The following is a 144179-nucleotide window of genomic DNA, read 5'->3' as shown; positions in this document are numbered from 1 at the left end:
AACCTTGGTGCATTCCGGAACTCTGAACATTCCGGAACCTTGGTGGATTCCGGAACTCTGAACATTCCGGAACTCTGAACATTCCGGAACCTTGGTGCATTCCGGAACTCTGAACATTCCGGAATTCCGAACATTCCAGAACCTTGGTGCATTCCGGAACTCTGAACATTCCGGAACCTTGGTTGATTCCGGAACTCTGAACATTCCGGAACTCTGAACATTCCGGAATTCCGAACATTCCGGAACCTTGGTGCATTCCGGAACTCTGAACATTCCAGAACCTTGGTGGATTCCGGAGCTCTGAACATTCCGGAGCCTTGGTGGATTCCGGAACTCTGAACATTCCGGAACTCTGAACATTCCGGAATTCCGAACATTCCGGAACCTTGGTGCATTCCGGAACTCCGAACATTCTGGAACCTTGGTGCATTCCGGAACTCCGAACATTCCGGAACCTTGGTGGATTCCGGAACTCTGAACATTCCGGAACTCTGAACATTCCGGAATTCCGAACATTCCGGAACCTTGGAGCATTCCGGAACTCCGAACATTCCGGAACCTTGGTGCATTCCGGAACTCTTAACATTCCGGAACCTTGGTGGATTCCGGAATTCCGAACATTCCAGAACCTTGGTTGATTCCGGAACTCTGAACATTCCGGAACTCTGAACATTCCGGAATTCCGAACATTCCGGAACCTTGGTGCATTCCGGAACTCTGAACATTCCGGAATTCCGAACATTCCGGAACCTTGGTGGATTCCGGAACTCTGAACATTCCGGAACTCTGAACATTCCGGAACCTTGGAGGATTCCGGAATTCCGAACATTCCGGAACCTTGGAGCATTCCGGAATTCCGAACATTCCGGAACGTTGGTGCATTCCTGAACTCTTAACATTCCGGAACTCCGAGCATTCCGGAATTCCGAACCTTGGTGCTTTCCGGAACTCTGAACATTCCGGAACCTTGGTACATCCCGGAACACTGAACATTCCGGAATTCCGAACATTCCGGAACCTTGGTGCATTCCGGAACTCTGAACATTCCTGAACCTTGGTGGATTCCGGAATTCCGAACATTCTGGAACCTTGGTGCATTCCGGAACTCTGAACATTCCGGAATTCCGAACATTCCGGAACCTTGGTGGATTCCGGAACTCTGAACATTCCGGAACCTTGGTGGATTCCGGAACTCTGAACATTCCGGAACTCTGAACATTCCGGAACCTTGGTGCATTCCGGAACTCTGAACATTCCAGAACCTTGGTGCATTCCTGAACTCTTAACATTCCGGAACTCCGAACATTCCGGAATTCCGAACCTTGGTGCATTCCGGAACTCTGAACATTCCGGAACCTTGGTACATCCCGGAACCTTAGTGCATTCCGGAACTCTGAACATTCCGGAACCTTGGTGCATTCCGGAATTCTGAACATTCCGGAACCTTGGTGCATTCCGGAACTCTGAACATTCCGGAACCTTGGTGCATTCCGGAACTCTGAACATTCCGGAATTCCGAACATTCCAGAACCTTGGTGCATTCCGGAACCTTGGTGCATTCCGGAACTCTGAACATTCCGGAATTCCGAACATTCCGGAACCTTGGTGCATTCCGGAACTCTGAACATTCCGGAACCATGGTGCATTCCGGAATTCCGAACATTCCGGAACCTTGGTGGATTCCGGAATTCCGAACATTCCAGAACCTTGGTTGATTCCGGAACTCTGAACATTCCGGAACTCTGAACATTCCGGAACCATGGTGCATTCCGGAATTCCGAACATTCCGGAACCTTGGTGGATTCCGGAATTCCGAACATTCCAGAACCTTGGTGCATTCCGGAACTCTGAACATTCCGGAACCTTGGTGGATTCTGGAATTCCGAACATTCCGGAACCTTGGTGCATTCTGGAATTCCGAACATTCCGGAACCTTGGTGCATTCCGGAATTCCGAACATTCCGGAACCTTGGTGGATTCCGGAACTCTGAACATTCCGGAACCTTGGTGGATTCCGGAACTCTGAACATTCCGGAACTCTGAACATTCCGGCATTCCGAACATTCCGGAAGCTTGGTGCATTCCGGAACTCTGAACATTCCGGAATTCCGAACATTCCGGAATTCCGAACCTTGGTGCATTCCGGAACTCTGAACATTCCGGAACCTTGGTACATCCCGGAACACTGAACATTCCGGAATTCCGAACATTCCAGAACCTTGGTGCATTCCGGAACTCTGAACATTCCGGAACCTTGGTGGATTCCGGAATTCCGAACATTCCGGAACCTTGGTGCATTCCGGAATTCCGAACATTCCGGAACCTTGGTGCATTCCGGAACTCTGAACATTCCGGAACTCTGAACATTCCGGAATTCCGAACATTCCGGAACCTTGGTGCATTCCGGAATTCCGAACATTCCGGAACCTTGGTGCATTCCGGAACTCTGAACATTCCGGAACCTTGGTGCATTCCGGAACTCTGAACATTCCGGAACCTTGGTGGATTCCGGAACTCTGAACATTCCGGAACTCTGAACATTCCGGAACCTTGGTGCATTCCGGAACTCTGAACATTCCGGAATTCCGAACATTCCAGAACCTTGGTGCATTCCGGAACTCTGAACATTCCGGAACCTTGGTGGATTCTGGAATTCCGAACATTCCGGAACCTTGGTGCATTCCGGAATTCCGAACATTCCGGAACCTTGGTGGATTCCGGAACTCCGAACATTCCGGAACCTTGGTGGATTCCGGAACTCTGAACATTCCGGAACTCTGAACATTCCGGCATTCCGAACATTCCGGAACCTTGGTGCATTCCGGAACTCTGAACATTCCGGAATTCCGAACATTCCGGAACCTTTGTGCATTCCGGAATTCCGAACATTCCGGAACCTTGGTGGATTCCGGAACTCTGAACATTCCGGAACCTTGGTGCATTCCGGAATTCCGAACATTCCGGAACCTTGGTGGATTCCGGAACTCTGAACATTCCGGAACCTTGGTGCATTCCGGAACTCTGAACATTCCGGAACCTTGGTGCATTCCGGAACTCTGAACATTCCGGAACTCTGAACATTCCGGAATTCCGAACATTCCGGAACCTTGGTACATTCCGGAACTCTGAACATTCCGGAACCCTGAACATTCCGGAATTCCGAACATTCCGGAACCTTGGTGCATTCCGGAACTCTGAACATTCCGGAATTCCGAACATTCCGGAACCTTGGTGCATTCCGGAACTCTGAACATTCCGCAACCTTGGTGCATTCCGGAACTCTGACCATTCCGGAATTCCGAACATTCCGGAACCTTGGTGCATTCCGGAATTCCGAACATTCCGGAACCTTGGTGCATTCCGGAATTCCGAACATTCCGGAACCTTGGTGCATTCCGGAACTCTGAACATTCCGGAACTCTGAACATTCCGGAATTCCGAACATTCCGGAACCTTGGTGCATTCCGGAATTCCGAACATTCCGGAACCTTGGTGCATTCCGGAACTCTGAACATTCCGGAATTCCGAACATTCCGGAACCTTGGTGCATTCCGGAACTCTGAACATTCCGGAATTCCGAACATTCCGGAACCTTGGTGCATTCCGGAACTCTGAACATTCCGTAACCTTGGTGCATTCCGGAACTCTGAACATTCCGGAACCTTGGTGCATTCCGGAATTCCGAACATTCCGGAACCTTGGTGCATTCCGGAACTCTGAACATTCCGGAATTCCGAACATTCCGGAACCTTGGTGCATTCCGGAATTCCGAACATTCCGGAACCTTGGTGCATTCCGGAATTCCGAACATTCCGGAACCTTGGTGCATTCCGGAACTCTGAACATTCCGGAACCTTGGTGCATTCCGGAACTCTGAACATTCCGGAACCTTGGTGCATTCCGGAATTCCGAACATTCCGGAACCTTGGTGCATTCCGGAACTCTGAACATTCCGGAATTCCGAACATTCCGGAACCTTGGTGCATTCCGGAATTCCGAACATTCCGGAACCTTGGTGCATTCCGGAACTCTGAACATTCCGGAATTCCGAACATTCCGGAACCTTGGTGCATTCCGGAACTCTGAACATTCCGGAATTCCGAACATTCCGGAACCTTGGTGCATTCCGGAATTCCGAACATTCCGGAACCTTGGTGCATTCCGGAACTCTGAACATTCCGGAATTCCGAACATTCCGGAACCTTGGTGGATTCCGGAACTCTGAACATTCCGGAACCTTGGTGCATTCCGGAACTCTGAACATTCCGGAACCTTGGTGCATTCCGGAACTCTGAACATTCCGGAATTCCGAACATTCCGGAACCTTGGTGCATTCCGGAACTCTGAACATTCCGGAACTCTGAACATTCCGGAATTCCGAACATTCCGGAACCTTGGTGCATTCCGGAATTCCGAACATTCCGGAACCTTGGTGCATTCCGGAACTCTGAACATTCCGGAACTCTGAACATTCCGGAATTCCGAACATTCCGGAACCTTGGTGCATTCCGGAATTCCGAACATTCCGGAACTCCGAACATTCCGGAATTCCGAACCTTGGTGCATTCCGGAACTCTGAACATTCCGGAACCTTGGTACATCCCGGAACACTGAACATTCCGGAATTCCGAACATTCCAGAACCTTGGTGCATTCCGGAACTCTGAACATTCCGGAACCTTGGTGGATTCCGGAATTCCGAACATTCCGGAACCTTGGTGCATTCCGGAATTCCGAACATTCCGGAACCTTGGTGCATTCCGGAACTCTGAACATTCCGGAACTCTGAACATTCCGGAATTCCGAACATTCCGGAACCTTGGTGCATTCCGGAATTCCGAACATTCCGGAACCTTGGTGCATTCCGGAATTCCGAACATTCCGGAACCTTGGTGCATTCCGGAACTCTGAACATTCCGGAACCTTGGTGCATTCCGGAACTCTGAACATTCCGGAACCTTGGTGGATTCCGGAACTCTGAACATTCCGGAACTCTGAACATTCCGGAACCTTGGTGCATTCCGGAACTCTGAACATTCCGGAATTCCGAACATTCCAGAACCTTGGTGCATTCCGGAACTCTGAACATTCCGGAACCTTGGTGCATTCCGGAACTCTGAACATTCCGGAACCTTGGTGGATTCCGGAATTCCGAACATTCCAGAACCTTGGTTGATTCCGGAACTCTGAACATTCCGGAACTCTGAACATTCCGGAACCATGGTGCATTCCGGAATTCCGAACATTCCGGAACCTTGGTGGATTCCGGAATTCCGAACATTCCAGAACCTTGGTGCATTCCGGAACTCTGAACATTCCGGAACCTTGGTGGATTCTGGAATTCCGAACATTCCGGAACCTTGGTGCATTCTGGAATTCCGAACATTCCGGAACCTTGGTGCATTCCGGAATTCCGAACATTCCGGAACCTTGGTGGATTCCGGAACTCTGAACATTCCGGAACCTTGGTGGATTCCGGAACTCTGAACATTCCGGAACTCTGAACATTCCGGCATTCCGAACATTCCGGAAGCTTGGTGCATTCCGGAACTCTGAACATTCCGGAATTCCGAACATTCCGGAATTCCGAACCTTGGTGCATTCCGGAACTCTGAACATTCCGGAACCTTGGTACATCCCGGAACACTGAACATTCCGGAATTCCGAACATTCCAGAACCTTGGTGCATTCCGGAACTCTGAACATTCCGGAACCTTGGTGGATTCCGGAATTCCGAACATTCCGGAACCTTGGTGCATTCCGGAATTCCGAACATTCCGGAACCTTGGTGCATTCCGGAACTCTGAACATTCCGGAACTCTGAACATTCCGGAATTCCGAACATTCCGGAACCTTGGTGCATTCCGGAATTCCGAACATTCCGGAACCTTGGTGCATTCCGGAACTCTGAACATTCCGGAACCTTGGTGCATTCCGGAACTCTGAACATTCCGGAACCTTGGTGGATTCCGGAACTCTGAACATTCCGGAACTCTGAACATTCCGGAACCTTGGTGCATTCCGGAACTCTGAACATTCCGGAATTCCGAACATTCCAGAACCTTGGTGCATTCCGGAACTCTGAACATTCCGGAACCTTGGTGGATTCTGGAATTCCGAACATTCCGGAACCTTGGTGCATTCCGGAATTCCGAACATTCCGGAACCTTGGTGGATTCCGGAACTCCGAACATTCCGGAACCTTGGTGGATTCCGGAACTCTGAACATTCCGGAACTCTGAACATTCCGGCATTCCGAACATTCCGGAACCTTGGTGCATTCCGGAACTCTGAACATTCCGGAATTCCGAACATTCCGGAACCTTTGTGCATTCCGGAATTCCGAACATTCCGGAACCTTGGTGGATTCCGGAACTCTGAACATTCCGGAACCTTGGTGCATTCCGGAATTCCGAACATTCCGGAACCTTGGTGGATTCCGGAACTCTGAACATTCCGGAACCTTGGTGCATTCCGGAACTCTGAACATTCCGGAACCTTGGTGCATTCCGGAACTCTGAACATTCCGGAACTCTGAACATTCCGGAATTCCGAACATTCCGGAACCTTGGTACATTCCGGAACTCTGAACATTCCGGAACCCTGAACATTCCGGAATTCCGAACATTCCGGAACCTTGGTGCATTCCGGAACTCTGAACATTCCGGAATTCCGAACATTCCGGAACCTTGGTGCATTCCGGAACTCTGAACATTCCGCAACCTTGGTGCATTCCGGAACTCTGACCATTCCGGAATTCCGAACATTCCGGAACCTTGGTGCATTCCGGAATTCCGAACATTCCGGAACCTTGGTGCATTCCGGAATTCCGAACATTCCGGAACCTTGGTGCATTCCGGAACTCTGAACATTCCGGAACTCTGAACATTCCGGAATTCCGAACATTCCGGAACCTTGGTGCATTCCGGAATTCCGAACATTCCGGAACCTTGGTGCATTCCGGAACTCTGAACATTCCGGAATTCCGAACATTCCGGAACCTTGGTGCATTCCGGAACTCTGAACATTCCGGAATTCCGAACATTCCGGAACCTTGGTGCATTCCGGAACTCTGAACATTCCGTAACCTTGGTGCATTCCGGAACTCTGAACATTCCGGAACCTTGGTGCATTCCGGAATTCCGAACATTCCGGAACCTTGGTGCATTCCGGAACTCTGAACATTCCGGAATTCCGAACATTCCGGAACCTTGGTGCATTCCGGAATTCCGAACATTCCGGAACCTTGGTGCATTCCGGAATTCCGAACATTCCGGAACCTTGGTGCATTCCGGAACTCTGAACATTCCGGAACTCTGAACATTCCGGAATTCCGAACATTCCGGAACCTTGGTGCATTCCGGAATTCCGAACATTCCGGAACCTTGGTGCATTCCGGAACTCTGAACATTCCGGAATTCCGAACATTCCGGAACCTTGGTGCATTCCGGAACTCTGAACATTCCGGAATTCCGAACATTCCGGAACCTTGGTGCATTCCGGAATTCCGAACATTCCGGAACCTTGGTGCATTCCGGAACTCTGAACATTCCGGAATTCCGAACATTCCGGAACCTTGGTGGATTCCGGAACTCTGAACATTCCGGAACCTTGGTGCATTCCGGAACTCTGAACATTCCGGAACCTTGGTGCATTCCGGAACTCTGAACATTCCGGAATTCCGAACATTCCGGAACCTTGGTGCATTCCGGAACTCTGAACATTCCGGAACTCTGAACATTCCGGAATTCCGAACATTCCGGAACCTTGGTGCATTCCGGAATTCCGAACATTCCGGAACCTTGGTGCATTCCGGAACTCTGAACATTCCGGAACTCTGAACATTCCGGAATTCCGAACATTCCGGAACCTTGGTGCATTCCGGAATTCCGAACATTCCGGAACTCCGAACATTCCGGAATTCCGAACCTTGGTGCATTCCGGAACTCTGAACATTCCGGAACCTTGGTACATCCCGGAACACTGAACATTCCGGAATTCCGAACATTCCAGAACCTTGGTGCATTCCGGAACTCTGAACATTCCGGAACCTTGGTGGATTCCGGAATTCCGAACATTCCGGAACCTTGGTGCATTCCGGAATTCCGAACATTCCGGAACCTTGGTGCATTCCGGAACTCTGAACATTCCGGAACTCTGAACATTCCGGAATTCCGAACATTCCGGAACCTTGGTGCATTCCGGAATTCCGAACATTCCGGAACCTTGGTGCATTCCGGAATTCCGAACATTCCGGAACCTTGGTGCATTCCGGAACTCTGAACATTCCGGAACCTTGGTGCATTCCGGAACTCTGAACATTCCGGAACCTTGGTTGATTCCGGAACTCTGAACATTCCGGAACTCTGAACATTCCGGAATTCCGAACATTCCGGAACCTTGGTGCATTCCGGAACTCTGAACATTCCGGAACCTTGGTGGATTCCGGAGCTCTGAACATTCCGGAGCCTTGGTGGATTCCGGAACTCTGAACATTCCGGAACTCTGAACATTCCGGAATTCCGAACATTCCGGAACCTTGGTGCATTCCGGAACTCCGAACATTCTGGAACCTTGGTGCATTCCGGAACTCCGAACATTCCGGAACCTTGGTGGATTCCGGAACTCTGAACATTCCGGAACTCTGAACATTCCGGAATTCCGAACATTCCGGAACCTTGGAGCATTCCGGAACTCCGAACATTCCGGAACCTTGGTGCATTCCGGAACTCTTAACATTCCGGAACCTTGGTGGATTCCGGAATTCCGAACATTCCAGAACCTTGGTTGATTCCGGAACTCTGAACATTCCGGAACTCTGAACATTCCGGAATTCCGAACATTCCGGAACCTTGGTGCATTCCGGAACTCTGAACATTCCGGAATTCCGAACATTCCGGAACCTTGGTGGATTCCGGAACTCTGAACATTCCGGAACTCTGAACATTCCGGAACCTTGGAGGATTCCGGAATTCCGAACATTCCGGAACCTTGGAGCATTCCGGAATTCCGAACATTCCGGAACGTTGGTGCATTCCTGAACTCTTAACATTCCGGAACTCCGAGCATTCCGGAATTCCGAACCTTGGTGCTTTCCGGAACTCTGAACATTCCGGAACCTTGGTACATCCCGGAACACTGAACATTCCGGAATTCCGAACATTCCGGAACCTTGGTGCATTCCGGAACTCTGAACATTCCTGAACCTTGGTGGATTCCGGAATTCCGAACATTCTGGAACCTTGGTGCATTCCGGAACTCTGAACATTCCGGAATTCCGAACATTCCGGAACCTTGGTGGATTCCGGAACTCTGAACATTCCGGAACCTTGGTGGATTCCGGAACTCTGAACATTCCGGAACTCTGAACATTCCGGAACCTTGGTGCATTCCGGAACTCTGAACATTCCAGAACCTTGGTGCATTCCTGAACTCTTAACATTCCGGAACTCCGAACATTCCGGAATTCCGAACCTTGGTGCATTCCGGAACTCTGAACATTCCGGAACCTTGGTACATCCCGGAACCTTAGTGCATTCCGGAACTCTGAACATTCCGGAACCTTGGTGCATTCCGGAATTCTGAACATTCCGGAACCTTGGTGCATTCCGGAACTCTGAACATTCCGGAACCTTGGTGCATTCCGGAACTCTGAACATTCCGGAATTCCGAACATTCCAGAACCTTGGTGCATTCCGGAACCTTGGTGCATTCCGGAACTCTGAACATTCCGGAATTCCGAACATTCCGGAACCTTGGTGCATTCCGGAACTCTGAACATTCCGGAACCATGGTGCATTCCGGAATTCCGAACATTCCGGAACCTTGGTGGATTCCGGAATTCCGAACATTCCAGAACCTTGGTTGATTCCGGAACTCTGAACATTCCGGAACTCTGAACATTCCGGAACCATGGTGCATTCCGGAATTCCGAACATTCCGGAACCTTGGTGGATTCCGGAATTCCGAACATTCCAGAACCTTGGTGCATTCCGGAACTCTGAACATTCCGGAACCTTGGTGGATTCTGGAATTCCGAACATTCCGGAACCTTGGTGCATTCTGGAATTCCGAACATTCCGGAACCTTGGTGCATTCCGGAATTCTGAACATTCCGGAACCTTGGTGGATTCCGGAACTCTGAACATTCCGGAACTCTGAACATTCCGGCATTCCGAACATTCCGGAAGCTTGGTGCATTCCGGAACTCTGAACATTCCGGAATTCCGAACATTCCGGAATTCCGAACCTTGGTGCATTCCGGAACTCTGAACATTCCGGAACCTTGGTACATCCCGGAACACTGAACATTCCGGAATTCCGAACATTCCAGAACCTTGGTGCATTCCGGAACTCTGAACATTCCGGAACCTTGGTGGATTCCGGAATTCCGAACATTCCGGAACCTTGGTGCATTCCGGAATTCCGAACATTCCGGAACCTTGGTGCATTCCGGAACTCTGAACATTCCGGAACTCTGAACATTCCGGAATTCCGAACATTCCGGAACCTTGGTGCATTCCGGAATTCCGAACATTCCGGAACCTTGGTGCATTCCGGAATTCCGAACATTCCGGAACCTTGGTGCATTCCGGAACTCTGAACATTCCGGAACCTTGGTGCATTCCGGAACTCTGAACATTCCGGAACCTTGGTGGATTCCGGAACTCTGAACATTCCGGAACTCTGAACATTCCGGAACCTTGGTGCATTCCGGAACTCTGAACATTCCGGAATTCCGAACATTCCAGAACCTTGGTGCATTCCGGAACTCTGAACATTCCGGAACCTTGGTTGATTCCGGAACTCTGAACATTCCGGAACTCTGAACATTCCGGAATTCCGAACATTCCGGAACCTTGGTGCATTCCGGAACTCTGAACATTCCGGAACCTTGGTGGATTCCGGAGCTCTGAACATTCCGGAGCCTTGGTGGATTCCGGAACTCTGAACATTCCGGAACTCTGAACATTCCGGAATTCCGAACATTCCGGAACCTTGGTGCATTCCGGAACTCCGAACATTCTGGAACCTTGGTGCATTCCGGAACTCCGAACATTCCGGAACCTTGGTGGATTCCGGAACTCTGAACATTCCGGAACTCTGAACATTCCGGAATTCCGAACATTCCGGAACCTTGGAGCATTCCGGAACTCCGAACATTCCGGAACCTTGGTGCATTCCGGAACTCTTAACATTCCGGAACCTTGGTGGATTCCGGAATTCCGAACATTCCAGAACCTTGGTTGATTCCGGAACTCTGAACATTCCGGAACTCTGAACATTCCGGAATTCCGAACATTCCGGAACCTTGGTGCATTCCGGAACTCTGAACATTCCGGAATTCCGAACATTCCGGAACCTTGGTGGATTCCGGAACTCTGAACATTCCGGAACTCTGAACATTCCGGAACCTTGGAGGATTCCGGAATTCCGAACATTCCGGAACCTTGGAGCATTCCGGAATTCCGAACATTCCGGAACGTTGGTGCATTCCTGAACTCTTAACATTCCGGAACTCCGAGCATTCCGGAATTCCGAACCTTGGTGCTTTCCGGAACTCTGAACATTCCGGAACCTTGGTACATCCCGGAACACTGAACATTCCGGAATTCCGAACATTCCGGAACCTTGGTGCATTCCGGAACTCTGAACATTCCTGAACCTTGGTGGATTCCGGAATTCCGAACATTCTGGAACCTTGGTGCATTCCGGAACTCTGAACATTCCGGAATTCCGAACATTCCGGAACCTTGGTGGATTCCGGAACTCTGAACATTCCGGAACCTTGGTGGATTCCGGAACTCTGAACATTCCGGAACTCTGAACATTCCGGAACCTTGGTGCATTCCGGAACTCTGAACATTCCAGAACCTTGGTGCATTCCTGAACTCTTAACATTCCGGAACTCCGAACATTCCGGAATTCCGAACCTTGGTGCATTCCGGAACTCTGAACATTCCGGAACCTTGGTACATCCCGGAACCTTAGTGCATTCCGGAACTCTGAACATTCCGGAACCTTGGTGCATTCCGGAATTCTGAACATTCCGGAACCTTGGTGCATTCCGGAACTCTGAACATTCCGGAACCTTGGTGCATTCCGGAACTCTGAACATTCCGGAATTCCGAACATTCCAGAACCTTGGTGCATTCCGGAACCTTGGTGCATTCCGGAACTCTGAACATTCCGGAATTCCGAACATTCCGGAACCTTGGTGCATTCCGGAACTCTGAACATTCCGGAACCATGGTGCATTCCGGAATTCCGAACATTCCGGAACCTTGGTGGATTCCGGAATTCCGAACATTCCAGAACCTTGGTTGATTCCGGAACTCTGAACATTCCGGAACTCTGAACATTCCGGAACCATGGTGCATTCCGGAATTCCGAACATTCCGGAACCTTGGTGGATTCCGGAATTCCGAACATTCCAGAACCTTGGTGCATTCCGGAACTCTGAACATTCCGGAACCTTGGTGGATTCTGGAATTCCGAACATTCCGGAACCTTGGTGCATTCTGGAATTCCGAACATTCCGGAACCTTGGTGCATTCCGGAATTCCGAACATTCCGGAACCTTGGTGGATTCCGGAACTCTGAACATTCCGGAACCTTGGTGGATTCCGGAACTCTGAACATTCCGGAACTCTGAACATTCCGGCATTCCGAACATTCCGGAAGCTTGGTGCATTCCGGAACTCTGAACATTCCGGAATTCCGAACATTCCGGAATTCCGAACCTTGGTGCATTCCGGAACTCTGAACATTCCGGAACCTTGGTACATCCCGGAACACTGAACATTCCGGAATTCCGAACATTCCAGAACCTTGGTGCATTCCGGAACTCTGAACATTCCGGAACCTTGGTGGATTCCGGAATTCCGAACATTCCGGAACCTTGGTGCATTCCGGAATTCCGAACATTCCGGAACCTTGGTGCATTCCGGAACTCTGAACATTCCGGAACTCTGAACATTCCAGAATTCCGAACATTCCGGAACATTGGTGCATTCCGGAATTCCGAACATTCCGGAACCTTGGTGCATTCCGGAACTCTGAACATTCCGGAACCTTGGTGCATTCCGGAACTCTGAACATTCCGGAACCTTGGTGGATTCCGGAACTCTGAACATTCCGGAACTCTGAACATTCCGGAACCTTGGTGCATTCCGGAACTCTGAACATTCCGGAATTCCGAACATTCCAGAACCTTGGTGCATTCCGGAACTCTGAACATTCCAGAACCTTGGTGGATTCTGGAATTCCGAACATTCCGGAACCTTGGTGCATTCCGGAATTCCGAACATTCCGGAACCTTGGTGGATTCCGGAACTCCGAACATTCCGGAACCTTGGTGGATTCCGGAACTCTGAACATTCCGGAACTCTGAACATTCCGGCATTCCGAACATTCCGGAACCTTGGTGCATTCCGGAACTCTGAACATTCCGGAATTCCGAACATTCCGGAACCTTTGTGCATTCCGGAACTCTGAACATTCCGGAACCTTGGTGCATTCCGGAATTCCGAACATTCCGGAACCTTGGTTGATTCCGGAACTCTGAACATTCCGGAACTCTGAACATTCCGGAATTCCGAACATTCCGGAACCTTGGTGCATTCCGGAACTCTGAACATTCCGGAACCTTGGTGGATTCCGGAGCTCTGAACATTCCGGAGCCTTGGTGGATTCCGGAACTCTGAACATTCCGGAACTCTGAACATTCCGGAATTCCGAACATTCCGGAACCTTGGTGCATTCCGGAACTCCGAACATTCTGGGACCTTGGTGCATTCCGGGACTCTGAACATTCCGGAACCTTGGTGGATTCCGGAACTCTGAACATTCTTTAACTCTGAACATTCCGGAATTCCGAACATTCCGGAACCTTGGAGCATTCCGGAACTCCGAACATTCCGGAACCTTGGTGCATTCCGGAACTCTTAACATTCCGGAACCTTGGTGGATTCCGGAATTCCGAACATTCCAGAACCTTGGTTGATTCCGGAACTCTGAACATTCCGGAACTCTGAACATTCCGGAATTCCGAACATTCCGGAACCTTGGTGCATTCCGGAACTCTGAACATTCCGGAATTCCGAACATTCCGGAACCTTGGTGGATTCCGGAACTCTGAACATTCCGGAACTCTGAACATTCCGGAACCTTGGAGGATTCCGGAATTCCGAACATTCCGGAACCTTGGAGCATTCCGGAATTCCGAACATTCCGGAACGTTGGTGCATTCCGGAACTCTGAACATTCCAGAACCTTGGTGCATTCCTGAACTCTTAACATTCCGGAACTCCGAGCATTCCGGAATTCCGAACCTTGGTGCTTTCCGGAACTCTGAACATTCCGGAACCTTGGTACATCCCGGAACACTGAACATTCCGGAATTCCGAACATTCCGGAACCTTGGTGCATTCCGGAACTCTGAACATTCCGGAACCTTGGTGGATTCCGGAATTCCGAACATTCTGGAACCTTGGTGCATTCCGGAACTCTGAACATTCCGGAATTCCGAACATTCCGGAACCTTGGTGCATTCCGGAACTCTGAACATTCCGGAACCTTGGTACATCCCGGAACCTTAGTGCATTCCGGAACTCTGAACATTCCGGAACCTTGGTGCATTCCGGAATTCTGAACATTCCGGAACCTTGGTGCATTCCAGAACTCTGAACATTCCGGAACCTTGGTGCATTCCGGAACTCTGAACATTCCGGAATTCCGAACATTCCAGAACCTTGGTGCATTCCGGAACCTTGGTGCATTCCGGAACTCTGAACATTCCGGAATTCCGAACATTCCGGAACCTTGGTGCATTCCGGAACTCTGAACATTCCGGAACCATGGTGCATTCCGGAATTCCGAATATTCCGGAACCTTGGTGCATTCCGGAACCTTGGTGCATTCCGGAATTCTGAACATTCCGGAACCTTGGTACATTCCGGAATTCCGAACATTCCGGAACCTTGGTGCATTCCGGAACTCTGAACATTCCGGAATTCCGAACATTCTGGAATTCCGAACATTCCGGAACCTTGGTGCATTCCGGAACCTTGGTGCATTCCAGAATTCTGAACATTCCGGAACCTTGGTACATTCCGGAATTCCGAACATTCCGGAACCTTGGTGCATTCCGGAACTCTGAAGATTCCGGAATTCCGAACATTCTGGAATTCCGAACATTCCGGAACCTTGGTGCATTCCGGAACTCTGAACATTCCGGAACCTTGCTGCATTCCGGAACTCTGAACATTCCGGAATTCCGAACATTCCGGAACCTTGGTGCATTCCGGAATTCCGAACATTCCGGAACCTTGGTGCATTCCGGAACTCTGAACATTCCGGAATTCCGAACATTCTGGAATTCCGAACATTCCGGAACCTTGGTGCATTCCGGAACCTTGGTGCATTCCAGAATTCTGAACATTCCGGAACCTTGGTACATTCCGGAATTCCGAACATTCCGGAACCTTGGTGCATTCCGGAACTCTGAACATTCCGGAACCTTGCTGCATTCTGGAACTCTGAACATTCCGGAATTCCGAACATTCCGGAACCTTGGTGCATTCCGGAACTCTGAACATTCCGGAATTCCGAACATTCCGGAACCTTGGTGCATTCCGGAACTCTGAACATTCCGGAACCTTGCTGCATTCCGGAACTCTGAACATTCCGGAATTCCGAACATTCCGGAACCTTGGTGCATTCCGGAATTCCGAACATTCCGGAACCTTGGTGCATTCCGGAACTCTGAACATTCCGGAACTCTGAACATTCCGGAATTCCGAACATTCCGGAATTCCGAACATTCCGGAACCTTGGTGCATTCCGGAACTCCGAACATTCCGGAACCTTGGTGCATTCCGGAACTCCGAACATTCCGGAACCTTGGTGGATTCCGGAACTCTGAACATTCCGGAACCTTGGTGCATTCCGGAATTCCGAACATTCCGGAACCTTGGTTGATTCCGGAACTCTGAACATTCCGGAACTCTGAACATTCCGGAATTCCGAACATTCCGGAACCTTGGTGCATTCCGGAACTCCGAACATTCCGGAACCTTGGTGCATTCCGGAACTCCGAACATTCCGGAACCTTGGTGGATTCCGGAACTCTGAACATTCCGGAACTCTGAACATTCTGGAATTCCGAACATTCCGGAACCTTGGTGCATTCCGGAACTCCGAACATTCCGGAACCTTGGTGCATTCCGGAACTCTTAACATTCCGGAACCTTGGTGGATTCCGGAATTCCGAACATTCCAGAACCTTGGTTGATTCCGGAACACTGAACATTCCGGAATTCTGAACATTCCGGAACCTTGGTGGATTCCGGAACTCTGAACATTCCAGAACCTTGGTGCATTCCTGAACTCTTAACATTCCGGAACTCCGAGCATTCCGGAATTCCGAACCTTGGTGCTTTCCGGAACTCTGAACATTCCGGAACTCTGAACATTCCGGAACCTTGGAGGATTCCGGAATTCCGAACATTCCGGAACCTTGGAGCATTCCGGAATTCCGAACATTCCGGAACCTTGGTGCATTCCGGAACTCTGAACATTCCAGAACCTTGGTGCATTCCTGAACTCTTAACATTCCGGAACTCCGAGCATTCCGGAATTCCGAACCTTGGTGCTTTCCGGAACTCTGAACATTCCGGAACCTTGGTACATCCCGGAACACTGAACATTCCGGAATTCCGAACATTCCGGAACCTTGGTGCATTCCGGAACTCTGAACATTCCGGAACCTTGGTGGATTCCGGAATTCCGAACATTCTGGAACCTTGGTGCATTCCGGAATTCCGAACATTCCGGAACCTTGGTGCATTCCGGAACTCTGAACATTCCGGAACCTTGGTGGATTCCGGAACTCTGAACATTCCGGAACTCTGAACATTCCGGAACCTTGGTGCATTCCGGAACTCTGAACATTCCAGAACCTTGGTGCATTCCTGAACTCTTAACATTCCGGAACTCCGAACATTCCGGAATTCCGAACCTTGGTGCATTCCGGAACTCTGAACATTCCGGAACCTTGGTACATCCCGGAACCTTGGTGCATTCCGGAACTCTGAACATTCCGGAACCTTGGTGGATTCCGGAATTCTGAACATTCCGGAACCTTGGTGCATTCCGGAATTCCGAACATTCCGGAACCTTGGTGCATTCCGGAACTCTGAACATTCCGGAATTCCGAACATTCCGGAACCTTGGTGGATTCCGGAACTCTGAACATTCCGGAACCTTGGTGGATTCCGGAACTCTGAACATTCCGGAACTCTGAACATTCCGGCATTCCGAACATTCCGGAACCTTGGTACATTCCGGAATTCCGAACATTCCGGAACCTTGGTGCATTCCGGAACTCTGAACATTCCGGAATTCCGAACATTCCGGAACCTTTGTGCATTCCGGAACTCTGAACATTCCGGAATCTTGGTGCATTCCGGAACTCTGAACATTCCGGAACTCTGAACATTCCGGAATTCCGAACATTCCGGAACCTTGGTGCATTCCGGAATTCCGAACATTCCGGAACCTTGGTGCATTCCGGAATTCCGAACATTCCGGAACTCCGAACATTCCGGAATTCCGAACCTTGGTGCATTCCGGAACTCTGAACATTCCGGAACCTTGGTACATCCCGGAACACTGAACATTCCGGAATTCCGAACATTCCAGAACCTTGGTGCATTCCGGAACTCTGAACATTCCGGAACCTTGGTGGATTCCGGAATTCCGAACATTCCGGAACCTTGGTGCATTCCGGAATTTCGAACATTCCGGAACCTTGGTACATCCCGGAACACTGAACATTCCGGAATTCCGAACATTCCGGAACCTTGGTGCATTCCGGAACTCTGAACATTCCGGAACCTTGGTGGATTCCGGAATTCCGAACATTCTGGAACCTTGGTGCATTCCGGAATTCCGAACATTCCGGAACCTTGGTGCATTCCGGAACTCTGAACATTCCGGAATTCCGAACATTCCGGAACCTTGGTGGATTCCGGAACTCTGAACATTCCGGAACCTTGGTGGATTCCGGAACTCTGAACATTCCGGAACTCTGAACATTCCGGAACCTTGGTGCATTCCGGAACTCTGAACATTCCAGAACCTTGGTGCATTCCTGAACTCTTAACATTCCGGAACTCCGAACATTCCGGAATTCCGAACCTTGGTGCATTCCGGAACTCTGAACATTCCGGAACCTTGGTACATCCCGGAACCTTGGTGCATTCCGGAATTCCGAACATTCCGGAACCTTGGTGCATTCCGGAACTCTGAACATTCCGGAATTCCGAACATTCCGGAACCTTGGTGGATTCCGGAACTCTGAACATTCCGGAACCTTGGTGGATTCCGGAACTCTGAACATTCCGGAACTCTGAACATTCCGGAACCTTGGTGCATTCCGGAACTCTGAACATTCCAGAACCTTGGTGCATTCCGGAACTCTGAACATTCCGGAACCTTGGTGGATTCCGGAATTCCGAACATTCCGGAACCTTGGTGCATTCCGGAATTCCGAACATTCCGGAACCTTGGTGCATTCCGGAACTCTGAACATTCCGGAATTCCGAACATTCCGGAACCTTGGTGGATTCCGGAACTCTGAACATTCCGGAACCTTGGTGGATTCCGGAACTCTGAACATTCCGGAACTCTGAACATTCTGGCATTCCGAACATTCCGGAACCTTGGTGCATTCCGGAATTCCGAACATTCCGGAACTCTGAACATTCCGGAATTCCGAACATTCCGGAACCTTGGTGCATTCCGGAATTCCGAACATTCCGGAACCTTGGTGCATTCCGGAACTCTGAACATTCCGGAATTCCAAACATTCCGGAACCTTGGTGGATTCCGGAACTCTGAACATTCCGGAACCTTGGTGGATTCCGGAACTCTGAACATTCCGGAACTCTGAACATTCTGGCATTCCGAACATTCCGGAACCTTGGTACATTCCGGAATTCCGAACATTCCGGAACCTTGGTGCATTCCGGAACTCTGAACATTCCGGAATTCCGAACATTCCGGAACCTTTGTGCATTCCGGAACTCTGAACATTCCGGAACCTTGGTGCATTCCGGAACTCTGAACATTCCGGAACTCTGAACATTCCGGAATTCCGAACATTCCGGAACCTTGGTGCATTCCGGAATTCCGAACATTCCGGAACCTTGGTGCATTCCGGAATTCCGAACATTCCGGAACTCCGAACATTCCGGAATTCCGAACCTTGGTGCATTCCGGAACTCTGAACATTCCGGAACCTTGGTACATCCCGGAACACTGAACATTCCGCAACCTTGGTGCATTCCGGAACTCTTAACATTCCGGAACCTTGGTGGATTCCGGAATTCCGAACATTCCAGAACCTTGGTTGATTCCGGAACTCTGAACATTCCGGAACTCTGAACATTCCGGAATTCCGAACATTCCGGAACCTTGGTGCATTCCGGAACTCTGAACATTCCGCAACCTTGGTGCATTCCGGAACTCTGAACATTCCGGAACTCTGAACATTCCGGAATTCCGAACATTCCAGGACCTTAGTGCATTTGGTGCCCTTGTAAGGTAACGACTGTTTCCCGCACCTGCCCGTGTAAGAAAACGCCTGCTTCCCGCGCCTGCCCTTGTCAGATAACGCTCTTTTGCTGCGCCTGCCCGTGTACGATAACGCCTGTTTCCCGTCCCTGCCCGTGTAAGATAACGCCTGTTTGCCACGCCTGCCCGTGTAAGATAACGCTTGTTTCCGTGTAAGAAAACGCCTTTTTCCCTCGCCTGCCCATGTAAGATAACGCCTGTTTCTGTGTAAGATAACGCCTGTTTCTGTGTAAGATAATGCCTGTTTCCCGTGCCTGCCCTTATAAGATCACGCCTGTTTCCCGCGCCTGCACGTGTAAGATAACGCCTGTTTCCGTGTCAGATAACGCCTGTTTACCGCCCCTGCCTGTGTCAGATAACGCATGGTTGCCGCGCCGGCCTGTGCAAGATAACGCCTGTTTCCCGCGCCTGGCCATGTAAGATAATGCCTGTTTCCGTGTAAGATAGCGCCTGTTGTAGCCACAGGGCAGCTGTGGCTACAACCAGTGATCTCACATTACTTCATCCAGCTATACTAATCATCAACAACAGGTGTGTTCGGGGAACCGGAATAGCGAGCTCAGAGTTAGCGCGATGATTTGGTCTTGGATGTTTCATTTGATCTTGGATGTAGTAAGCGACGTACGAAGCACAGGGCCCTGTTTGCCGCGCCTGCCCGTGTAAGATAGCGCCTGTTTCCCACGCCTGCCCGTGTAAGATAACGCCTGTTTCCCGCGCCTGCCCGTGTAATATAACGCCTTTTTCCCGCACCTACCCGTGTAAGATAACGCCTGTTTCCTGCGCCTACACGTGTAAGATAACGCCTGTTTCTTGCGCCTGCCCGTGTAAGATTACCACTGTTTCCCGGACCTGCCTGTGTAAGATGACGCCTGTTTCCCGCCCCTGCCCGTGTCAGATAACGCATGTTTGCCGCACCTGCCCGTGCAAGATAACGGTAAGATCAGAGTTTGAATGAAAAACGGAAGTAGAATGTACAGAACAGAGTTTGAATAAAAACAATAGAATTTGAATCAAAACAACAGAATTGAAATGTACAGAACAGAGTTTGAATGAAAAGAAACGGAATTAGAATGTACAGAACAGAGTTTGAATGAAAAAAAAAACGAAATTAGAATGAACAGAACAGAGTTTGAATGAAGAAAAAACGGAATTAAAGTGAAAACAACGGAATTTGAATGAAAACAACAGAATTTGATTGAAAACAATGGAATATTAAAACAAACAACAGAATTAGAATGAAAACAACGGAATTAGAATGTACAGAACAGAGTTAGAATGAAAACAACGGAATTAGAATGTACAGAACAGAGTTTGAATGAAAACAACGGAATTAGAATGTAGAGAACAGAATTTGAATGAAAAAAACAGAATTAGAATGTAGAGAACAGAGTTTGAAGGAAAACAACGGAATTAGAATGTACAGGACAGAATTTGAATGAAAACAACAGAATTAGAATGTACAGAACAGAGTTTGAATGAAAACAACGGAATTAGAATGTACAGAACAGAGTTTGAATGAAAACAACGGATTTGAATGTAGAGAACAGAATTTGAATCAAAACAATGGAATTTGAATCTGTCACGGTTTGCGGGGCAAGCCGTGTGGAGTTGTAGAAAAGGACCCAAAAGGCGGCAGCTCTGGTGCAGGTGAATATTTATTTACAACGGTGGGCACAAAACAGCACTGGTGAAAAAACAAGAAACCGGAAACCTAAACTGGGTAAGCTAATAACACAGACCAGAAACGAGGATGCAGGGAGGTCCGGGGAAATACATACGGTGAGACGCAGGGAGACCGAGGGCAAACAACACAGACGAACCAGCAATTACTATGACAGAAGACACAACTTAAATACACTCAGAGAACACAGGGAGATTACATACAGGTGGGAACACAGCTGGGAGTGATCACGTGACGAGAGTAGGGAGACAAACTGAAACACTCACATAAGACGCAGACCTTCACAATAAAACAGGAAAAACATACACGCAATGACATAACACACCAACTTAACACAGACTGGGGGACACAGAACATAGGAACATAAACCATGAAACAGAAGAGTATGAACACCCAAGGTAACCAAAACCACAGAATACTAATAAACTAAACAAACACGGAGTCGCAGACTCCGGATCATGACAGAATCAAAACAACAGAATTGAAATGTACAGATCAGAGTTTGAATGAAAACAACGGAATTAGAATGTACAGAACTGAATTTGAATCAAAACAATGGAATTTGACTGAAAACAACACAATTAGAATGAAAAATATAGACTATTAAAACAAACAACAGAATTAGAATGAAAACAACGGAATTTGAATGAAAACAACAGAATTAGAGTGTAGAGAACAGAATTTGAATGAAAACAACGGAATTAGAATGTACAGAACAGAATTTGAATGAAAACAACAGAATTAGAATGTACAGAACAGAGTTTGAATGATATCAAAGAAATTAGAATGTACAGAACAGAGTTTGAATAAAAAAAAGCAACGGAATTAGAATGAAAAAAACGGAATTTGAATAAAAACAAGGGAATTAGAATTTACAGAACAGACTTTAAATGAAAACAAGGGAATTAGAATGTACAGAACAGAGTTTGAATGAAAACAATGGAATTAGAATGAACAGAACTGAATTTGAATCAAAACAATGGAATTTAAATGAAAACAACAGAATTAGAATTAAAATAATGGACTATTAAAACAAACAACGGAATTAGAATGAAAACAACGGAATTTGAATGAAAACAACAGAATTAGAATGTAGAGAACAGAATTTGAAAGAAAACAATGGAATTTGAATCAAAACAACAGAATTGAAATGTATAGAACAGAGTTTGAATGAAAAAAACGGAATTTGAATGAAAACAAGAGAATTAGAATGTACAGAACAGAGTTTGAATGAAAACAACGAAATTAGAAGGAACAGAACTGAATTTGAATCAAAACAATGGAATTTGAATGAAAACAACAGAATTAGAATGAAAACAATGGAATATTAAAACAAACAACAGAATTAGAATGAAAACAACGCAATTAGAATGTACAGAACAGAGTTTGAAAGTAAACAACAGAATTTGAATGTACAGAACAGAGTTTGAATGAAAACAACGGAATTAGAATAAAAAAAAACAGAATTGAAATGTACAGAACAGAGTTTGAATGAAAACAACGGAATTAGAATGTACAGAATAGATTTTGAATGAAAACAACGGAATTAGAATGTACAGAATAGAGTTTGAATGAAAACAACGGAATTAGAATGTACAGAACAGACTTTGAATGAAAACAACAGAATTAGAATGTACAGAACAGAGTTTGAATGAAAAACGGAAGTAGAATGTACAAAACAGAGTTTGAATAAAAACAATGGAATTTGAATAAAAACAAAAGAATTGAAATGTACAGAACAGAGTTTGAATGAAAAAAACGGAATTAGAATGTACAGAACAGAGTTTGAAAGTAAACAACAGAATTTGAATGGACAGAACAGAGTTTGAATGAAAACAACGGAATTAGAATAAAAAAAAAACAGAATTGAAATGTACAGAACAGAGTTTGAATGAAAACAACGGAATTAGAATGTACAGAATAGATTTTGAATGAAAACAACGGAATTAGAATGTACAGAACAGAGTTTGAATGAAAACAACGGAATTAGAATGTATTAATAGTCCATTGTTTTCATTCTAATTCTGTTGTTTTCATTCAAATTCCATTGTTTTGATTCAAATTCAGTTCAATGGAAAAACAATGGAATTTGAATCAAAACAACAGAATTAGAATGTACAGAACAGAGTTTGAATGAAAACAACAGAATTAGAATGAACAGAACTGAATTTGAATGAAAACAACGGAATTAAAATGTACAGAACAGAGTTTGAATGATATCAAAGGAATTAGAATGTACAGAACAGAGTTTGAATGAAAACAACGGAAATAGAATGTACAGAACAGAGTTTGAATGAACACAACGGAAATAGAAAGTACAGAACAGAGTTTGAATGAAAACAACGGAATTAGAATGTACAGAACAGAGTTTGAATGAAAACAACGGAATTAGAATGTAGAGAACAGAGTTTGAATAAAAACAATAGAATTTGAATCAAAACAACAGAATTGAAATGTACAGAACAGAGTTTGAATGAAAAAAAATGGAATTAGAATGTACAGAACAGAGTTTGAATGAAAAAAAAAACGAAATTAGAATGAACAGAACAGAGTTTGAATGAAGAAAAAACGGAATTAAAGTGAAAACAACGGAATTTGAATGAAAACAACAGAATTTGATTGAAAACAATGGAATATTAAAACAAACAACAGAATTAGAATGAAAACAACGGAATTAGAATGTACAGAACAGAGTTAGAATGAAAACAACGGAATTAGAATGTACAGAACAGAGTTTGAATGAAAACAACGGAATTAGAATGTAGAGAACAGAATTTGAATGAAAAAAACAGAATTAGAATGTACAGAACAGAGTTTGAATGAAAAACGGAAGTAGAATGTACAAAACAGAGTTTGAATAAAAACAATGGAATTTGAATAAAAACAAAAGAATTGAAATGTACAGAACAGAGTTTGAATGAAAAAAACGGAATTAGAATGTACAGAACAGAGTTTGAAAGTAAACAACAGAATTTGAATGTACAGAACAGAGTTTGAAAGTAAACAACAGAATTTGAATGTACAGAACAGAGTTTGAATGAAAACAACGGAATTAGAATAAAAAAAAACAGAATTGAAATGTACAGAACAGAGTTTGAATGAAAACAACGGAATTAGAATGTACAGACTAGATTTTGAATGAAAACAACGGAATTAGAATGTACAGAATAGAGTTTGAATGAAAACAACGGAATTAGAATGTACAGAACAGACTTTGAATAAAAAAAACTGAATTGAAATGTACAGAACAGAGTTTGAATGAAAACAACGGAATTAGAATGTATTAATAGTCCATTGTTTTCATTCTAATTCTGTTGTTTTCATTCAAATTCCATTGTTTTGATTCAAATTCAGTTCAATGGAAAAACAATGGAATTTGAATCAAAACAACAGAATTTGAATGAAAACAACAGAATTAGAATGAAAACAACAGAATTAGAATGAACAGAACTGAATTTGAATGAAAACAACGGAATTAAAATGTACAGAACAGAGTTTGAATGATATCAAAGGAATTAGAATGTACAGAACAGAGTTTGAATGAAAACAACGGAAATAGAATGTACAGAACAGAGTTTGAATGAAAAACGGAAGTAGAATGTACAAAACAGAGTTTGAATAAAAACAATGGAATTTGAATAAAAACAAAAGAATTGAAATTTACAGAACAGAGTTTGAATGAAAACAACTGAATTAGAATGTACAGAACAGAGTTTGAATGAAAAAAACAGAATTAGAATGTACAGAACAGAGTTTGAATGAAAACAATGGAATTAGAATAAAAAAAACTGAATTGAAATGTACAGAACAGAGTTTGAATGAAAACAACGGAATTAGAATGTATTAATAGTCGATTGTTTTCATTCTAATTCTGTTGTTTTCATTCAAATTCCATTGTTTTCATTCAAATTCAGTTCAATGGAAAAACAATGGAATTTGAATCAAAACAACAGAATTAGAATGTACAGAACAGAGTTTGAATGAAAACAACAGAATTAGAATGAACAGAACTGAATTTGAATGAAAACAACGGAATTAAAATGTACAGAACAGAGTTTGAATGATATCAAAGGAATTAGAATGTACAGAACAGAGTTTGAATGAAAACAACGGAAATAGAATGTACAGAACAGAGTTTGAATGAAAAACGGAAGTAGAATGTACAAAACAGAGTTTGAATAAAAACAATGGAATTTGAATAAAAACAAAAGAATTGAAATGTACAGAACAGAGTTTGAATGAAAACAACTGAATTAGAATGTACAGAACAGAGTTTGAATGAAAAAAACAGAATTAGAATGTACAGAACAGAGTTTGAATGAAAACAATGGAATTAGAATAAAAAAAACTGAATTGAAATGTACAGAACAGAGTTTGAATGAAAACAACGGAATTAGAATGTATTAATAGTCCATTGTTTTCATCCTAATTCTGTTGTTTTCATTCAAATTCCATTGTTTTGATTCAAATTCAGTTCAATGGAAAAACAATGGAATTTGAATCAAAACAACAGAATTAGAATGTACAGAACAGAGTTTGAATGAAAACAAAAGAATTAGAATGAACAGAACTGAATTTGAATGAAAACAACGGAATTAAAATGTACAGAACAGAGTTTGAATGATATCAAAGGAATTAGAATGTACAGAACAGAGTTTGAATGAAAACAACGGAAATAGAATGTACAGAACAGAGTTTGAATGAACACAACGGAAATAGAAAGTACAGAACAGAGTTTGAATGAAAACAACGGAATTAGAATGTACAGAACAGAGTTTGAATGAAAACAACGGAATTAGAATGTAGAGAACAGAGTTTGAATAAAAACAATAGAATTTGAATCAAAACAACAGAATTGAAATGTACAGAACAGAGTTTGAATGAAAAAAAATGGAATTAGAATGTACAGAACAGAGTTTGAATGAAAAAAAAAACGAAATTAGAATGAACAGAACAGAGTTTGAATGAAGAAAAAACGGAATTAAAGTGAAAACAACGGAATTTGAATGAAAACAACAGAATTTGATTGAAAACAATGGAATATTAAAACAAACAACAGAATTAGAATGAAAACAACGGAATTAGAATGTACAGAACAGAGTTAGAATGAAAACAACGGAATTAGAATGTACAGAACAGAGTTTGAATGAAAACAACGGAATTAGAATGTAGAGAACAGAATTTGAATGAAAAAAACAGAATTAGAATGTACAGAACAGAGTTTGAATGAAAAACGGAAGTAGAATGTACAAAACAGAGTTTGAATAAAAACAATGGAATTTGAATAAAAACAAAAGAATTGAAATGTACAGAACAGAGTTTGAATGAAAAAAACGGAATTAGAATGTACAGAACAGAGTTTGAAAGTAAACAACAGAATTTGAATGTACAGAACAGAGTTTGAATGAAAACAACGGAATTAGAATAAAAAAAAACAGAATTGAAATGTACAGAACAGAGTTTGAATGAAAACAACGGAATTAGAATGTACAGAATAGATTTTGAATGAAAACAACGGAATTAGAATGTACAGAATAGAGTTTGAATGAAAACAACGGAATTAGAATGTACAGAACAGACTTTGAATGAAAACAACAGAATTAGAATGTACAGAACAGAGTTTGAATGAAAAACGGAAATAGAATGTACAAAACAGAGTTTGAATAAAAACAATGGAATTTGAATCAAAACAACAGAATTAGAATGTACAGAACAGAGTTTGAATGAAAACAACAGAATTAGAATGAACAGAACTGAATTTGAATGAAAACAACGGAATTAAAATGTACAGAACAGAGTTTGAATGATATCAAAGGAATTAGAATGTACAGAACAGAGTTTGAATGAAAACAACGGAAATAGAATGTACAGAACAGAGTTTGAATGAACACAACGGAAATAGAAAGTACAGAACAGAGTTTGAATGAAAACAACGGAATTAGAATGTACAGAACAGAGTTTGAATGAAAACAACGGAATTAGAATGTAGAGAACAGAATTTGAAAGAAAACAATGGAATTTGAATCAAAACAACAGAATTGAAATGTATAGAACAGTGTTTGAATGAAAAAAACGGAATTTGAATGAGAACAAGAGAATTAGAATGTACAGAACAGAGTTTGAATGAAAACAACGGAATTAGAATGAACAGAACTGAATTTGAATCAAAACAATGGAATTTGAATGAAAACAACAGAATTAGAATGAAAACAATGGAATATTAAAACAAACAACAGAATTAGAATGAAAACAACGGAATTAGAATAGAGAACAGAATTTGAAAGAAAACAATGGAATTTGAATCAAAACAACAGAATTGAAATGTACAGAACAGAGTTTGAATGAAAAAAAACGGAATTAGAATGTACACAACAGAGTTTGAATGAAAACAACGGAATTAGAATAAAAAAAAACAGAATTGAAATGTACGGAACAGAGTTTGAATGAAAACAACGGAATTAGAATGTACAGAATAGAGTTTGAATGAAAACAACGGAATTAGAATGTACAGAACAGAGTTTGAATGAAAACAACGGAATTAGAATGTACAGAACAGAGTTTGCATGAAAAAAAACGGAATTAGAATGTACAGAACAGAGTTTGAATGAAAACAATGGAATTAGAATAAAAAAAACTGAATTGAAATGTACAGAACAGAGTTTGAATGAAAACAACGGAATTAGAATGTATTAGTAGTCTATTGTTTTCATTCTAATTCTGTTGTTTTCATTCAAATTCCATTGTTCTGATTCAAATTCAGTTCAATGGAAAAACAATGGAATTTGAATCAAAACAACAGAATTGAAATGTACAGAACAGAGTTTGAATGAAAAAAACGGAATTAGAATGAACAGAACAGAGTTTGAATGAAAAACGGAAGTAGAATGTACAGAACAGAGTTTGAATGAAAACAATGGAATTAGAATGTACAGAACAGAGTTTGAATGAAAACAACGGAATTAGATTGTACAGAAAAGAGTTTGAATGAAAACAACGGAATTAGAATGTACAGAACAGAGTTTGAATGAAAACAACGGAATTAGAATGTCACGGTCTGCGGAGGCAGACCGTGCGGGAATGTGTATGGTGGACCCAGTTGCGAACACAAGCGAGGATGCAGGAGTGGATTTAAACAAAAGCGAGCCTTTTATTATGGCTGATGAAAGGAACAAAACAGAGTGAAGGCAGCATATGAGTAGTAGCTCAACAGAAACCTAAACTGGACAAACTAAGGAAAGGCTATGACTGGAAATACGGAACACAGGGGGTGGGAACACAGACGACGCGACACAGACTGTATGAAACACAGGGACTAAATACACATGAGGGATGATCAGGGGAAGTGGATGCACACGGGGAACACAGGTGAAACTGATAATCATAACAAGACACGGCAGGAGTGAACGTAACACTGATGGGAGATGGGCAAAGTAAAACAGGAAGTACACAGAGGTTCAAACAGGAGGAGAGAGAGCACGGGGAGAACGCAGACATAACGGGCTGGGGAAAACATGGAATAAAACACAAAGAGAGACGAGGGCTCATAAATACACAGAGGGGCACACAGGGGGTAAGAGTCACGAAGGGAAAACACATAAGGAACAACGTAACAGATCAACCCAGGAAGCATGGCCTAAATAAAGAACAAAATACAAAAATACATGAAAACTAAGAATACTGGGCCCACATGGCCCAGGACCATGACATAGAATGTACAGAACAGACTTTGAATGAAAACAACGGAATTAGAATAGAGAACAGAATTTGAAAGAAAACAATGGAATTTGAATCAAAACAACAGAATTGAAATGTACAGAACAGAGTTTGAATGAAAAAAAACGGAATTAGAATGTACACAACAGAGTTTGAATGAAAACAACGGAATTAGAATAAAAAAAAACAGAATTGAAATGTACGGAACAGAGTTTGAATGAAAACAACGGAATTAGAATGTACAGAATAGAGTTTGAATGAAAACAACGGAATTAGAATGTACAGAACAGACTTTGAATGAAAACAACAGAATTAGAATGTACAGAACAGAGTTTGAATGAAAAACGGAAATAGAATGTACAAAACAGAGTTTGAATAAAAACAATGGAATTTGAATCAAAACAACAGAATTAGAATGAACAGAACTGAATTTGAATGAAAACAACGGAATTAAAATGTACAGAACAGAGTTTGAATGATATCAAAGGAATTAGAATGTACAGAACAGAGTTTGAATGAAAACAACGGAAATAGAATGTACAGAACAGAGTTTGAATGAACACAACGGAAATAGAAAGTACAGAACAGACTTTGAATGAAAACAACGGAATTAGAATGTACAGAACAGAGTTTGAATGAAAACAACGGAATTAGAATGTAGAGAACAGAATTTGAAAGAAAACAATGGAATTTGAATCAAAACAACAGAATTGAAATGTATAGAACAGAGTTTGAATGAAAAAAACGGAATTTGAATGAGAACAAGAGAATTAGAATGTACAGAACAGAGTTTGAATGAAAACAACGAAATTAGAATGAACAGAACTGAATTTGAATCAAAACAATGGAGTTTGAATGAAAACAACGGAATTAGAATAAAAAAAAACAGAATTGAAATGTACGGAACAGAGTTTGAATGAAAACAACGGAATTAGAATGTACAGAATAGAGTTTGAATGAAAACAACGGAATTAGAATGTACAGAACAGAGTTTGAATGAAAACAACGGAATTAGAATGTACAGAACAGAGTTTGCATGAAAAAAAACGGAATTAGAATGTACAGAACAGAGTTTGAATGAAAACAATGGAATTAGAATAAAAAAAACTGAATTGAAATGTACAGAACAGAGTTTGAATGAAAACAACGGAATTAGAATGTATTAGTAGTCTATTGTTTTCATTCTAATTCTGTTGTTTTCATTCAAATTCCATTGTTTTGATTCAAATTCAGTTCAATGGAAAAACAATGGAATTTGAATCAAAACAACAGAATTGAAATGTACAGAACAGAGTTTGAATGAAAAAAACGGAATTAGAATGAACAGAACAGAGTTTGAATGAAAAACGGAAGTAGAATGTACAGAACAGAGTTTGAATGAAAACAATGGAATTAGAATGTACAGAACAGAGTTTGAATGAAAACAACGGAATTAGATTGTACAGAAAAGAGTTTGAATGAAAACAACGGAATTAGAATGTACAGAACAGAGTTTGAATGAAAACAACGGAATTAGAATGTCACGGTCTGCGGAGGCAGACCGTGCGGGAATGTGTATGGTGGACCCAGTTGCGAACACAAGCGAGGATGCAGGAGTGGATTTAAACAAAAGCGAGCCTTTTATTATGGCTGATGAAAGGAACAAAACAGAGTGAAGGCAGCATATGAGTAGTAGCTCAACAGAAACCTAAACTGGACAAACTAAGGAAAGGCTATGACTGGAAATACGGAACACAGGGGGTGGGAACACAGACGACGCGACACAGACTGTATGAAACACAGGGACTAAATACACATGAGGGATGATCAGGGGAAGTGGATGCACACGGGGAACACAGGTGAAACTGATAATCATAACAAGACACGGCAGGAGTGAACGTAACACTGATGGGAGATGGGCAAAGTAAAACAGGAAGTACACAGAGGTTCAAACAGGAGGAGAGAGAGCACGGGGAGAACGCAGACATAACGGGCTGGGGAAAACATGGAATAAAACACAAAGAGAGACGAGGGCTCATAAATACACAGAGGGGCACACAGGGGGTAAGAGTCACGAAGGGAAAACACATAAGGAACAACGTAACAGATCAACCCAGGAAGCATGGCCTAAATAAAGAACAAAATACAAAAATACATGAAAACTAAGAATACTGGGCCCACATGGCCCAGGACCATGACATAGAATGTACAGAACAGACTTTGAATGAAAACAACGGAATTAGAATGTACAGAAAAGAGTTTGAATGAAAAACGGAAGTAGAAGGTACAGAACAGAGTTTGAATAAAAACAATGGCATTTGAATCAAAACAACAGAATTGAAATGTACAGAACAGAGTTTGAATGAAAACAACGGAATTAGAATGTACAGAATAGAGTTCTAATGAAAACAACGGAATTAGAATGTAGAGAACAGAATTTGAAAGAAAACAATGGAATTTGAATCAAAACAACAGAATTGAAATGTACAGAACAGAGTTTGAATGAAAAAAACGGAATTAGAATGTACAGAACAGAGTTTGAATGAAAACAACGGAATTAGAATGTACAGAACAGAGTTTGAATGTAAACAACAGAATTTGAATGTACAGAATAGAGTTTGAATGAAAACAACGGAATTAGAATGTACAGAACAGACTTTGAATGAAAACAACAGAATTAGAATATACAGAACAGAGTTTGAATGAAAAACGGAAGTAGAATGTACAAAACAGAGTTTGAATAAAAACAATGGAATTTGAATCAAAACAACAGAATAGAAATGTACAGAACAGAGTTTGAATGAAAACAATGGAATTAGAATGTACAGAACAGAGTTTGAATGATATCAAAGGAATTAGAATGTACAGAAAAGAGTTTGAATGAAAACAACGGAATTAGAATGTATTAATAGTCCATTGTTTTCATTCTAATTCTGTTGTTTTGATTCAAATTCCATTGTTTTGATTCAAATTCAGTTCAATGGAAAAACAATGGAATTTGAATCAAAACAACAGAATTAGAATGTACAGAACAGAGTTTGAATGAAAACAACGGAATTAGAATGAACAGAACTGAATTTGAATCAAAACAATGGAATTTGAATGAAAACAACAGAATTAGAATGTAGAGAACAGAGTTTGAATGAAAACAACAGAATTAGAATGTAGAGAACAGAGTTTGAATGAAAACAACGGAATTAGAATGTACAGAACAGAATTTGAATGAAAACAACAGAATTAGAATGTACAGAACAGAGTTTGAATGAAAACAACGGAATTAGAATGTACAGAACAGAGTTTGAATGAAAACAACGGAATTAGAATGTACAGAACAGAGTTTGAATGAAAACAACGGAATTAGAATGTACAGAACAGAGTTTCAATGAAAACAACGGAATTTGAATGAAAACAAGAGAATTAGAATGTACAGAACAGAATTTGAATCAAAACAATGGAATTTGAATGAAAACAAAAGAATCAGAATGAAAACAATGGAATATTAAAACAAACAACAGAATTAGAATGAAAACAACGGAATTAGAATGTACAGAACAGAGTTTGAATGAAAAAAACGGAATTAGGATGTACAGAACAGAGTTTGAAAAAAAACAATGGAATTTGAATCAATAAAACAGAATTGAAATGTACAGAACAGAGTTTGAATGATAAAAACGGAATTAGAATGTGCAGAACAGAGTTTGAATGAAAAAAACAGAATTAGAATGTACAGAACAGAGTTTGAAATAAAACAACGGAATTAGAATGTACAGAACAGAGTTTGAATGAAAACAATGGAATTAGAATGTACAGAACAGACTCTGAATGAAAACAACGGAATTATGATGTACAGAACAGAGTTTGAATAAAAAAAACAACGGAATTAGAATGAAAACAACGGAATTTGAATGAAAAAAAGCAGAATTAGAATGAAAACAATGGAATATTAAAACAAACAACAGAATTAGAATGAAAACAACAGAATTAGAATGTAGAGAACTGAATTTGAAAGAAAACAATGGAATTTGAATCAAAACAACAGAATTGAAATGTACAGAAGAGTTTGAATGAAAACAACGGAATTAGAATGTACAGAACAGAGTTTGAATGAAAACAACGGAATTAGAATGTACAGAACAGACTTTGAATGAAAACAACAGAATTAGAATATACAGAACAGAGTTTGAATGAAAAACGGAAGTAGAATGTACAAAACAGAGTTTGAATAAAAACAATGGAATTTGAATCAAAACAACAGAATAGAAATGTACAGAACAGAGTTTGAATGAAAACAATGGAATTAGAATGTACAGAAAAGAGTTTGAATGATATCAAAGGAATTAGAATGTACAGAAAAGAGTTTGAATGAAAACACCGGAATTAGAATGTATTAATAGTCCATTGTTTTCATTCTAATTCTGTTGTTTTGATTCAAATTCCATTGTTTTGATTCAAATTCAGTTCAATGGAAAAACAATGGAATTTGAATCAAAACAACAGAATTAGAATGTACAGAACAGAGTTTGAATGAAAACAACGGAATTAGAATGAACAGAACTGAATTTGAATCAAAACAATGGAATTTGAATGAAAACAACAGAATTAGAATGTAGAGAACAGAGTTTGAATGAAAACAACAGAATTAGAATGTAGAGAACAGAGTTTGAATGAAAACAACAGAATTAGAATGTACAGAACAGAATTTGAATGAAAACAACAGAATTAGAATGTACAGAACAGAGTTTGAATGAAAACAACGGAATTAGAATGTACAGAACAGAGTTTGAATGAAAAACGGAAGTAGAATGTACAGAACAGAGTTTGAAAAAAAACAATGGAATTTGAATTAATACAACAGAATTGAAATGTACAGAACAGAGTTTGAATGATAAAAACGGAATTAGAATGTGCAGAACAGAGTTTGAATGAAAAAAACAGAATTAGAATGTACAGAACAGAGTTTGAATAAAAAAAACAACGGAATTAGAATGAAAACAACGGAATTTGAATGAAAAAAAGCAGAATTAGAATGAAAACAATGGAATATTAAAACAAACAACAGAATTAGAATGAAAACAACAGAATTAGAATGTACAGAACAGACTCTGAATGAAAACAACGGAATTATGATGTACAGAACAGAGTTTGAATAAAAAAAACAACGGAATTAGAATGAAAACAACGGAATTTGAATGAAAACAAAAGAATTAGAATGAAAACAATGGAATATTAAAACAAACAACAGAATTAGAATGAAAACAACGGAATTAGAATGTACAAAACAGAGTTTGAATGTAAAAAACGGAAATAGGATTTACAGAACAGAGTTTGAAAATAAAACAATGGAATTTGAATCAATACAACAGAATTGAAATGTACAGAACAGAGTTTGAATGATAAAAACGGAATTAGAATGTGCAGAACAGAGTTTGAATGAACAAAACAGAATTAGAATGTACAGAACAGAGTTTGAATAAAAAAAACAACGGAATTAGAATGAAAACAACGGAATTTGAATGAAAAAAAGCAGAATTAGAATGAAAACAATGGAATATTAAAACAAACAACAGAATTAGAATGAAAACAACAGAATTAGAATGTAGAGAACAGAATTTGAAAGAAAACAATGGAATTTGAATCAAAACAACAGAATTGAAATGTACAGAAGAGTTTGAATGAAAACAACGGAATTAGAATGTAGAGAACAGAACTTGAAAGAAAACAATGGAATTTGAATCAAAACAACAGAATTGAAATGTACAGAACAGAGCTTGAATGAAAAAAACGGAATTTGAATGAAAACAACGGAATTAGAATGTACAGAACAGAGTTTGAACTGTCCAACTCGGAATATTCGGTTTCAGAAAGGCTGATAACAATTAGTTCAGTCAACGCGGAGTTGCTTTCACCCCAAGTGAAGCGCGCGGACGAGGATACATAAAGCCCTGATAAGCGGAGCACAGATTAAGCGAGTCACCATGGAGACGGAGGGAAAGAAGGCGTGGTCAATGTATTTTACAGCGCTTGAGGCCGAAATTCTGATGGCAGCATATGCCGATAACACGCAAATTCCGCGGAAAAAAGTAACACAGCCACAGCTGCGAAAGACAGGGAGCATGCATGGCAAAACATAGCCGACAGAGTCAATGCGTGAGTGTTAATATAAACATTGATCTAGGGATTTCCACCCATTTAACACGTTATTTTATCATATGTTATTTTATTTGTTATTTTATACATTTTATTTTGTGATGTGATGTGAGCGCAGGTGCAACCCAACAGGCCCCAAACGTTCCTGGCAGCAAGTAAAAATGAAATATAAAAATATAGTCCAAACAGGTAAGGTGTAATTGTATTATGAGCCATAGTGCTTGGTCTGTTTGTCCCATGTAAATCAATTGCAGTTAGAGGCTACATTAATTTTCTTTCTGTAAGCACTTATTGAAATTATCTGAGCACATTACAAGTACATATTTGCTTACTCTGTATGCTCAAATGTGGCCCGTTATAGCCAACAGAAAAAAAGCGGAGGCCCGAAAAACAGGTGGGGGTCCTCCACCACCACCACTCACAGAGGCTGAGCAGTTGGCCCTCAGCCAAAACAGTGGGCGCCCTGTGGCCGAAGGCATCTCTGCGGGGACATCCTCTGAGTCAATAACCCCGCAAGACACAAGTGTCTACATAGGGGGTAAATCCAAAATAATACATGATGTGCATACATCCTTTCTAATAATGAAGAAACATTGACAGCTGTTACAGAGGAGGAAGCAACAGAGACACTTTATGAGGTGTACATCTTTTAATACTTTGTGTACAGGAAATACAGGCGACCAATAAAGCCAGTTGAACAAAAAATCTGTTTATTCTTCTTTCAACATGTTGAGGTGATGGGTCAAAAGAAATGATTGTGACATATGGTGTCTCTGACTGCACTTCCATCTTGTATGTCCGTGGGAGGGTCAGGATGTTCATGGTTTGGATCACTGCTGATGTTTGGTTCAGAAGGACAGTGTTCTCCTCTAATTGTGGCAATGTTGTGAAGAATCACACATGCCACAATAATGTCACATGCCCTTTCTGGGGTGACCCTGAGTCTTTGCAGGCACTGGAACCGGGCCTTAAGCATTCCGATAGTCATTTCAATTCTGGCTCTTGTCCTGCAATTAGCCAGATTATATCGCTGCTGTGGGCCCAGTTCAGGGTCAGGGTAAGGGGTAAGCAAATAGGGTAAACATGGATACCCCCTATCACCAAGCAAGTAGCCAGTGAACTCTCCTAAGACAGAAGGATACACTTCAGTTCAAATGTCCCTGAAGCAATTGGTCTTTATATATTTTAAAGTATTCTCAACTCACCATGTCCAAATTTTGTGCTCAGTGTACATTCACGGAATATTTGTGAGTCATGGACAGAGCCTGGCCACTTGGCTTCCACATTTGTGATAATGTTGGCAGCATCACATATGATCTTCACAGTGCAGAGAACACAAATTAGCATCCATTACTATAATGAAATAATTTGTTAGTTTGAAATGCTACAGGGAACTATGTACCTGTACATTAATGCTGTGGAAAGACTTCCTGTTCACATAGTCTCCTTCATTTACTAAAGGAGCAATGATTGGAATGTGAGTGCCATCTATACAGCCAATCACGCCTGGGAACCCTGAAAATAAATGTAAAATTTAAGTAGTAGTCCAAGTATCACCACACTATAAATTAAGTTTTGGTCATCCTGATACCTGCAATTTTGTGGAATCCCTCTTTGATGAATCTTGTGGGTCTATGACCGGGGAACACCACAAACGAGTGCAGGAGACGTTTCAGTGCAACTGTAACATTCCTGACTGCCCGACAGACGGTAGCCTTGGAAACGTGCTCAGCGTCACCAATATTATACAGAAAGCTCCCGTTTGCAAAAAACCGAAGTGCAATACAAATAATATGTACAGAACTGAGAGCATGTCCGCGATGTGTCACATGCGTAATATATGGCCTGAGGATGTTATTCAAATAACTTATAGATTGTGCTGAGAAACGGTAACGTTCGCACAGAAAATCATCAGGAAATGATAAAATGTCCAAACGCGCTCTAATCACTCTCTCCCGGCGGAGAGCTCTGCGGAGAATTTGGGCTTCAACATCTACTGGCTCTTCAAGGAAGGGACACGCCATGTCCGACACGTCCTACTGTCAGGTTTCCGACAAAGGGGCGGAGACAGTCAGGGTTAGTTGTAGTAAACCTGCTAGGGGGCAGGTTAGCTTCACGGCGTGTGTCGTCATAGTGACTCACTCAGGCTTCAGCTGAACTCGCTTTGTGAAACCGAAAACCCAGAGTTTTCGTTAACTCAGGGTATACTTACTCAGTTTTTCCACTAAACCGGCTTCCTGAAACAGGGCCCAGAACAGAGTTTGAATGAAAACAACCGAATTAGAATGTAGAGAACAGAGTTTGAATGAAAACAACGGAATTAGAATGTACAGAACAGAGTTTGAATGAAAACAACGGAATTAGAATGTAGAGAACAGAATTTGAAAGAAAACAATGGAATTTGAATCAAAACAACAGAATTGAAATGTACAGAAGAGTTTGAATGAAAAAAGCGGAATTAGAATGTACAGAACAGAGTTTGAATGAAAACAACGGAATTATGATGTACAGAACAGAGTTTGAATAAAAAAACCAACGGAATTAGAATGAAAACAACGGAATTTGAATGAAAACAAAAGAATTAGAATGAAAACAATGGAATATTAAAACAAACAACAGAATTAGAATGAAAACAACGGAATTAGAATGTACAGAACAGAGTTTGAATGAAAAAAACGGAAATAGGATGTACAGAACAGAGTTTGAAAAAAAAACAATGGAATTTGAATCAATACAACAGAATTGAAATGTACAGAACAGAGTTTGAATGATAAAAACGGAATTAGAATGTGCAGAACAGGGCCCTGTTTCAGGAAGCCGGTTTAGTGGAAAAACTGAGTAAGTTTACCCTGAGTTAACGAAAACTCTGGGTTTTCGGTTTCACAAAGCGAGTTCAGCTGCAGCCTGAGTGAGTCACTATGACGACACACTCCGTGAAGCTAACCTGCCCCCTAGCAGGTTTACTACAACTAACCCTGACTGTCTCCGCCCCTTTGTCGGAAACCTGACAGTAGGAAGTGTTGGACATGGCGTGCCACTTCCTTGAAGAGCCAGTAGATCGTGAAGCCCAAATTCTCCGCAGAGCTCTCCGCCGGGAGAGAGTGATCAGAGCGCGTTTGGACATTTTATCATTTCCTGATGATTTTCTGTGCGAACGTTACCGTTTCTCAGCACAATCTATAATTTATTTGGATAACATCCTCAGGCCATATATTACGCATGTGACACATCGCGGACATTCTCTCAGTTCATTGCATATTATTTGTATTGCACTTCGGTTTCTTGCAAACGGGAGCTTTCTGTATAATATTGGTGACGCTGAGCACGTTTCCAAGGCTACCGTCTGTCGGGCAGTCAGGAATGTTACAGTTACACTGAAACGTCTCCTGTACTCGTCTGTGGTGTTCCCCGGTCACAGACCCACAAGATTTATCAAAGAGGGATGCCACAAAATTGCAGGTATCAGGATGAACAAAACGTAATGTATGATGTGGTGATACTTGGACTACTACTTAAATTGCACATTTATTTTCAGGGTTCCCAGGCGTGATTGGCTGTACAGATGGCACTCACATTCCAATCATTGCTCCTTCAGTAAATGAAGGAGACTATGTGAACAGGAAGTCTTTCCACAGCATTAATGTACAGGTACATAGTTCCCTGTAGCATGTCAAACTAACAAATTATTTCATTATAGTAATGGATGCTAATTTGTGTTCTCTGCACTGTGAAGATCATATGTGATGCTGCCAACATTATCACAAATGTGGAAGCCAAGTGGCCAGGCTCTGTCCATGACTCACAAATATTCCGTGAATGTACACTGAGCACAAAATTTGGACATGGTGAGTTGAAAATACTTTAAAATATATAAAGACCAATTGCTTCAGGGACATTTGAACTGAAGTGTATCCTTCTGTCTTAGGAGAGTTCACTGGCTACTTGCTTGGTGATAGGGGGTATCCATGTTTACCCTATTTGCTTACCCCTTACCCTGACCCTGAACCGGGCCCACAGCAGCGATATAATCTGGCTAATTGCAGGACAAGAGCCAGAATTGAAATGACTATCGGAATGCTTAAGGCCCGGTTCCAGTGCCTGCAAAGACTCAGGGTCACCCCAGAAAGGGCATGTGACATTATTGTGGCATGTGTGATTCTTCACAACATTGCCACAATTAGAGGAGAACACTGTCCTTCTGAACCAAACATCAGCAGTGATCCAAACCATGAACATCCTGACCCTCCCACGGACATACAAGATGGAAGCGCAGTCAGAGACACCATATGTCACAATCATTTCTTTTGACCCATCACCTCAACATGTTGAAAGAAGAATAAACAGATTTTTTGTTCAACTGGCTTTATTGGTCGCCTGTATTTCCTGTACACAAAGTATTAAAAGATGTAAACCTCATAAAGTGTCTCTGTTGCTTCCTCCTCTGTAACAGCTGTCAATGTTTCTTCATTATTTTCCTGTAGTAAAGAAATAGACAACATTGCTGTTCTACTGTAAACTCATATAATCTGTGGAGTATTACTCACAACTGCATGTTGGTCTGGCTCAACAGGAGGCTGCACCAGATGCAGTACACCATCACCATCAACTGATAGAATATGAGGTTTATACAGGTCACTTATAACTTACAAGGGACCAAATGGCAATTAACAAACATACCAAGCACCTTACACTTCATTGTCATTATGCTCTCAAAGACAACCAAGGCTGAGGCAAGGCAAAATCAGTCGGAAAATAACTTCACTACAAAATAATTCATTATGGTAAAGAGTTTATCAAATGAATGAGCAGCACTGCAAAGATGACTGTGAAGAAAGGATGTATGCACATCATGTATTATTTTGAATTTACCCCTTATGTAGGCACTTGTGTCTTGCGGGGTTATTGCCTCAGAGGATGTCCCCGCAGAGATGCCTTCGGCCACAGGGCGCCCACTGTTTTGGCTGAGGGCCAACTGCTCAGCCTCTGTGAGTGGTGGTGGTGGAGGACCCCCACCTGTTTTTCGGGCCTCCGCTTTTTTTCCTGTTGGCTATAACGGGCCACATTTGAGCATACAGAGTAAGCAAATATGTACTTGTAATGTGCTCAGATAATTTCAATAAGTGCTTACAGAAAGGAAATTAATGTAGCCTCTAACTGCAGTTGATTTACATGGGACAAACAGACCAAGCACTATGGCTCATAATACAATTACACCTTACCTGTTTGGACTATATTTTTATATTTCATTTTTACTTGCTGCCAGGAACGTTTGGGGCCTGTTGGGTTGCACCTGCGCTCACATCACGTCACAAAATAAAATGTATGAAATAACAAATAAAATAACATATGATAAAATAACGTGTTAAATGGGTGGAAATCCCTAGATCAATGTTTAAATTAACACTCACGCATTGACTCTGTCGGCTATGTTTTGCCATGCATGCTTTTGCAGCTGTGGCTGTGTTACTTTTTTCCGCGGAATTTGCATGTTATCGGCATATGCTGCCATCAGAATTTCGGCCTCAAGCGCTGTAAGATACATTGACCGCGCCTTCTTTCCCTCCGTCTCCATGGTGACTCGCTTAATCTGTGCTCCACTAATCAGGGCTTTATGTATCCTCGTCCGCGCGCTTCACTTGGGGTTAAAGCAACTCCGCGTTGACTGAACTAATTGTTATCAGCCTTTCTGAAACCGAATATTCCGAGTTGGACAGTTCGGGGTTACTCAACCCTGAGTATCGTTTTTCACTCTGAGTTTTCTAAACCGGCTTCCTGAAACAGGGCCCAGAGTTTGAATGAAAAAAACAGAATTAGAATGTACAGAACAGAGTTTGAATGAAAAAACAGAATTAGAATGTACAGAACAGAGTTTGAATGAAAACAATGGAATTAGAATAAAAAAAACTGAATTGTACAGAACAGAGTTTGAAAGAAAACAAAGGAATTAGAATGTACAGAACAGAGTTTGAATTAAAACAACGGAATTAGAATGTACAGAACAGACTCTGAATGAAAACAACGGAATTATGATGTACAGAACAGAGTTTGAATAAAAAAAACAACGGAATTAGAATGAAAACAACGGAATTTGAATGAAAAAAAGCAGAATTAGAATGAAAACAATGGAATATTAAAACAAACAACAGAATTAGAATGAAAACAACAGAATTAGAATGTAGAGAACAGAATTTGAAAGAAAACAATGGAATTTGAATCAAAACAACAGAATTGAAATGTACAGAACAGAGTTTGAATGAAAAAAACGGAATTTGAATGAAAACAAGAGAATTAGAATGTACAGAACAGAGTTTGAATTAAAACAACGGAATTAGAATGTACAGAACAGAGTTTGAATGAAAAAAACGGAATTTGAATGAAAACAAGAGAATTAGAATGTACAGAACAGACTCTGAATGAAAACAACGGAATTATGATGTACAGAACAGAGTTTGAATAAAAAAAACAACGGAATTAGAATGAAAACAACGGAATTTGAATGAAAAAAAGCAGAATTAGAATGAAAACAATGGAATATTAAAACAAACAACAGAATTAGAATGAAAACAACAGAATTAGAATGTAGAGAACAGAGTTTGAATGAAAAAAACGGAATTAGGATGTACAGAACAGAGTTTGAAAAAAAAACAATGGAATTTGAATCAAAACAACAGAATTGAAATGTACAGAAGAGTTTGAATGAAAAAAGCGGAATTAGAATGTACAGAACAGAGTTTGAATGAAAACAACGGAATTAGAATGTACAGAACAGAGTTTGAATGAAAACAACCGAATTAGAATGTAGAGAACAGAGTTTGAATGAAAACAACGGAATTAGAATGTACAGAACAGAAATTGAATGAAAACAACAGAATTAGAATGTACAGAACAGACTTTGGAAGAAAACAACGGAATTAAAATGTACAGAACAGAGTTTGAATGAAAACAACGGAATTAGAATGTACAGAACAGAGTTTGAATGAAAACAACGGAATTAGAATGTAGAGAACAGAATTTGAAAGAAAACAATGGAATTTGAATCAAAACAACAGAATTGAAATGTACAGAAGAGTTTGAATGAAAAAAGCGGAATTAGAATGTACAGAACAGAGTTTGAATGAAAACAACGGAATTATGATGTACAGAACAGAGTTTGAATGAAAACAATGGAATTAGAATAAAAAAAACTGAATTGTACAGAACAGAGTTTGAAAGAAAACAAAGGAATTAGAATGTACAGAACAAAGTTTGAATTAAAACAACGGAATTAGAATGTACAGAACAGACTCTGAATGAAAACAACGGAATTATGATGTACAGAACAGAGTTTGAATAAAAAAAAACAACGGAATTAGAATGAAAACAACGGAATTTGAATGAAAAAAAGCAGAATTAGAATGAAAACAATGGAATATTAAAACAAACAACAGAATTAGAATGAAAACAACAGAATTAGAATGTAGAGAACAGAATTTGAAAGAAAACAATGGAATTTGAATCAAAACAACAGAATTGAAATGTACAGAAGAGTTTGAATGAAAAAAGCGGAATTAGAATGTACAGAACAGAGTTTGAATGAAAACAACGGAATTAGAATGTACAGAACAGAGTTTGAATGAAAACAACCGAATTAGAATGTAGAGAACAGAGTTTGAATGAAAACAACGGAATTAGAATGTACAGAACAGAAATTGAATGAAAACAACAGAATTAGAATGTACAGAACAGACTTTGGATGAAAACAACGGAATTAAAATGTACAGAACAGAAATTGAATGAAAACAACAGAATTAGAATGTACAGAACAGACTTTGGATGAAAACAAGAGAATTAGAATGTACAGAACAGACTCTGAATGAAAACAACGGAATTATGATGTACAGAACAGAGTTTGAATAAAAAAAACAACGGAATTAGAATGAAAACAACGGAATTTGAATGAAAAAAAGCAGAATTAGAATGAAAACAATGGAATATTAAAACAAACAACAGAATTAGAATGAAAACAACAGAATTAGAATGTAGAGAACAGAGTTTGAATGAAAAAAACGGAATTAGGATGTACAGAACAGAGTTTGAAAAAAAAAACAATGGAATTTGAATCAAAACAACAGAATTGAAATGTACAGAAGAGTTTGAATGAAAAAAGCGGAATTAGAATGTACAGAACAGAGTTTGAATGAAAACAACGGAATTAGAATGTACAGAACAGAGTTTGAATGAAAACAACCGAATTAGAATGTAGAGAACAGAGTTTGAATGAAAACAACGGAATTAGAATGTACAGAACAGAAATTGAATGAAAACAACAGAATTAGAATGTACAGAACAGACTTTGGAAGAAAACAACGGAATTAAAATGTACAGAACAGAGTTTGAATGAAAACAACGGAATTAGAATGTACAGAACAGAGTTTGAATGAAAACAACGGAATTAGAATGTAGAGAACAGAATTTGAAAGAAAACAATGGAATTTGAATCAAAACAACAGAATTGAAATGTACAGAAGAGTTTGAATGAAAAAAGCGGAATTAGAATGTACAGAACAGAGTTTGAATGAAAACAACGGAATTATGATGTACAGAACAGAGTTTGAATGAAAACAATGGAATTAGAATAAAAAAAACTGAATTGTACAGAACAGAGTTTGAAAGAAAACAAAGGAATTAGAATGTACAGAACAAAGTTTGAATTAAAACAACGGAATTAGAATGTACAGAACAGACTCTGAATGAAAACAACGGAATTATGATGTACAGAACAGAGTTTGAATAAAAAAAAACAACGGAATTAGAATGAAAACAACGGAATTTGAATGAAAAAAAGCAGAATTAGAATGAAAACAATGGAATATTAAAACAAACAACAGAATTAGAATGAAAACAACAGAATTAGAATGTAGAGAACAGAATTTGAAAGAAAACAATGGAATTTGAATCAAAACAACAGAATTGAAATGTACAGAAGAGTTTGAATGAAAAAAGCGGAATTAGAATGTACAGAACAGAGTTTGAATGAAAACAACGGAATTAGAATGTACAGAACAGAGTTTGAATGAAAACAACCGAATTAGAATGTAGAGAACAGAGTTTGAATGAAAACAACGGAATTAGAATGTACAGAACAGAAATTGAATGAAAACAACAGAATTAGAATGTACAGAACAGACTTTGGATGAAAACAACGGAATTAAAATGTACAGAACAGAGTTTGAATGAAAACAACGGAATTAGAATGTACAGAACAGAGTTTTAATGATATCAAAGGAATTAGAATGTACAGAACAGAGTGTGGAATACACCAGGCACAGACACACGCACACACAGGTAGGTACAGCCAACTTCCACATTTATTCAAGTGTTTGTTGTTTTGACAGCTGACTCAGTCACACAGTCTGACAGCTCACGAGCCCAGCTGATCTCTCTCCTGGCCGCTCCTCCTCGTCTCACTATAAACACAGCGGAGGGAGACCATCATCAGTCCATAAACAACATCAGCTGTTCTTACCGGCCTCGCAGCGCCGCCCTGATGAGCCTTCCGCTCCACTCCTCCCCTGCAGCTGCGCCCGGGGCCACGCCTCCGCCACACACCCCCACCGCCCGTTCGAGGCCGGGGAGCCGTCCGGCCGAGCCAACTCCCCCCCCCGCGAGCGAGAGAGGAAATCGGCCACTGCCATCTGCGCCCCCGGCCTATGGATCACCTTGAACTTAAAGGGCTGCAACGCCAGATACCACCGGGTGATCCGGGCGTTGGCATCCTTCATGCGGTGGAGCCACTGCAGCGGGGCGTGGTCCGAACAGAGGGTGAATGAGCGTCCCAGGAGGTAATAGCGCAGGGAGCCGACCGCCCACCGGATGGCCAGGCACTCCTTCTCCACGGTGCTGTACCGGCGCTCGCGCTCTGCTAGCTTCCGGCTGATGTATAGGACAGGGCGGTCGGCCCCCCTTACCTGCTGGGACAAAACGGCTCCCAGCCCTCTGTCCGAGGCGTCAGTCTGCAGAACAAAAGGGAGGGAAAAGTTAGGAGTGTGAAGCAGCGGCTCCCCACAGAGAGCCTTTTTCACCTGCACAAACGTCGCCTGGCACGGCCCCGTCCACTGGACCAGATCCGGGGCACCCTTTCGAGTGAGATCGGTCAGGGGGCTGGTTAGCTGCGCAAACCCCGGCACAAAGCGACGATAGTAACCCGCCAACCCCAAGAACCGTCTCACCTCCTTTTTCGTCCTGGGGCGCGGGCAGGATGCGATAGCCGCCGTCTTCTCCACCTGTGGACGCACCTGCCCGCCCCCCAGGTGGTACCCCAGATACTGCACCTCCCTCCATCCAACCGCGCACTTCTTCGGATTGGCCGTGAGCCCCGCCCCCCTCAGGGACTCCAGGACCGCGGCCACCCGCAGCACATGCTCCGCCCAGGTGTCGCTGTGGATGATCACGTCATGCGTGCGGACGCAGTACCCGGTCCATGAGACGCTGGAAAGTGGCCGGGGCCCCGAACAGGCCAAACGGAAGTGTCACGAACTGGTACAAACCGTACGGAGTGGAGAAGGCCGTTTTCTCCCTGGCCTCGGCAGACAAGGGAATCTGCCAATAGCCCTTGGTTAAGTCCAGTGTCGTGAAAAAGCGGGCCGTGCCTAACCGGTCCAGGAGCTCGTCGACCCGAGGCATGGGGTAGGCATCAAAGCGTGACACTTCGTTCACCCTGCGATAGTCGACACAGAACCGTATAGACCCATCCTTCTTCGCCACCAGAACGATGGGGCTACACCAGGCGCTGTGCGACTCTTCTACTACTCCCATCCTCAGCATTTCCGCCAATTCCCTCTGCACGATTTTTCGCTTGTGCTCCGGGAGCCTGTAGGGCCGTGAACGCACCGTCACGCCAGGCTGCGTCACGAAATGGTGCTCGATGAGGGACGTCCGGCCGGGCAGGGGGGAGAACACGTCCGCAAAACGCTGTTGCAACCCGACAACATCCGCTCTCTGGGCCTGTGTGAGATGGTCATCACAAGGGAGGGAGGCGGGAATGATAGAATTTGGCACCTCAGGCCCCAACTCATCTCTCTCCTTCACCAAGCTCACCAGAGAAGCGGTTTCAACCTCTCGCCACAGTTTGAGGAGATTGAGGTGATAAATCTGCGTGGCTCCTCCCCTGTCCGACCGAGCGACCTCATAGTCCACGTCCCCGACTCGCCGTGTGACCACAAAGGGTCCTTGCCACTTGGCGAGCAACTTCGAGCTGGAAGTAGGGAGTAACACAAGCACTTTATCTCCCGGTGAAAATTGCCTGAGCCTAGCCCCTCTGTCATACAGGCGTTGCTGACGCTGCTGAGCCTGGAGCAAATTCTCCCGTGACAACCTCCCCAAAGTGTGGAGTTTTGCTCTCAAGTCCAACACGTACTGAATCTCATTTTTGGCGGGGCTCGGACCGTCCTCCCAGCTTTCTTTAATCAGGTCGAGCACCCCACGTGGCCTCCTGCCGAACAGCAGTTCAAAGGGAGAAAATCCCGTGGAGGCCTGGGGCACCTCCCGCACTGCGAATAACAGAGGGTCTAGCCAGTGATCCCAATTGCGTTCATCCTCGTTAATGAACTTCCGAATCATGGACTTTAAAGTCTTATTCAGCCGCTCCACCAGCCCGTCAGTCTGAGGGTGGTAGACGCTGGTCCGAATAGATTTAATGCCCAGTAATTCGTACAGTTCCCGCAGTGTACGAGACATAAACGACGTGCCCTGGTCAGTCAGTATCTCTTTCGGGATTCCGACTCGGGAGATGACCTGAAACAGTGCCTGCGCCACACTCTTTGCAGAGATGGTGCGCAGCGGAACTGCTTCCGGGTACCGCGTTGCGTAATCCACCAAGACTAACACAAAGCGGTAGCCGCGTGCACTCCGGTGAAACGGCCCGATGAGGTCCATGCCGATGCGCTCAAACGGGACCTCAATGAGGGGGAGAGGGCGCAGCGGCGCCTTCGGTATGGCCGGCTGGTTAACAAGTTGGCAGTCCGGGCAGGACGCGCACCAGCGGCGCACATCCGCTCGGATGCCCGGCCAATAAAATCGGGCCGTTATTCGCTCCAGAGTTTTCTCATAGCCCATATGCCCTGCCATGGGGTTATAGTGGGCCGCCTGGAAAAGCGTTTCCCGGCGGCCCTGCGGCACCAACAACTGGGTGTGTGTTTCCTCTGTCTGAGTGTCACGACTCACTCGATATAATCGGTCGTTTAATAAGACGAAACGCGGGTAGGTCTGCGCGGCCTCAGGGTGCACCACGTGACCATCAATAGCCATCACTTGGTCAAAGGCTGAGCGTAGGGTGCCGTCACGAGACTGCTCCAGTGGGAAATCACCCATGGGGGACACTTCCGGGGCCGGCGGGACGTCCCGTGAGGGACCCGCCGGCTCCTCCCCCCCGGAGTCAGTGTCGGACGACCCCGCGTCACCGCTGAACGCCGCGCACACGCTACACCCCGCTTCCGGTCGTGATCGCACCCCCGCGTACTGTCCCAGTAGCTGATGAAACCCCGGCCAATTGGTACCCAGAATCAGGGGGTGCGACAGGCGCGGGCTAACCGCCGCCGTTACTCTATGCGTTTTGCCCTTATACTTTAATAACAGCGGCACTATGGGATACCTGTGAACGTCACCATGCACACACCTCACCTCCACCCATTCTGCCTCCAGCAATGCCCCGGGGCGAACCAAGCTTTGGTGTACGAGGGTCTGCGTGCAGCCCGTGTCCACCAACGCCTGGCGTATACCCCCTCGAGTCCTTACCGGAATACTGTATGTCCCTCCTGGACCGGGGGAGGGTGCTGGGGCGCCAGCAACACGAAACACCTGCCCCACTTCCATAAGCGGACAATCCCTCCTCAGGTGCCCCGGCTGCCCGCACTTCCAACACTCCGGCCCCGGCGTCTGTGCTGCTCTCCGTGGCTCGGGGGCGGCTCCACTTGGCTCGGCTGCCCTGGACGGCACCAACGCCGCGAAAGGGTTAGTGGGGCTCAGCGCCGGCAGCCGCTCTGCCTGCCCTGGTGCCGGCACATGGCGCCTCGGGGCCGGCACCGGGACCTGTTTGTTCGGCCTTAGAATGTACAGAACAGAGTTTGAATGAAAACAATGGAATTAGAATAAAAAAAACTGAATTGTACAGAACAGAGTTTGAAAGAAAACAACGGAATTAGAATGTACAGAACAGAGTTTGAATTAAAACAACAGAATTAGAATGTACAGAACAGACTCTGAATGAAAACAACGGAATTATGATGTACAGAACAGAGTTTGAATAAAAAAAACAACGGAATTAGAATGAAAACAACGGAATTTGAATGAAAAAAAGCAGAATTAGAATGAAAACAATGGAATATTAAAACAAACAACAGAATTAGAATGAAAACAACAGAATTAGAATGTAGAGAACAGAATTTGAAAGAAAACAATGGAATTTGAATCAAAACAACAGAATTGAAATGTACAGAAGAGTTTGAATGAAAAAAGCGGAATTAGAATGTACAGAACAGAGTTTGAATGAAAACAACGGAATTAGAATGTACAGAACAGAAATTGAATGAAAACAACAGAATTAGAATGTACAGAACAGACTTTGGAAGAAAACAACGGAATTAAAATGTACAGAACAGAGTTTGAATGAAAACAACGGAATTAGAATGTACAGAACAGAGTTTGAATGATATCAAAGGAATTAGAATGTACAGAACAGAGTTTGAATGAAAACAACGGAATTAGAATGTAGAGAACAGAATTTGAAAGAAAACAATGGAATTTGAATCAAAACAACAGAATTGAAATGTACAGAACAGAGCTTGAATGAAAAAAACGGAATTTGAATGAAAACAAGAGAATTAGAATGTACAGAACAGAGTTTGAATGAAAACAACGAAATTAGAATGAACAGAACTGAATTTGAATCAAAACAATGGAATTTGAATGAAAACAACAGAATTAGAATGAAAACAATGGAATATTAAAACAAACAACAGAATTAGAATGAAAACAACGGAATTAGAATGTACAGAACAGAGTTTGAATGAAAACAACGGAATTAGAATGTACAGAACAGAGTTTGAATGAAAAACGAAAGTAGAATGTACAGAACAGAGTTTGAAAAAAAACAATGGAATTTGAATTAATACAACAGAATTGAAATGTACAGAACAGAGTTTGAATGAAAACAATGGAATTACAATAAGAAAAACTGAATTGAAATGTACAGAACAGAGTTTGAATGAAAACAACGGAATTAGAATGTACAGAACAGAGTTTGAATGAAAACAACGGAATTAGAATGAAAACAACGGAATTTGAATGAAAACAACAGAATTAGAATGAAAACAATGGAATATTAAAACAAACAACAGAATTTGAATGAAAACAACGGAATTAGAATGTACAGAACAGAGTTTGAATGAAAACAACGGAATTTGAATGTACAGAACAGAGTTTGAATGAAAACAATGGAATTAGAATAAAAAAAACTGAATTGTACAGAACAGAGTTTGAATGAAAACAACGGAATTAGAATGTACAGAACAGAGTTTGAATGAAAAACGAAAGTAGAATGTACAGAACAGAGTTTGAAAAAAAACAATGGAATTTGAATTAATACAACAGAATTGAAATGTACAGAACAGAGTTTGAATGAAAACAATGGAATTACAATAAGAAAAACTGAATTGAAATGTACAGAACAGAGTTTGAATGAAAACAACGGAATTAGAATGTACAGAACAGACTCTGAATGAAAACAACGGAATTAGAATGAAAACAACGGAATTTGAATGAAAACAACAGAATTAGAATGAAAACAATGGAATATTAAAACAAACAACAGAATTTGAATGAAAACAACGGAATTAGAATGTAGAGAACAGAGTTTGAATGAAAACAACGGAATTAGAATGTACAGAACAGAGTTTGAATGAAAACAATGGAATTAGAATAAAAAAAACTGAATTGTACAGAACAGAGTTTGAAAGAAAACAACGGAATTAGAATGTACAGAACAGAGTTTGAATTAAAACAACAGAATTAGAATGTACAGAACAGACTCTGAATGAAAACAACAGAATTAGAATGTACAGAACAGAGTTTGAATGAAAACAACGGAATTAGAATGTACAGAACAGACTCTGAATGAAAACAACGGAATTAGAATGTACAAAACAGAGTTTGAATAAAAAAAACAACGGAATTAGAATGAAAACAACGGAATTTGAATGAAAACAACAGAATTAGAATGAAAACAATGGAATATTAAAACAAACAACAGAATTTGAATGAAAACAACGGAATTAGAATGTACAGAACAGAGTTTGAATGAAAACAACGGAATTTGAATGAAAACAACAGAATTAGAATGTAGAGAACAGAGTTTGAATGAAAACAACGGAATTAGAATGTACAGAACAGAGTTTGAATGAAAACAACGGAATTAGAATGAACAGAACAGACTTTGAATGAAAACAATGGAATTAGAATGTACAGAACAGAGTTTGAATGAAAAACGGAAGTAGAATGTACAGAACAGAGTTTGAATAAAAACAATGGAATTTGAATCAAAACAACAGAATTGAAATGTACAGAACAGAGTTTGAATGAAAACAACGGAATTAGAATGTACAGAACAGAGTTTGAATGAAAAAAACGGAATTAGGATGTACAGAACAGAGTTTGAAAAAAAACAGTGGAATTTGAATCAATACAACTGTCATGGTCCTGGGCCATGTTGGCCCAGTGTTCTTAGTTTCCTTGTATGTTTGTATTTTGTTCCTTGCTTAGGCCATGTTTTCTGAGTTGCCCTGTTGTGTTGTTCCCTAAGTGTTTTCCCTTCATGGCTTTTACCCCCTGTGTGCCCCTCTATGTATTTATGAGCCCTCGTCTCCCTTTGTGGTTGTTTCATGTTTCCCCAGCCCGTTATGTCTGTGTTTTCCCCGTGCTCTCTCTCCTCCTGTCTGAACCTCTGTGCACTTCCTGTTTACTTTGTGACTCTCACGCCCGTACATGTCATGTTCAGTTCACCCCGCCCTGTCTCGTTATGATTATCAGTATCACCTGTGTTCCCCGTGTGTTCCCACTTTCCTCGTTAACCCTCTGTGTATTTCTGTCTGCGTCTCCCTCTGTTCAGCGTGACGTCGTCCCTCATGCTGTGTGGATTTCCCTGTGTTCCTTGGTGAGCTTTATGTTAGTTTTTCCCAGTCTAGTTTTGTATCGCCTATCATCTTCTGTTACGCAATAAAGCTGCCTTTTGAGTTCATTCCCTCGTGCCTGTGAGTCCTGCATTTTGGGTCCTACTCCTGCCTTCCGCACAGCGATTCCTGACAGTACGACGTCACCAGACATGGACCCAGCAGGCTCCTCCCGGGAAAGCGATTTGGCCCGCATCTTCAGCCTGTGGGAGCGAGTTTCCCACGCCTCGGACATTAAAGCGATGTCCATTGGGATAAACGCCATCGAGGCAATTCTCAAGGGGAATCCCCATCTTCACAAGCTCTCAGGATTTTCGGGCCTACTGTCCAATCTGCAGAAAGCCAAGGAGACAGTACAAGTTCGCGAGCTCGTCATACCGCAACAGCGACCGCCACAATCGGGAAACGTTTCCACGCTGCTGCCACTGGACTCCTCTCCATCCACCCTCCACTCTGACTGTCACTCACCCGCTGCTTTTCTCGCAGCAATGTGGTCGGAGGATGAGGAGCCGGCCGTGATCTCTCCGTCGTTGCCGGTTTCCTCCATCACCGCACCTTCGGCTTCCCGAAGAAAACGGCATTCACGCCGCCGACGCGCCACCCCACAGCCGGACATTCGGCCTTCTAATTCACCTGCTGTGGTGAGTGAGGACTCTGTGTCTTTTCCAGACATTATGACTGTTCATTCAGGGGCTGTGTTTTGTGTGGCGGATGTCAATGCGAGCTGCTTATCGCCTGTGCAGCTACCAGAAGCTCAGTCGGCTCCCTCGCAGCTACTTCCAGCTCGGTCAGCTCCCTCGCAGCCCTTCCCAGCTCAGTCAGCTCCCTCGCAGCCCTTCCCAGCTCAGTCAGCTCCCTCGCAGCCCTTCCCAGCTCAGTCAGCTCCCTCGCAGCCCTTCCCAGCTCAGTCAGCTCCCTCGCAGCCCTTCCCAGCTCAGTCAGCTCCCTCGCAGCCCTTCCCAGCTCAGTCAGCTCCCTCGCAGCCCTTCACAGCTCAGTCAGCTCCCTCGCAGCCCTTCCCAGCTCAGTTTCCCGTGTCCCCCTCAGTTCAGTTTCCCGTGTCCCCCTCAGTTCAGTTTCCCGTGTCCCCCTCAGTTCAGTTTCCCGTGTCCCCCTCAGTTCAGTTTCCCGTGTCCCCCTCAGTTCAGTTTCCCGTGTCCCCCTCAGTTCAGTTTCCCGTGTCCCCCTCAGTTCAGTTTCCCGTGTCCCCCTCAGTTCAGTCTCCTGTGTCCCCCTCAGTTCAGTCTCCTGTGTCCCCCTCAGTTCAGTCTCCTGTGTCCCCGCTAGCTCAGCCATTAACTCCACCACACGCTCCATTTTCACCTCTACCATCGCTTCAGTCATCAGTTCGGTCTGCCACTCAGTCGCCCTTAGTTCCGTCATCCACACTACCACCTGTTTCCCTTCCACCCCAACCATCACTACACCCAGCCATTCAGGCTGCTACTCAGTCAGACATTCAACCCATAGCCCTGCCGTTACTATACTCTGTAGCTAAGCTACTAGCCGCCCGACCCACAGCCACTTCAGCCACTCCTCCACCCGTTACACCTCCACTACAACCATCACTGCAGTCTCTAGCGCAGTCTCCTGCAGCTCTGCTTTCCCCAGTGCAGTCTCCAGTGTCCCCAGTGCAGTCTCCAGTGTCCCCAGTGCAGCCTCCTGCAGCCCTGCTTTCCCCAGTGCAGTCTCCAGTGTCCCCAGTGCAGCCTCCTTTAGCACAGTCACCCACTCAACCACCAGCACCACAACCGTCACTACCTCTAGTTCATTCCCCTGTGAAGTCATTAACTCCACCACCTACTCCACTCTCACCACCACCGTTACTACAGACATCAGTTCAGTCCCCTGTGCAGTCATTTACTTCTCCACCGTTAGCAGCTCAGGTCCCCGTGTGTCCAGCAGCTCAGGTCCCCGTGTGTCCAGCAGCTCAGGTCCCCGTGTGTCCAGCAGCTCAGCTCGCACCTGAACCATTGGCCCAGTCCCCGATAGCAATACGGTCTTCTGTTCGGCTTAACATTCAGCCAGGGGTCCCAAACCTCTCTGGCTCTACATCAGCTCGGATGAGCTCATCCAGGACTCCACGGCTCCCACGCCGCCATCTACCTCGTCCGCTGGGGGTTCCAGTGAGCCCGGCCAGCACCTCCTCGTCTCCGCTGAAGGGCCCGAGGAGCCCGTTCAGCCTCCTGTCTCCGCTGGAGGGTCCGAGGGGCCCGTTCAGCCTCCTGTCTCCGCTGGAGGGTCCGAGGGGCCCGTTCAGCCTCCTGTCTCCGCTGGAGGGTCCTGTGCCCACCAGGCCATGGCCAGCACGCCTGGGACTGGAGGGCCGCCGCTGCCTTCCGCGCGGTCGGCCCCCTGAACTGCTCCGTCGTCTCCTTCGGCGCCGCCGCCGCCTTCCGCGCGGTCGGCCCCCTGAACTGCTCCGTCGTCTCCTTCGGCGCCGCCGCCGCCTTCCGCGCGGTCGGCCTCCTGAACTGCTCCGTTGTCTCCTTCGCCGCCGCCGTTGCCTTGCGCATGGTCGGCCCCCTGAACTGCTCTGTGTTTGGGTTGTTTTCTTGGGCTCCGGTGTTTGCTGTGCTCTTCTTTTGTTTTCTGTTCCGAGCCCTCCATCCTGGGCCCCCGCCGCCCGCCCTGGGTTGTTTTCTGTTTGGTTTTGTTTTTCTGTGTTTGGGCTGTCTGGAGCCAGCCCTTGAGGGGAGGGTACTGTCATGGTCCTGGGCCATGTTGGCCCAGTGTTCTTAGTTTCCTTGTATGTTTGTATTTTGTTCCTTGCTTAGGCCATGTTTTCTGAGTTGCCCTGTTGTGTTGTTCCCTAAGTGTTTTCCCTTCATGGCTTTTACCCCCTGTGTGCCCCTCTATGTATTTATGAGCCCTCGTCTCCCTTTGTGGTTGTTTCATGTTTCCCCAGCCCGTTATGTCTGTGTTTTCCCCGTGCTCTCTCTCCTCCTGTCTGAACCTCTGTGCACTTCCTGTTTACTTTGTGACTCTCACGCCCGTACATGTCATGTTCAGTTCACCCCGCCCTGTCTCGTTATGATTATCAGTATCACCTGTGTTCCCCGTGTGTTCCCACTTTCCTCGTTAACCCTCTGTGTATTTCTGTCTGCGTCTCCCTCTGTTCAGCGTGACGTCGTCCCTCATGCTGTGTGGATTTCCCTGTGTTCCTTGGTGAGCTTTATGTTAGTTTTTCCCAGTCTAGTTTTGTATCGCCTATCATCTTCTGTTACGCAATAAAGCTGCCTTTTGAGTTCATTCCCTCGTGCCTGTGAGTCCTGCATTTTGGGTCCTACTCCTGCCTGCCGCACAGCGATTCCTGACAACAACAGAATTGAAATGTACAGAACAGAGTTTGAAAGAAAACAACGGAATTAGAATGTACAGAACAGAGTTTGAATTAAAACAACGGAATTAGAATGTACAGAACAGACTCTGAATGAAAACAACGGAATTATGATGTACAGAACAGAGTTTGAATAAAAAAAAACAACGGAATTTGAATGAAAAAAAGCAGAATTAGAATGAACGGAACTGAATTTGAATCAAAACAACAGAATTAGAATGAAAACAACGGAATTAGAATGTACAGAACAGAGTTTGAATGAAAACAACAGAAATAGAATGTAGAGAACAGAGTTTGAATGAAAACAACGGAATTAGAATGTACAGAACAGAGTTTGAATGAAAACAAAAGAAATAGAATGTAGAGAACAGAGTTTGAATGAAAACAACGGAATTAGAATGTACAGAACAGAGTTTGAATGAAAACAACGGAATTAAAATGTGCAGAACAGAGTTTGAATGAAAACAATGGAATTAGAATAAAAAAAACAGAATTGAAATGTACAGGGCCCTGTTTCAGGAAGCCGGTTTGGAAAACTCAGAGTGAAAAACGACACTCACGGTTGAGTAACCCCGAACTGTCCAACTCGGAATATTCCGTTTCAGAAAGGCTGATAACAATTAGTTCAGTCAACGCGGAGTTGCTTTAACCCCAAGTGAAGCGCGCGGACGAGGATACATAAAGCCCTGATAAACGGAGCACAGATTAAGCGAGTCACCATGGAGACGGAGGGAAAGAAGGCGCGGTCAATGTATTTCACAGCGCTTGAGGCCGAAATTCTGATGGCAGCATATGCCGATAACATGCAAATTCCGCGGAAAAAAGTAACACAGCCACAGCTGCAAAAGCATGCATGGCAAAACATAGCCGACAGAGTCAATGCGTGAGTGTTAATTTAAACATTGATCGAGGGATTTCCACCCATTTAACACGTTATTTTATCATATGTTATTTTATTTGTTATTTTATACATTTTATTTTGTGATGTGATGTGAGCGCAGGTGCAACCCAACAGGCCCCAAACGTGCCTGGCAGCAAGTAAAAATGAAATATAAAAATATAGTCCAAACAGGTAAGGTGTAATTGTATTATGAGCCATAGTGCTTGGTCTGTTTGTCCCATGTAAATCAATTGCAGTTAGAGGCTACATTAATTTTCTTTCTGTAAGCACTTATTGAAATTATCTGAGCACATTACAAGTACATATTTGCTTACTCTGTATGCTCAAATGTGGCCCGTTATAGCCAACAGAAAAAAAGCGGAGGCCCGAAAAACAGGTGGGGGTCCTCCACCACCACCACTCACAGAGGCTGAGCAGTTGGCCCTCAGCCAAAACAGTGGGCGCCCTGTGGCTGAAGGCATCTCTGCGGGGACATCCTCTGAGTCAATAACCCCGCAAGACACAAGTGCCTACATAAGGGGTAAATTCAAAATAATACATGATGTGCATACATCCTTTCTTCACAGTCACCTTTGCAGTGCGACACATTCATTTGATAAACTCTTTACCATAATGGATTATTTTGTAGTGAAGTTATTTTCCTACTGATTTTGCCTTCCCTCAGCCTTGGTTGTCTTTGAGAGCATAATGACAATGAAGTGTAAGGTGCTTGGTATGTTTGTTAATTGCCATTTGGTCCCTTGTAAGTTATAAGTGACCTGTATAAACCTCATATTCTATCAGTTGATGGTGATGGTGTACTGCATCTGGTGCAGCCTCCTGTTGAGCCAGACCAACATGCAGTTGTGAGTAATACTCCACAGATTATATGAGTTTACAGTAGAACAGCAATGTTGTCTATTTCTTTACTACAGGAAAATAATGAAGAAACATTGACAGCTGTTACAGAGGAGGAAGCAACAGAGACACTTTATGAGGTTTACATCTTTTAATACTTTGTGTACAGGAAATACAGGCGACCAATAAAGCCAGTTGAACAAAAAATCTGTTTATTCTTCTTTCAACATGTTGAGGTGATGGGTCAAAAGAAATGATTGTGACATATGGTGTCTCTGACTGCTCTTCCATCTTGTATGTCCGTGGGAGGGTCAGGATGTTCATGGTTTGGATCACTGCTGATGTTTGGTTCAGAAGGACAGTGTTCTCCTCTAATTGTGGCAATGTTGTGAAGAATCACACATGCCACAATAATGTCACATGCCCTTTCTGGGGTGACCCTGAGTCTTTGCAGGCACTGGAACCGGGCCTTAAGCATTCCGATAGTCATTTCAATTCTGGCTCTTGTCCTGCAATTAGCCAGATTATATCGCTGCTGTGGGCCCGGTTCAGGGTCAGGGTAAGGGGTAAGCAAATAGGGTAAACATGGATACCCCCTATCACCAAGCAAGTAGCCAGTGAACTCTCCTAAGACAGAAGGGTACACTTCAGTTCAAATGTCCCTGAAGCAATTGGTCTTTATATATTTTAAAGTATTCTCAACTCACCATGTCCAAATTTTGTGCTCAGTGTACATTCACGGAATATTTGTGAGTCATGGACAGAGCCTGGCCACTTGGCTTCCACATTTGTGATAATGTTGGCAGCATCACATATGATCTTCACAGTGCAGAGAACACAAATTAGCATCCATTACTATAATGAAATAATTTGTTAGTTTGACATGCTACAGGGAACTATGTACCTGTACATTAATGCTGTGGAAAGACTTCCTGTTCACATAGTCTCCTTCATTTACTGAAGGAGCAATGATTGGAATGTGAGTGCCATCTGTACAGCCAATCACGCCTGGGAACCCTGAAAATAAATGTGCAATTTAAGTAGTAGTCCAAGTATCACCACATCATACATTAAGTTTTGGTCATCCTGATACCTGCAATTTTGTGGCATCCCTCTTTGATAAATCTTGTGGGTCTGTGACCGGGGAACACCACAAACGAGTACAGGAGACGTTTCAGTGCAACTGTAACATTCCTGACTGCCCGACAGACGGTAGCCTTGGAAACGTGCTCAGCGTCACCAATATTATACAGAAAGCTCCCGTTTGCAAGAAACCGAAGTGCAATACAAATAATATGCAATGAACTGAGAGCATGTCCGCGATGTGTCACATGCGTAATATATGGCCTGAGGATGTTATCCAAATAAATTATAGATTGTGCTGAGAAACGGTAACGTTCGCACAGAAAATCATCAGGAAATGATAAAATGTCCAAACGCGCTCTGATCACTCTCTCCCGGCGGAGAGCTCTGCGGAGAATTTGGGCTTCACGATCTACTGGCTCTTCAAGGAAGTGGCACGCCATGTCCGACACTTCCTACTGTCAGGTTTCCGACAAAGGGGCGGAGACAGTCAGGGTTAGTTGTAGTAAACCTGCTAGGGGGCAGGTTAGCTTCACGGAGTGTGTCGTCATAGTGACTCACTCAGGCTGCAGCTGAACTCGCTTTGTGAAACCGAAAACCCAGAGTTTTCGTTAACTCAGGGTATACTTACTCAGTTTTTCCACTAAACCGGCTTCCTGAAACAGGGCCCAGAACAGAGTTTGAATGAAAACAACGGAATTGGAATGTACAGAATAGAGTTTGAATGAAAACAACGGAATTAGAATGTACAGAACAGAGTTTGAATGAAAACAACGGAATTAGAATGTACAGAACAGACTTTGAATGAAAACAACGGAATTAGAATGTACAGAACAGAGTTTGAATGAAAAACGGAAGTAGAATGTACAGAACAGAGTTTGAATAAAAACAATGGAATTTGAATCAAAACAACAGAATTGAAATGTACAGAACAGAGTTTGAAAGAAAAAAAACGGAATTAAAATGTACAGAACAGAGTTTGAATGAAAACAATGGAATTAGAATAAAAAAAACTGAATTGAAATGTACAGAACAGAGTTTGAATGAAAACAGAATTAGAATGAAAACAATGGAATTAGAATGTACAGAACAGAGTTTGAATGAAAACAACGGAATTAGAATGTACAGAACAGAGTTTGAATGAAAACAACGGAATTAGAATAAAAAAAACTGAATTGAAATGTACAGAACAGACTTTGAATGAAAACAACGGAATTAGAATGTACAGAACAGACTTTGAATGAAAACAAAAGAATTAGAATGTACAGAACAGAGTTTGAATGAAAACAACGGAAGTAGAATGTACAGAACAGAGTTTGAATGATATCAAAGGAATTAGAATGTACAGAACAGAGTTTGAATTAAAACAACGGAATTAGAATGTACAGAACAGAGTTTGAATGAACACAACGGAATTAGAATGTAAAGAACAGAGTTTGAATGAAAACAACGGAATTAGAATGTACAGAACAGAGTTTGAATGAAAACAACGGAATTAGAATGTAGAGAACAGAATTTGAAAGAAAACAATGGAATTTGAATCAAAACAACAGAATTTAAATGTATAGAACAGAGTTTGAATGAAAAAAAAAGGAATTTGAATGAGAACAAGAGAATTAGAATGTACAGAAAAGAGTTTGAATGAAAAACGGAATTAGAATGTATTAATAGTCGATTGATTTCATTCTAATTCTGTTGTTTTCATTCAAATTCCATTGTTTTGATTCAAATTCAGTTCAATGGAAAAACAATGGAATTTGAATCAAAACAACAGAATTGAAATGTACAGAACCGAGTTTGAATGAAAAAAACGGAATTAGAATGAACAGAACAGAGTTTGAATGAAAACAACGGATTTAGAATGTACAGAACAGAGTTTGAATGAAAACAACGGAATTAGAATGTACAGAACAGAGTTTGAATGAAAACAACAGAATTAGAATGTACAGAACAGACTTTGAATGAAAACAACGGAATTAAAATGTACAGAACAGAGTTTGAATGAAAACAACGGAATTAGAATGTACAGAACAGAGTTTGAATGAAAACAACGGAATTAGAATGTACAAAACAGAGTTTGAATTAAAAAAACAACGGAATTAGAATGAAAACAACGGAATTAGAATGAAAACATCGGAATTTGAATGAAAACAACAGAATTAGAATGAAAACAATGGAATATTAAAACAAACAACAGAATTTGAATGAAAACAACGGAATTAGAATGTACAGAACAGAGTTTGAATGAAAACAACAGAATTAGAATGTAGAGAACAGAGTTTGAATGAAAACAACGGAATTAGAATGTACAGAACAGAGTTTGAATGAAAACAACGGAATTAAAATGTACAGAACAGAGTTTGAATGAAAAACGGAAGTAGAATGTACAGAACAGAGTTTGAATGAAAACAATGGAATTAGAATAAAAAAAACAGAATTGAAATGTACAGAACAGAGTTTGAATGAAAACAACGGAATTGGAATGTACAGAATAGAGTTTGAATGAAAACAACGGAATTAGAATGTACAGAACAGAGTTTGAATGAAAACAACGGAATTAGAATGTACAGAACAGACTTTGAATGAAAACAACGGAATTAGAATGTACAGAACAGAGTTTGAATGAAAAACGGAAGTAGAATGTACAGAACAGAGTTTGAATAAAAACAATGGAATTTGAATCAAAACAACAGAATTGAAATGTACAGAACAGAGTTTGAAAGAAAAAAAACGGAATTAAAATGTACAGAACAGAGTTTGAATGAAAACAATGGGATTAGAATAAAAAAAACTGAATTGAAATGTACAGAACAGAGTTTGAATGAAAACAGAATTAGAATGAAAACAATGGAATATTGAAACAAACAGAATTAGAATGAAAACAACGGAATTAGAATGTACAGAACAGAGTTTGAATGAAAACAACGGAATTAGAATGTACAGAACAGAGTTTGAATGAAAACAACGGAATTAGAATAAAAAAAACTGAATTGAAATGTACAGAACAGACTTTGAATGAAAACAACGGAATTAGAATGTACAGAACAGACTTTGAATGAAAACAAAAGAATTAGAATGTACAGAACAGAGTTTGAATGAAAACAACGGAAGTAGAATGTACAGAACAGAATTTGAATGAAAACAACAGAATTAGAAAGTACAGAACAGAGTTTGAATGAAAACAACAGAATTAGAATGTACAGAACAGAGTTTGAATGATATCAAAGGAATTAGAATGTACAGAACAGAGTTTGTATGAAAACAACGGAATTAGAATGTAGATGTCATGTTTCGGCTGTGTGGCAGGCAGGAGAGGACCCAAACGCAAACTCACAGAGACAAAAGGTAAACTCAAAAAACACAGCTTTATTGCTGGCGTGGAGTGGGACACGAAAAACAATACAAAATAAACTAAACTGGAAAAACTAAAGCACAAGGAGCCACAGGGAAAAATCACACAGCTATGATGGAGACTACGACACTGACAAAGAGAAACACAAGGCTTAAATACACAGAGGGATAACGAGGGAATGAGACACAGAAGGGGAGCACAGCTGGGAGTAATCAGGCTGGACGAGACAGAGACGCAAAACTAGAAACACTCACATGAGGCATGGACCTACAAAGTAAAACAGGAAACACACTGACTGAATTCTAAACATGCAAACTTAACAGCAACAGGGGAGACATAACATGGAACACAGGGAAGCCATATGACAAAGCCAAAGAGCAAAACCTAAGATAACCATAACTGAGATCTAGGGAAACACGAAACAGTACCACAAAGGACTCAAAACATAAACCATGATATAAAAGCACAGGATCTCTTCCAAAAATAGGAAACATAATGAGACGCAGACATGATAACCGGAACTTAACAACGTAAGACACAGACATGAACCACATGAAGAGCAGGGGAGACTTAACATGGGTTGGAAACACAAGGGGGAACTAATAAGCAAATGAACATAGGAGGCCTAATGAGCTTAACATACTATACACATTAAGATGAACTAAAACTCAAAACACTGGGTCCTAAGACCCAGGACCGTGACAGTAGAGAACAGAATTTGAAAGAAAACAATGGAATTTGAATCAAAACAACAGAATTGAAATGTACAGAACAGAGTTTGAATGAAAAAAAAGAATTAGAATGTACAGAACAGACTTTGAATGAAAACAACGGAATTAGAATGTACAGAACAGAGTTTGAATGAAAAACGGAAGTAGAATGTACAGAACAGAGTTTGAATAAAAACAATGGAATTTGAATCAAAACAACAGAATTGAAATGTACAGAACAGAGTTTGAATGAAAACAACGGAATTCGAATATACAGAACAGAGTTTGAATGAAAACAACGGAAGTAGAATGTACACAACAGACTTTGAATGAAAACAACGGAATTAGAATGTACAGAACAGAGTTTGAATGAAAAACGGAAGTAGAATGTACAGAACAGAGTTTGAATAAAAACAATGGAATTTGAATCAAAACAACAGAATTGAAATGTACAGAACAGAGTTTGAATGAAAACAACGGAATTAGAATATACAGAACAGAGTTTGAATGAAAACAACGGAAGTAGAATGTACACAACAGACTTTGAATGAAAACAACGGAATTAGAATGTACAGAACAGAGTTTGAATGAAAAACGGAAGTAGAATGTACAGAACAGAGTTTGAATAAAAACAATGGAATTTGAATCAAAACAACAGAATTGAAATGTACAGAACAGAGTTTGAATGAAAACAACGGAATTAGAATGTACAGAACAGAGTTTGAATGAAAACAAGGGATTTAGAATATACAGAACAGAGTTTGAATGAAAACAACGGAAGTAGAATGTACAGAACAGAGTTTGAATAAAAAAACAACGGAATTAGAATGAAAACAACTGAATTAGAATGTACAGAACAGAGTTTGAATGAAAACAACGGAATTAGAATGAAAACAACGGAATTAGAATGTACAGAACAGACTTTGAATGAAAACAACGGAATTAGAATGTACAGAACAGAGTTTGAATGAAAAGAACGGAATTAGAATGTACAGAACAGAGTTTGAATAAAAAAACAACGGAATTAGAATGTAGAGAACAGAATTTGAATCAAAACAATGGAATTTGAATCAAAACCACAGAATTAAAATGTACAGAACAGAGTTTGAATGAAAACAACGGAATTAGAATGTACAGAACAGAGTTTGAATGAAAACAAGGGAATTAGAATGTACAGAACATGTCATGATTCGTTGTGTGGCAGGCAGGAGAAGGACCCAAGATGCAGACTCACAGACACGGGGATAAACTTAACGATCACAGTTTTAATGCTGGCTTAAAGGTGAAACACAAAACAGTACTGAACTAAACTGGAAAAACTAAACATGAGATGTACCAGGAACCACGGGGAGAGTAACACACAACATGAGGGAGAACGCGACGCCGAACAGAGGAAGACGCAGACAGAAATACACAGAGGGTTAACGAGGAAAGTGGGAACACACGGGGAACACAGCTGACACAGATAACCATAACGAGACAGGGCGGGGTGAACATAACACTGACGGGAGACGGGCAGAGTCAAACAGGAAGTACACAGAGGTTCAGACAGGAGGAGAGAGCACGGGGAGAACACAGACATAACAGGCTGGGGAAAACATGGAATAAAACACGAAAGGGGACAAGGGCTCATGAATAGAGGGGCACACAGGGGGTGAGAGTCACAAAGGGAAAGCACACAGGGAACAACATAACAGGGCAACTCAGGAAACAGAACCTAAACAGGGAACTGAATACAAAAATACAAGAGAACTAAGAATACTGGGCCAACATGGCCCAGGACCATGACAGAACAGACTTTGAATGAAAACAAGGTGTTACGACTGTGACCGTAATTGTGTGTGAATTTGAGTGTCCAGGTGCTCCTCCGGGATTGGTGCATCTAGGGTGGATGGATCACACCGATTGGCTGACGACTGGGAGGCAGCGGATAAGAAGAGACCGCCAGGGACTGCCAATTCATTCATCCTCGGCCCAACCCAACCGGCAGACCGTTCACTGTGTCATACTATGTTAATGTAAGAGCATGTAGGGGTGGACCGCCTTTTTGGTTGATCAGTTTTCTCCTGTTTTTGTTAGGCAGGGAGGAAAGTGATTGTCGTTTGGTTTAGTTCTTTTTGAGTAGGTAAGTTGCGTTTATTCCTGAGATAGGTTACTTTTGTTTGTTGTTTTGGCCTTGGGTTCACCCTGAAGTTATGATGCTCCCTTCCTTTGTTTAACTGCACCTTGTTGTAAATAAATCACTGTCACAAAATATTAAGTGTGTGACGTGCTGCTTGGGGGTTGGACGGGGATGGATCACCCTTTATGTTGTGGTCTGGCCGCGCCTAGACGGGCCATAATTAGAATGTACAGAACAGAGTTTGAATGAAAACAACGGAATTAGAATGTACAGAACAGAGTTTGAATGAAAACAATGGAATTAGAATCAAAACAACAGAATTGAAATGTACAGAACAGAGTTTGAATGAAAACAACAGAATTAGAATGTACAGAACAGAGTTTGCACCATGGCAAAAGGTAGGCACGGATTTATTTCATCTGGATGGCAAGGACTATATTTTGGTGATTGACTACTATTCTAATTATCCAGAAGTGGCACAGCTTTCCAGTACATCAGCACAGTCAGTCATCACATACATGAAGGGCTTTTTTGCCAGACATGGAATTCCACAGTGTGTCATCAGTGACAATGGTCCACAATATGACTGTAGAGAATTTAGTGACTTTGCAAAACAATATGGATTTCAACATATCACCTCTAGTCCCTTGTATCCCCAAGCGAGAGGACAGGCAGAAAAAGGAGTCCAAATAGTAAAGAGATTGTTCAAAAAAGCAAGAGACAGTAAGACCGACCCTTACCTGGCTCTGCTAAGCTACAGAGCTTCATCCCTGGAGTGTGGGGCATCACCTGCTGAGCTACTCATGCATCGCAAGCTCCGCACCACACTTCCACACATTTCCAAGGAAAATGACAATGCACATGACGACAAGCTGACCGACAAAAGGATGAAACTCAAGCACAGACAGAAAATGAACTATGACCCACCCCATGCAGCAGACTGTGACAGCACTGAGCAGCTCCTTCAGTGGGAGACTGCAGCACCCACGGTGTGGGACGGAGAGATTTCGCAGGTCTTTCCTCCCCACTGCTGTCAGACTCCATAATAAAGACTTTAACTGATCAAGCACACACATCCATACATATGCAATAATACTAAGTGCAATAATCCTTTCTGTCATCGTTGTATTTTTACTCAGTTGTATATAGTATTTGTATTTGTATTCTATTTTTTATCTTATTGTATATTTATTTTATTTTATTCTACTGTATATAGTATTTTATTCTATTCTGTACAGTTGTGTACTGTATTTATTCTTATTGTATTCTAATTCTTGCCTCATAACTTTTGCACTGTCCACTTCCTGCTGTGACAAAACAAATTTCCCACGTGTGGGACTAATAAAGGTTATCTTATCTTATCTTATCTTATGACAAAACTGCAAGGCGTCTGGAACCGCTTCAGGAAAGAGATGTTGTGAGGATTGCAGGTCCAGATTTCTGGGACAAAAAAGCAACAGTTCTCAGTGAAGTAGGGCCCAGATCGTTTGCTGTTCAGACAGAGAATGGACAAGTGTTAAGAAGAAACCGGAGAAGTCTGTTAAAGACACAGGATGTTAAACATCAGGACACAGAGACTGGAACTGAACAACGAGGTGCTAACCCTGTTGAGCACCACAGTGAGCCTCCTTCACCTTCCCCAATGTCTGAGATACTGAGAAGGTCTACCAGACCTAAGAAACCTACAGAGAGGCTCATAGAACAAGTGTGAACTGTTGTGGTAAAGAATTGCTAAAAAAAACCAAACAAAATAATAATAATAATAAATCACAGGTAAATAACGGATAATAATTCATTTAGAATAGTAATTGTTCACCGACGTGTTTTTTTCCCGTTTTATATACTTCCAAAAAGAAAACCTAACTTCTGCCATTCAATGCTGAACAAATTTAAACTTTTTAAAATTATGCAAAATGCAAAACGCTTAGCCGTGTCTCTGATAAAACCTCTGTAATTTCAGAGGTATTGTTCATGTGTTGATTGTTGATTGTATTGTTCATTGTTGATTAATGGTTTTCTTTCGTTTTTGATGTACTGCAGAATATTTTTATAAAATCCCAGGCCAGGAAAATCACCTTTATGTTTTTCTGTGTTTTATCCTCAGCTACTGTGATATTATTCTGTTATTTTATGTTACCTTATATATGTAATCAAAGTAGTTGAATTAGAATACTGCTGTAGATCACATTATACCCTTTAATATAGAGTGTGTGAGCTGTATGTAGTTTAGTTCTCATTATACTTTTGAGTTAACAGAACATATTCACATATTAGTTCATTAGATAAATGTGCATCACTCTGTATCCTTGATCTGCTGGGAATGTGTTACACTGTTTTCTTGACATGCTTAATTGTTGAATCATGAAGAGAAGGTTGTAAGCAGGAGACTCTGTGTCTAAAGACAGGGGAGATAGACAGACCACATTCCACACCCCCACCTTACAGAAAGCAGAGAAACAACTGCCGAGGTCATAACTTAGGCGCTGTAACAGAGAAAAATGTGATGTTTTGGCTTTTACGACTAGCTGGGGGCCACTAGAGACTATAAAAAGCTGAGCAACCCGTCACCATTTTGAGACATGTGCCTGACCCTCTGGTAGCATCTCTCCCGTCCGGACGTTGTAATGCTCTGACTGTTGAATTGTATGGAAATAAATGATTGTTGATTGAGCATTGATACACCTAGTATTGTCCTTCCTTCAGCCCAAAGATTCAAAGAACTGCGTGTTTTCAACACTACTTTGACACAAAGGCATCTGCTGTGATGCTCACACCTTTGATAAAGTCTTGCGTGTGTCAGCTTCCTTTTTATAGATACAAAAATATGTAAATGTACTGATCTGAATTATAATATTTCTGGCTGTCAAAATTTCCCAGATTCAAATCGAATTGAATCGAATTAAATCGAATCGTGGATCAAATCGATTCGGGACCTTGTGAATCGGCATTGAATCGATTCTAGAAATCAGTGATGATACCCAGCCCTAGAGTACTATGCTGCTGGTAGCTTCGCTGTCAAATACAAAACGGGCTTTTGAAGTTTGGAGGCTGTGGTGGCATAATTAATTTGGAGGCAGTGGCTTAATTAGTGACAAAACTGATTACCCCAGATTAAGTATGACACGTGGATATACTCGATACATTATGCTTAACTGTATCGAGTTGGTTAATGCCTCGTCTCACAGCAGGCTTCTCCAGCCGAGCTACAGCAACGGGCTCAGCGGTGTCGTTCTAGAGCTGGCAACCGGAAGCTGTGATCAGCTGATCGAGGAGGAGCTGTAGAAGAGGTGAGCCATCTTCCCCCGGCAGACAGGTTGATACACTTTGATAACGCTTTGACGAGTGGGATAAGGGAAAAATCATCCTGATATCCCGGTGTCATTTGAAGGCATAGAGGATTTTAAGACGGACAACTGGTGACAGTTGCGAAGGGAGCTATCTAAAGGACTCGTTTGAATTTCTTCATCAGATCTGACTGAGGAATATGCCAGCTTTTACGTCAGATAGAGCCTCTAATATCAGCACAAAGAACGGAAAAAAATGCTAAGAGCGTGGATTTAGATCATAATATGAAACAAGCGTAACCTAGATATATGCCTAAGTCCGGAAGATATGCGATGTAAGAAAGTATGTAGTCCTTAATGTGCGGAAGGTGTACAACATCAGCAGTAAATGTAAACAAACAGCTATTCAAGCTAGTTGAACTTAGCCGACTGGAGGTTAGCTTTCTAATGCTAGTACATATAGCTAACATAAGGTAGCACAGCGAAGGTAAATCGAGCAAAATAAGCCTGTAGTCGGAAATATAAACGATATTTAATCGTAGTTTAACTGTCTACAGCGCATGACATGTTTATAGTATCCAAGTAGGCATTTGTTAGCCTATCTGCTAACGTTAGCTAATTCTTATTTCCATTGCAGATGAAAATGACATTAAAACTAGCTCATTAAAGGAGGAACAGAGAAGACACTTTGCAATATTAACACCACGGGTGTTTGACATCTTCTTTCTTGTGAGAAAGACTCTTTCAGGATCGTTATAATGCAGCAGTAGTTAATGTTGATACCCAGTGTGAGTTGAGCTAAATGCCTGAAAAGAGTAGGACGTCTGGATGAACGAAACCGCTTCGAGACTTCACGAGGCTTTACATTTACACCAACAAGCGTTTTTTTTTAACCTCTGTTTTCTATTCTTATTCGTGGCTCTATGATGAGAGAGTTTTTCATTTTCTACTTTTGACAGGAACGTTGCTTTGTGAGTTTGAGTCGTTGGGCATCTCAGCGGCAAAGTTGCCGTCAAAGACTTTTCACTATTCAGAGTTTTTGGCTTTGAATCCAAGTGTGGAAGGAAGCTTCACCTCTGCGCAGTGGCTTATGCCGACTGAAATCACAAATAGCTACGTAGACAAATATTAATTGTAGTTGTGCTGTATATATTTTTTGCAGACTATTCAAAGCATTGTTTTAAAAAATTGTATGTGTTTGAGGCGATAAGCCTCTCGGCAGTGATTTGGTTGTTAGTGGTCTCCCCTCCCCCAGTGTTCAGACTGACTCTTTTGGAGCTGTGGGCACTGTTTGTCGGGCTTCCCCTTGTTTTTTAGACGGCAGAAAGGCCGTAGACTCAAATCGCTGTCCCGGGACTCCTAACCTCTTTAAGAGTGGATGTAATGGAACTGATGTTTGCCGAGTGGGAGGATGGGGAGAGGTTCTCCTTTGAAGACTCGGACCGATTCGAAGAAGACTCTCTCTGCTCCTTCATCTCGGAGGCCGAGAGCCTCTGTCAGAACTGGAGGGGATGGAGGAAGCAGTCTGCTGGACCCAACTCCCCCACTGTCAAGATTAAAGGTCGGAGAGGGACACACACACACACACACACACACACACACACACACACACACACACACACACACACACAATGTGCTTCCATTCATTATACATACTTGAAAATGTACTATAGCAGTATTACCTGTTGCTGCTGGGAAACGCATTTGATGCTATGATATCTTATAATATAAACTATACTGTTAATTAATCATGCAAATTAATTTTTGAAGCAGAAACAAAACTGTGGAGTAATTTTTAAAACCTGTTAATTCAGTTGATATTTTATCATATAGAAGAAAAGCAGTCTGTCAGTTCCACTTTGCACTGTCAGATTAAAGTAAACATTTTGATTAGACTTTTAAAATACAATTACAAGAAAAGGTTTGTTATCACTAAGCACCAAGATGTTATTGCTGATCGGTCATGAAATTTGAATCTGACAATCTGATATTAGATTGTAATAATATAGTCTGATTAAACTAATAGCGCACAGAAAGTTCCAAATGTCTTTGAAAATGCTGAAAAAATTCTGTTAAATCAGTTCTGATTTTGCTAAATGTCCTGCTTTCAGGAAAGGATTCAATTACTTTTTTCTCGCATTACTATCTATATATTTACTATCTATATATTTTGTAATAAAATAGTCATACAGATGGCAGGGTTCTTCCTCCATGGAGAAGTTTTATTGACCTGCTTAGACTTTTTTTAGTAAGCACCAAACAAATGCATGAGCAAAATGCTAACATGTGAGAACAAATTCAAACACTCTGTCGTGTTTAATATCAAACAGCAGTTAACAAGCAGCATAGAAACTTAAATATAATGTCTTCAGTTTCCAGCTGTCAGCTCTCCTCTCACACCAACCCACTATATTTTACAGAGGCACTGCGTGAGCCACATCAGGAGCAATGTTTTTGTTTTGAATGGTTCTGACGTCTATGCTGTTCATGGTCTGAATGTGGAATTGTTCTCAGTTGTAGTCTTAGCTCTCCTTGTTTTAGCTGTAGTTTTTTAAAGGGTTGCCAGCACTCACATATGACACCTTTGCATTGTGTGCTGCAGTTAAGCACCAGCAGAAGTCTAAACTGTGCTTGTCTTGTATCTGAGGAAGTGATGACACTGTGGATAAACTTTTTTGTCCAAAAGTAATACTACACAAATGCTGGATATTAAGACAAATGAGGAAAAAAAGTCAAATTTATTTATATAGCACATTTAAAACAACAACAGTTGACCAAGGTGCTGTACATTTAAGATAATCAAGAGATAAAAATAGCAAAACAAGATTTAAGAAAAAGAAGTATAAAATGAGAAGATTTGAGTAAAATATAAGACAAATAAAAGTAGTACAAACTTGAAAGTGTCCCTTCACAGCAGAGGTCCTGATGTGAAAGGGCAGTTTGTTCCACAATTTAGGAGCAGTTACAGCAAAGGCCCAGTCTGCTCTGTGCTTTAATCTGGACCTAGGGACAGCCAGGAGCATATGAACGGCAGACCTCAGTGATCTTGCAGGAGTGTACCAATTTAAGCGATCAGAAAGCTATGAGGGGACTAACCCGTGCAACGCCTTAAAAACGAATAATAAAATCTTAAAATCAATTTGAAAACTAACTGGTAGCTAGTGTAAGGATGCTAGTATGGTCTCGCTTGCGTGTGCCAGTCAGTGCTGCAGCTTTTTGGACCAACTGCAGTCGGCTACCTGATGACAGACTGACACCTGAGTCTGACACTACTACAAAAGTCAGGCGAAATGAAGGATGGATAGCTCTCTCAAAGTCTGTAAAACAGAGGAATGGCTTCATTTTTGCAAGCAGACAGAGATGAAAGAAACTGCATTAATCTGTGTGTCAAACATACTGTACTTCATACTGTCAAAAATCACTGCTAGGTTCTTCACAAAGGGTTTTTTATACATTTATAAAGGGCCAAAGTCATAGTGGTCACAGGGACCAAACACAATGACCTCTGTGTTCTGTGCATTTAAGTTAAGAAAGTTGAAAGCCGTCCATGCCTTGACATCCTCCAAACAATCTAGCAAACCCTTCAGAGGACTCACAGATTTACGTTTCAGTGGTAGGTAAATCTGTGGGTCATCAACAATGGAATGAGATGCTAAATAAGATATGAGGCTTGTGACAGTTATTAGACACAATCTTAGAGAAACACTTTAAGCCATTTTCTAACCCACTTCTCTTAAATGCTGAAGTCTTGATTGAGTGTTTGAAGTGTATTTTAGTGTAACCACATTTATATGGTGTTTATCAAATAAGCATTCATTTAGAGACCACTTTGTTTTATATATATATATATATATATATATATATATATATATATATATATGTATATGTATATGTGTATATATATATATATATATATATATATATATATATATATATATATATATATATATATATATATATATGTGGATGATCTGATATCCTCGTGTTGGTGTTGTTCCCAGACCATCATGAAAATGTTGTTCCAGGTTCAACATTGCAAGTGACCAATCACATTGTTGTGACGTTATTCTTTTGCGCGCCAAGCCATTCGTGCATTTATGAAATTCCAATGTTGCAAGGACAATATCAATTCTGCTTACTGTTTATTAAAGGGTTAGGGTCAGGGTCCGTTGATCGGCGGACAGAGGCGGTTTCTCGCAGCTTAAGTACAGTTTTTTGTTTTACGCCGGTTTTTCCTGAAGTCGCAAAAGTATGACGTCACAACATTCTGATTGGTCACTTGCAATGTTGATCCTGGAACAACATTTAGTATGATGATCTGGGAACAACACCAACACGAGGATATCAGATCGTGCATATATATATATACACTTCAAGGACTTTAAATACCTCACCTCTACAGTCAATTTAGATCACCAATTACACTAAAATAAATGTCTTTGGACTGTGAGAGGAAACCAGAGTACCAGGAAAAGCCCTGAACCGTAAGAAAATGCAGTTCAGACATTAACACCCTGGGTTCAAATCGGGACCCTTCTCGCTGTGAGGTGACAGTGCTAGCCACTTCTACAGTGTGCTGCACGTAAATACAGTGAGGCTACAGTTTCTTGTTAGCAGATATGCTGACAGTTCAGTGGGTTATGAACATAATTAAAGTTAACTTGTATTTCTGCTGCTGACATGAGCTTAAATGGTGGACGAAGGAACATCCTGAAGTCTTTTTGGCATTTAAACCTTCTCTAGTATCCAACAGAGCTCAGCTTGTAAAGGGCTAGTTGGGGCGATCGTGGCTCAAGAGTTGGGAGTTCGCCTTGTAATCGGAAGGTTGCCGGTTCGAGCCCCGGCTTGGACAGTCTCGGTCGTTGTGTCCTTGGGCAAGACACTTCACCCGTTGCCTACTGGTGGTGGTCAGAGGGCCCGGTGGCGCCAGTGTCCGGCAGCCTCGCCTCTGTCAGTGCGCCCCAGGGTGGCTGTGGCTACATTGTAGCTTGCCATCACCAGTGTGTGAATGTGTGTGTGAATGGGTGGATGACAGGTTGTGTAAAGCGCTTTGGGGTCCTTAGGGACTAGAAAAGCGCTATACAAATACAGGCCATTTACCATTTAGTTCATCAAATGCCAGAAATTAAAAGGTCCTCCAAGTGTTTTTGTTGTCGTGGAGATTTCTAATTGTTAAATGTTCCTTAAATCCTTTCATTAAAAAAAGAATAAAAATCTTTTTTCCATTTCAAATATACACAAAAGAATACAGAAAAATTACATTACATCAATCCACAAAAAGTCTATATTGTGTCATCTCAATAGTTTGTTCCTGTTACAAAAATATTTCAGTCCTCACCCTGTCATCGATACATGATTTTGATTCATTCTTTCATTTCTCTCAACACCGTTTCTGCTGAAATCTTATCTTGTGAATTGCGTTGGTGGTTCCAGTTTGTACCACCTCTTTGTAATGGCTTTCTTACAAGCTACTAACAGGATTTTAAACAAATAACTGTTTTCTCCTGATACAGTATTTCCTTCCATATTACGTAAATACGACAGGGTACATGGCCTTTTTATATCATAACCCTGAAATTTGGCAACTACCAAATAAACAGTCTATGGAAAAAAAAATGCCTGAGCAAAGTCAAAAGACATGAGAATGGTTTACATTTCCTGTTCCATGTGGTCTCCAACATGCCTGTGTTGGAGACAAAGATTTCCTCATTTAGGGGGAACCAAAAAGTCTTATCAAATCCAGTCTTCTCCAGTAAGACTTTGAATTTCGCTTCCTTGTGCATACTTCTGAGTTTTGCCACTAAGCCTCATAATCTTTGTCAGACCAGCAGATTACAGGTCGAATTTGTGCTGCATGGAAATATTTCATCATGTTTGGCAGTGCCATGCCTCCATGTTTGCTCACCTTCATAGTTTGAAATGTTATTCTTGGCCTGTTGCTATTTCATGTAAGTTTTATCCATGTTTTTAAAAGGCTTAGGTACCTTCATGGGTCCCCTTAAAAAATGCCTCTATTTTTGAGCCAAAATGCAGTGAAAGGAAAATTCACCTTTCCGTATTATTCTTAATGTCTTCAGTCACTTTGATATGGTTTGCTTCGTGTAATTCATGGACGTCAAACTCATTTTACATTATGGGCCATTTACAGCTCATTTTGATCATTTTATATTAAGTAGGCTGGACCAGTGAAACTTGCTTTTCTGTTTTTGTAAAAAGAAATAGTAACAGAAAACAGTAATAGAAAATACCTTGCTTGTTATTTACATTTAATTGTGGCACCAGTGTTTAGAAAACAGTGCAGCTTTGGTGAATCACTTGTAAGACTAACCATACCTGCCATATTAGTCTTTGCTGGTCCAATTCTGGCCCATGTGCCTTATGTTTGATACCCACAATATAGTTTATCGTTCTTCTTGTTAAAGTAACTTGTAATTTCATTTTTTGCACTCAATTTTCATATATATATATTTTATAACTGTGTAATTTTGAATACAATATAGTTCAATGCTCAAATAAGTGTTTTAGCCAGACTCCGCAAATTTCTATATCCAGAAAAGAATACAGAGCTAAAGCCGATTAATTAATATTGGAAGACATCTGTCTAGATGATCTAAATAGCAACTTACATCATCAGCCACCCCCAACCTGTACCACTTTAAGATCGTTATTCTGCCGTATTGTGTCAATGTTTTTATAAAAATTGCAAAAAGTGTTGTTGTTAAGCAAAAGTCTGTGTTGTCTGGTGTACAGGTAGGTGCAGTTGTACACTCTGTCTCTCATTTATTTTTAACCCATTGATCCAGATCCAGATTTCTTAAGTACCTGGTATAGTTAACATTAACAAATGCGTTTTCAGCCTCGAGAGTTATTGAGGCCGCACTGATACAGTTATGTTTAATATATTCAGTGATACGCAGGATGGTTCTTATGTTATCTTGGGTTTAATTGTCCCTTAATAAAGCCTATTTGATCTTTAATTGATAATGTCTTTCATAAGGTGTTCATATCCTTGAGGTATACACTTTATATACATCTACTACAAGCCAGTTGGAACACCTGGTTCTGAACACCACAAAGACAAAAGGTGATCATGGTCTTTCAGAAAAACAGAGCTGACCCACCTTACCACTGGGTCTTTAGTGAAGAGACGGGTCACTAAATGATGACTGTGTGGAGAGAGTTCAGGGTTTCGCATCCCTGGGCACCATGATGTCTATCGACATCTCCTGGATTGTAAACACAGCTACCATCATCAGTGCAGACGCTGCTGTGCCTTCCTGTCTGAGAAACCTGCAGGACACCGGACCTCAAGGCCTGGAGTTCGACACCCCTGGTGCAGAAGGTCATTAGCTGCCCTCTATTAATACATTAATACATCCTGCTGCCTCAGTAGAGCTGAGGCAATCACAAGAGACTCCACCCTTCTTCCATCTCACCTGTGTGACCTGCTGCCCTCAGGGAGACGCTACAGGTCAATTCAAACCAGGATTAACAAACCCGGCAACAGTTTGCTTCTGCCAGCCATCAATGCTGACCACGTCCCTGCCTCACCCGAACTCACACATCAGCACCCCTACCACACATATAAATATCACATACACACTGCAACACACAATCACAAATAAACATCACCACCACCGCACAAGACGTTACCATTGCACATCTGTATAAACCTTGTACATTTGGAAAGTTGGTATTTTTAGATTTGTTTTTACTGTTAGTTGTTGTGCTTCTAATTTCATTTAACACTGGATGCTTAATGACAATAAAAAGCTTGCTGGTAGATGGTTAGTTGTGTGTGTGTGTGTGGATTGGATGGGTTGTTTTTGACATCTGGTAAAAATTCTATGTCAACAGCACTTACATGAATATATTTACTTAGAAAACTGGTGAGGAGTTGAATATGCATTTTACCCCCTTTTTTATTGCTAAGCAAGTAAAATTGACAGATATTTTGCAGATAGAAACTTACACAGCTTATTTTCGCTAAAACATCAGTTGCTCCCTCATTGGGTGTGAGTTTCAACTGATGAAACTACAGTGGGGCAAAAAAGTATTTAGTCAACCACCGATTGTGCAAGTTCCCCCACCTAAAATGATGACAGAGGTCAGTAATTTGCACCAGAGGTACACTTCAACTGTGAGAGACAGAATGTGAAAAAAAATCCATGAATCCACATGGTAGGATTTGTAAAGAATTTATTGGTAAATCAGGGTGGAAAATAAGTATTTGGTCAATAACAAAAATACAACTCAATACTTTGTAACATAACCTTTGTTGGCAATAACAGAGGTCAAACGTTTACTATAGGTCTTTACCAGGTTTGCACACACAGTAGCTGGTATTTTAGCCCATTCCTCCATGCAGATCTTCTCGAGAGCAGTGATGTTTTGGGGCTGTCGCCGAGCAACACGGACTTTCAACTCCCGCCACAGATTTTCTATGGGGTTGAGGTCTGGAGACTGGCTAGGCCACTCCAGGACTTTCAAATGCTTCTTACGGAGCCACTCCTTTGTTGCCCGGGCGGTGTGTTTTGGATCATTGTCATGTTGGAAGACCCAGCCTCGTTTCATCTTCAAAGTTCCCACTGATGGAAGGAGGTTTTGGCTCAAAATCTCACGATACATGGCCCCATTCATTCTGTCCTTAACACGGATCAGTCGTCCTGTCCCCTTGGCAGAAAAACAGCCCCATAGCATGATGTTTCCACCCCCATGCTTCACAGTAGGTATGGTGTTCTTGGGATGCAACTCAGTATTCTTCTTCCTCCAAACACGACGAGTTGAGTTTATACCAAAAAGTTCTACTTTGGTTTCATCTGACCACATGACATTCTCCCAATCCTCTGCTGTATCATCCATGTGCTCTCTGGCAAACTTCAGACGGGCCTGGACATGCACTGGCTTCAGCAGCGGAACACGTCTGGCACTGCGGGATTTGATTCCCTGCCGTTGTAGTGTGTTACTGATGGTGACCTTTGTTACTTTGGTCCCAGCTCTCTGCAGGTCATTCACCAGGTCCCCCCGTGTGGTTCTGGGATCTTTGCTCACCGTTCTCATGATCATTTTGACCCCACGGGATGAGATCTTGCGTGGAGCCCCAGATCGAGGGAGATTATCAGTGGTCTTGTATGTCTTCCATTTTCTGATGATTGCTCCCACAGTTGATTTTTTTCACACCAAGCTGCTTGCCTATTGTAGATTCACTCTTCGCAGTCTGGTGCAGGTCTACAATACTTTTCCTGGTGTCCTTCGAAAGCTCTCTGGTCTTGGCCATGGCGGAGTTTGGAGTCTGACTGTTTGAGGCTGTGGACAGGTGTCTTTTATACAGATGATGAGTTCAAACAGGTGCCATTCATACAGGTAACGAGTGGGGGACAGAAAAGCTTCTTACAGAAGACGTTACAGGTCTGTGAGAGCCAGAGATTTTCCTTGTTTGAGGTGACCAAATACTTATTTTCCACCCTAATTTACGAATAAATTCTTTACAAATCCTACCATGTGGATTCATGGATTTTTTTTCACATTCTGTCTCTCACAGTTGAAGTGTACCTCTGGTGCAAATTACTGACCTCTGTCATCATTTTAGGTGGGGGAACTTGCACAATCGGTGGCTGACTAAATACTTTTTTGCCCCACTGTAACTGAAAATTGTTTATTTTCTTACTACTTGAGGGGGGAAATGGCAGTATGTGGCTCTGATTAATGTTGGCAGCGTTCAGCCTCTGGTTAAATTGAACAGCTTTGCAAAGCAGTGAAACATAGATATAAATTCTGAGACCTTTGACAGGCTTTATGTTTATTTGAAATTGATTTAAATAGTCATTACCTTTATGACTCCCTGTAAACAGGCCCTTCTAATTGAAGCCAGTTATTTCCATAAATGTAAGGGAAAAATGAGTGGTGCTTGATGTTTGCATTTGTTTTTATCTCAGCAAGGCAAACAAACATCGAAACGTGTATTTTATCACACTATACCTTAGCTTACCGATATACTTAAAACAGATCAGGACTGCTGGTCAGCTTTTCTTGGTGGCTTTCCTATGGCCTTTTACCACAAACCCTGGGGCCTTTACACCAGCATGGCATTATATGAACAGTGCTTTCCTCCATATATGGTAAACACCAGCAAAAGTAGTAGCTTGTAAATGAGGTCTGTAATCTGAAGCCTTTTTTATTTCACTGGCAGACCCCTATGCTCTCAATAAGCATCCTGTCATTATGGTTATGCTACCCACATTTAGTGTTGTCCATCTCTTCTTTTGTGCCGTTATTTTCACTTTACTTTTTCAGAATTACAATATTAAGAAATGTTTTGTTATTGGTTTCTCTCAGGTTGCATGATTCATTACAAACAGCTTGAAATGAAGTGAAAGTGTGTCAAGAACAAAATATTTTAGAAACATATGTCACTCTGTCACTGGCAATACTACAGTCCCAATCAAGACCACTTGAAAAATGGCAAAAAAAATCATATTTTGCATGTTTGGATTTTACCAAGGTTCCAAGTAGAACTTCAGCATGCAACGAGAAGAAATGGGAGTGAGACAAAACATTTTTTGAGCATGCAATTTACTGAAAACTGAAACGGGACCACATTCCTTGTTGCCATTTTTCAAGTGGTCTTAAACTTTTGATCGGCACTGTATTTTCACACACTTTGATACCAAGTTACAGGGAACGAGAAAAGAAAGGAGAACATAGAGTCAAAGACCCAACTAAAGCTACTGGAGAAATTTAGTGACATACACCAGTGCTGTATAAACACATGGAAAGTAAAGAGTGGAGTGGAGAAGTGCTCATTGCATCATGGGAAGTCCCGCCGAAGCTTGAGCCTATCGCAGCATAACAGACGACTGGACCAGGGTGAACTGGGATCAGTAAAGTTTGAAGTCTAATTTTGAAAGTAGTTAGTGTCTATCTCCTGAAATCAAACTGGTATAATGGTTCCAGAGGAGGGGGATTGGCTCCCAGTTTACTTGTAGGAACTGTAAGAACCACAGTTCACTGCCTGCAGTCTGAGAGTGAAGTACTTTGTTTAGATGCTTTGGTCCTACGAGATCTTTAAGCTATATAACAAAGCCTGATTATTCAAGTATTCAGATTACAGAGCATATAGTGTGCTCAACTCCAAAACCCCAAAGAGTATAAAGGCCAGTCTTAAGGAATATAAAAAAGGCTGAAGGCTTTTCAGGGAGTTTTTAGAGCACCAAGAGTACAATACTAATGCATTACAATAGTCCAGTCTTGCAGGGATGAGGGAACATATGGGACGTTTCTAATTATTATCATTTTGATTAGGTGAAAGAAAGCGGTGCTACATATTTGTTGAAAAAAATACTCTGCAGGACACACCCTGGTCAAAAATTACTGAACGATTCCTCCCACTGTTACTGGAGGCCCAGACCATGTTGTTGATGATTAGTAAAGATTTTCAAGCAAACGCTTCCCTTTTACATTACGGAGTATTCATGTGTAAACTATTAGGGTGAAAAATGAATGTTGCATTTTGTAATATGGCTGTAACGTGACAAAATATGGAACAACTGAAGTGCTTTAAGTTTACTGTCAGAGGCCATAAGATCATATGTAACATTCACTGGTGTTGTGCTGTGATCCACTCTAAATAGTGACTGAAACTTTGTTAAATCATTCCGGCGCAAATTACTGTCTAGTTGTGTTACAACAACTATTAGGAAAACCTTTGAAATAAAAGGGTTAGAAATCAGCTTATAATTGGTTAACACGTCTAGATCAAATAAGCAATGGTTTAATTACAGCCACCATAAAAGCCTGTGGCATGTAGCCAGTTAACAGGGATAACCGACCATATTTAAATTTGAAACATTAGTTAATGGTAAGACATTTTTAATGACTTGGAGAAAATAATGAGGTTAGTTCAGAGAGAGTGTAGCTACAGTATACTTAATGATATTTCTGTGGGAAGACCGTGATTAGTAAAAAATTATTACTTTTTTTGGCAAGAATTTAAGTTAGACATTAGGGCTGCTTGATTATGGCAAAAATGATAATCACGATTATTTTCACTGAAAGTGAGATCTCGATTATTTGACGATATTTATTTAACAATAACAAGGTATTGAATAATGACTTTAAAGATTGTCAAAAAAATAATATAAAATAGTGTGCAAATACTGATAACAGTGCAAATGTTTGCAATATAAACATAAATGAAAAATGTAACACTGTAGCAAAGTTTACACACTGTCTACTTGATCCACGTCTGACTCCGTGAACCCATAATGTTTCCACACCACTGAAGTTTTTTTTTACCTCTTTTCAACCAACGGCAGTCACTCTTCTCTCCAAATAACTTCTGCTTAGCTTTCCAAGCTTCCCTCGGGTCCTCTTAATCAGCGGTCCCCCATCCCCGGGCCTCAGACCCGTACCGGTCCGTGAGTCGTTTGGTACCGGGCCGCGAGAGTTGAGGCTCAGGTGTGAAATGTATAGTTTTCAGGGTTTTTATCGGTTTTCAGCGTTATTTTGTTATCGTTTTTGTTGTTAACTCAGTTTTCCTGGGTCTTTTCACGTGTGTTATGAGTAAATCTTCTTTTTTTCGGTACCGGTACTAGTTTTATTTTGTTGTATTTATCCGCGACACCTTAAAGGCCGGTCCATGAAAATGTTGTCGGGCATAAACCGGTCCTTGGCGCAAAAAAGGTTGGAGACTGCTGCTCTTAATTGTTGTGACACGTATTCGAAATGCAGAGAGGTGCGCTCGATTTGCCACACGGAGCAGCACGAGAGTAAAGCACGAGGGAGGGGCTAATAATCGGCTCAGTCATTTTTAATGATCGTTGAAAGCCCAGATCGTAATCGTCATTAAAATTCGATTACTTGAGCAGCCCTATAAGACATTAAAGATTTTTTTTGTCACCTGACTGTGCTGATCATCTTCTCTTTGATGGTTTTCCTCAGATGGTCAGGTGATTCCACTGGTGGAGTTGTCAGCAAAACAGGTCGCCTTTCACATCCCATTTGAAGTGGTAGAGAAGGTCTATCCTCCTGTCCCAGAACAGCTCCAGCTTCGCATTGCCTACTGGAGCTTCCCTGAGAATGAAGAGGACATCAGGTGAGGATTTGTTTTTTAAACCCTTTATTCGCCTTAGATAAAAACCATAAATGCATTAATTCCTCTTAATTGGGAAATTTCAAATATTACTTTGTTACGGAGACTGTTGGACCAAGGCTGTGGGGAAAAAGCATGCTGCATCAAAAAGAAAAGAAATGAAATGAGAAATGAACATTCATCAATGTATTCACATGTAATATAGTATAGTAATAGTTTCTATTTCTATATTGTATCACTAACCATTAAGTTAGGAGTATATTCTGTTAAACCCAGATGAAATCAAAGATTGTGTCACATGTAACAGTTGGGGTTTCTGTTTGTTTATTCATAAAAACACAAACATGAAATATAAAAAAAAAAAGATGCAACGTGCCCAAACCTTTGCACATAAGTGTAGATATATTCAGCCTTCTCTCTCTCTCCATTACTGGTTGTTGGTTACTGGTGGACAGTAACAAATTTTCTTAGTGTGCCCACCACTACAACGGATTTGAAATCCAAAAAGGGGTCAACCTTGGGTTTAAAAATATTGCATTTAACATTTAGGTAAAGTAAAATAGATAACTGCAAAATTAATCCAGAAAATTCAATCTCCTGTTTTTTGTTTCCTGTTTGTTTCCAAACAGGAAACAAAACTATTTTTGCACAGAAAAAAGTATTGAAATAAACAAAATCGAGACTGGATGAAAGGAAAGGCGTCCATGGCTGTCTGGTTGACTGATGTTTATTGGCAATGTGACTGCTAATAAAAGTAACAGGATGATTTTTTTTTTAAACTATCTAGGCTATGCTGACTTTGACTCTTTGACTTTGGTTTCATACTGCTGCAGATTATATTCCTGCCTTGCTAATGGGAGTCCAGATGAATTCCAGCGTGGAGAACAACTCTATAGGATCAGAGCTGTCAAAGACCCTTTGCAAATTGGTAAGTAGAGTAATCCTTTACATAAGAATGAGTACTCTTATGGAAAACATTTCTCTGGTGTTCTAACTTTGGTATATCACACTATATTCTTCTACAATCACCAAGCTTAGAATAACACCATGTGCAGGTTACAGTAAATCATGTGATTCAAAGGTACTCCATTTACCTCCATTATTTCTACAAGTCTGCTATTAGTATAATCCTGTTTTCAGAATGCTGGGTATGTGTAATATCTAAACCCAATTTCCAACTTTTAACTGCAAATCTTCCAAATACCACATTAAATGGTGACATTTTGGTTTGTTTGTTTTGTTGTTTTTCACCTATATAGGGCCTTTTAAGTTGTTTCTCTACAAAGCCATTTGCTGTGCACACGCATCCAACTTTTAATGACAAATACTTTTGATATGTATTATGCAGAGTGGGTTAAGGTGCTGGTCGGCTAACGGTGGTTAGCACTGTTGCCTCAAAACAAGAAGGTCCTGAGTTCAATTGCAGCATCAGGCCGGGGTCTTTCTGTGTGGAGTTTGCATGCTCTCCCATGCTTGCGTGGGTTCTCTCTGGGTACTCCGGCTTGCTCCCACAGTCCAAAGACATGCAGTTAGTGGGGATACGTTAATTGGAAACACTAAATTGCCCATAGGTGTGAATGCTATATGACTGAGGCACCTTCTCCTTTATTACTAGTAGGACTTTGTACAAATGTGTTGTGTGATGACATGGATTAGAAAATGGAAAAACCTCAACCAATGCCTGCGTTTTGTTTTTTTTGTGGGAGAGAATATTTTGGTCTGGAATTTAATCATTGTAAGATTGCAAACCTTTTGCACAAAAGAGCTATATTAAATAAAAGACTAAGCAATATCAAAACCAAAACCATTCTGTCGGACACTAAAATATAATTTCCAATCAAAGAAATGCACTTGCTTCCATTTCAAACTCATTGTTGTCTTTGCTGATTTTGTTTTTTTCTGTTTTCATTTACAAGGCTTTCATCTCAGTGCTACAGTAGTCTCCACTCAGTCCAGTCAGTCTAAAGGAGCCTACAACGTGGCGGTCATGTTTGATCGCTGTCGCATCACCTCCTGCAGCTGTACCTGTGGTGCAGGAGCCAAGTGGTGTGCCCATGTGGTGGCACTCTGTCTCTTCAGGATCCACAATGTAAGTTTTTGTTAATATTCAGGTATTTAAAGGGTAAACCACTAACTTTGTGGTTGGAACACATACTGAATTCATGTGCATGCGTAAAGCAGCAGATCTGTAGTTTGAATCCTGACACTACACTGTCTCTGTCTCTCTGTATTTCCTGTCTTTCTCTTTGTTTTTCCTTAAAAAAAAAGAAGAAAATATAAAGGAATTCTTGTGAAATGATGGTAGGAAAAAATTAAACAAGATGAATACACTTAGCTTTTTGATGATGGACATATCCTGGAAAACCTCTCGTCTTAAAAGACCAGTCATCTCAAAAAATATTCCTCCGCATGTCATCTGTTTACTTGAAAACAGTGATCCATTCTGCCGTTCCAGGGACTTTGTTGTTTTTTGATTATGATCATTTTTTTGTGGGTTTGTGTTTCTAATTGTCATTTTACCTGCCCAGGAACTTCTGATGGAAATATATAAGTGTTTGTGATAACGGACCATTAGTCTTTCACATTACTGATTTGAAAGAATTTGCCCACTTTTCTTTGCAGTTGTTTTAATTCAGCCGCAAAGGAAGATTTTCATCTTACTGTGTAAACCAAATGAGTTTGAATTTCAGGGCGTGACCTGATGGCTGAATATTCTCCTTCAGGAAGGATGCAAATACACCACCATTTAGCTTCTTGGGACGGCTACTGACTAAAGGACCTATTAATGCAATGCCATTCCTCTGTATTTTCCTACATTTGATCTGTTTACTTCTTTCTGTTTACAATCCCCCTTAAAAATACCTAAACAAATATGGTGTGTGTGTGTCTGTGTGTGCGTAGGCATCAGCAGTGTGTCTTAGGGCTCCAGTTTCTGAGTCTTTGTCCAGACTGCAGAGAGACCAGCTTCAAAAGTTTGCCCAGTACCTCATCAGTGAGCTGCCTCAGCAGGTATCTTAAGCTATTTATGATCTCTATAAACCAAATGATTAAAGAAAATGCATTCATTCAGTTATTTCTCTCCAGATCCTGCCTACAGCCCAGCGACTCCTGGATGAGTTGCTGTCCTCACAGTCCACTGCCATCAACACTGTGTGTGGAGCTCCAGGTTCAGTATCAGATTGCTAAACAAACAGCATTTGAAAAATCTGAGGCTGCATCACATAAACTTTGTGATGTCTTTAAGTTTCTTGAAGACATTTCGCCTCTCATCCGAGAAGCTTCTTCAGTTCTAAGAGCAATTGGTTGGGAGAAGCCAGAAGGGAAAAAAGAAGGAACATACACATGTAAAGAAAGCTCTTAAAAAGCTGTCTTAGAAAGCTCTGGGGTTATCCTAATTGAGCTTTCATCAAATCAGTAAAGATGCACAGAAAAGAAGATCAGACACCAACTAGGGAGGATCAGAAGGACAAACGGAACAACATTGTCATCCCTTATGGAGCAGGTTTATCAGAGAAACTCAGAAAAGACTTTTCCAAACACGACATCCCAAAATAGAATAGAATAGAATTCAACACAACATTCAAAATACTTCAGACCCAGCCACACAGGAGCCACCTTGACAGGACAAGACTCGGCTGTCCATCTGCATCTAAAGGACATCGCTCTTTAGAGGATGCCAATGTCAATTTTTGGACAGAGAAGACAGATGGTTTGAAAGAGTAGCCATCACATCTCGGGTCATTTGGTCTCAGTAAGTCACAGGATAGGGTAGGACAAGGTCTCACACCCAAAACCTTGGCTGATTGTGAACCACACCTGTTTTTCATACCTTGGCTCATGTGATTAGGCAGAGGAAAAATAGGGGGTCCACAACATTCTTAGGGACACTCCCAATACGGTTTAAAAATCTGTGACTCTCCACCAATTGGTCTTAGAAGTGAAAAAAGCTTCTCAGATGAGAGGTGAAACATTTTCAAGAAACTTAAAGAAGTCCAGACGCTTTTCTTTCCAAGCTCCTTAGACTATTCTTGGAGAAATGAAAGCATTTCTATAAAATCACTACTGTTCCACATTTTCTTTTCATGGGGGACTCTGATGCCTTTTAATTGTTAATGGAAAAGCAAAGCCTTCTGTAGTTTATTGTGTAGAGTAGATGTTTTTTCTTAAGATTCAATTATTTCTGCACAATTTATTTTTGTAGATCCAACAGCAGGCCCTTCAGCATCGGACCAGAGCACCTGGTATTTGGATGAGTCAACCCTCAGTGACAACATCAAAAAGACTCTACACAAGTTCTGTGGGCCTTCACCTGTTGTTTTCAGGTAGGCGTGATTTGTCACACATGATTACCCTTCATCTTATGCATATGACGTAGTGTTGACGAGAAAGTGCTACAGTAAATCTTTCACTGGATATAGTTTGTTTTTTAGTAAATGTACCTCAGCGTTACTTTGCCTAAACCAGTACTATTTGTGTTATCCTCAGTGATGTGAACTCCATGTACCTGTCATCCACCGAGCCACCAGCAGCTGCTGAATGGGCATGTCTGTTGCGACCTCTGAGGGGTAGAGAGCCAGAAGGCATCTGGAACCTTCTGTCCATTGTCAGGGAGATGTTTAAGAGGCGAGACAGCAATGCTGCCCCGCTGCTGGAGATTCTCACTGAACAGTGCCTCACCTACGAACAGGTATGTTGGCCATTACTCTGAGATGACTTCCAAAAGATGAGAGTAACCCAGTACAAAGAAGAAAAGATTTAGACATGGGACCCTTACTTTTAATGTACTGTTAAAGGGGAAAGAAATGTCTGTGAAGCCTTTGCAGTTTTCCTATTTTAAAAAAAAAGCCCTCAAAGTAGGACAAGACTACAAAAAACCCAACTGAATTGTAAATATCATGTTTTCATTAGGTTATAGCTTGATGGCAACATACTGCTCCAGAGAAGGCAGTTCAAAGATGCCTTTCCTTGCTTTAGAAATTAGGAAAAACCACATTCTCTTCAAGTATGACTATGTAGTAAGAGTTGGAGCACTAGGCTGTCCTGTGTCCAGCCAAACATTTGGCACATTATGAAACAAAAAAATAACACAAAAGAGGCCCAATGCCTCTAAAATCTGTATTTGGCAATGATGGAAAAAATCACTCAAAACCATAGCAGCTGATCTCCTCTGTGCCTAAATGCGTACACGGGTTGTTAAAGGAGGAGCTGATGCAGCATGGGTAGCCTGTATCCTGGTTTATCTACAATGCATATGACTTAAATTCATAATTGGCACTTTAACAAAAAAAGGTGCTGTTCCTGAGTTCATCATCTGATACGCTGCATATATCCTATGCATAAAGGACAGGATATGAATTTTCACAGCACCCAACATTCTTTGGAAACAGGGATGTATATTTCATACATTTGGTATGAAATCATTATGTACATATTACACTGATTCTCACACACACACTTGTCTGTGTCTATTCAGATCATTAGCTGGTGGTATAGCGTTCGCACATCAGCGTCACACAGCAGTGCTAGTGGTCATACTGGCCGGAGCAACGGACAGTCAGAAGTAGCCGCTCATGCCTGTGCAAGCATGTGTGATGAGATGGTGGTTCTTTGGAGGCTGGCAGTGCTCGACCCCACTATGAGCCCCTGCAGGTCAGACCACAGACACCGTGCTACATACTGGTCATGGATTGGTTCACCTGTCACAGAATTTTAGTCATGAAGTATAAATTCTATTATTAAAAAATAGCCTCTGCTAGCACATTTATCACTAATTGTGTGTAACTACATATTTAGGGTGCCAGTGAATATGAAGTAGCAATTCATGTTAAATATAAAGACTATGGACATTCTCTTCTAGGCGTTTGGAACTGGCCGGTCAGCTGAGGCAGTGGCACCTGAAAGTTATAGAGATAGTGAAGCGGGGACAGCATCGCAAGTCCCTGGATAAACTGTTTCAAGGCTTTAAACCTGCTGTGGAGTCCTGCTATTTCAACTGGGAGGTGGCCTACCCATTGGATGGCATTACCTACTGCAGTGCAGATAAGAAGAGTGCCACGTTCTGCTGGTCCAGGGCAATGCTGCACCAGAGAGGAATCAAGTCGCCTGCAGGAGGTGGTGTTGACTCTTCTGAATCAGGGGCCAGAGCTGAAGGCGGACCGGCAGGAGAGTATAAAGGCAGGGCAAGTAGTAACTCCACACAACAGGAGGTAGCAGTGCGACCTAAGGAGACCATTCTGACCAAGAGGAAGGGACTGTCAGTGAGTGGAGGTGGAGGGATGCTTGTTCGACTGGGAGGGAGTGTCTCACTATCCCTGGAAGATGGAGGAGGAAAGTGCATGTACAAAGGCCCGGGTTCCTCCTCTGGAGGAAAGTTGAAACTGACTCAGGGAGGTGGGAAGGGGGCAACAGGAGGAGGACCTGGCGGTGGTGGAGGATTAGGAAGTAGTAAGCATACAAGTGCCAAACGCAGAACTAGTAGTGAAGATAGCTCCTTGGAGCCAGACTTGGCTGAGCTCAGTCTGGATGACGGCTGCAATCTGGCTTTGGGGGCTGAGGCTAGTAACACTTTCGAGTTTCTCCCACCACCACCAGAGATGTTGCCCTCTCCAAGTCCACTGCTCCGAGATTCACGGAAGTGCAACAGTGGAGGGAGCAAGATTTTTGAAACAAAGCATAGCAGCCGTGACTCTGCAGCAATTGCTGCTGCAGAGCCTGCTCCACCTTGTTTCCCTTTGAAAGAGAATGGAGTGATAGTTGTGGGCATGCCCAGCACAGCAGAAAAGGAAGCCGAGGTGGAGCCAGCACTTAACATAGATGAAGATGTAGATTCAGCTGGTAGTAACCAGCCTTTAGTTTCAGCAGTTACAGTGAGATCAGGCACCCCTCAAACATCTGCTAAGCCAGTGCTAGGCTGCAAAGAGTTGGTGTCTGCTGCAGCAGTAGCAGGAAGTGGAGCAGTAGTGGTAGGTGGAGCAGCTCGTGAAGGAGCTGAAGCTGTACGTGCAGCTGCTGAAGGAGAAGCTGTGGGTGAAGATGACTACCAGGCATACTATCTGAGTGCTGCTTCAGAAGAGGGTGTAGACAGACAGCTAGCTGACAACCATCAGGAGGAGGAGCCAGACATCTTTGCAGGGATCAAACCACTGGAGCAGGAGGGACGCATGGAGGTAAGTGCAAAGACCCAGTTTTAACCATAGAAACCCAACAACAAAAGAAAAGCAGTTCACTTGGAAAGTAAGAGCATGAAATAAACATTAGATACAAGGATGCGCAAAATTACATCATTGTCTACCAGTACAGTAAAAGTTACGCTTTGTAGACTTTCTTAAATTAACGAAATATCTAAACTTCAGAGGTTAGAAATTCATGACTATAAGTAAGCTAGCCTGTCCAAACACTGTCCAATAAAGTCAAAAATAGTTTTTAAGATAAACTGACATACTGTAAAAAGTTAGCTTTTTTTAATGAAAGCATCTTACAATTAGAGAAAAGAATATGATTTTTTTTCTGCACTCATGTAGGTTTGTTGAACATCAGAGGTTAATAAACGTTTCATCTGCTGATCCTTTGCCATTTTAAAAAGTAGGGCCCAGTGTGTTGTGGTTACATTGTTCAGTCACAAAGGATTTAAAGATTAAACACTTGGACTTCATCGATAAGTTTGCGTTTGGAAGAAATTGATAATGTCTGCTAAGATATTATGTATATTGGCATACGCAAACAGTTGTAAAAAAGTTTGTGTATCCCCCGAAGTTACCAAGATAAACATACACCACTTAACTAACACAAAAACAGTTGTACTTTTTACGCCTTTGTTAGACATTAGGCACTTATGCACCCCCATACCATCAGAGTTCTAGCTGAACTGAAAGCAACCACTAATAACAAGATCGGTGCTCGCCCTCCTTTTAAGCCTGGAACATCCATGTTTTCCAGAATGAATTTAAAACAATTTTTCAAATCACCCTTGTCCCTTACACCATGATTTTGCTAGATTGATCAATTCTTTTGATGATATTATATATTGTGGATGCTGAGGTAATAGTACATCAGGCAACACTGATATCATAATATCAAGTAAGAATTTTATGTTGATATCATAGGTGTATCTACTAAAAATCTAGCACGCAATTGAATCTCATTGATGTCAAGGTCAAAGGTCATGTTTCCTGAAAATCTTGTGAATGCAATAACTTAGGGTGTTATCTAGGATTTTGAAATTGATACCATAGGTATGTCTGCTAGGAGGCTGAGGGTTACCACTGGATGCACCAGTATCTTTGCAGATTAGTGACCCTCTGCCTGTCTTTGCTTTGGAGACATTCTAATAATAATAATAATAATAATAATGGATTGCCCAAGGACACAACGACCGAGACTGTCCGAGCCGGGGCTCGAACCAGCAACGTTCCGATTACAAGACGAACTGCCAACTCTTGAGCCACGGTTGCCCCACGATAGTAGTTGCAAAATGTTCCTCTAGCCTTCTAGCCATGTTGGCTGCCCCAAGTTTTTGTGATATGTTGTTGCCATCAAAATTTTTTAACATAAATACATAACTTCTTTGGCTCTCGGAGGAGGCAGACGCACTTTTTCTCCTCTCCCTTATCTTCCCTGCTTATGTCCTTGTCTAGTCTCGTGGTTTTTTTGTATTTTCCCTGGAACCCTCTCTCACAATCTGTTCTCTAAAACCTAAAAGAGGAATTATGGATTGGATCAACTGGTCCCTAAATGCAATTGACACCCCTTTCTCAACGAGAAGTCTGAGCTCGGGTGAGCCTGAGTGCTGAAGATATCTACCTATTCGGAACCATGATAACAGGGTTCTGGCTGATCGGAGCTGGCCTGGCCCTGACTTATCGAAGAATTAAGAAAGCGGAACCGGCTGTTCAAACCCCCACAAGGCTGCCCGCTGGGATTGGAACGATGGGAGAGGCGTGAGTTTCTCAAAATGGGCTCGTTGAGTGCAGCACAGATAAGATCTTGGAGAGGCTACGGCTGCTGTGAATACTCAGAATAAGATCTCTGACTGCAGACTGGATACATCTTGGAAGGGCTCGCTCGGAATAACATCTCTGGGCGCAAATTGGATGACATCTCGGGGAGGCACACTGCCGTGAATTCTCAGAAATTGGCTCCTTGAGCACAAGAAATGGCAATATCACAGAACGCAAGTATGGCGAAGCTCGTGGCTCTCCAACAGGAGATTGAGAGACCAGTGTTGGACTGTAGAACTGCTTTGAAATTCATATGAGCTGTTCGCACTAAAGTAAAAATACCATCACTTCATGCGGATACCCTCTTGGCGCCAGCTGCAAGGTCAGAGCTGAACAAAACACCCTGATAACGACTGTGTTTAGTCTGTTCCTTCCCATTCCATGCAAGGCCACCTGAGTTGGCTGGAAGACTGTTTACTTAGCCTAGCAGGGCGAAAGACACTGTCTCAGCTGAACTATGGACATGCACACACATACATATACTGATACTGATGAGCACTCACCGACGCATCACCCTCCCTACCCCGGATCCAACGCCACCTCCAACGCTTACCTCCCCACTGATGTGAGTAGAGCAGTGGCGAGAGGACACATCCCTGAAGTGCTCCTGTGTTGAGCACCTCAGGGATGTGTCCTCTCGCCACTGCTCTACTCCCTCTACACTTCAGACTGTGTGGCCACCCATGGCTCCAACACCATTGTGAAGTTTGCTGACGACACAGTGGTGCTGGGTGCCGTCTCCAACAACGATGAGGCGGCCTACATGGACGAAGTGAAGAATCTGGCATCATGGTGCCAGGACAACCACCTCCAGCTGAACGTCGGCGAGACCAAGGAGCTGGTGGTGGACTTCAGAAGGGGTCAGCACAGAGACTACAAGCCCATTATCATCAATGGAGCTCCAGTGGAGAGGGTGCAGTCCTTCAAGTACCTTGGTGTCCAGATCTCCTCAGACCTGACATGGGCTGCCCGCATTCAGGTCCAGACCAAAAAGGCTAGGCAGCACCTGTATCACCTACGACAACTGAGGAAGTTCAGGGTCTCTCCAGAGATCCTCAGGATTTTCTATACAGGCGCTGTGGAGAGCATCCTCACACAGAACATGACATCGTGGTTTGGGAACAGCTGTGTGAAGGACCAAAAAGCTCTCCAGAGAGTGATCTGTACAGCAGAATGCTGCTGCAGGATTGCTCTCCCCCCGCTTCAGGACACCTACACCAGGAGATGCCGGACTAGAGCAGCGCAGATACTGAAGGACCCGTCCCATCCTGGCAACAAACTGTTCCAACTTCTGCAATCTGGTAGAAGGTTCCGCATCATCCGGGCAAGGACGGAGAGACTCAAGAGGAGCTTCTATCCCCAAGCCATCCGGGCCCTAAACACACACACCCGCCCTCCCACATCATCTATACTTGACTGAGACAGGACTCTCTTCCAGACACTAAACCAAGGAACAATGTACATTTCAAATTCCTTTAATTTTAAATATGTTTATATTGTCTATTCTGTAAAATAGTCAGATGTCTATTCTTATTAATGTACAGAATTCACCTGCTTACTGCTACTAATGCACATTCACCCAGTGTGTGTGTGTATGTGTGTGTGTGTGTGTGTGTATATATATGTATATATGCATGTATATACGTATGTATATATGTGTGTGTATATATATTTGTGTGTATATATATATACATATGTGTGTGTGTATGTATGTATGTATATATATATATATATATATATATATATATATATATATATATATCTCTTGCGCCCTGGCTAGAGGGCAAGATCAAAGTAGCACGGAGGGAGGTTAGCCAACTAACGGAGTTGCAGAAAGGTGCGACAAATAAGGTGCCTAAGAAATACAGCAAGCTGTCCATACCTGAGGCCTTGGAAACTGCCAAGCGAAGACTCACAGCCTTGGCCAGCCGCTTGAGGAGGTACACCAGAGAGATAGAAGGCAGGAGAATAAACCAGCTGTTCTCCACAGAACCAGCAAAGGTGTACTCTCAGTGTCAAGGGAACAATAAGAGAACAGCACCACCAAGGCTGGAGACGGCGCAATACTGGAAGAGCATATGGGAGAAGGATGCAACCCATAACGGCAATGCTCAGTGGCTAGAGGATCTGAGGGCAGACCACAGCGACCTCCCTGAACAGGGTCCAGTAACCATCACAGTGGCAGATATCCAAGAAAGGGTCTCCAGTATGAAGAGTTGGACAGCACCAGGGCCCGACATGGTTCACGCCTACTGGCTGAAGAAGCTGACTGCACTCCACGAGCGTCTGGCAGCACAAATGAACCAGCTGCTAGTTAACGAGAGACACCCGGAATGGCTAACCAAAGGTCGGACGGTCCTGATCCCCAAGGACCCCAAGAAGGGACCGGTCCCCTCCAACTACCGACCAATAACCTGCCTCAGTACTACATGGAAGCTCCTGTCAGGCATCGTATCGGCTAAGATGAACAGGCACATGGGTCAATACATGAGCGGGACACAGAAAGGAATTGGCAAGAATACCAGAGGTGCAAAACACCAGCTACTGGTAGACAGAACAATCAGCCGAGACTGCAAGACCAGACTGACCAACCTGTGCACTGCCTGGATTGATTACAAGAAGGCCTATGACTCAATGCCCCACAGCTGGATACTGGAATGCCTAGAATTGTACAAGATCAATGGGACCCTAAGAGCCTTCATCAGGAACTCAATGGGGATGTGGCGTACAACACTAGAGGCCAACTCCAAGCCCATAGCACAAGTCACCATCAAGTGCGGGATCTACCAAGGAGATGCTCTGTCCCCACTGCTGTTCTGCATAGGCCTGAACCCCCTCAGTGAGATCATTAACAAGACTGGCTACGGATACCGACTACGGAACGGAGCAGTTGTCAGCCACCTCCTGTACATGGATGACATCAAGCTGTATGCCAAGAGTGAACGAGACATCGATTCACTGATCCACACTACCAGGCTATACAGCAATGACATTGGAATGTCGTTCGGACTGGAGAAGTGTAGTCGGATGGTAACAAAGAGAGGGAAGGTAGTCAGAACTGAGGGGATTGAACTACCAGAAGGCAACATTGCAGACATAGAGGACAGTTACAAGTACCTGGGGATCCCGCAGGCAAATGGGAACCATGAAGAGGCCGCTAGAAAGGCTGCAACCACCAAGTACCTGCAGAGGGTCAGGCAAGTCCTGAGGAGTCAGCTGAATGGTAAGAACAAGATCCGGGCCATCAACACATACGCCCTGCCCGTGATCAGGTACCCTGCTGGGGTAATAGGCTGGCCAAAGGAGGAGATAGAAGCCACTGACATAAAGACAAGAAAGCTCCTGACCATGCATGGAGGGTTTCACCCCAAGTCCAGCACCCTGAGGCTGTACGCTAAGCGGAAGGAAGGGGGCCGGGGACTGGTGAGTGTCAGCACCACAGTCCAGGATGAGACAAGGAACATCCAAGAATACATTGGGAAGATGGCCCCAACTGACCGAGTGCTCAGTGAATACCTCAGGCAGCAGAAACCCAAGAAAGAGGAGGGAGACGAGGAACCATCATGGAAGGACAGGCCCCTGCACGGTATGTACCACCGGCAGATAGAGGAGGTGGCTGATATCCAGAAATCCTACCAGTGGCTGGACAAAGCTGGACTGAAAGACAGCACAGAGGCACTAATCATGGCAGCACAAGAACAAGCTCTGAGTACAAGATCCATAGAGGCTGGGGTCTATCACACCAGGCAAGACCCCAGGTGCAGGCTGTGTAAAGATGCCCCAGAGACTATCCAGCACATAACAGCAGGGTGCAAGATGCTAGCAGGCAAGGCATACATGGAACGCCATAACCAAGTGGCCGGCATAGTGTACAGGAACATCTGTGCCGAGTATAACCTAGAAGTCCCGAGGTCAAAATGGGAGATGCCCCCAAGGGTGGTGGAGAATGACCGAGCTAAGATCCTGTGGGACTTCCAGATACAGACGGACAAAATGGTGGTGGCTAACCAACCGGACATAGTGGTGGTAGACAAACAGAAGAAGACGGCCGTAGTGATCGATGTAGCGGTTCCGAATGACAGCAATATCAGGAAGAAGGAACACGAGAAGCTGGAGAAATACCAAGGGCTCAGAGAAGAGCTCGAGAGGATGTGGAGGGTGAAGGTAACGGTGGTCCCCGTGGTAATCGGAGCACTAGGTGCGGTGACTCCCAAGCTAGGCGAGTGGCTCCAGCAGATCCCGGGAACAACATCGGAGATCTCTGTCCAGAAGAGCGCAGTCCTGGGAACAGCTAAGATACTGCGCAGGACCCTCAAGCTCCCAGGCCTCTGGTAGAGGACCCGAGCTTGAAGGATAAACCGCCCGCAGGGGCGTGCTGGGTGTTTGTGGGTGTTTGTATGTGTGTATATATATATGTATGTGTGTATATATATATGTATGTGTGTATATATATATGTATGTGTGTATATATATATGTATGTGTGTATATATATATATATATATGTATATATATACATATGTATATGTGTGTATATATGTATATGTGTATGTATATATACATATATACATACGTATATGTGTATGTATATATGTATGTTCTTCCTCTACACCCCCCCCCCCCCCCCACACACACACACACACACACAATTTTTGCACATGTAGAGGAGCGTGTCAGGCTACATTTCACTGTGTGTATGCATGTGACAAATATAGAACCTAGAACCTTGAACATGTGGACATCGGGTCAGTTGGAGACGCAGTCGAAAGATTGCAGTGGTCCCAGATCAGATGTACACACTGGAACTCTTTCCCATGTTGCTGTCTGTGTTTATTGTGTTATGGTGTGTTGATATCTGTGCATTCCTGTATTATCCTTTTGTGTTACACATTTCGATGTTTTTTTTTCCTCGCTACCTAGCCTGACCTGTCTCCCCAATGTGATGTTTGTGTATTGTATGTACGGTCGGCAAGGTCTGTCATCTCGGTTGTGGGCAAAAGACCTGCAACTGACAAATAAAGGCTATCTCATCATCATCTCATCTCATAAAAATTAACTGCTATTTTTCATTAAATGGTAAAATGTCTCATGTTAAACATGATCTTTTGTCAATAAAATATGTGTTTGAAATTTCCAAATAACTGGAATTGTTCATAGTGGAAATTATGTGGGTGTTTCTTCATTACTGTGAGCTTCCTTAACATACACTAAAAACAGCTGGTAGTAGCTATGGTTATTGTTAATATATTCTCCAGGATTTCAGTGTAAGCTCCTCTAAAGGTCATCAATCTACTCTTCTGTACAGGTGCTGTTTGCATGTGCTGAAGCCCTCCATGCACATGGGTACAGTAACGAGGCATGCAGGCTGGCTGTGGAGCTGGCTAGAGACCTTTTGGCCAACCCTCCAGATTTGAAAGTGGAGCAGCCACAGACTAAGGTAGACACAGTCCCAGTGCCCATTACCCTGAAACACATTCTCCTATGTTAGATAGCTCATCTCATCCTCTGATACACTGTCTGCCTTCCAATCTCATCAATCATCATCCTAAAATTACTGTCATTGCCTGTTTGTTGGATTTAGGGAAAGAAGAGCAAGGTGTCAACCACCCGCCAGACACAGGTAGCCACTAAGACACTGTCAAAAGCTGCCTTCCTCCTGACAGTTCTCAGTGAGCGACTGGAACTCCATAATCTGGCCTTCAACACTGGCATGTTCTCACTGGAACTCCAGAGACCACCAGCATCTACCAAAGCTCTAGAGGTGTTATTCTCTCTCTCTCTCTCTTACTTACTCACAACACACACAAGTTGCTCCCAATGTGTTCATCAAAGTGTGAATATGTGTCAGTGTTGGATGGAAAGCACATTTTCGTTGAACAAAAATTTAAAATTAAAACTTAATGAAAGTGCTCCAGTAGAGTACAACAGTCCTATATGCAGCAGTTCATTTACCTTAGCCTTATTCTTTTATCTTGCACTTAACCTACAAAACATCTTAAAAGTTGAATGAATTGGCAGGTTGTATAATTTGGTTTACAAGTGTTCAATGCAAAATATTGCAGTTTTCCCAAATTTGGGTTTGTTTGTTTTTTTTACATCAGGATGCAATAATACTCATAGTCATAATAAAATGATATCTGGTTGATAACTGCCAGAGATTGTAACATATAGGGTAATATATGGTCTGACAGACCTGCTCTGTCTGGCCACCTTGTTCGTGGAGTTGAATCAGTCTGTTAGAGAGGGTGCTCCTCTGGCAGCAGAGGGTAGTCAGGATTATAGGTGACAAATGACAGTGTTCAGTGACATCCTTTCTACCACAGCTTCAAACGTGCAGTCTGCAGCTACTTGACATTGCCAACCTTCTTGACATTATTCAGTCAGTTGGTGTCACCAGCTCCAGTGCCACGCCTCCAGCAGACCACAGCAAAATGTACTGCGCTCGCCACAACTTCGAAAATATTATTTTATTTGTCAATAATTATAATATAAGACATTGTACTGTTAATGTGATTTTAGTCATATACAGTATGCTTAACTGAGGGTAAAGAGAGAGAAATCATGGTTATGTAAAGTACTGAATCAAAGTGCCCAAAAGTTGATTGTGTTCATCTGGACGTAGCTTTTCAGTGGGAGAAACGTTTCGTCACTCATCCAAGTGACTTCTTCAGTCTCAGCTGACTGCAGGTTTCCAGCCTTATAAACAGCACATTTGCATAATAATTGAAACTAGCACCACTAGAATTCCCATCTCGCCCCTGTGGGCGGTTTATCCTTCAAGCTCGGGTCCTCTACCAGAGGCCTGGGAGCTTGAGGATCCTGCGCAGTATCTTAGCTGTTCCCAGGACTGCGCTCTTCTTGACAGAGATCTCCGATGTTGTTCCCGGGATCTGCTGGAGCCACTCGCCTAGCTTGGGAGTCACCGCACCGAGTACTCCAATTACCACGGGGACCACCGTTACCTTCACCCTCCACATCCTCTCGAGCTCTTCTCTGAGCCCTTGGTATTTCTCCAGCTTCTCGTGTTCCTTCTTCCTGATATTGCTGTCATTCGGGACCACTACATCGATCACTACGGCCGTCTTCTTCTGTTTGTCTACCACCACTATGTCCGGTTGGTTAGCCACCACCATTTTGTCCGTCTGTATCTGGAAGTCCCACAGGATCTTAGCTCGGTCATTCTCCACCACCCTTGGGGGCATCTCCCATTTTGACCTCGGGACTTCCAGGTTATACTCGGCACAGATGTTCCTGTACACTATGCTACACCACTTGGTTATGGCGTTCCATGTATGCCCTGCCTGCTAGCATCTTTCACCCTGCTGTTATGTGCTTGATTGTGTCAGGGGCATCTTTACACAGCCTGCACCTGGGGTCTTGCCTGGTGTGATAGACCCCAGCCTCTATGGATCTTGTGCTCAGAGCTTGTTTTGGGGAAAAATTCTCATCAACATTAGGACCAAATTAACTTACAAAGTTTAGCTTTTAAAACAAAAGGGATATATATTTATGTAAATGTATCATATGCATATTGTATGTGTCTGGACTAATCAGGTGAAGCTGGCCTACCAGGAGTCAGAGGTGGTTGCTCTGTTGAAGAAGATCCCTCTGGGTCTGATAGAGATGTCCGCCATCAGAGAGCGAGCAGAGCAGCTCCGGGATGGAAACTTTTGTGATTACAGACCTGTGCTACCTCTCATGTTGGCCAGCTTCATCTTCGATGTACTGTGTACCCCAGGTATGCACCGGTAATCTTTATTTTAATGGTGGTTTTCATGTGTTTCACTTGAAATAGTCAAAGCAATTCTAGTTTTCTTGTCATATGTGTTTAGGATGTAAACACAACCATGCCATTGTCTCATGGCTGCTTGCCCAAAGAAGATCAGATATTTTCTTAAAAGTCTCAATCAAATCCTTATACTAAGGTTTTAGTTTTATTATATGTATTCAGCTTTTTTTGCTTTTATTTGACAGTTGCGATGGACACAGAAATGATGGGAAATTGTTAATCGCTTAAACAGGATTTTTAACTTGATTCAAATACAATAAAATAAAAATAAATAATACAAGACTAAAGAATTCTAAGTATTCTGTTAAATTGCCTTTAACTATGTAATATGAAAGTGAATATCTCTTGGCCACCAGCTTTATTTGTAGTGTACTGAACGTTGAAGCTTTGTGTTGAATGAATGAAGAAGCTCATATTGTCTTTTTTGGAACAGACTGAGGAATTTTAAGGGAGATTGACTGAATTTATGTCCCTTTCACTTTTCTCCATACTGTTTTGTGCAGTTGTGTCTCCAACGGGTTCCCGTCCACCAAGCCGCAACCGCAACAATGAGATGCCTGGAGATGAGGAGCTGGGTTTTGAGGCTGCTGTTGCTGCACTTGGTAAATTTATTCACCAATTGATTGGTTTCGTTCCTCTCAGTGTTTATCAGTATCTTCTTCTCCATCCTCACTACTTGTTTTCCTGCTCACTGTTTCTCACAAATGTTCAATTGTAACCTTTGTTTTGTGTCCACCCTCTGTGACTGCAGGTATGAAAACCACAGTCAGCGAGGCAGAGCATCCTCTGCTATGTGAAGGAACTAGACGAGTGAAGGGTGACCTGGCCCTGGCTCTCATGATCACCTATAAGGACGACCAGAGCAAGCTCAAGAAGGTAACAGCTACATTATAGTATTTCAGAACATGTACAGAAGATGTCCCGTCCAACCGCATATCAATTCTACACCTGTTACAGTCACAGAATTTGACTGTAACAGGCCAGTTTATTCATTTAATACGTTTTTTTTAAAACAAAGAAAGAAAATAGTGCAAAGTAATTCATTGACCAGTAACTGGATGTAACTGGAAAAAACTATACTAATTAAAAGGTGAGTGGTTCGATCCCCAGCTCCTTCTGTCTGAACGTCCAAGTTTCCTTAGGCAAAATACTAATTGCTCAAATTGTGTAAAAAAGTGAGTGAGTGCTTTTAAGCACGTAATACAGGCCTTTCACACAGGAGCTGCTCTCTGAAACACATTCATGTCTATTTCTTGCACAGTGAAGGAAAGCTTCACTTTGCTTGTCTGAGTCCGGTAAACACTGGCACAGGTTAACATGCATCTGGTTGGTTAACATCTGTCCTCTCTGTCCAAAATGTGAACATTGGCATCCTCGAAAGAGTGACCTTTATCCTTAAGATGCAGATGGACTGCTGAGTCTTGTCCTGTGGAGGTGGCTCTTCTGTGTTGTGCCATGCGCTTGTGAAGTGGCTGTTTGCTCTCTCCGATGTAGAGGTCTGGGCATTCCTCGCTGCACTGTACAGCATACACCACATTCTTAACAATGTGGTGTATGCTGTACAGTGCAGAGAGGACAGACGGTTTGAAAGAGGAGTGAAAGAAGCATCTATGTCCACTGTGAGCGACCATCTTTGAACAGAGGCGGGGGTTTACGACACCAACTCTCTGCCATCTTTAAAGAAGTCCAGACGCTTTTCTTTGCAAGCTCCTTTGACCCATGGAGGAGAGCTATAGATGGTCAGACAGTTGTGTTCTTACATTGAGTCTGACGTTTGATTACTTTGCTAACAAGTTTAACAGGATATTTCCATTCTCAGGTGTCTGATACCCTTCGACACTCATCAAAAGAATTTTCATCTCTTCTTTCTTTCTCTGATAATGATATTAGGCAATTAATTAGTACAAAGAATGTTAGATGTACATCTTTTTTGGGTACAATAACATTGGCTCAGGAGCTAGACCAGGTCACTGATCTAAATGGTGGTGGTTCAATCCCTGGCTCCCCTTAGTCTGCATGCCAAATATCCGGAGCAAGATATTAACCCCAAGTTGCTAATGGTAGTACTTAAATGGCAGACAGTGCTTGTGTGAATGGGTGAATCTGGCATGTTGTATAGAGCGCTTGTAGTACTCCAGAAAAGTAGAAAAGTGCTAAATAAGAATCAGTCCAGGCCATTACAAGGTTCTACTTGTATAAGGTAGGTAAGGATTTTCCTTGGAGTAAATTGTGACTATCACCAGATAATGTTCACACAACTAGATAGAAGTATGTAAAGATGTGCTTTAACCAAGCACATTGATTGAACGCACCCATCTAAGATTTTTCTGATTTCCACACTTTGGTATTTCATGTTGCTCATGTGGATTTCTGTTGTAGGGTGTATGCAAAGTGTAAGTGTTTTCTTACTCTCTGTATCAATGTGTTCTCTCTTTCCTGTCCACCCTCCATGCTCAGATATTGGATAAGCTATTGGACAGAGAGAGTCAGACCCACAAGCCCCAAACTCTAAGCTCCTTCTACTCAAGCAAGCCAGCAGCTGGCAGTCAGCGTAGTCCATCCAAACATACATCCTCCAGCCACAGTGGAGTGGGTGGGGCCACAGGAGTGGTCTCCAAACATGCTACGTCATCTTCCTCAGCATCTACTTTGGTGGCTTCATCCTCAAGCTCTTCCTCTGCTCTGACAATTGGCGGAGAGGGGGTGGCTCCTCAGGCTGATCTGAACCCAGTGCCAAATAACACAGCAGGGGAGAGTGCCGCTGAGACCAGGGAGCATGGTAAGAACCCCATTACCACGTCTCTTGGTTTCCACCTTTGTGTTCTTGTCATTCTCCAGGCACAAACATCCACTTGTTTTAGGTTTTTCCGCATGTTCACTATAACTATATTAAAAAAAAAAGTATAAAAGCTGTAAACAAGTGCTGCATGCATTTCACACACACACACACACACACACACACACACACACACACACACACACAGCCACAGACCAGTACATACTTACTTGTCTGTGTACGGTCAGAACCAGCAAACTCTTTCAGCAGTTAGGTCGCTGGTTGCTAGTCCACCACTGTTCCTTCCTTGGACCACTTCTGATAGGTTCTGACCACTGCAGACCAGGAACACCCCACAAGAGCTGCAGTTTTGGAGATGTTCTAACCCAGTCATCTTAGCATCATAATTTGGTCCTTGGCAAACTTAGAATAGAATGGAATAGAATAGCCCTTTGTCATTGTACATATACAACAAATCTGTGGGTGCTCCACCCGACTACTACCCAAGAAATATGGATAACAAAACAGTAATATAAATAACATAAACCATGGTATACATAACAAAGTCTAAATATGAATAACGGGAACAGAAAGACTGAAATCTAAATAACAAAAGGAATAAAAAGCACACTGTATAATAAAGTGCACACAGTAAAAATGAGGCTGTGTAGTTACAAGGTGGCTTGAGTGTAGTACAAAAGACTTCAGTGGAGTTCAGTAGTGGCATTTGGATGTTGTACACAGTCAGGTTTGAGTTTCCTGAAGGATGAGTGTTACTCAGGACCATGTGTCAGAGTGAATGAGAGTGTGTGGTGGGGAATGGAGATCTGTGGCTGTTTGCTGTCCTAAACTTGCTAAAAACCTTTTTCTGCTTCTACCACATCAAAATGTTCAACTGCTCCCCGGCTGTGTGCGCGTGCATGTGTGTGTAAAGAGATCTCATGATCTGTCCTCGCTTTTTCAGATGGGCCTTCATCTTCAAGTGACCAGCAGAATGACATCGCTTCATTTAAGGAGGCCACAGTGCCCAGTCGGTTGGCACTGGGGGCACGCTGTGGATATAGTCAACGCTGCTGGGGCTCACCTGTACGGCAGAAGAAAAAACACACTGGTACAGTGTTACTAATATTAAGACTGCTATTATTATCTATACTTTTTTACGCCGAATACTGCTTTCATTTGTTCGGAAAAAATGTTGCTTTATGAGATGGGTACTTTTGATTATTGGCCTATTTAATATGTATAAGTGGTACTTTTTTCAGGCCTTAAACCTTACTGAAATACTCCACACTCTTATGTTATTTATATATGTGTGTGTATGTGTATATATATTAGGGGTGCAACGATACACAAAATTCACGGTTCGATACTTTGGTGTCACGGTTCGATATTTTTTCGATATAAAAAAAATGGTCATGCCTTTTTAATTTGTCATTTATTAAAATTATAAATATATATTTTAACTCAAAAGTACAGTTTTTAAATTTAATGTTGCTGAAACAACAAAATAATAAAAAAAAAATAAATCGATGATCGAGAAATCACTCATCTTTGGAAAAGAGAGTTTATTACAGAGAAATGGCTCTTTCCAAAATAAAAGCTATACTATCCGCTTCTTCTGGGCTATATTCTCAGCAGCATACTAAACATATCAGGTCCCCATAAGGAGAATCCTGTGCTAACGGCTGTCTAAATGACTCGGGTAAAGTTTGTAGCATGCGTGCTTGTTGTTTTTGTCTGCTTCCACTTGTCTTTGCACTAGGATGATGTCGGCATAAATGTGCAGTCATATTCGTTGTGTTCCCACTAGTGCTGTCAGCTAGGGCTGGGCCATATTATACCGTTCACGGTAATACCGGTATAATGTTAGGCAACGATAGGAAAATGAAATATCGCGATAGAATATGAGTAAAACGCGCATGCGCAGTGCCTTTGTTTTCATATGCACATGGCCGATTGTTGAGTGAAACAGATGAACCAGAATTGGTTTGTAAAAATGGTGCAACTTCAGTGATGTGGAACTGGTTTGGTGTTTGTCCATCAGATACACGACAAAGCACATTTTTTTGCAGAACATACAAGCGGCCGTCATTATTGTCGTATTTGTCAGACTAAGATGCTCTTAAATCTGGGAGTAATCTGGGTCCTAAACTCCGTATTCTTCAGGTCAAACAACACTGCAGCATCACTGAGAGTTAAAAACTGTCTAAATTCTTTCATCTTTAATAAAACGATCAGCATTGCTGCTTTACCAGGTGTAACTATGAAGTTTAACTTCCAGGCATCCATGAAAACAAAATTTATTACATTTAACGGAGTTAGAAGTTAGCAGGAAGCTAGCGGAAGTTAGCTCGCTAGTTTCGCTAGTTACCTAAGCATGATATTGCATGTTCTGACTGATATTTCTGAAAAAAATCAAACGTACAGCTCTGTTATCACTTCCAACATAAATGAAGACAGGAAACTAAACAGCAGTGACGTTTGTAGGGTTACTGAAGTTGGGCTAGCTGGTATATAATGATGTGCTACGTGATCGCTAGCGACACAGCTATGTTAGCATAACATAAACAGTGAAGCTGGAGGACGAACACTAACGCTTTTCCACTTCTAAAAGTTAACGTGAAGGTTCCTCATGGTTAGAGACAAATGCAATCGCATGGCAGGATGCTGTAAACGGACCAAACTTCAGTCAGGAGAACAACTGAGATAATCCATCCACAATACGAGGTCAGTCATTAATATACTGCAACAACATGGGAATAGAGCAGCTGCCAGAGAATTCAACATTAATGAATCAATGGTACAAAAGTGGAGGAAGCAAGAAGAATAAAATTTGATTCATCTGACTGCTTTGTTTCGCTTAATGTTTCACTGCTACACCTCTTTCCGGGATGCGTACAAAGCCCAATCCGGAGGGCGGTGCACTGTTGGACGGACCAATCGGAGTCTGCGCTGCGGGACTGTTTTGATCACGCGGACTGGGAAATGTTTCACGTGGCTGCTAGGGACATTGATGAATACACAGACTCAGTCTGCGGATTTATCAGGAAATGCGTGGAAGATGTCGTCCCATCCAGAACAGTTAAATCCTTCCCAAATCAAAAACCCTGGATTAACAGAGATGTTCGCGCGGCACTGGCGGCACGGAACACCGCTTTTGCCTCCGCGAACACATCGGACTACAAACACGCACATTACCAACTCCGGAAGACGATCAAAGCAGCCAAACGTGAGTACAGGGACAGGGTGGAGCAACAGTTTGACAACCCTCGGAGTATGTGGCAGGGACTAAACACGATCACAGACTTTAGAGGGAAAACCAGCACACCGCAGACCACGGCCTCTCTGTGTGAGGATCTAAACGTATTCTACGCTAGATTCGACACAGCGAACACCATGAGACCGGACAGTGTGCGCACCGCGGATGACGTCAGTGCGCACACTGTGTCTGAGGAGGATGTGCGGAGGTGCTTCAGGAAGGTGAACGCATGCAAAGCTACTGGTCCGGACGGGATTCCCGGCCGCGTCCTCAAGTCATGCGCGGCTCAGCTGGCTGGAGTGTTCACGCACATCTTCAACCTTTCCCTCTCTCTGTCTGTAGTCCCAGCCTGCTTCAAAATGGCCACCATCGTCCCTGTACCCAAATCCTCCACCATCTCCTCATTGAACGACTGGCGACCTGTAGCCCTGACCCCCATCGTAAGCAAATGCTTCGAGAAGCTGGTCAGGGACTTCATCTGCTCTGCACTACCCGACTCACTGGACCCTCTACAGTTCGCATACCGCCACAACAGGTCCACTGATGATGCCATAGCCCTGACACTACACACTGCCCTGTCACACCTGGAGAAGAGAGACACGTATGTGAGGATGCTGTTTGTAGATTACAGCTCAGCATTCAATACCATCGTTCCCTCGAAGCTGGACAGGAAACTGCAGGATCTAGGACTGAGCAGCTCCCTCTGCAGCTGGATCCTTAGCTTCCTGTCTGACAGACGCCAAGTGGTCAGACTGGGCAGTATCACCTCATCCCCCGTCACACTGAACACTGGTGCTCCACAGGGGTGTGTACTGAGCCCTCTCCTGTACTCACTCTACACCTACGACTGCACAGCCACTAACAACTCCAACATCATTGTGAAGTTTGCGGACGACACTACAGTGGTGGGTCTTATCACCAACGGTGATGAGACGGCTTACAGGGAGGAGGTCAGCGCCCTGACCCACTGGTGTCAAGACAACCATCTCACCCTCAACGTCGCAAAGACAAAGGAGTTGATAGTGGACTTCCGGAGGTGCAGAGAAGTACACACCCCCATCACCATCAACGGCGCTGCTGTGGAGAGAGTGAGCAGCTTCCGGTTCCTTGGCGTACACCTGGCTGAGGATCTTACGTGGTCAGTACACACAAACAAAACAGTGAAGAAGGCGCAGCAGCGCCTCTTCTTTCTCAGGAGACTGAAAAGATTCGGCATGAGCCCCCGCATCCTCAGGACCTTCTATCACTGTGCCATTGAGAGCATCCTCACTGGATGCATCACCACCTGGTATGGCAACAGCACCGCCTACAACTGCAAAGCTCTCCAGCGAGTAGTGCGGTGCTCTGAACGGATAATTGGAGGTGAGCTTCCCTCCCTCCAAGACATCTACAGGAAGCGGTGCCTGAGGAAAGCGGGGAGGATCATCAAGGACTCCAGTCACCCCAGCCATAAACTGTTCAGACTACTTCCATCAGGAAGGAGGTTCTGCAGCATCCGATCCCGTACCAGCAGACTGAGAGACAGCTTTTTCCATCAGGCCATCAGACTGCTGAACACTTCATAGACACCTCAGCTTCACTACTGGAACTTTAACATTATGCACTCCATACTGTACAGTAATGCCACTGTTTTGCACATGTCTCACTCTGTATATTTTATTTTATTTATTTTATATATTTTATTTATTGTTTACTCTATTTAATTTGTAAAATATGTGTACACACACACACACACACACACACACACACACACACACACACGTAGAAAAATATTTAGTATACACATCCAGAAATGCATATACTATTATATATTGTACATATATTTATTAGTTTCAGATGTAGCCATTCTTGTATTTTGCTTGTTTACATTATTGTATTTTGCACAACTCTGTTGCTTGTGAAGCTCGCACACAAGAATTTCACTCACATGTGCTGTACCAATGTACCTGCACATGTGATGTGACAATAAAAGTGATTTGATTTGATTTTGATTTGAATGTGCCTTGTAGTCCTGTGCACCTTATGGTCCGAAAAATACGTACTGCACACTGCAGTTTAATGTTGCAAAGCACCTCTTTTTAACTTCAGTGGATATTATACATGGTTATGCTCAGGAAATGCCTTTTGGTTAAACTTTCAGCAAGGAATTTGCATTTGCACTGTTACATTTTTATAAAGCTTTAATGTACATAAAAACCAGCTTCTTGTTTAAGTGAAAATAAATGGAAGGTTGTCTTTTTGCGCTAGTAATGTTGTGGAGTTGTCTCGCATCAATTATATCGTCAGTTATATCGTTATCGCAAATTTTCAAATATATATCGTGATAAATATTTTTGGCCATATTGCCCTGCTCTACTGTCAGCGTTTAATCTCATTAAAATGACATTAACACCACAACGCGGCAAATCTCCATTAACGAGCTACCGCGGATCGCCCCGTGCGTGGGGCTGGACGGCATCAACACGTTAACAAGCTAACTGCGCTAACGCACTAGTTCCCATCAATTGAGCATTGCGTGGCACATCTGACATACTGTTTTACTTTAGTCCATGGCACGCTTACCATCAGGGTCATGCTTCACATGAAAACCAAGATAGTTCCAAACGCCAGATCTGAATGAGGGTGGGGGAGGTTTGGGTAGCGTTGAGGCAGTTGCCATGTTGCAACGAGCTTAGCTTCTGTCTTGCTAGCTTGCGCTGCGCTCAGTGGATCTGCGCTCGACAGTGCAGCCTAGGCGGAGTAGTCGAGCACAGATCCACTGAGCGCTCAACACAGACAACATCGTCAGAAGAAAAGTTGATAAATAAATTAAAATTTTGTTCGATACATATGCGTACCGAACCGAAAGCACTGTATCGAACGGTTCAATATCGATACGAGTATCGTTGCACCCCTAATATATATGTATATGTATATATGTATATGTATGTATATATTCATATGTGTATACATACACATCAAACAGGACTGGATGTTGATTTTTTTTCGACAGGTATGGCGAGTATTGATAGCAGTGCTCCAGAGACCACCTCAGACAGTTCTCCTACTCTCAGTCGGCGGCCAATGCGGAGCGGCTGGGCAGCAGCGTCTTGGGGGCGGGGTCAGGACAGCGACAGCATCAGTAGTTCATCATCTGATTCTTTAGGCTCCTCCTCCTCCAGTGGCTCTCGCAGAGCAGGAGGTGGGGCCAGAGCCAAGAGCACGGACACAAGCAGGTAAACTTACACATGTTTATATTGGGTGCATACTGAGTATGAGATGTATGCAAAAGATAACTAAAGCTTTGCATTTCTTTAGTTGAATCTCTGAAAAGCACCAATAAAATGATTCCCAACAAGCTATCAGGCAAAAACTCTGCATGTGTAGTCATGCTGGGCAGTGGGGGTGTTTTGTTTTGTTTTTGTTTTGTTTTGTTTTTTTGTTTCTTTGTTTGTTTATGTTTTTTTAATTGAGGAAAGTTGGTGCACAAAAGAAGATGTGGGAGGCCTAAAAAATATCTACAGAAGGATAATCCATAAGAAATAAGAAAAAGAGAGGTCCAGAAAGGACCTGACACAAGACCCGAGGGATGCATTTAGCCCTCCAGTTGGTCTATGTACTGTTCACTGAAACCTCATTAGAACTGGTCTTAGTGAGTTATGGTGGCTGTCAAGAAACCCAAATTTGACATTTTTGGATCAAATTATTATTAAATTCAATCCAGTTTTATTTATATAGTGCCAAATCACAGCAAAAGTTGACTCAAGGCACTTTATATTCTAAGGTAGACAGATAATACAGAGAAATGGATGTTCAGCTGCCTGCCAGTTAGAAATAAGGGGAGGAAGACTGGACAACATGTGGAGGAGAGTCAGAGATTAATAATAACTAATGATTAAACACAAGAAATGCCCAGTGCATCATGGGAAGCCCCCAGCAGCCTAGGCCTATTGCAGCATAACTAAAGGACTAAGGCTCACCTGATCCAGCCCTAACTATATGCTTTAGCAAAAAGGAAAGTTTTAAGTCTAATCTGAAAAGTAAACGCTCTTTTGAGGGTATGCGATAGTATGAGGTCTTTAAGATAATATTGGTCTCATATTATTCAAGACCTTGTATACGAGGAGAAGCATTTTAAATTTGATTCTGGATTGAATAGGGAGCCAATGAAGCCATAATTATGCTCTCTGTTTCTAATTCCTGTCAGTACTCTCACTACAGAATTTTGGATCAACTGTAAACTTTTCAGGGAGGGATAAACTAGTTCTTGAGTGTTATTGCGCAAATGCAAAACAGCAGTCTTACATATTTGTTTAATGTACACATTGATGGACCTAACGGGATCAAAAAACTCATACTGCCCGATAGATTTAATACTATTTAATACTACTACAAAATAAAATTAAAGAAGTAAAGAGCTTTGGTTACATAGTGGAAATCCACAGTTTGTGTATCTATTTTAATTAATATTAATTAATTTTTCATAAATTCTTTGTTTAGGTACAAAGGACGACGTCCTGAGTGTCATGCCCCCCATGTCCCCAATCAGCCCTCAGAAGCAGCAGCTCACTTTTACTTTGAACTGGCTAAGACTGTGCTGATCAAAGCTGGAGGAAACTCCTCCACCTCCATTTTCACTCAGCCCTCAGCCAGTGGGGGGCACCAAGGTCCACATAGAAACCTGCACCTATGTGCCTTTGAGATTGGCCTGTATGCTCTTGGCCTCCACAATTTCGTTTCACCTAACTGGTTGTCCAGGACCTATTCCTCCCACGTGTCCTGGATCACGGGTGAGCAGAAGTGTGGCTGAAGGAAAAAGATAATGGCCCACGTTTAATGGCCCACGTTAGTCACTTACTTTTCCTCCTGTGTCCTTTTTTTGTTTTCAGGCCAAGCCATGGAAATCGGCAGTGCTGCCCTCAACATTTTGGTGGAATGTTGGGATGGTCACCTGACCCCTCCAGAGGTGGCATCCCTTGCGGACCGAGCATCGCGAGCAAGGGACCCCAACATGGTTCGGGCAGCAGCAGAGCTGGCCTTGAGCTGCTTGCCTCATGCTCATGCCCTCAATCCTAATGAAATCCAAAGAGCTTTGGTGCAGTGTAAAGAGCAGGTACTATGGGAGGGGGTTTGCACAGTAACTTTCCACTAAAGGTTTAAGGCATGTCTAGTAAACAGACTGGCAAGATTATAAGTTAGACTCAGTGTTGGGTAAGTTACTTTAAAATAGTAACTTAGTTACATTACTAGTTACTTCTCTCAAAAGTAACTCAGTTACTTCAAGTTACTCGTTACTTTCAAAGTAACTAGTTACTAGGGAAAGTAACTTTGGTTTTACTCAGAATTCTCTTGTTAATGTGTTTCTTCCATAACTTTGCCAGTCTTCTAGCTTGCTTACTTGCCACAAGTGCACTGTGCTACCTACCAATAGAAAGGAAAAGATAATGTGCATATTTCCACGAGAGAAGTCCCATGCCTGGACCGTCATTGACTGCTGCCATGATTCTAGGCTACGTCACAGCGTCATGTGCGCCTTTTACATCCAACACAAAAACTGCAGTCGTGGTGCTTTTGATTGTACTCAGAACTCGGAAATTCTGCCTTCTGAATAGGAAGATGTAGGTAACACCAGACTGCAGATGAGCTGCTTACAGGGCTGGACTGGGACAGAAAATTGGCCCGGGCATTTTGACTAGAGACCGGCCCACCATTATAGGAAAAATCATAAAGCCTTTGAATGAAAACAAACGCTGTTGTGACAGTGATGTTCACTGTTCTGATGGTATATATGCATCAATCTATCAATCGTTTGTTGTAAGATTCAGATAATTATTTTTTAAAAGTGAGACATTTTAAATGAGAATAAGAAAGAAAAGTATTTCCTTGTGCCCCCCTCTCCCTGTTAATGCCCTACATGCCCCCTGGCAACACTTTGCTAGACCCGCCCCTGCACAGTTACCAGCTGTCAGCTACCTAAAAAAGGACCCTGGTGTTATTTGTCTCTCAGAAACAGTTCATAACTTCCCTTCAACTCATTCATGTCACCTAAAAGGTAAACCTGTTTCTCCATCACCTGTTCAGCTCTGATGGTTCAGTAAGGACATCTCCTGGTTTCATCTTCATGTTTCCCTCTCACCAGATAACCAAACCATATCATGACCAGCAGCTTTACAGCTGTGGCTCCAGCAAACATCAGCTGATACTAGAAATTAATATTAAATAAATTCTAACAACAGCTGATCAAGCTTAAACGTGCTGCTGTTGTTTAGCGCGACATCCGCTGGTTTCCTCTTTCTGGCACAAAGTGAGCGATAAACAAACAAGAGAGAAAAGCCGATCAGCTGATCATTGATCAGTTTTCATGATTGAAGTAGAAACAGGAGAGGGAGGGGGGAGAATGAGAGAAGAAGAGGCAGCTGTGCAGCATAAACACAGAATAACTGCAGCTTTGTGCCTTTTTCATTGCAGCTGAATTACGGGACAAACTGTTCATTTTCACCTCAATAAGAAACGCGTAATATTTTCTCTGAATACCAGACGGGACGGTTGGCAACTCTAATAACTTATGAGCAAAATAAAGTGCAACATCATTAACATCATAGCACCACCCAGCTGTATAGAAACTCCGTCATGCTAGCTAGCACGCAGTACGGAAAAAGTCCGAATAACGAAAATAAACTCCACCTAAACTTGGTTCATATCTGACCCAGAGAGACTGCAGGTCATAACTTCTTACCTGAAGTTCAGTTCACACTTGGACCGGCGGCCGCCTCGGGTCTCTTTTCCTTCTGCGTCCCCTTTCCTTCATCCACCTGCTGGCCTCCACCACTTGCTAATGTTACTGAATCTGTGGAAGCTCCGCGACAGCCACCACACGAAGTAACGAGTAACGACCCTATCTAAATCCCAGTAACGACTAACGCGTTCCTGATTTTGGCATAATAACTAGTTACCGTGCTCGTTACCACAATAATAACGTAGTTACTGTAACGCGTTACTTAATAACGCATTAGTCCCAACACTGGTTAGACTGTTACTAATTCTAACTGTTATAACTTGTTTATTTTATTTAAAAGGGACAGATTATACTGATTAACATGACTAGAGATCCATAACTAGTTTAGACAATTATAGAATTGTTTTTTAACTTTAATTTGATTTTCATTAATTGCATTGCATTAAGTGATTAGAAATTGCAACCATTTCTAGACCGCCATCTTTAGACCATTTAATGGTTTTTCTTTATTTTTTATTATTTTTCACATTTTCTTACATGTAATTCCTCCTTTGACTCCTTAGTCCATTTCTTCGTGGTTTTAATCTCAGACTTAGACGTTCTTTCTGTAAGTAGCTATAAGGTGAAGCAGACAGTGATCAGAGAGTCCATGAGCTGCACAGGGAACAGCACAGAGGGTGGTCTAGTAGTTTAGCATCCCTGGTGGAACACTTAATCTGTTGTCTGCATTTTGGAAGTTCATGGGTGAGGTTTGCACTGTAAAAATCCCTAGAAATAATGCTCAGGCAAGATGTTTTTTCTCTCCTTGTTGGCTATCTGGTCAACAAGCTGATTTTGAGCCTCTGACACACAGGCTTGTGGTGGGATGTAAACACCGACCACAATGAATGAAGAGAATTCCCTCTGTAAATAAAAAGGTTTGTAGTTCATAAAGAAAGACTCCAGGTGAGGGCTACGTCACTTTCCTCAGAGTGTGACTGCACACTAGCCTTTACTGATTTAGAAGCAGATTCCACCACCTCTTGTTTTTCCTGAGAGCTCCACGCTTTAGTCCACTGGGAAAAAACCCCTGAAGTCTGGCATCCGAAGAGCAGAGGCAGAGGAGTTTTTTACAAGTTCACTCATTTTATTTGCCAGTGATCGGATGTTCACCAGGTGTATAGATGGGAGTGAGGCGTGCTGACATAGTTTGATGAGTCATCGTCAATGAAAACCAGGGGAAAAAAAATATAGACATGACTGTCCAATGTTTAAGAGTTCATCTCTGCAAAAGTGACAGGAGGATAGCAGCAAAAACACTGAGTACACTCACAGAAATCAGCAACGCTGATTTTTTTTTTTTCCCTGGGGTGGCTGTAGCTGAGGAGGTGGAGCACATCATTGGCTGATGAAGTTGGTGGTTCCCTCAGTCTGCATTGCCAAATATTGTTGTGCATTGCCAAGTTGCTCTCTGAAGCATCCATCGGAGTATGAATGTGTGTGAATGTTGGTTTGAGAAAACAGTGTAGAAATAAGAAGCATATATCCCTGTACCCTTCAGAATTTATCCTGATCCTTCTATCAGTACTCATATCATCATTAAACACAAGTAAGCCAGTTCAACAGACAGGCATACGTGCCCATGCCATGTCATTCCCTCCACCAGTGAAAGAGTATGTTTTACCCTATGGGGTCATTAACTATTCCTTTCCTTTGCCATACTTCTTGTTTGCGGTCATTTTATCATGGTGGAGTGATGTGGTAGATGCTAAATGGACAGATTCTTATGCAGTACTTTTCTATTCTCTCAGAGCACTCAAAGCACTTTATCAGCAATATGATATGAACTGGATCGTGTCTATTGAACAAAAGGATGTCGTATTGTTTGATAGAAATGAAAGTTATCAAATATCAAAGTGAACAAATGATGTGGCAGGATTGTTTAACACTATGCAATATATTCAGTACTGGAATTTATATTCAATATTAATTGTAGCTAGGCTCAAAATGTTAATGCTAGCTTGTTAGCATTATGATTTCAAAAATCATTGCCTTCTGTTTTTGTTTACATTTTGCAATGTCCCAAATTTGTTTGTAGAGGTGCAATTCAAGTCAGTTTCAATGTTGTTTCCTTAGCAGTCAGTGATAATACATCTTTTTGGATTTATGTTGTGGTTTCTCTAATTATCAAAGTAACTATCAAATATAACCTGAAATTCAACAAAAAATGTTACTTCATGGTTTATGTGTCTTGTGATGTACTGTCAAATCCTGCACATAAAATATCTGGTGTGTGGGAATATCTGAGTTATGAGGAACATTACTGTGAAAGTGGCTTATGGCACACTGCCATAACCTTAAACCAAAGCAGCAATATTACATAGCCCATGTAAATTTAAATTTCATTCATTAAACGTTTTGCTTCCTCATCTCACTTCCTCTCTGTCCTGTTTTCCTCTAGGATAATGTCATGCTGGAGAAGGCCTGCATGGCAGTAGAGGAAGCAGCTAAGGGTGGAGGTGTCTACCCCGAGGTTCTGTTTGAGGTGGCTCACCAGTGGTACTGGTTGTATGAGCAGTCAGTAGGTGGAGGATCAAGCCAACAACGGGAAACATCCGGCCGATGTGGGGCAAACGGCGGTTCGGGCAGGAGGCCCCCAGAGTCTAACTGTGGTGTTCTTGACAGTGGAGTCAACATGGAGTCTCCAGGGGTAGCAACAGTCACAGCTTCCGTCACTGCAGCCGCTGTCGTACCAGTTATCTCTGTAGGGTCCACCATTTACCAATCCCACGCTATGCCTGGCCAGGCTATGGCTCACCCCCACACCCCGGGCCTCCACCCATACACCACTATCCAGGCCCATCTCCCCACCGTCTGCACGCCCCAATTCCTAGGGCACCCTCTGCAGCATGTCCCCCGGCCCACCGTCTTCCCTGTGTCTGGGGCTGCATATCCACAGGTCAGAGCACAAGTACATTTTGGATCATTTTAGATAGTTTTGACTCAACTATGTTTTTCATTGTCTTTAAAGTCTTTTATATTCTTCTCTAAAAATATTTTATTGCAAGTGGTTAAATTCAAAGGGAACACCCCATAAAGTAAGAAAACGCAAAATAATGGCAAGCTGAAAGACATTGCTACACTTGAACTGAAAAACAAAAACCAGGATGAGAACAAATTGACACACTGAAGAAATATAGCAGATAGACAGACATACACATACATACTTTTTTCAGGAGTGTTTCCTGGTACTGTTCCAGAAATATCAAATATGGTTTGTTTTGACCCCTATATTTTTTTTCTCCTCCCCTTTTGTGAGTGTGGACGCTTCATCTCTTTGCTCTTTAATGCTTTGCTTCTTTTATTGATTTTATTGATTTTTATGCTGATTTTTTCCCTTTTTTCCTTATGAGCTTACCTGCGATAGCTTCTGGACACTCATAGATCATTAGGACTAAAGTGTTCTTAACAGAAACAGCAACATTTTTATAGTTACCTTATCCTCAGCGCTCCGTGTGTCTGTGGCCTAGACACAGCTGAAGCCTGATTACAGCGTCTGAGCACCGAGCAGCCTCAATAGCCTGGAAAGGGGCTAACCGCTAGGCTAACTAGCAACAAGATGCCTTCCCTCTCCACAGATGACTACCACAGCCTCCTGCAGAAGATTGCAGTACTGGAGACAAAAATTCATCGCTTAGAAGTAAACGTGGAGGTAAATGGACTGTGTGGAAATGAAACAACCTTGCCTTTGATTCAAAACAATGGCGATGAGCAAGCTAGTACACAGCTAAGGAGCACAGATAACATGACCAAGAAAGTAGACTCTGTGCATTATTATAAATCCTCAAGTGATAATCCCCCCTTGGACTGTCTTGGTGCAAAACCAAGACATAAATCATGTCTCCTGGAATGGGGAGGACGTACCACAGGCAGGGCACAGCGAGCTGAAATCTCTGAAACCGACTGGCTTTCACTTCCTACGAGACAGAGAAGCTCTTCTACCCCTGTATACGGGAGGAAACAGGACTGGACAACCGTGAATAGGAAGAATAACAACAAACCTCCAAAACAACTGAATGTGAAACTGCAGAACAGATTTGCTCCACTATCAAAGGACCCTGGATCTATATCGGACAACCATCCATCTAAAAGCAGCGAAGTAAGGTCTGAAAATCTGTTGAATAGCAAAAGACCACAGGGAAAGCTAAAGGCTAGGCCTGAAACTCTGATTGTGGGTGACTCTGCCACAAAGGATGTGCGGTAAGAACACTAAAGTCCTCTGCTTTCCTAAGGATATGGTCAACAACCTGAAGGAGAGAATTCTTCAAATTGCAGATGAATATCCAACTGTGACAAACATTGTTCTGCATACAGGGTCAAACGATGTGTCCAAACAACAGTCGGAGGTTCTGAAACGGGACTTTATTGGATTATTAAATACTGTAAACTCTCTGAATGCAGCTGTATTCATCAGTGGACCTGTACCGCCGGTCAGAGGAGGAGACGAGAGATTCAGCAGGTTGTTTACACTGAATAAATGGCTTATATCAGCATGTGCTGACCACTCAGTGCATTTTATCGACAACTTTAATATTTTTTGGGAACGCAGGCATCTGTTTAAAGCAAATGGATTTAATTTTAACAAGTCAGGGGTGAAACTGTTCACCTCCAACTTGTTTTATTCCATACGTCATCCATCTGTGCTTGGTGCCAAGGCTGAGATAAACGAGGAGTTATCTCATAAAGAGGAACAAACAGTACTCCAAGAACAGACAAAGCCCAGCAGAAACCTTGAGGAGGAGCTCCATTTGCCCCCACCCGGGAAGAGCCTCAGAAAGGAGAGACATCCATGGCATCTGAGGAAGAGCCTCAGAAAGGAGAGACATCTAAGGCAAGAAGAGGGGTCCCTATTTGCCTCCAACTCTCTCAACAACACCAACGACCAGGACAAGGGACCACGACCTTCCCCAGTCCCCCAAACCCCTGACAGGCCATCACCCTCCTCCCCCTCCCTTTCTCCCTCCTCCCCACACCTGAAATTCACTGAGGAGATGATGGAGCGGGTCAATGCTGGGCTCAGATCTACCCCCGTCCCAATCCCTTTTTGTCCCCCATAAACCCCCCACCAGAGCGGCCAAAGGTTCGCCATCGAGCCCCACCCTCAACAGAGCAATCGAAGTCACATTGCCCAGCCTCGCCCCCCTTAGTTCCTCTTCATGCCCTGTCTCCGCAGTCTGATGTGTGATGTGTGGAGGGTCCGGGCTGTGAGGATTATGGCAGTGGTGACTTTTCCCAGGAGAAGCTGGGACCCTGTTTACTAGAAGGTTTTAAAATTTCTGTACTTTTAGGTGACAGGAGACATGTGGCCTGGTCAAAACACAGAGAGCTGCACTCTAAAAGATCTTTAAACATAGTAAACATACCTTGTGTGCCACAGACTGCTCCCAAACACGAGGGGACAAGTAATACCTCTAAAACACTTAAGTTGGCTTTATTAAACGTTAGATCTTTAGCTGGGAAAACATTTTTAATTAATGATTTAATCACTGAGCACAGCCTTGATTTTATGTTTTTAACTGAAACTTGGTTGGATCAAAGTAACAGTGTAGCTGTTCTCATCGAGACGACCCCTCCTAACTACAGTTTTATCAGTGAGGTCAGGGCGAGCAGGAGAGGAGGAGGGGTTGCTGTCTTATTTAATGAATCATTTCAATGTAAGCAGCTATCTCCTGGAAGTTTTCAGTCTTTTGAATATGTGGCTTTACAGCTGAAGGCCCCATCCAAAGTTGTGTTTCTTAATGTTTACAGGCCTCCCACATACTGCACAGACTTTTTTAATGACCTCAGTGAACTGCTGTCTGTGATCTGTGTTGATTTTGACTGTGTAATTATTGCTGGGGATTTTAACATTCATGTGGACAACCCTCAGGACAAAGGGACTAAAGACCTGAGTAACACTCTGGGCAACTTTGGGCTGACTCAGCATGTAACAGAGGCCACACATAATAGAGGACACACTCTTGACCTACTGATCTCCAAAGGCCTGAGCATTTCAAAGGTTACTGTGTCTGATGTGGGCCTGTCTGATCATTACTGTGTTTTCTTTGAAAGTAAAATCTCAGCCCACACAAATATATCAACAACAGTGATCACAAAACGGTGTATAACTGAACACAGTAGTGCAATTTTTAACCAGGTCTTCCCATTAACACCTCACCTGTCCAGAGGGTCAGTCAATGAGCTCGTCAATAGCTTCAATGCTAACATGTTAAATGTAATGGACACTATTGCTCCCATTAAGGTGAAGGTTATCTCTGGAAGGAAAAAGTCTCCATGGAGAAACTCCACACTGGTGAAAAAAGAAAAAAGAGAGTGTAGGAAAGCTGAGCGCAGATGGAGAAAAACAAATCTCCAGGTTCATTATGACATTTATAAAGAGAAACTTCACAATTATAATTTACAACTGAGGAATGCAAGGAGGTCCTACTTCTCTGACATCATCACTAAAAACAGCCATAATGCTCGGGTCTTATTTTCTACAGTCGACAGGCTAACAAACCCTCCTGTGTCAGTGGCAGCTGAACTTCATTCGACCATGGCCTGCAATGACTTTGCCAAATTCTTCACAGAAAAAATCCAAAAAATTAAACAAGCAATTGGTACATCAACAGCAGATCCAGGATATGTACTGTGTCCACCAAAAAACTGTTTAAACACCATGAAACAGTTTCAACCTATTAACAGCAAAGACCTGGAGGACATCTTAGGTCAGCTGAACTCCTCCTCCTGCTGTTTAGATGTCCTGCCAACAAGTTTTTTCAAAAAGGTCTCAAAGACTTTAGAGTCAACTTTTCTTTATTTCAGGTGTGTTTCCAGAATCACTAAAAACTGCTGTAATCAAACCTATACTGAAAAAGGACAATCTTGACAAGACACAAATGAACAACTACAGGCCGATCTCAAATCTCCCATTTTTAAGTAAGATCATTGAAAAAGCAGTTTCTCAACAGCTCAGTTACTTCTTAAAACAGAATAATTGCTACGATGCCTTCCAGTTAGGTTTTAGACAGAACCACAGCACTGAAACCGCTCTGACCAAAGTGTTTAATGACATATGTCTGAATACAGACAGTGGAAAAATGTCAGTCTTAGTTTTACTGGATCTCAGTGCAGCATTTGATACAGTTGACCACAACATATTACTCAAACGACTGGAGAACTGGACAGGTCTTTCAGGAACTGTACTAAACTGGTTCAAAACATACTTAGAAAACAGGAAATACTTTGTATCAATAGGTAACTTCACATCTGAGCAGACAAGTATCACATGTGGAGTTCCCCAAGGTTCCATCTTGGGACCCCTTCTGTTTAACATCTACATGCTCCCACTGGCACAGATTATAAACAACAACAAAATAAACTATCACAGCTATGCAGATGACACACAAATATATATCACAATGTCACCAGGAGACCGAGGCCCTGTACAGGCTCTTGGTAAATGCATTGAGGAAATCAATGACTGGTTGTGCCACAATTTTCTCCAGCTAAACAAAAACAAAACTGAGGTAATAGTCTTTGGCGCCAAAGAAAAACGATTACAGGTCACCAGAGAACTTCAATCTATACATCTAAAAACCACAAACCAGGCGAGAAAATTGGGTGTAGTGATGGATGCAGACCTAAACTTAGAAAAACACATTAAGACAATAACAAAATCAGCTTACTATCACCTCAAGAATATTTCAAGGATAAAAGATCTGATGTCTCAACAGGACCTGGAAAAACTAGTCCATGCATTCATCTTTAGTAGGCTTGATTACTGTAACAGCATCTTTACAGGTCTACCTAAAAAATCAGTCAGACAACTACAGCTCATTCAGAACTCTGCTGCTCGAGTCCTCACTAAGACCAAAAAAGTGGACCACATCAGTCCAGCTCTGAGGTCTTTACACTGGCTGCCTGTCCGTCAGAGGATAGACTTTAAAGTTCTGATGCTGGTCTATAAAGCTCTGAATGGTTTAGGACCAAAATACATCAATGACCTCCTGACCCAGTATGAACCTTCCAGATCCCTCAGGTCATCTGGATCCGGTCTTTTATCAGTTCCCAGAGTCAGAACCAGACACGGAGAAGCTGCATTCAGCTTCTATGCTCCTTATATCTGGAACAAACTCCCAGAAAGCCTCAGATCAGCTGAAACACTTAGTTTATTTAAATCCAGGTTGAAGACTCACCTGTTCTCAGCTGCATTTGAATAAAGCACCAAATCCACACTTTTAAGCTTAAATTTCAAAACTTACATTTAACTACTGATTTTATCTACTGTTCTGATTTTATCTGTTTTGATTTTATATACTGTTTTGTTTGTTTGTTTGTTTGTTTGTTTGTTAATTAGTTAGTTTATTTGCTTGTTTTAATCAATTTTAAATCATGCTTTTTATTTGTTCTTGTTTCTAATGTCTCTGTAAAGCACTTTGAATCACCTTGTTGTTGAATTGTGCTATACAAATAAACTTGCCTTGCCTTGCATTGCCTATATATTTAATGTAAGGCAAATTAAATTACATGACAATGACAAACAAACGCACGCGCACACACACACACAAAGAAAAAAGAAGCACAACGCGAATGATCTCATAGCCAGTAACTTTTTGGATTACGCGTTGTTAGCTTTTTTCTTTTATTGCTTACTTTGTTAAGTTGTTTGGCTCCTTGGTAAAGAGATGAGGGCTACTTCAATACTTTTGCACATTACTTTACATGCGAGATCTTCAAACTTGCCTAACAGTTTCATAATTATAGATACTGACGGCTTTTATAGCAACTGGAAAAGCTTGTACAGCTCCTCAGGATCCTAATGTCAGACAAAGAGATGGTTCTTATATCCAGTGCTGTTTATGAATAAGTGTGTGTGCGTATCACAAATGTTTTCACAACTATTAGTAGTAGTATTGGTTTTTTTTCATATGTGCATCTCATTAATTCCTAGTTTTTATTGTCTTGTACAGCACAGTGACTACATTTTGTGAAAATTTCTCTATAGACTGTTCATAATAATATGCAAATAAACTTGCATGTTTGCTTAACTGCTTCAGGGAATGCACCCAGCATTCATTGGTGCCCAGTATCCATTCTCAGTGGCCACTGGCCCCCAGCCATCAATGGCAGCCACGGCTGTCGCCTTCCCTGGTGTTCCTGTACCGTCCATGACTCAAATTGCTGTCCACCCCTACCACACTGAGGCTGGTCTGCCACTCAGCACCACTGTAGCAGGTCGGGACTACTTTGTGTTTAAGATCGGCAGTTGCTAATTCTTCTGAATTAAAACTTTTTTTTGCTGGTAATTGTTACATTGTTACATGGACGAGTTTGCATACAGTTGAGGTCAGAAGTTTACATACACTCATCAGAAGCATGAATGTCAAGGTTAATTTGGGACTTTTAATAATTTCTTTGAACCGCTCTTTTTTAGCTTGTCCGTGTGGACAGTTACAAATTCAGTCAGAGGGCCTCTTTCTTGGTTCCCCCTGTCTTGGTCCATGGCAATGTCTTCTTCTAGACCTTGGTGAAGCAACTGAATAACGTGTTTGAACTGATTATCTTAGAATCTGCAGTTGTTTAGAAATAGCTCCAAAGGACTTTCAAAGTTCCTTATTCTCTTTCTTAGTTTAACTGAGTTCTTTGGACTGTTCAGACTGATCCTTTTTATGGTAGAAAGTACCCGTTGTAGTGAACTGCAATCGCAGAACCTTCAGCACCACGTATTAAACAACTTGACTATATGTATGTATTTGAGCATAAATGTATATTTTTGACCATATGTGAATTGGAGAAAACCTAAAATAAACGTAAACCTTTGGGGGTTTTTAAAGCCACTGAAGGTACAGTGGGGCAAAAAAGTATTTAGTCAGCCACCGATTGTGCAAGTTCCCCCACTTAAAATGATGACAGAGGTCAGTAATTTGCACCAGAGGTACACTTCAACTGTGAGAGACAGAATGTGAAAAAAAAATCCATGAATCCACATGGTAGGATTTGTAAAGAATTTATTGGTAAATCAGGGTGGAAAATAAGTATTTGGTCAATAACAAAAATACAACTCAATACTTTGTAACATAACCTTTGTTGGCAATAACAGAGGTCAAACGTTTACTATAGGTCTTTACCAGGTTTGCACACACAGTAGCTGGTATTTTGGCCCATTCCTCCATGCAGATCTTCTCGAGAGCAGTGATGTTTTGGGGCTGTCGCCGAGCAACACGGACTTTCAACTCCCGCCACAGATTTTCTATGGGGTTGAGGTCTGGAGACTGGCTAGGCCACTCCAGGACTTTCAAATGCTTCTTACGGAGCCACTCCTTTGTTGCCCGGGCGGTGTGTTTTGGATCATTGTCATGTTGGAAGACCCAGCCTCGTTTCATCTTCAAAGTTCTCACTGATGGAAGGAGGTTTTGGCTCAAAATCTCACGATACATGGCCCCATTCATTCTGTCCTTAACACGGATCAGTCGTCCTGTCCCCTTGGCAGAAAAACAGCCCCATAGCATGATGTTTCCACCCCCATGCTTCACAGTAGGTATGGTGTTCTTGGGATGCAACTCAGTATTCTTCTTCCTCCAAACACGACGAGTTGAGTTTATACCAAAACGTTCTACTTTGGTTTCATCTGACCACATGACATTCTCCCAATCCTCTGCTGTATCATCCATGTGCTCTCTGGCAAACTTCAGACGGGCCTGGACATGCACTGGCTTCAGCAGCGGAACACGTCTGGCACTGCGGGATTTGATTCCCTGCCGTTGTAGTGTGTTACTGATGGTGACCTTTGTTACTTTGGTCCCAGCTCTCTGCAGGTCATTCACCAGGTCCCCCCGTGTGGTTCTGGGATCTTTACTCACCGTTCTCATGATCATTGTGACCCCACGGGATGAGATCTTGCGTGGAGCCCCAGATCGAGGGAGATTATCAGTGGTCTTGTATGTCTTCCATTTTCTGATGATTGCTCCCACAGTTGATTTTTTTCACACCAAGCTGCTTGCCTATTGTAGATTCACTCTTCGCAGTCTGGTGCAGGTCTACAATACTTTTCCTGGTGTCCTTCCAAAGCTCTTTGGTCTTGGCCATGGCGGAGTTTGGAGTCTGACTGTTTGAGGCTGTGGACAGGTGTCTTTTATACAGATGATGAGTTCAAACAGGTGCCATTCATACAGGTAACGAGTGGGGGACAGAAAAGCTTCTTACAGAAGACGTTACAGGTCTGTGAGAGCCAGAGATTTTCCTTGTTTGAGGTGACCAAATACTTATTTTCCACCCTGATTTACGAATAAATTCTTTACAAATCCTACCATGTGGATTCATGGATTTTTTTTTTTTTCACATTCTGTCTCTCACAGTTGAAGTGTACCTCTGGTGCAAATTACTGACCTCTGTCATCATTTTAGGTGGGGGAACTTGCACAATCGGTGGCTGACTAAATACTTTTTTGCCCCACTGTACATTCATGCCCTTGATTAGTGAATGTAAACTTGTCATTGCTAACCAATGTACTGTGTCTGTTGTAATGTTGTAGTTGGTGGTGTTCACCCTGGCCCCACCATCCAGGCCATCCAGGGAGCATCTCTGCCCTCTCTATCCTCTCAGCCTGCCTCCTTGGTCAGCAGTCCTTTCCCAGCAGAAGATGAGCAGCACAGCCAGCCCATTAGCCAACAAGGCCTGCACTACTTGCATTCTGCTTATAGAGTTGGTGAGTAGTTTATGTTCTCTGATTATATGTTAGTCTAAGTAGTCTGCATTATTAACCAATATGTATTCCTTGTCTTCTGTAAAGGCATGTTGGCATTAGAGATGTTGGGCAGAAGGGCTCACAATGACCATCCCAACAACTTCTCCAGGAGCCCTCCTTATACTGAGGACGTCAAATGGTTGCTGGGACTTGCTGCCAGGCTAGGTGAGACTTTACCAAATAAAGGGACATCTCTGGCTGCACTGACCTGGACACATATTTGCATTCTGTTTGAAATCGGGGAAGTAAGATAATAAAAGAAATACTTGCTACAGAAGCCAATTTTGAAAAAAAAAAATACAAAAAAGGAAAGCCTTCAATTATATAGTAATGTTCTAGGTCTTAAGCCATCCATTATTTCTTTGCATTTTGCTGGGAAATGGCAAATAGATGCAACAATGTATTGAAACATTTGGAAAAATAAATGGAAATGAAGTATATGAGAACAGAGATTGTAAAATTATGACCATCTTTATTTTTCAACATAGCCTGAACTCTCTGTGGCGGATGGATGGGAATGATGATCCCATAAGGGATAAGGAAATAAAGAATAGAAAGAGTACAGTTTACATTTAATAAGCAACCAACTTGAATAAAAGTTCCACAGGTGCATAATGGGGGCCTTATACTGTAAGAGAGTGCAAAAATGTTACATATGCAATAATGGGGGGAAAAGACAAAAGTAAAAATGAAGTAAGACTGACACTGTGCAAGAGAGTAGTGCAAACTGTATTACTAAACTATATGAAAAAGAAGAAAGGGTAAAACCGATAACTATGTGTGGACTCTTCTGCCACAGAAAAACAGTTAGTGTACAGTTTTATAGAGAGTGGCAGGAATTTCCTGAAGCGTTCTTTATGGCAGGAAGTGTGAATCGGACTGAGGGAGAAGGAGCTCTGCTGCCTCGACATGTGGAGTGGATTTTGGTGTGATGGGTTCTCCATGATGGAGAGCAGTAAGCTCAGTGACCTCCTGTCCCTCACTGACCAATGATGCTTTCAGCTCTGCGGATTAGTTTGTTCATCCTGCCGGTATCTCTGGCACTGATGCTGTAACCATCCATCCATTCACTCCCGCTTATCCTTTTCAGGGTCGCGGGGGGCGCTGGAGCCTATCCCAGCTGTCATAGGGCGAGAGGCGGGGTACACCCTGGACAGGTCGCCAGTCTGTCGCAGGGCTAACACATAGGGACAGACAACCATTCACACTCACATTCACTCGCACTTTCACACCTAGAGGCAATTTGGATTATCCAATTAACCTATCCCCACAAGCTGCATGTCTTTGGACGGTGGGAGGAAGCCGGAGTACCCGGAGGGAACCCACGCAAACACGGGGAGAACATGCAAACTCCACACAGAAAGAACCCGGCCTGATGGTGGAATTGAACTCAGGACCTTCTTGCTGTGCGGCAACAGTGCTAACCACCGTGCCACCGTGCTGCCCTGCCCTGCTGTAACCATGAAGACAAATAAACAGGCTTCACTCCAATCCACAGCTTCCTCTTCCTGACGTAGCAAAAGGATCAAATTAAATAATGAAGGGTCCTTTTAAAAAGGAAATAATGAAGCGTCACATGTCATTCAGTTTCAGACAGTTAGTCCTCTTCTTTTGTGTATGTTTCCTTTTTAGCTATTTTAATTGATGCTGGCTTAGCTATAAGCTTTCCTCTTTAGACTGCTTCAAGAGCATTTCAAGAGATAACGGGATTAACCGCTCCATGGTCATTTTCAGTTAAATTGTAATCTGTCTCGTTTTTTTTAATCTCTTCGACAGTTGATTTATTATTTGAAATTTTATAGATGATCTGTGTGTTGGCTGAAGTTTAATGCAAATCTGATTGAGACAGCGGTAGGAGTCAACTCAGGCAGCAATCCCTGGATCAGTTGACTCCTACCTCCATCTTAATCACTGTTACTCCTACCTGTCTAGATGGCTCAAGGCAGATTTTCTCTCACTCTTTCCATCCTGCCAGGAGTCAACTATGTGTACCAGTTCTGTGTTGGAGCAGCAAAAGGCGTCCTCAGTCCATTTGTCCTGCAGGAGTTAATCATGGAGGCCTTGCAAAGGCTGAACCCTGCCCACATCCATGCCCATCTTCGAACACCTGCTTTCCAACAACTTGTCCAGCGCTGCCAGCAAGCCTATCTGCAGGTACATCATATTCACCATAATACAGCGGTCCCTCGTTTATCGCGGGTGTTACATTCTAAAAATAACCCACGATAAGTGAAATCCGCGAAGTAGCCAACTTTATTTTTTACAATTTACAACAGATGTTTTAAGGCTGTAAAACCCGTCACTACACACTTTATACACTTTTCTCAGACAGGCATGAACATTTTCACACTTTTCTCTCTTGTTTAAACTCTAAAAGTTCAAACCTTCGTAGAAAAATAAGTCCAGTATTATAGGATGAAACCAGACACCCCCAGCTGCCGCTGACGGTGCCATATGTTTCATCGACATTGTTGCGTTTGTTGGGGAGAAAACTTACAAACATACAGTACAGCACTTCAGACTCACACTGCTAGCGAAGATTTGTGTAAATTTGACAATCTCGCGATATAGCGAGGGACCACTGTATTCATAATGGGGTTGATGACAAAGAGTAATGCAGGTTGGGCTGCAGGACTGATTCCCACAAGTATCTCATATTTATAGGTAATTAAAATCTTTTACAGCCAAAAATGTAATTCAGTCAAATAAAGTAAAACAAAGTTTTTCAGTAAGGAGAGTAAAAAGTATCAGACAAGGGAAAGCACGATAGAGCTGTTGCAAAAAGCCAGGTTCGGCCAATATTTGTCTACATGTGTTCGCAGACCCAAGTGACTGTCGTGGAAATTTTAACGAACAAGTCTGCAGACACGGTTACTATAATCAACACTGTTTATTATCACGCACACAAGAGAGAGTACATCCAGCAAGATGCTGTCATGCAGTCTCTGAGACGGAAGTGGAGCTCCCACTCCTTTATGCGTTCACAAAAAGGGAGGAAGTAACAAACTGATCATACCACCTCACGCGGCTCGCTATGAAACCTAACAAACACTCCACTACAACGAGTACGCTGTTTCATGCCCTTGGTATTATCAGCGCCCGCAAAAGAGAGTTGTTTTCTTCAGCTGTTGAGGTTGACATGAGTTGAGCTAGTTCTAGATTGTTGAGTGGAAGTTTCCATTACGCTGCCACAACTGAGCATAAGCACTGCAGCACTTTAAATGAGAAAAAAATTAATTTTCTATTACATGACCGATTGGGAATCTGTTGTGATAACCTGAATCTGATAATACCCTGACTCGATTGCCGATTTTGATTTTCTTTTTACATATTTTCTGTATTTTTTTTCCGGCCACTTCATAGTGACTGACATATCCTCCCAGCAGCTAATTGTCAGATGTTGTGGAGGCTGCACCGAGCAATTATGTAGATTTACAGCTCCAGTTCCAAAAGTTTGTGATGCTGTGTGAAATACCAGTTCAAACAAAACGCAATGACTTGTTAATCTCATAAAGCCATAATTTATTAACAGTAGAGCATCAAAAACATATCAAATGTTTAAACTGAGAAAATCTTCATGTCATCAAATTTAAAATGAACTGGGCAACTAGCTGAAAAGAAAGCTGAAAAGAAACCGCTATATGAACATTTTGAAACTAATTGAGGTTGAATGGCAACAGGTCAGTAACATGTCTCATCTTAAACATTTGAGATGTTCTTTTTGTTCGATTCTGAATAATATATGGGTTTATAAGATTAGAAAATCATTCTTTTTTAAATTTACATTTTTGTTTTTTTGGACTTAGGTTGTAAATCATTTAAGCACATCTGTAAGTTGGTTGAATTTTACAGTGGCCTAGCTTTGTAGAAACACTGTTGTAAACTAGAAAAATTTGCATTTCCTGCGAAAATGCTGTGTGGATGCCTTAACGCTGAAGATGTCTGCTGAAAAAAGCTGAAAAAGTTGAAAAGTTGCAAAAAGTTGTATGGCGGTGAAGAAACTGAAAATTCTGCTGAAAACAGGTGAAGAAGCAGAAATTTTTGATGAAAACAGGTGAAAAGCCAAAAATTCTATTGAAAGGGGTAAAGACGGAGAAATTTTTGCTGAAAAGTGGTAAAAAAAAAACGCTGCCCTGAGCAGGATTCGAACCTGGCCCACCTGGGCCCTATTTCAGGAAGCCGGTTTAGAAAACTCAGAGTGAAAAACGATACTCAGGGTTGAGTAACCCCGAACTGTCCAACTCGGAATATTCGGTTTCAGAAAGGCTGATAACAATTAGTTCAGTCAACGCGGAGTTGCTTTAACCCCAAGTTAAGCGCGCGCACGAGGATACATAAAGCCCTGATTAGTGGAGCACAGATTAAGCGAGTCACCATGGAGACGGAGGGAAAGAAGGTGCGGTCAATGTATTTTACAGCGCTTGAGGCCGAAATTCTGATGGCAGCATATGCCGATAACATGCAAATTCCGCGGAAAAAAGGTAACACAGCCTCAGCTGCAAAAGAAAGGGAGCATGCATGGCAAAACATAGCCGACAGAGTCAATGCGTGAGTGTTAATTTAAACATTGATCTAGGGATTTCCACCCATTTAACACGTTATTTTATTATATTTTATTTTATTTTTTATTTCATACATTTTATTTTGTGATGTGATGTGAGCGCAGGTGCAACCCAACAGGCCCCAAACGTTCCTGGCAGCAAGTAAAAATGAAATATAAAAATATAGTCCAAACAGGTAAGGTGTAATTGTATTATGAGCCATAGTGCTTGGTCTGTTTGTCCCATGTAAATCAATTGCAGTTAGAGGCTACATTAATTTCCCCTCTGTAAGCACTTATTGAAATTAGAAATGCTACAGGGAACTATGTACCTGTACATTAATGCTGTGGAAAGACTTCCTGTTCACATAGTCTCCTTCATTTACTGAAGGAGCAATGATTGGAATGTGAGTGCCATCTATACAGCCAATCACGCCTGGGAACCGTGAGAATAAATGTAAAATTTAAGTAGTAGTTCAAATATCACCACATCATGAATTAAGTTTCGTTCATCCTGATACCTGCAATTTTGTGGCATCCCTCTTTGATAAATCTTGTGGGTCTATGACCGGGGAACACCACAGACGAGTACAGGAGACGTTTCAGTGCAACTGTAACATTCCTGACTGCCCGACAGACGGTAGCCTTGGAAACGTGCTCAGCGTCACCAATATTATACAGAAAGCTCCCGTTTGCAAAAAACCGAAGTGCAATACAAATAATATGTACAGAACTGAGAGAATGTCCGCGATGTGTCACATGAGCAATATTAGGCCTGAGGATGTTATTCAAATAAATTATAGATTGTGCTGAAAAACGGTAACGTTCACACAGGAGATCATCAGGAAATGATAAAATGTCCGAACGCGCTCTAATCACTCTCCCGGCGGAGAGCTCTGCGGAGAATTTGGGCTTCAACATCTACTGGCTCTTCAAGGGAGGGGCACGCCATGTCTGACACTTCCTACAGTCAGGTTTCTGACAAAGAGGCGGAGAATGTCAGGGTTAGTTGAAGTAAACCTGCTAGGGGGCAGGTTAGCTTCACGGAGTGTGTCGTCATAGTAACTCACTCAGAATTAATCTAAACTCGCTTTGTGAAACCGAAAACCCAGAGTTTTCGTTAACTCAGGGTATACTTACTCAGAGTTTGCACTAAACCGGCTTCCTGAAATAGGGCCCTGGTCTCAAGGCAGCCACTCATCTCACTGCGCCAAACTCATTCTCACACAGAATAGGTGGAGAGACTGACAATTTTGCTGAAATGAGCAGAAGCTGCTGAGAATTGTGCTGATAAGAGGTGAAAAGGCTGAAAATTTTGCAGAAAAGAGGTGAATCAGCAGAATTTCTGCTGAAAAGAGTTTTTTTTCTGAAAAAAGCTGAGATTTGTGCTGAAAAGAAGTGAAAATTCTGAAAATTTTCAGTTTTTCTGAAAACAGCAGAAAAAACTGAAAAAACTGAAACTTTTGCTGAAAAGGGGTGAAAAAGCTGAAATTTGTGTTGAAAAGAGTTAAATAAGTTGAATTGGTAACTGAAAGAAATGTTGCCATAAGCGGGATTTGACTCCCAGACTCCCAGTCTGAGAACGGCTGCTCATCTCACTGAGCTAAAACACAGCTCAGCCCAGCAAGGAAAATCAGTGACGCCATTGATAATATGGCAGAAATGGGCAAAAAAGATTGTATAAAAAATTCAATATCTCAAAAAGTATAGAAGTTATGAGCACCAAAAGTCATAGTAATAATTAGCAGAAAGAGCAGAATTTTTCGAAGTTTGAACGGTGCAAATAGCATGAACACTGAGAGAGTAGTTAAGCAGCAAAAAACGTACGGAAGCAACCAGAATAATAAAGAATAAAGAGAAACAGGAACTCATAAGGGCATCCACACAATTATAGTCCAGCATGTGTTATGTGTGAGTAGCTCCACTTAAATAGGAAGGTTCAGGCTACATTGTCCAGTGTCACCTCCTTTTCTCTCTGCAGCATATTCACCACCGGCTCATCCACCTGACACCTGCTGACTACGATGACTTTGTCAACATGATCCGCAGCGCAAGAGGTGCTTTCTGTCTGACTCCTGTGGGTATGATGCAGTTTAATGATGTGCTGCAGAACCTGAAAAGGGGCAAACAGACCAAGGAACTATGGCAGCGTATATCCCTGGAGATGGCAACCTTCTCTCCGTGAGCAGCACACTCGGGGAGACAAAATCTGCTCAGCGTCAGCCTGGGCCAAGAAGTCCCATCCAGCCTCCAGCATAGCTACTGCCACTGCACTGAGCTGACCACACTTACGTGTGATTTTGTTAGGGCCATTGCTTCCTGCTCCGAGGACTCAGTGAAGCGCACATAGGCAGTGCAATCGACTCCCATTCCCCAATTCACAGACTTACTTTCGTTTTTTGTGTTTGTCCACCAGAGCGTTGTGAAGTAGCCTGGTCACTTACCTGCTCTTCCTGGCTGATCTTTTATCATTGTTTATCGTTATGTAAATGTGGAATTCCGGTGTACTCCTTCCTTTCTTCATTTCTCCTCAACTTAAGACTGACAGGGATCTCTCCTCCTCATCCTCACTTCATTTTCACTGTTTTGTATTCTGTTTTTAGTTTTGTTTTAAAGGAAACCACTGCGTGAGTTATTTTTTATGCTGCAACATTCCTGTGTAGTGTTAGATGCTTCACTCACCAGAGTCTTGTCACCATGGATATGAATCATTACAGTGTGGGACAAAACAATGATTTGTGAGAAGAAGAAAAAAAGTTTAATATGAAGCATTTTATTGTCCCTATTGGTGAGGATTTTTCAGTATTTTGTTTAATCTTTTTTTGATACTTTGTAATAGGCTATGACACGTAAGCAAATAGGAATGGGACGAGAGTGAGGGAATGCTGAAGGTGCTTTTTCTGTTGTGTGGGATACATTTGTACATTTTAGCCTGCCTGAGAAGTGACATGAACAGCTCCAGACCAAAACCAGAGGCCACCTCACCACTGCTTAGGCAAACAATGTCTGCAAGGCCTTCTCGAGCTACACTGTCCAACAGTCAAAACACCTTATCAGTCCCATTTGGGCTAAGTTGTTTGTTTGTTTTAAAATAATTTTCCAATATAGAATCCCCAGATTTCCAGCAGCTGTCAGAACGTTTAATAGATCTTTTATATAAATATAAAAATGCTTTAAGGCAAACTAGATTTGCTTAATCTAATTTACAATGCTGTCTAAACACAGCTACTAAACAGACTCCTGACTAAAACGCAATAAAAAGAATTTAGAATAGCATGACCATAAATATTAAAATCACGCATCCAGCCCTTCTTCACCACATCTAAAGCACTGACTAGTTTAAATGCACAGAATACAGCAGTGTGGATGGAGATGGCAGACCTATTGGAAGCAGCATTGTCCATTTGACTGATCCACATCCTTTTTCGTCCAAAGTTTTCCATATTGTAAAAGCCAAACATACTGTGTAAACACTCCTTTATAAGCCTTTCGTTTGTCCAGTGATATAGAGTGCATTTGCCTTGTTCTGATGCACCAAACAGAACTAAAACCACTGTTTGGATGATTGAAGTGTAAAAGAAAAACTTTCTGGCCGCACTCAGAAAAACCCAAATAAGCCACACAAAACTGAAATGTCTGCTTTATTATTCATGTGCCTGTTTTTGAAGGCTAGGAATTTGGTTCAGCAAATGTACATTTTTAGTGCAAACCATACACAGTGGACAAGTCCCAGACATTGCCGTCTCACCTTTCAACCACATTTGTTTTCTCTGCAGATTACACTGACATCTATTATAGTGTAATCAGTACCAGTCACCATATCAGCTTAGCGTTTTAGGTTGTCCGAGGTCCTGAATTATATGCTGCTCATGCTTTGTATACACTGTCACACATGTACAGTGTAGCTAATCATCTAAAACCCAAATGTTCTGAGACTATTACTTTGGCACCACGTTCTCTTAATTAGACATGGCTTTGGCTTTGCTCTGGAAAGTGCTATCTTCTTTGTTTTCAGTTTTCTGGTCCACTTAAGCCCCAACACTCTTCAAGACAGTTACCAGACACAAATGACACAGTGTGTTTGAGTGGCCCTCTTCTTCGATGTGGTTAGCTCATAGCCCATGGTGCTGTTACTTCAAGACATGTTGACACAGTCCAGGCAGCTGCTGTGGTTCTGAAACTGGCTCATTGGTTCTGGACCTCACAGGTGAAGGTGACGTAGTAGAAAATGTACTGTGATATTTTTGTATTTCTCAAAAGTGTAGTTCGATTGAAAAGTTGTATATGTGCTGATTGCAAAAGGTTCTAATTGAGAGTGCAAAGACAAAAAATAAAAGCAATAGTAAAAGTGTAGAGTTTACTTTAATAAAGATCATTGAAAACACTAAATTGCTTTGACTGATTTGTGGGTTTGAGTAGGGATTTATTTGTTTTGGCCAAACCAACGTGTTTCTGTGCAATATCTCACCCATGGCCACAAGAGTTAGCAGTTATCAACTGATAAATTAGTAAGACTCAGATTGTTCAATCCTTTTCCTGACAATACCCACTGTCATATATACTATACAGCAGTCCCTCGTTTACGTTACGTTCTAAAAATAACCCGCGATAGGTGAAATCAGCAAAGTAGCCAACTTTATTTATCTAAAATTATTATTATAGATGTTTTAGGGCTGTAAAACCCCTCACTACACACTTGTTACGTGTCTGCAGGCTGCATGTTTTCTTTCCCTCCCCTTTTGTTTGCCATTCCCTTAGGTCGCAGACTGCAGGCTGATGTCAATCTGGGGACGTCCAATTAATTAGAGGAGGGAGGCCCTGATTGGACAAACCAGGAGTGAAGCCCTTGATAAGGAGACTCACCTGTGGTGGGCGCGGCTCTCTTTCCTCCTTGAATTGTTTGACACATGTGTGACGGTTTCCTGCTGTCTTTCTTTTGTTTGATGATTGTGGTGGGAGTAAAGTGGACTAGGTGAGTTTGGGGACCCCATACACTTACTCACGTAGAGTCTTTGTGTTAGAAACACTAGGTAAGTAGGTTGGTGCCACCCATGTAATTTTGAGCTTGTTTTAAGTTGAGGTTTGGGTCTATCTCTCCTGTTTGTTGCTTTTCTAGGATAGTAGCTCAGCTCAGCTAAGTTTTGGTTTTGTCTTTTTGGTGTTTTTTTTTTTTTTTTTGGCACAACCTAACTGTCCCTATTTCCCCCACATTTGTTGTTTGAGTCTGGGTTGTTTATTTTGTGAGAGCGCTGCCATTAAACCTTTTTTCATAACACCTGTACTGAGTTTCCGGAGTTGTTGTGTTATCCCCTCCTGCCCTCGGGGAGACGTAACACACTTTATACACTTTTCTCAGACAGAAATGAACATTTTCACTTTTCTCTCTTGTTGGGGAGAAAACTTACAAACATACAGTACAGCACTTCAGAGTCACACTGCTAGTGAAGATTTGTGTAAATTTGACAAGCTGAACGCATTCTGTACTGTACAGGAGACACAGCACGAGATTGGCTGTAAACCATTGTCAGTAAATCAGGACCCAGAACACAAAGCATTGTTTTAAAAAAAGATTTGCACAAAAAAATTCTGCGAAACGGCGAGGCCACGAAAGCTGAAACGCGATGTAGTGAGGGACCACTGTATTGCCAAAATTCCCACAGAAATCCAAATCATCAAATTCAAGTGTTCCAATTGCTTCCATGACCACAGGTATGTAAAATCAAACACCTAGGTATGCAGACTGCTTTATTTGTGAGAGAATGGCTCACTCTCAGGAGCTCAGTGAATGCCACCTGTGGAATAAGTTCAGTCGTGAAATTTCCGAGAAGCTTCTTTAGTTCATCATTTCTCTTCTCTGATGAGAGGTGAAACATCTTCAAGCAACTTAAAGAAGTCCAGACACTTTTCTTTCCAAGCTCCTTAGACTACGATGACCTGAATGACTGAGAACACAGATATCTTGCTACTAAATATTGCGCAGTCAACTGTTAGTGGTGGTATTATAGCAAAGTGATAACGATTAGGAATAACATCAACCATGCTACAAAGTGGTAGGCTACGTAAAATCACAGAGCGAGTTCAGCAGACTGTGAGGCACACAGTGCACCAAGGTTGCCAACTTTCTGCAGAGTCAGTGGCTAGAAACCTCCAAATTTCATGTGGCCTTCAGTTTAGCCCAATAACAATGCATGGAGAGGTTCACAGAATGGGTTTCCACGACCGAGCAGCTGCATCCAAGTAAAGCTGCCACGGGACTGTAAAGACCTCACAAATGCACTTTGAAAGAATGGTCTAAAATTCCTATAAACACAGTACTAACCCTTGTGGAAACCCTTCCCAGAAGAGTTGAAGCTGTTCCAGCTGGAAAGCTAATGAAGCAATCCATTTTGTCCATTTTGTTTACCAATCAAGATATTAGAAGCAGGGCCTGTAGGGTTTGGAAGTCGGCAGATGGACCCTGCATGGTTTGTTTTTTTTTCTATGAACTATATACAGTATATATACAGTGTATATATAACCGGGTGATGTCCAGTGTAGTTCTTTTCCCATGTCCCAAATAATTAATATCGTTTCAAAGTTACAGTCTTAGAACAGTTATAACTTAATTAGAGCTCCCCTCTGTGAATCGTTACCTTATCGTGGTGAAGGGGTTTGTGTGTCCCAGGGATACCAGGGGCTATGTTGTATGGGGGCTTTTGCCCCCTGGTAGGGTCTCCCATGGCAAATTGGTCCTGGGTGAGGGACCAGACAAAGAGCGATTCAGAAGAACCCTATGAAAAGACCATCCAGGGAACAGATCACCCTGCCCGGGGTAGGGTTACCGGGGGGCCCACCCTGGAGTCATGCCCAGGGAGGGTGCCCGAGCGTGAGCGTCTGGTGGCCGAGCATTAGTCCATGGGGCCCGGCCAGGCACAGCCCGAAAAAGGGACATGCGCCGATCTTGCTGCAGGGTCACGGCTCGCAGGAGGCATGGTAGGGGTCAGGTGCAATGTCGGGCGGCGGCCAGGAGAGGAGGTCCTGGCGGACCGATTCCGGGCTACCAAGACTGGCAATTGGGACGTGGAATATCACTTCTCTGGTGGGGAAGGAGCCTGAGCTAGTGCGTGAGGTTGAGAGGTACCGGCTAAATATAGTCAGGCTCACCTCAATGCATGGCTGGGCTCTAGAACCAGTCTCCTGGAGAAGGGCTGGACTCTGTCTCAGTCTGGAGTTGCCCCTGGTGAGAGGCGTCGGGCTCGGGTGGGTATCTTGGTATCCCCTTGGCTTGCTGCAGGTATGTTGGGGTTTCTCCCAGTGGACGGGAGGGTTTGTTCCCATCTGTGCTTATGCACCAAGTGGCAGTTCAGCTTACCCAGCCTTCTTGGAGTCCCTGCGTGGGGCACTGGAGGGTGCTCCCCCTGGGGACTCTGTTGTCCTACTGGGAGACTTCAATACTCATGTTGGCAACGACAGTGAGACCTGGAAGGGCGTAATTGGGAGGAACGGCCTCCCTAATCTGAACCCGAGCGGTGTTTTGTTATTGGATTTCTGTGCAAATCACAGTTTGGCCATAACGAACACCATGTTTGAACATAAGAGTGTCCATAAGTGCACGTGACACCAGGACACTCTAGGCCACAGGTCGATGATTGATTTTGTAATTGTGTCACCAGACCTGAGGCCATATGTTTTGGACACTCGGGTAAAGAGAGGGGCTGAGCTGTCAACTGATCACCACCTGGTGGTGAGGGAGGATGCTGGGCAGACCTGGCGCACCCAAACGTACAGTGAGGCTGTGCTGAGAACGTCTGGCAGAGGCCCCGGTCCACGAGATCTTCAACTCACACCTCCGGCAGAGCTTCAACAGCATTCCAAGGGAGACTGGGGACATTGAGTCTGAATGGTCCATGTTCAGCACCTCGATTGCCGAAGCCGCTCCACTGAGCTGCGGCCGCAAGATAGTTGGTGCCTGTCGTGTAGCCACGAAGCTGAAGAAGGAGTCCTTCCGGGCTTGGTTAGCCTGTGGGACTCCAGAGGCAGCTGATAGGTACCAACAGGCCAGAGATTCTGGCAAACCATCTGGCGACTCAGGAGGGGAAAGCGGTGTTCTACCTGCACTGTGTGTAGTGAGGGTGGAGTGCTGCTGGCTTCAACTGAGAAAATTGTCAGGTGGTAGCAGGAATACTTCGAGGATCTCCTCAATCCCACTGGCACGTCTTCCGTGGTGGAAGCAGAGTCTGGGGACGAAGGGGATGACCCGCCAATCTCTGAGGGCGAGGTCATTGAGGCAGTTAAACAACTACTTGGTGGTAGAGCCCCTCGGTGGATCCTGTGGGGGGTCTCAGGATCTCATCTCTGCTTTTTACAGATGATGTGGTCCTGTTGGCTTCATCAGGTGATGGCCTACAGCTTGCCTTGGAAAGGTTCGCAGCCGAGTGTGAAGAGGTGGGAATGAGAATCAGCACCTCCAAATCTGAGGCTATAGTCCTCAGCCGGAAAAGGGTGGAGTGCCCACTCCGGGTAAGGGACAAGACCCTGCCCCAAGTGGAGGAGTTTAAGTATCTCGGGGTCTTGTTCACGAGTGATGGGAGAAGGGAGTGGGAGATCGACAGACGGATTGGTACAGTGGCTGCAGTGATGCGGATGCTGTACCGGTCTGTTGTGGTGAAGAGAGAGCTGAGTGTAAAAGCGGAGCTCTCAATTTACCGGTCGATCTACGCCCCTACCCTCACCTATGGTCACGAGCTGTGGGTAGTGACCAAAAGAATGAGATCGCGAATACAAGCGGCGGAAATGGGCTTCCTCCGAAGGGTGGCTGGCCTCTCCCTCAGAGATAGGGTGAGAAGTTCGGCCATCCGGGAGGGGCTCAGAGTAGAGCCGCTGCTCCTCCACATCGAAAGGAGCCAGCTGAGGTGGTTCGGGCATCTGACAAGGATGCCTCCTGGGTGCCTCCTGGGTGAGGTTTTCAGGGCATGTCCCACTGAGAGGAGGCCCCGGGGCAGACCCAGGACAAACTGGAGAGATTATATCTCTCGGCTGGCCTGGGAACGCCTTGGTGTTCCCCCGGATAAGCTGGAGGTGGTGGCTTGGGAGAGGGAGGTCTGGGCTTCTCTGCTTGGGCTGCTGCCCCCGCGACCCGGCCCCGGATAAGCGGAAGAAAATGGATGGATGGATTGATTAGAGCTCCAACTGAGAAATTAGGTCAGGGACCTAAAAGATTCATTCTTTTAAATAAAACATTTGCAAATGTCACTAACTTCTATCTTATTTAACAAACTTACATTTCTTAATTGCTCTGACATTTGTTTAACAGAGGTGATATGTGTCAGATGCAGAGGTGGGTAGTAACGAGTTACATTTACTCCGTTACATTTATTTGAGTAAGTTTTTGAAAAAAATGTACTTTTAAAGTACCTTTTTTGCATGATACTTTTTACTTTTACTTGAGTACATTTGTGAAGAAGAAACGGTACTTTTACTCCGCTACATTTGCAAAATTCGACTCGTTACTTTAAAAAAATAAAATAAAATTAGTCTAACACATTAGATAACATGCCACTAGTGGAGTTTCCGGTAACATTTTTGCCAATGAGATGTGGCCATGCAGTCACATGACCAGTTTGAAACTGTGGCGGGCAGAGTGGCCCAAGCGTTTCAAAGTAGCAGACACACGGAAAGAAGAAACATGAAAACATGGCAGAGTCTACGCTAGAGCTGAAGAGGATGAACAGCATTTTCCTCACATACAAAGAATGTTTCGCTTAAAAGCAGCACAAAAGAACAGCTATGTCTTCAGTGTCTGTGTCTTCAGTGAGAGCCAAAACAAACCAACTTTTCAGCGTGAAATAACTCAACTCGTGTAACCTGAGGAAACGGTAAGTTTTCTCTAAATATCTTTTTAGCTGTAGTTAGCTGGATGTCAGTCTTATGTTGCAGCAGCTGTGTCGAGCTCGAGCTGCGAGTCTGATACTCTGATGCGACCTGAGTGTTCAAACTGTGCGTTCATAACATGAAGCTTATCATACAAAATCGGTCCCTTGCTCTCCCTCTCTCTGTCTTTCACTCACAAAGACACACACACACACACACAACACCATCAACTTTGCTAAATTACTACTGAAAAACATTAGGCAGCTGTAATTGAGCAGCAATGTCCATCCAGCTCTTTTCATGGTTGTTGTAGTCGTGATAATTTTGTGAGGCCACATTGAAAAGCCTCGGATACGGAAGCGTAGAGCTGCCACCCAGGCAAAAGAAAAATAGAGCTATATCACGTTATAACGTGAGAATGTAATGTTTGTACAATATACTATCACGTTATTACAATATACATAATTATCACGTTCGTACAATATAAATATTATATTGTACGAACGTGATATTATATTGTTCAAGCGTGAACAGTATATTGTACAAACATTAAAAGTATATTGTTATAACAATAAACTTTTCACATTATAACGTGATATAGCTCTATTTTTCTTGCCTGGGTGGCATACGCTTACGTACTCGGATGAGCTTTCCAAAGTTCTACAAGTTGTGCCTCCATCTCTTGTGTCCAGATCACACGCTGCACCGCCGTGCTGCTCCACCTTTTCTCTTTCATTTCTGTGTTTGTGCGTGCGCAGTGTGAGAGGCTGCCTTGAGGGGCGACAGGATTTCAAACAGGTTTGATTATCATGCGACCAAACGATTGATGATTGGGAGCTGGTCGTCAGGTGTTAACTGCTTTTCGTTACCCCATGTATACTACACGATGCACGACACACGATTAAGGCAAAACTCGGGCCGATCCCCAAAATGGTTGCGCAACTGAAAAATCGGCTCAAAATGGGCCAAAAATCGCACAGTGTATGGACAGCTTTTGAAGGCTAGCTCCAAACAAATATCTGCAGTTTGGCAGTGTATACAGCACTATAATGACCAGACCTAATTCTTTTGAAAACCATACATCTTTCCACAGGTCTCCACTTCATCAGACATCACCTAGACTCAGAGCTGGATGAGGCCAGCACAAACAGAAGCCTAACCAACAAAGATGATGGATCCATGGGGTCAGGAAAGCCAGAAGCAGAGGAGCTGGAGAGGTACCTTTCATGTCCATTCACTGGAGGTGTGGATCTATTGCATGGCGTTCAAGAAGCTGTCGATCACAACCAATACAGCTCTTCCTGCATCTGGAGCTTGTGAAGGACTTCTCAGTCATGCAGGACTCTTGTTCACTGCTAAATAGTCACAGCTTCACAGAAAGAACCTTGAGAGCAAACTGCTGCTGAAGCTTAACCATCACAATGGCACATTTTTGCTAAATATGCAGAAATAGATGCACACCCATACAATTTATGGTAAACTGAGCTGCCTTGTATGAACATATGTTGAAGATGTCTCATGCTGATGTTTCTCTGAGGCTGCTGTGCCATTTGGAGCAAAAATGAATATAAAGTTTACAGCATATATTGTCACTGGAAATTGTTTGCACTGTTTATACATTTATATTATTTACTGTAGGTATTGGTGAAAAAAGCTTTGTTGTGAAAAACTGAAATCTGGAAATTAGAATTGTTGTGCCCTATTTCGTTGATGTTTTTACATATATTCCTGTTGAAAATACTAAAGTTTGTATATGTATTTATATTTGTTTGTCTGATAGCATTTATTTATAAAATAAATCTGACATTTCAAACAGTTACTCGCTACTTGAGTAGTCTTCGCCAAGTACTTTTTTACTCTTACTTGAGTAACTTTTTTGATGAGTACTTTTCACTTTTACTTGAGTAATAATATTTTAAAGTAATGCTACTCTTACTTGAGTACAATTTTTGGATACTCGACCCACCTCGGGCGACTGGACAGGAGACCGGGCTGCTAAGGGCGACTGGACAGCTGGCTGAACTGAGGGCTGGAGTGGTGGTTGTGATGAAAATGGAGTTGTTGGAGGAGTAGCTGACTGAGCTTCAGGCTGGGCAGCTGACTCAAAAAACATAGCCCCAGAATAAACAATCCCAAGGTCCAAAGAAAGAGAAAAAGTGTCCTTTTCACTCACCACAGTTGGCTGCTTTGACATCCTGAAGTCTGGCTGTGGGGTGATGCGCTGGTGGCGCGTCCGTTGCTTCCTCCTCAGTGATGGATTCGATGGGCCGGGTCACATAACTTATTCACAGAATCAATTATATCCTCCCAAAGATCATCAGACGGGAAGAGTGCTGCTGGGTCCATGTAGTGGTCGTATCATTCTGTCATAGGTAATAGGCTGTGTGACAGGCAGTAAAAAGGACCCAAAATGCAAGACTCTCAAAGACGGGGCTGGAACTCAAAACGCAGCTTTATTGCTGGAAAAATCTCCTTAAAAATTAACTCTCACAAAAGCAAAATGGATTGTTATATAGCGCTTTTCTACTCTCACGGAGTACTCAAAGCGCCCTATACAACATGCCACATTCACCCAGTCACTTTCTCTAAACTTAGTGCTGTCTAAACACATTTACACTCCGATGGATGTCTCAGAGAGCAACTTGGGGTTAGTATCTTGCCCAAGAATACTTGACATGCAGACTGACATGCAGACTGGAGGAGCCAGGGATCGAACCGGCAACCTTCTGATCAGTAGGTGACCTTGGTGATGTGACGTTCTGTATCGGGGCTTCAAAGCTTGTGTCGAGTAATGTGTAACATGGTAGACTAATGTGCCTGTGTTAATTCAGCTCCATATTATTGTGTGAAGTTGCACTGGGTTGGGAGTGATTTTGTGTGTGTGTGTGTGTGTGTGTGTGTCACATTTTTGGTGAGCCAATGGGTGGAATGGGGTTGGACTAATTAGAGGCAGGTGTACTTGATTGCACTGATACACTGGTCTTCTTATAGCCCACACTACAAACACTGCTGTGTCGTTTTGTCTCTCTGTGCAGGTATGTACTGTGATGAAATCAGATATGTTTGGGATGGATGGGTTTTGTCCTATGAATTCTATAGTGAAAGTGTCGTTTTGTCTCTCTGTGCAGGCCAGGGCCTATTATATGCCACAGCCTAAAGGCAGCAGAGTTGCAGAGGCTGGAGTGACCACTGGCTATATGCTTGCAGGGTGGTGGGTCTCCAAGGACAACTTCTAACCCTGTTACAGGCAACACGTGGAGTGCAACTGGCCGTGTGGCATAGCTGGCTCTGGCCTTGGGACTGTGTGTTTTTTATACAATTCATAAATGGGACACTGGACTGTTTTATCTTTTATCTCTTGATATATTTTTTTGTCAATAAATAATCTTTTAGAATTTTATTGACTGTCATCTTTTTGCCCACGACAGAGACGGTTGGTCAGACCTAGAATCTTTCTTTGGGTGTGTTACAAATGGAGGGGGTGTTTCCGCGATATGCGTAACGAGGCTTGCTTCATTGATGGGAGGAGCTGAAAATGATGACGTCCGAAGCCTCGCTGTCCCCCCCAAGACTGCCCGGCTGTACCACATGACTGGTTCAGGAAGTGGTTCGAACTTTGCCGCGAGATATGACAGCGATATAAACCCCTCAGACTTCATTCAAAATGTGGGTGTTTGATGGAGAGTTGCGGTTAGTGAGAGTTTGGAGACCGTTTGGAGGTTTATGAGAGTGAGGAGAGAAAGTCAGGAGAGAATGGAGCCAGCTAAGAAGAGGAGGATGTCCTCCCCTGTGTGGGAACATTTTGATCTTATTCCTCTCAACAAGGTATGTAAATTTCTACAGAAGATGTATTTTCATAATACTGATGGTGCAATACAATTTATGTTGAGCTGTCTTTACTTTCGTACAAGGTGAAGTGTTTGCTATGTGCCAGGGAGCTGGGATATAACAACAACACCTCATCCATGCTTAGGCACTACAGAGCTTTGCCTGAGAATAAGGGGAACACCGGTATGCCCGATGGACTGGCCATCGGGCATATGGTTTTTGGTTTTTGTTTTTTGTAACGGTATAAACAATGAGAGGTGGTGGATTGGCCAGATGCTGGCCGGTGTGTAAAAATAACTCAGTTGTTTGATGGTGGCTATAGCGTAGCTTCCACAGATTCAGTAACATCAAGTGGTGGAGGCCAGCAGGTGGATGAAGGAAAGGGGAGACAAGAGGAGCAGAGACCCGAGGCAGCACCGGTCCGAGTGTCAGGTGAACTGAACTTCAGGTAAGAAGTTATGACCTGCAGTCTATCTGGGTCAGATATGAACCAAGTTTAGGTGCAATTTATTTTCGTTGTGCTGACTTTCTACAGTCAGTTACAATAACTCGTACTGCGTATTAGCTAGCATGATGGAGTTTCTATACAGCTGGGTGGGTGCTATGATGTTACTGATAGTGAACTTTATTTTAATCATAAGGTTAGAGTTTCCAACCGTCCCGTTAAAAAAAAGAATCGTCTCGTATTCAGAGAAAATATCACGCGTTTCGTTTTGAGCTGAAAAGGAACACAGTTTGTCCTGGACTTCAGCTAGAATGAAAAAAGACACAAAGCTGGAGTTATTCTGTCGTTACGCTGCAGCTGCCTCGTCTCTCCTGTTTCTACTTCAATCATGAAACTGATCAATGATCAGCTGATCAGCTTCTCTCTCTTGTTTGTTTATCGCCCACTTTGCGCCAGAAAGAGGAAACCAGCAGATGTCGCGCTAAACAACAGCAGCACGTTTAAGCTTGATCAGCTGTTGTTAGAATTTATTTAATATTAATTTCTAGTATCAGCTGATGTTTGCTGGAGCCACAGCTGTAAAGCTGCTGGTCATGATGTCGGTTTGGATATGTGGTGAGAGGGAAACATGAAGATGAAACCAGGAGATGTCCTTACTGGATCATCAGAGCTGAACAGGTTTATGGAGAAACAGGTTTACCTTTTAGGTGACATGAATGAGTTGAAGTTATGAACTGTTTCTGAGAGACAAATAACACCAGGATCCTTTTCTAAGTAGCTGACAGCTGGTAACTGTGCAGGGGCGGGTCTAGCAAAATGTTGCCAGGGGGGCAGGTAGGGCATTAACAGGGAGAGGGGGGCACAAAGAAATACTTTCTTATTCTCATTTAAAATGTCTAGCTTTTAAAAAATAATTATCTGAAGCTTACAACCAAAGTTTTTATCTGACGTAAAATGTATAGAAATCATACATATACCAACAAGACTGTACATCACTGTCATAAAAGCGTCTGTTTTCATTCAAAGGCTTTATGGCTTTAATACCTGGGGGGCCGGTCTCTCGTCAAAATGCCCGGGCTGATTTTTTTTGTCCCAGTCCAGCCCTGGGCACGACACGCAGTGCATTAATTTGAGCAGGTGCATTAAAAAAGAAATGGCCGCACCAGCGGTGCACATCGCAAATCAGCTCACATAGACACATTAGTTGTGCCTCTTCTTAATGACAGTATTTTAGCTAACAACCCCAACTACCAGATTCAACTTGTAATTGGCTAAAAATAACTTACTTATTGGCTAAAAATAACAACGTCCCTCTCACCAGACGTTGTTAGCTTTCCACATTCCGACACTTCAAATGCTTCAGGAGCTTTTCCGCTCAGCGCAGCATCAGCACCACTGACTCGAGACAGAATTCACAATGCATTTTTGGGACTTTCAGGTGTTTGGACCAATGTTTTATTTTCTGATCAAACCAGAATTCTTTAATGAGCAGCTGGATTTGTCTTGCATTAACTGGCTGAGTTAATGCCAGTTAATGCGACATCGAAGCAGCTGGAATCCACAGTGCGTGTTCATGGAGCTGCATTTTCACCTGCTGGACATCACTACCTGACAAGTTTAACTGTCTTCAGAACATTGCAGAGGCCTTATTGACAGTATTTGTCTCTAATATCTGTGTGAGCAGATTTTCTCTCACATGAAGAGTGTCCTCAGGTAGCCTCTGAATGCTGGACACTCGGAGACCTGGAGACCGTGGCTCAGGGGGTTGGGAAGCGTATCTGTAATCGGCAAGACACTTCACCCGTTGCCTACTGGTGTTGGCCAGAGGGGCCGATGGCGCGATATGGCAGCCTCGCTTCTGTCAGTATGCCCCAGGGCAGCTGTGGCTACAACTGTAGCTGCCTCCACCAGTGTGTGAATGTGAGAGTGAATGAATAGTGGCATTGTAAAGCGCTTTGGGTGCCTTGAAAAGCGCTATATAAATCCAATCCATTATTATTATTATTATTATTATTATTATTATTATTAACATGTGTATTAACAAACATGCCATATTGGCCCAGTTTATTTTTCTTATCATTGTTGTGAGGAGACCATAAATAGCATTTGTATTTTCTGTTGTACAGTCCATTTGCTGTTATGGATAAAAAAGTGTCTTTTTTGTTTCAAAATAGCTGATAACTATTCGCTATCACTATTATATTATATTATTTACTGCTATTATATACTATAACTATCACTATTCAACATCCCACCTGTTTCATCTGTGGAATTTGGTATAATTTCAGAGTTTCTAGTTGTCCTAGCACCACAATAAAGAGTTATCTTATCTTATCTTATTTAACGATGCAACCACTGAGCTCTCTCAGGAAAAAAGGGTGTCTGGGTTAGAGATGGACCGATCCGATATTATGTATCGGTATCGGTCTGATACTGACCTAAATTACTGGATCGGATATCGGAGAAAAATAAAAAATGTAATCCAATCCATTAAATATCACGAAAGCACCTCACAAAACTTGCAACACGCCGTAACTCGCCTCAGAACGTTAGCACGTCGGAGCAGTATGCATCACGTGATAGAGCGGCTGTGGCATGCAGGACCTGTCGGTGGTCTGGATAGCATGTGGAGCTTCGCTAGCAACCCGGCATTTCATCTCCGACAAAGTTATCCCAGAGAGAAGTAAAGCAAGTGTGTAAGTCCATCTCTGAATGTTTGTAAAGCATTCCTGCGTTAAGCTTAACAAACGATATATGGAGCGACTGCCTCTTCTTGCTGATACTTCAATCATGAAACTGCTTAATGATTAGCTGATCGGCTTTTCTGTCGCGAGTCCGTCTCTGTTGTTTGTTTTTGGCCCACTTTGCACCAGAAAGAGGAAACCAGCGGCTGAACAACAGCAGCACGTTTAAGCTTGATCAGCTGTTGTTAGAATGTATTTATTATTAGTTTCTACTCGAGGATCTTTTTCAACGTAGCTGACGCTGGTAACTGTGCAGGGGCGGATCTAGCAAAGTTTAGCCAGGGGGGCCGATAGGGCATTAACAGGGAAAAGGGGGCACAAAGACATACTTTTCTTTCTTATTCTCATTTAAAATGTCTAGCTTTTAATAAATAATTATCTGACACCCAAAGTTTTAATTTGATGTAAAATGAATAGAAGTCAATTACTGTATATAGTAACTATTAAGTCTAATATACCCTAGTAAGCTATAGTACTTTTTCCTTTGGGAAGCTACCATCTGTGCAGTCTGCAGTTCTGTAGAAGAAAGATGTTGAATCTATTTAATATTTCTTGAAAAATAATTGATTGCTGTGCATTTTTTTTCCACACTGCATCAAATTAAGGTTGATTACGTCGATTAAGCATCATGAGGTGGAGCGTGAGGGGTGGTTCCCTATTTTTTATTTATTTATTTTTGTTGTTGCTGGGAGTTGGAACCCTATTAGTTAGGTTGCTTAATATTTATGCTAAGTACTCTTTAAAATACCAGAATAGGGAGGATGGTGTAGGTTTAAGTTTATTAGATTGATCAGTATTGCTGAACTATGAAATTATTTTTTTTTACATACAGGTATAACAGAATAGCTTTAGTGTAGTTGTTGTTTTAAACTTGAGTATGAACTTACACAAAATGCAGCAAGATATTTAAAAAAAAAAACTTTTGTTGATTAAAAAACACTATATCGGATTCATATCGGTATCGGCAGATATCCAAATTTATGATATCGGTATCGGACAAAGTGGTATCGTGCCATCTCTAGTCTGGGTCAAAGGTCATACCTTTGCTCACTATGCTGGGTCATTGCCTCAATGAACAAATGGAAAAATCACCATCCATTGGCTCAGAAGCTGAGGATGCTATTGAGAAAGAAGCTGGATAAAATACAAACCATGAGCATTATGTTCCTTGCGACACTGCTGGACCCAAGGTTCAGAAAACTCTGGTTTCTCAGCCCTGCAAGAGCTAGCGAAGCAGAAAAAGACTGAAAGCAGAATGTGCTTCCGTAATGAGGGCCTCCACCACCTCCTCTTCCTCCACACCACCACCACAGCCATCAACATCACAAACTGTTGAGGCTGTTTCCCACGGTACTATTGTTATTGCATTTGAGTTGCATTTATATAAACTGTTTGTTGGGT

General features: G+C 42.4%; 3 protein-coding genes across 5 annotated transcripts; 2 read left to right on the top strand and 1 right to left on the bottom strand.

Moving 5' to 3' along the window:
* Positions 1-35772: 35772 nt before the first annotated feature.
* Positions 35773-37352, bottom strand: LOC309720640 (putative nuclease HARBI1). Its single transcript, XM_082557734.1, has 4 exons — positions 36749-37352; positions 36560-36672; positions 36363-36474; positions 35773-36282 (listed from the first exon to the last, which is right to left on the bottom strand). Exons 1-4 carry the CDS (start codon positions 37179-37181, stop codon positions 35900-35902), a joined length of 1041 nt encoding a protein of 346 aa, XP_082413860.1. The 5' UTR covers positions 37182-37352; the 3' UTR covers positions 35773-35899.
* A 13529-nt stretch (positions 37353-50881) lies between these two features.
* Positions 50882-53325, top strand: LOC309720175 (uncharacterized protein; the record flags this gene model as incomplete). Its single annotated transcript, XM_082556821.1, has 3 exons — positions 50882-51997; positions 52100-52323; positions 53310-53325. Exons 1-3 carry the CDS (start codon positions 51509-51511, stop codon positions 53323-53325), a joined length of 729 nt encoding a protein of 242 aa, XP_082412947.1. The 5' UTR covers positions 50882-51508.
* Positions 53326-66916: 13591 nt separating this feature from the next.
* Positions 66917-131193, top strand: zswim8 (zinc finger, SWIM-type containing 8). 3 transcript variants are annotated; one of them, XM_082556375.1, is made up of 27 exons: positions 66917-66988; positions 68303-68546; positions 79925-80078; positions 80909-81003; positions 81992-82164; positions 82977-83084; positions 83160-83241; positions 84277-84397; positions 84561-84762; positions 85549-85724; positions 85933-87241; positions 94375-94506; positions 94651-94830; positions 96624-96807; positions 97362-97460; positions 97610-97734; positions 99316-99637; positions 100599-100745; positions 105886-106108; positions 107373-107662; positions 107762-107985; positions 112049-112546; positions 118686-118863; positions 121160-121333; positions 121418-121537; positions 123348-123526; positions 127894-131193. In XM_082556375.1, the coding sequence occupies exons 2-27, from the start codon at positions 68369-68371 to the stop codon at positions 128095-128097; spliced, it is 5877 nt and encodes a 1958-aa protein (XP_082412501.1). In that variant the 5' UTR covers positions 66917-66988; positions 68303-68368; the 3' UTR covers positions 128098-131193. The 3 variants fall into 3 exon arrangements, with proteins under 3 accessions (XP_082412501.1, XP_082412499.1, XP_082412500.1); XM_082556374.1 differs by having other exon boundaries at positions 66971-67014; XM_082556373.1 differs by having other exon boundaries at positions 66961-68546.
* Positions 131194-144179: the final 12986 nt, after the last annotated feature.

Source organism: Aulonocara stuartgranti, assembly GCF_965226115.1.
Source record: "Aulonocara stuartgranti genome assembly, chromosome: 13".
Lineage (NCBI taxonomy): Eukaryota > Metazoa > Chordata > Actinopteri > Cichliformes > Cichlidae > Aulonocara > Aulonocara stuartgranti.
Note: the sequence above shows the minus strand (reverse complement) of the source record. Positions and strands in the feature narration are given on the sequence as shown.

Coding starts and splice junctions, on each gene's coding strand:
- zswim8 (XM_082556375.1), top strand. CDS start 68,369: ATGGAACTGATGTTTGCCGAGTGGGAGGATGGGGAGAGGTTCTCCTTT. Junction 94,831..96,623: donor CATCTACCAAAGCTCTAGAG/GTGTTATTCTCT, acceptor TGGACTAATCAG/GTGAAGCTGGCCTACCAGGA. Junction 96,808..97,361: donor CGATGTACTGTGTACCCCAG/GTATGCACCGGT, acceptor TGTTTTGTGCAG/TTGTGTCTCCAACGGGTTCC.
- LOC309720640 (XM_082557734.1), bottom strand. CDS start 37,181: ATGGCGTGTCCCTTCCTTGAAGAGCCAGTAGATGTTGAAGCCCAAATT. Junction 36,673..36,748: donor GGGATTCCACAAAATTGCAG/GTATCAGGATGA, acceptor ATTTATTTTCAG/GGTTCCCAGGCGTGATTGGC. Junction 36,475..36,559: donor TCCACAGCATTAATGTACAG/GTACATAGTTCC, acceptor TGCACTGTGAAG/ATCATATGTGATGCTGCCAA.